The following is a 124,041-nucleotide window of genomic DNA, read 5'->3' as shown; positions in this document are numbered from 1 at the left end:
TTTTTTAGGGCAGCAATACCTTAACAAAGACTTTCCTTTTATAACAATGGACTACCAAAATACTATACCACCAGTATTTAATTTTCCTGGGGCAGTATAAATAAATGTACTTATTGGCTTACTAATTGTCCAGGTTCAGAATCAGCATACTGCCAGTTGAAGTGTGAAAAACCTCACACCAGTCGGCAGTTGCCCACAAAACGTTACCTCACTTCCTGGACCATGATGGACCCTGTCTATATACAGAATGGGTGAGGTGCAGGTCAGAGACAGTCTGAGTAATGGGCACGTTTTTGTACCTCAGAAAAGGGAAACTAATCTTTTTGAATCTTCAAGCTTTCAGGTACCTGCAATTAGTGTCCTATCTGAACCTCACATAATCTCAAAGGGGCTTTGAACACCTCTGTCTGCTGGGCTGACTGACATATGTGTGAAGTAGTCCTGCAGGCAATTTAACACTCAAAGAAATCAGCAACGCTGACAATTCAGACATCACTCCTGCAGTTAATGTTATTTCCCAGCGGCCTGCAATTGTGTATGTAATTGAAATGAACTCCTGCCTGAAGAATTAGAAAAGGCAGCTTGGCACAGGGCTATGAGAAAAATGGAAATTCAGAGAAAATGGATGAAGGTCATGTGGGAGAGAGAGTTTGACAGGCATAGTTGAAGAGGAATTATATCAACTGTTTTGTGTCCTTCTCTGCTCTCTGTTTAAACCTCTGGAAGGATGTCTTTTTCTCATGCCATGCCTTACTACTGACCGCTACTGTAGCTGGAGCCTGTCCAGGCTCCCGCGAAGCATAGTTCAGGACCCCGTGCAGACGGTATCATCCGGAAGTGAGTGGAGAAGGACAACGGGGTGGAGACGACGAGGATCAGGACAGGATGACAAACAGGGGGGCGGGACTATGGTGATCCGGTGCTCGGGGGGCGTGGCGATGGCAGACAAGTTCAGGCTGTCCAAAAGGGGGAATCCGGGGCGCAGTCCGAATTCCCACCAAGATGAAACAAACAGTTAAAATCCGGAACGGGATCAGGAACAGGGACAGGGAACCAGGAAGATAAAAACAGGATAACGAGGCCAGGCGCTCCGAGCCCCGGTCTCAGATGGTCAGGACGCCATGATGAAGCCTATGCTGTCGGGTCTCTCCTGGACCCGCTGGTAGGCGGGCTTCCGGGGGTCCATGTCCCAGTGCTGAGCCAGGAATAGCGGGAGCACCAGGCTTAAATAGTGGGACAAAACAAGAGGCAGGTGCACATAATCAACTAAATTAGGAAAGGGTCAGAGCGCCCTTTAAGAGGAGGGATGCCTATCGTGACAGCTACCACAGAGGTGTTCGTTCTTGCCCAGTCGCCATGTCTTCACTCAAGATTCTGCCTTGCTCGGGGAAGGTGCTAGGTCAGCACAGTGCTGGCTCAAACCTTGGCAGTGTCATTAGCCCGCTCTGAGCAGGCTGTGCCCAGCCACAGGGCACTGTCAGTTTGGCTTGACCCTGAGTCTGTCAGTCAGTCAGTTAAGGCTGCTTGATCTTGCCGTGCAGAAGTGCTCAGCGGGCCGTGTTGTTGCTTACAAGCTTGCCGTGACATCAGTGAGAGAGATTCAGCTCTTCCATCCAGCACTGGGGCTCCTACAGGGAGGGAGCGTGTGCAAAATGGCTGGTGGCTCCGGCAGGCAGGAGGGGGAGACTGTGCATGAGTCCTCGCTCTCCCTCCGCAGCAGGTTGGACTCATAAGCAGTCAGCAAGTCCAGACTGGTGGCATATAGGGAAACCGAAATGAAAATGAAAAACATCACACCATTGGGAACCCGGGTGAGGGTGAAAATAGAAAAACAGTTTGTAATTCCAATCAAACTGCACTAAGAATTTCATTCGGTCCTGATTCCTGGGTGGTGGCCTGCTAACCTCACCCTGACCTGAATTTTGAGACAGAGAGACCACAGCACTTCATTTTTGGCCATTTCATTTACTAAGCTCCTCAGTCTTTTTCTCTCACGGTAATTTTAAGTCCCAGCTGAGTTTGTGAGTGAGCTCTCATGCCCACGGTTATTTATATCGGTGACCTGCAGGCACGGTCGTGTTTGCGGAAATGCTCGTAAGAGACTGAGGTGAGGCGGTCGCTTCTCAAAGTCTGCCCTAGCAGTGAAGTCAGTACACATCCCTGGGTGCGAGCAACAAGCGCTCATCCTGTTCCACAATGTAGTGCAGAGCCAGTTCTAAAGTGTCATTTCCTTTCTGTATAGAGGCAGTTTTATCTCAAACACAGACGGTTTCCTGGAGACTTCCCACTGCAGAGCACTGTTCTCTTTGAAATTGCTCTTGGGTTGACCCCTACACTGCTGTTTTCTCCTTATCTTTTCTATGTATGGTGGAGTCACTTCATTCATAAAACTGCTAGGGGTTGTAGCATGTCACCATGGCAACTTTAGATAACAGCTGTGATGCCTACTGGGGCAGACATAGGCAGACGCAGGCAGACATTTTCCCTGATCGTGCACCGATAAGCTGCATGACCAGCTCAGGTTATCCCAAGTCTGCCTGCTTGTGAATACGATTTCATTCAAGATCTTAGTATAAGAGTGTTAGGAAACGTTCTTTCAGGACCCTATGCAGAGGACACAATCCGGAAGAGAATGAACACACACTGGGAGGAGACCAGGAACTGGGCTGGTAGAGGAACCGGGGGGGCGTGACAAAGGTGCTCCGGGGGGCATGGTCCATACTGGGACTACACATGTATTTACTGCTGGAATACAACAGATATAAACATTTATATTGCAATACTATATATTAACCCTATATAAGCATTTAATTATGTTTAACAAATGTTTAATATTGAAGATACATCCTAATAATAATTTCTAACATGCTGACAAAGTGAGGAGTCAGATCTATACCTGAAGCTGTCTGTGAATGGAAGGTTTATTCCAACTTGTTTGAACACATTGAAAGGTTGGTCACTCTTTATATGTTTAGATACATTAGATGAATTATTGATAAATGGTGCTGGAATGTAAAGTGCTATCAAGCTATGTGTTTGAAGGAAGTGGTTGTGTCTTTTACTGCTGAAGGTGGGTGTAATACTGTCAAATTCTTCACCTTGATGGCGGAGATGCAAACTCATTACTCTGCAGCTAAGATATTCAGACCATGGTCACAGTGCACCTTGCTCTGGGCTGGGATAAAGACCTGTAAGACTAGAGTTTCAGCAGTAATGGTAAAAGAACTGCTTTGCTACAATTTTTAATTGAGCTCACATACTGCCTCCTTGCCCTCTCCTCACTCGCCCTCTAACCTCCTACCAGAACCTGTTAGGTGGAGACCAAGCCGACTAAGGTTTTCTTTCCTCAGCTGGTGGGTCCAGCTTCCAGTGTCAGACAGACAGTAACAGAGATCTGCAGACAAGGCACAGATGAGTCCACCCTAGGACCTAAAGGTGCTCTTACAAGGAACTCCAGGCTTCGTGAATCTTCGTCTCCTGGGTGATTGGTTCCAAATACACAGACCCTCTGAGTAAAAGGAGGGCTTCCTGTTTGTGTCATGTGGGCACTTCCATTGAGATTGCACTCATAACTGCTAGTCCTGCCCTTCTCGTTGACTTTAATATGCTTGTTTCAGATGAACTTGTCAGCTGCTCCTGGAGATTTTAATACCTTACTCAGAAGAAATCGAACCTAAAGGAAAGTGAGCTGAAGTATCTCCTTCCTTTCCTAGGATTTGTTTCTCTTTTGATTTTAGGGTTTAAGCACTACTGTGTTGAAACCCCTGGTTGAAGAGCATGTGGCTCAAAGATGGGCAGACAGCCTCACCAGGACATCAAAGAGGAAGTCCATTTCGATTCCCGAAAATATCAAATTCATCTGTTGCAAATTTTCAGTATCATTCAACAATAAGCCTCACATGTCTGCTCGGTAAGAGGGAATGATACAGATCTACAGCATATTATCAGGGCATGAAAATTACATCATTTCTATTACATTCAACGTGATCATAGAAAAAAATGTAGAAAAACGTAGAAAAAAATGTTAAAACAGACAAGTAATGCAACAATTTCGTTTCAATTCCCCTTAATGTACTTTGTAGTGCAACACAAGTCTTGTTCTATAAAAAATCATCTTGTTTATATGTTCCAACCAAAACGAGGGTAACTTTACTGTGGAGAAGTCAAGGTGCCCCAAAAGATAATAAACATCTGAAATGGTGTCCTTGTTGCAGGATATCTGCAGGAATATTCACAGAAGAAAAAGTGAGAATTCTTCCTTTGTAAAGCAACATGTGCAAACCTTCATCCCAAATCTGACTTGCAAATGTCTGGCACAGCAACAGAGAGGCTGACACCTGGCATGAGCGGTAAAATATGAATCAAAATGAAAAAGGAAGCAGAAGAAAAAAGGCATCTTTCCTGTGCGACTTGAAAAGAGTAATTGCTATCAAATGGGTGATCTGGGATGAATTTTGCAGGCCAAGAGATGGAGAGCACTGCAGGGATGTGATATACATTTCTCAGTTCCTGACGTGTGGAGACTCTGCCGCACGACACTGTAGAACAGTGTTAACATAGACCGAAAGATTCAGAGGCAGGTGAAAAGGAAGTCAGCAAACCAGAGAGAGCCCTTTTCAAAATTGTCACTGCAGAACAGTTACTGCAGGTTTGTCGTCTGGGACCTGAGGAGATTGTAAAATGCATGTCTCAGGAAGCATCACTTTCGTGGGAAAGATATGAGCTGGAAAAAAGAAAGAGGAGAGGGAACTGTGCAAGTACGAAGCAATCTGGAACTGTCTGATGTGCCGTTCTGGCATTCTGAAGCGTGTCTGCACTGTGCGGTGCCGAAGAAGGAAAGAGGCTGTTTTATTTCTGTAGGTGAGGACCTCATACTCACCCCCTCACCCTCAGACAAATAAAATGTCACAACCAATGTCTCCTTCCTTCCATTTGTTTACATGCCCCACGTTGTTTATGTGCCACATTTCGAAAATCAGCTTGGAAAAATTGATCAAAATGCCTGGAAATGTTAATCCAGAAGAGCTGAACCTCCAACACAGAAGACCACAAGGTCCAAGTAGCTGGTCCAAATATTCAAAATCTTCAGAGGCACTGGACCAAGTCAACCTTATCAACAGAGAAGTGTGACCAAGAGGACACACTTTCATGAGCTCTGATCTCCTAACTCCCAAACTAGGGCTAGATGGGTGAATGGCCTCCTCTCTTTTCAGGCCTTTCTTCTGTTTTTACGCTTCTCTCTGCATAAACTACTCTTAGAATATATTGGGAGATGTCACCACATTACTGTGGCAGCAGTGGAAATGGACTTGGGACCAGATCATTCCCTGAGGTGGTCACAGCTAACTGTGGACCAAAGTGCTTGCTAGTCCAAAGGAGAAATTGGAAGGCATAATGTTACAGGTTCAGTGGATGATTGACAGTGTGCTGGTCCAACAGGTGCCCATCTGGGGTTTAGTTGGGTCTTGATAGGCTGGATGATCCGCAGATGGGTGGGATTAAGGTAAATTAGCTGGGGTTACCCAGGAGCAGACTGGGCACAATTACAGTCTGTGGCACATTACTGTATATCCTACTGTATTGCTAAATTCTGAAAATAAAAATCCTGCCCTGTAAAAGGAAGTCCAGAATGTTTTTGAGACGTAGTAGTACTATTTAGTAGAACTCAATAGGTTGTAAAATAAATCTTGGTTCCCTGTGAGCCACAAGACCTGGTTCCATGCAACTGCAGTCTTATACTGCCCAGACTACAGAGAGGGGGATGGGGTCACGTCTGTCGCAAGCTCAGTGCTGGAGCCTTGTGACTTGTGCATTGACAAAAATCCCCTTGCTTTGCTCTGCGGTAACCACAATCAGCATATGGAGGGGATCACTACAGTTTCTGTGCAAAAACTGAGCGCTTTCGAGCAAAGAATATGGTGCAGTAACAGTACCCGCCAGAGGGGGGCAGACATCACTACATTCCGCCAGATCTCTTACAGTGCGCCTGTGGGATATACAGGACATTCTCTGTCCCTCCTGGGCATTTAGCACGCTGTTGTGTACTGTTATCACCCACAGGAATGTTTCTGCATTGGTGTCATTTGCATACCTACCAAACGTCATTGCCTCCATGGTGCTCCGTGAGTTACAGCTTGTCCGAACAGGCTAACTAACCGTGTGCTCAGTACTCAGTGTGCATTCCTCTTACTTCACCTCGACTGCGTGAGCATTTAATGTCTGTGTCAGCACTTTGTCAGCACTTCCTTAGCTGGTGCTGCAAACTCAGAACATCAGAAGCATTTAGAAAACCACACCAACCTAGATGCAGGAATAACCTGTGTTAAGGGCTGCCAGGTTTGTAATTTTGCAAAACCAGACATTGACAAGTAAGTTTGCTTCCTGGTCTTGGCCCACGATGCACGCAAGCACTGTGGTTACCGGAGAGCGGTCCAGACACATGATCTATTTTGTAGTTCACTGTGAAAAACAAATAGCATGAAAATTACAGTAAAATGACAGTTCTACAGAGCTTCTACAGTTGAATTGGAATGCAGAGCAGGATTAGTAGGAGGTTTCTAATCACTAGTATTTTCTCCAGCTTATTTGCATGGACCTTTCATTTTTCTACCAGAAACAGGGGTGTTTGCTTCTGATTGCGTCAGATCTGCAGTCAGACTTACAAGTAAGGAAAACAAACTGGAAACACTTGGGTAAGCAAGGAACTTCATTTATATTGTAAGCAAGGGCTTCCACACAGGTGTGGTTCATGTTTGAATGAAGCACATGACATCCCAGCATATTCAGGGCCATGTACAGTATACGTCATGCTGGACGGGCCTGGCTGCCTGTAGTTACAGCTGCAGGAGGAGACCTCAGTGACTGTGAAAGAGGGTGATTGTTGGGGTACATTTGACATAAGCTCCAGTGACCAAAACAGCTGAACTTCACTTTGTCTAACGTGATGTCAGCATGGAACAGCATGGAACTGGGAGGGAAAAGCATGATCAGCAAAGGGCAGCAAGGGGTTGTAGTGAGCACTCTGAGATTGTGATATCTCTGGTTTAATACCTGAAGTGCAAAAACAGAGCAACTGCAGGTCAATTGACTGCAAATCAGCCAGCAGCCGGATCACCCTGCAACTCACCACTGGCTCAGCAGGTGGGATCCTGGTCAGGATCTGGAAGGGAGACCTCCTGGGAAAAACAAAGGTTGCTGCTGAAAGAGGTGTTAGTGAGGCCAGTAGGGGGCGCTCACCTTGCAGTCCATGTGGGTCCTAATGCCCCACTATAGTAACGGGGACACTATACTGTAAAAAAGTGCCATCCTTTGGATGAGATATAAAACTGAGGTCCTGTCTCTCTGTGGTCATCATTGCTCAAAAAAGCCTGGCATCCTGGACAAATTTCCCATTAGCCTTCACCAATTGTGGCCTTATTATTATTGCTGTTATTATTAAATTTCAACCTGGGAGTGAGCAACTAGTGACCAATCATCACATCTGACAGTGCAAGCGTACAAGATCAGCGGAGCAAAAGGCACTGGTCATGGACTACTGAGCAGTTGAGAAATGTGATCAGGTCAGAATGATCACTCTGCACCATGCTCTTCACAAAAGGATGAGTGTATGTGTGGTGCCATCCTAAAGAACTATACGGTCCTCGGTACTTGGTTCCAACAATGAAGGGTTTCTTTGGTTCTGAAATGATGGGGGTCATTCTCCTGGCATGGTTTGGATGTACTCATTCCCCTGGAAGACAAGGTCCCTGATAATCACCATTTAACGGACCTGAGTGATCTTCTTTATCCCATTTTGTAACGTTTCCTTTCTGCCAGGAAGGGTGACTTCCAGGATGGCCTGGAGGTCATTTCTGTTGAATACCTGGGATCAAGCAGAGATTTTCTTCTTGTGCTGCCTTCTGAAATGTTCCCTGCACAGCACATGTGGTCGTCCAGTGGTTTGATGACTAATATTATCAAGACATCATGGCCTTCTCAGTCACCGACCAAGTTTTATGGGATATTCTGAAACAAGGCCACAGTCAGCATTGCAGCCTCCACACAGAAGGAACTCCAGACTGGATTCGAACCTGCAGGGCACATGAATGCTCCATTCTCCCAGGACACAAGAGCACCACTGACACAACACATCGCTTAGCACCAGTAGGATAAAATGAAATAAGGTAATTTCTTCTAGTGCGATTGGTGCCTCTTGTTTCAAATGAAAATTAAATAATTCAATATTAAGAGCCTAAGAGGGGCTTCAAAAAAGAGCAAACCATTGCATAATAGGATGACAGGCTACTGCTCCAAAGGTCTTGTCTTTTTGGTCATGAAAGATTCTCCTCCATCCACAATCTGTGTATAGAAGTGCCTCCTATTTTCTGTCCTTAGTACCATGTCCTTTTATCCTCTAGTCCTGCAGTCTCCATGCTGGCCGGAAAGTGATTTCTGTTGCCAATATTTCCTTTTCTTTCAGGAATGAGAATACCAGGGATCAAACAAAGATTTTCATCTTGAGGTGCTTTTTTGAAGCGTCCAGCAAATCTTTTTTTTTGTTAATGTGGTCCTCCTCCTCCCGGGAGGTAAAGACCCCAAACGGAGAGGAATAAAGACAGCCTGAGGATAAAAGCAGCGCAAGACAGATGTTTCCAGTGCCAAACCCTTCTCACCTTAGTCTTACCATCTGCTTTAAATTGTAGTGGAATGTCACGCAAGGCCCTTCAAAGGGAAGCAGAACAAAAAAACCTAGGAGCAGCCTTTAGGATTTCACAGTAAACACATAGGCAGAAATACTGTCCAGAAGAAAATAAACAGAAAGAGGGAGAGATTGAGAACTAAGCAGGCTATGTTGTGAGTCAGAACACAAAGAAGTGCAATTGTCCTTTTCTTCTCACGACACTTCCTTTCCCAGGGTGTGAAGTATCAGCCTTTCACGCGAGCTTCTGTGTCAGGCCCTGCATGGTGCGGGGAGGCCAGGAGCCAGGATTCTGCTGAGCTGGTGTCTGCTCTGGCTTGTGCTGCGCGGTGTTGGTGTGTCTGGTATCTGGGGCATCAGGTCTCCCAGCGATGTGGCTCTGGCAGGTGTCTCTCAGCGTGCTTCCTTCAGGGTGACTGACAGCCGCCACGCCGCGCCAGGCCTGCCCACTTCTCTCCGTGAGAGCGCGGCCGAGCGGGCGATATTGGGCACGCTGGGACAAGACGGCACGAAGCGTTTCACCTGACGCCCCGCGAGGCAGCTGGAGTGTCTCTCTGCTCTAGCCAGCTGCCTTGATCCCTTAAGAAAATCAATCAGTCAGGCACAACTCATGCTGAATGTTTTACGTTAGCACCCTGGCAGGTCAGTGGCCGGACAATGGATTTATACAGACCATACTGCCTGCTGCTTTTTTTCAGTCTGCACTGAATAATTTCATCGGATAACTTATTTGCTTCATTACCAGAAGCCAGGTGTCTGCTGACTGGATTTTTAGAGCTTTCTGTGAACCCTGCAGGGCTCAGAAGAGCCAGGCCTGTGGATCCCAGATCTAGATGATCTAGTCAGTGTTAAGGCACTGTTGCCGAAAAAATCATATAAGATGGACCCTACGCGAAAAATGCTAGGGATCGCACGAGTAAAAAGGACATGAAGAATAAAGCCAGGTGTACTTAGCCAATCGGTGATCAAGTTTCGTGGTCTAAATTCAGTCAGAGGTCAGGGAGCCAGGGTATCAATACTACAGCGATTGCCTGGGGTTTCTTGGTTAGTGAGCCTTTAAGTATGCTGGGAGGCAGAAGGTGTGGTGAAGGGTGCAAGGTGCGATTGGCTGATTAGTTAATGAGCCGAATGGGCAGAACTGGTGACTGATTATCTGAAGTTTGCGGGGGAAGGGCAGGCGCGGTCGTGACAGTCAGTGTAGCTGGGTAGTGCCCGCTTGTCTTGATGCAGACCAGGAGCGGGCAGGGTGGAGTTTGCCAGCTGCCTCGGGCTGTGCAGCGCAGTACCGTTCATCCTGGAGCAAAACGATCTCGAGATTCAACTACAGAGTCACAGCCGGAGAGACACAGGAGGCCTTACACTACAACAGGAGTGTGCATTTAAAACCAAGACCAGGAGGCACTTCTTTACACAAAGGGTTGTGGGAGTCAGGAACAACAAGCTGCCCAGCCATGTGGTTGAAGCCGATATTTTGGCTTCCTTTAGGATCCCAGCATCCTGGATGAGATCCTGGGATCTATTCACTGCTGACTACCACAGGGTGAAATGGGTTGAATGGCCTGCTCTCGTCTGTCTGTTTTGTTCTCATGAGGCATGACTTCAGGGGACTCCGAACTCCCAGCGATCGGTGCAGAGGTGCAGATGTGCTGTTTTGACCTGCACTGAACAGCAAGTCATGCTTCCACAGCTGTGTTTCCACAGAAAGGGAGGAGAAATATTACTGATTCTAAGTCGGATACTTTATTTCACCTCTATCCCCTCAGGCGCCTGGCCTTAGATCACTTGACCCGGAGTCATAGCTGCAAACAGAAGCTGGCCTCAAGAATAACTCTTAGTCACTGAACGAGGGCGTTGTTGTCCGCAAAACTGTAGCTCTGACTGTAGTAACTGTTTGTAAACCAAGACACATAGGCATGAATTTCTGCTTCTCTGCGGATGTTTTCCAGTTATGTGCAACAATAAATATTATGCTTCCTTTTTGCAGCTGTTATCAGATAAAGCATTTTTATCAATCAATTAATAGCAGGGTACTTAAGAGCAACATTAGCCCTCAGAATCCAAAGGCTTAAATGTTTTGTGGCCTAAAAGCATTGGAGAAAAAATAGCATAACTCTTGAGCAAATACACCTTTTTGGCTAATTAGGACTTTAAAAAATTATGATCCAAATAAAATAGAGAAAGAAAGGGAGAAAGTAAGAAAGTCTAACCCAGTTATATTGATCTGCCACTGGGAGAAGATAAGTTATCTTCAGGACAATTTGGCCAAACTGAATCTTAAAAAGGGGGTAAACCTTTCTTTAAAAAAGGCTGTATCTTGAATTGTATGCAGGACCTCCTCATGTCCAAATGCAAAAATTAGATTTCTGCACTTTTATCAATTTCTAACATCTAGGAAAAGTAATATCTTGGTTTGTTTGTCTTGTAGAAATAATTTAAATCAATCAATCAATATTTTTTTATTTACTCTAGTGCCACATAGCAAGATAATATAAGAATTTCTTTTGAATATCAGAAAATATTGTATTAAATATTTCTATAGATTAGAAAAAAAAATCTTAATTATAACTTTGGGAATTTATTCCCTAAAATTACAAGAATATAGGAGGTTCTCGTCCAGTGGTTTTATAAAGCGACAGTATCAGTTTGGGTACATGGCTATAAATAAAATCTTATTTTTATTTTTTTTAGTATGAGAAAAGGGGGTCAGAAAGCATGAACAGGAAACGGAATACTTGTGTGAAAATAACAGGCCCCGGTGATGCGTTCTTAGTGGTTAAACTGCAGTAAAATTAGAAAGAGGAAGTCAGGCGGCTGTGGTTCAAGTCTACTGCATTTCTTCCAGCGGTTACCTATTCTAAACAGCAGAGGGCGCAGTTCTGCTTCCTGGCCGCAAAACAAGTTCCTGAAAGCAGTCTAAAACTTAGAGCAACGTTGCATACTGTACATAAAAAAGTCCTACAGCATATTGTGACCACGATCCTGAAGGTTTCCTGACAAAAAGCTATACGACAATATAATTAAAATCGTTTTGTGAACCATTTAGAATACCTAAAGAACACTTTAAGGTAAGGTTTTGAGCTCTCATATTCCAGCAGAGTAATCAGTGTGTCTCCTGAAGAATCATGAAGATATTTCTACACAAGTAGCCACATTTATGTTGCTTCTCTAGTAAGGTTAATGATGAAGAGGGTTTTTCCACTGCTGTTGATAGTAGTCATTAAATGGGACCGCAAGGCTATTTTTCTATTGCAGGGTTAGAATGGATCTGCATAGATGAGTGAATTTACAATGAAAGTAAAACCAAAAACCTCCAATTAACATCACAAAAAAAGACTAAATTTCCTGGTCTGCGCAGCACCATGTTCTGCAATTCAGAATGAGGCAACAAGACTTCTGGTGTCGTGAAGCAGCCCTTTGACACAGTAAACAAGCAGGCTGGTGAAGACATCGCTTCTAATCACACTGAAATATTGCTCTCGACTTTGAGACAGTTGTGCCGACAAATACTACTTACTAGTTAACTCTGCCTGCAGATCACGTTGGAAGATTTCTGCAGTGAAATAAGTCACATTACAGTCATCATTACAGAGACTAGTGAGCAGGAAGAGCCTTCAAGTGTCCCCATCACTATACTGGGGCATTAGGACCCACACAGACTGCAGGATGAGCGCCCCCTACTGGGCCCACTAACACCTCTTCCAGCAGCAGCCTTAGCTTTCCCAGGAGGTCTCCCTTCCAGGTACTGGCCAGGCTCACAACTGCTGAGCTTCAGTGGGCTGCCAGCTGGGAGCTACAGGGTGATACTGATGGAATAAAAAAAAAAAGTAAAAACTTTTGATATCGTCAATTCATTAATTTTTTACTGAGATTTAATGACCGGCCTGGAAATTGGGACTTCAGTTTCCTTTTAAGTCTAGTTGGAAAGCTCTGCCTTGTGAAGAAACGCAGGTATGTCTGTACACATCGCAGAAGGGAAGCCAGTTCCTGAATACACGATCACGCCTGGCTAGCCTGCCTTCGGGAGGTTAGAAACTGGAGCGCGCAGTCAAAACCTCTAAAACTCACAGCAGACCCCAGACTCCGTACTCCGTCTACCGAGACCGTAGTCGCACCCAGGGCCATGGGACTGAGAGATAGCGGTACTGTCATCATTGTGTCACATTTGCGCTCCTTGTACGCTCAGAGTTACTGCATTGCTATATTTGAAAGAAGCCAGGGTTTCCGACTGGCAAGCTAGTTGCATACTCCCACATGCCTTGGCGTGAAGAAGTGCCCTCTGTTCTGTATTTTACATTCACTTCCGCTCGTGCCCTCTGGTGTGTGTGGCGCTGTTGACTCTGAAGGAACTCCGCTGGGTGGACTCCATCGTTGTCATTATTTTCCTTGTGACTAAACACGACTGGGAGCTCTCTGCCCTCTTGACAGCTGGAATCCCAGCCTAAAATAAAAATGCATGCACGTTTTAAAAATATGAACCATATGGGCACTTGTGGTGCTCTTACTGCAAAGGTAATTTACAAATGAACCCTCATTTTCGACACTGCCGAAATCGCTGCGGCACTCAGGAAGCTCCATCAAGGTCACAATGGTTTCCATGTGTCTAGGTGGTGCTGCTGCTGGCCTGGCATCGTATTTCCAGCACCTACAGCTGTCGTCCCACACAGAGCGCACGGAATGTTAACTGCTCTTCTTTTTTCACGTAAGGTTCTCAGCTGACACCTGCCCCCCGCTGTTTGGAAGGAATTCCCCCCCCAGTGTTAGTTAATATGATTTTAATGTATTCATTCTGTTTATTTCCCCATGTCAGCCATCGCTCCTAAAGGAACAAGTAAACTACAAAAGCGAAGCTGAATTCCACACTGAAAAGCAGAAAAAGAATCGCAATGCCCGCCTGCAGAAGGTCCAGCAAATGAAACTGTTTCCCATCTTTCAGCACGGAGTGAACTTTCACTAGTTCCTCTGGAGGCAGCACACACTGACACAGCTCCCTACTCCAGCCTCTTCAACCGCTGATAAAGACTGTCATGGCTCTGGAGCCAGAAACACCTGTAAATACCTAGACCACGGTGATTGCAAGCACCTCTTTGTTTCCCTCCACAGTGTGGAAAAGCTGGAGGTGAATCCAGTGTTTTTCCATTGCACGTCCTTCTAACGCGAACACAACTACACAGCCAGAGTTTGAAAAGCACCCTCCACACATAAAAGACACGGGAAATGGGCTGAACATCCGTTTTTAGTCTCACCTCGCGACATTTACAATCCACTGGAAAGTGTACTTTTCAATATGTTCACTTACATGTAAAGGTCTTTCTGACAGTCATTCATGATTTATTTCAGTCGAATGCTGATCGATATCGGCCCCTTGTAAATGTACATTTAATGGTTTGACCTGGTAAATCAGTGGAGAACAAATTCTCCATTTACAAAAACGAGCTGGAGATCAATTTACAGCACAGGGACCAACCAGGGACTTGAACCCACAAGCTGGTCTGGAATATGGAACCCTTACATCTGCCCTGAATTGCATATTTTAATATATTCAGATTATAATTAATAATATATAGCATGACACTGTGAGTAATGTACCACTTTGTAAGGGAAGTTTGTACATTGCTGTAGTAACACCACACACAGCACAGATTGTGTCCTTCAGCAATATGTCTGTGTGACAGCTCCCTGCTGGCATTTCAAGAATGAAGATATAGAAGTCGTCGCTGGAATATTCCGAAGAGGGGGGACGATGGGTATTTGGGGGATAGAGATAGGTGGGGTGTAGAGATATCATCTCCTCTTCAGCTCTGAGGTTAGATTTCCTGGACCACGTATTGCTTTCACCTCAGTGGTGCACACTGACTACCTTCACCACACCCTGATCTCTATTCCATTTCTTCTGCAAGTCTTCTCTTAGTCTGACCTCGTGTGCAGTAATCGACGTTCATGGGAAAGTGGGGAAAATACAAGGACCACTTCTTGGGAAGAGAAAATCAGAAATAAAGCTGTCCGAATTCAAGGAGCCAGCAGACTGTGGCTTTTAAGAAATGTCTTCTCTCAGGGATGTGTATTTCCTGGCAGATTAGTAGTAATCGTCGTACTCTCCTGGGAGCTCCGATGGAAACGTCTCTGCTGTGCTCAAGGGCACAAGGGAAGCATCCACATCTGGAAGAAATAGAAAAACAACTGGCAGGTTCCAAGCTGCCACATCAAACCTGTGTGAACTGGGGAGAGACTTTCTCGCTCTCCTGAGCCATCTCAGAGCGACGATCATGATGGCTTGAGATCTGTTTTGCCAATCACTCCCACTTCTTATCCTGCTAAATTCCCATTACCTGTCCTGCCCTATATTCCCATCCCTTATCCTGCCATATGCCAACCACCTATCCTGTCATATTCCCACTACCTGACCTGACATTCCGTACTCCCACTGTCTCTCCTGTCATATTCCCACTATCCTGCATAATTCCCATTGCCTACCCTACTATATTCCCACTATCCTATCATATTCCCTGTGTCTCTCCTGCCATATTCCCATTGTCTGTCCTACCACAATCCAATTGTCTCTCCTGCCATATTCCCACTGTTTATCTTACTATATTCCCACTATCTCTCCCTCCAGATTTCCACTTTCTTGCATAATTCCCACTGTCTCTCCTGCCACATTCCCACTGTCTCTCCTGCCACATTCCCGCTGTCTCTCCTGCCACATTCCCACTACCTTGCCCAAGAACCGTGAGGTCCGCTGATGCCGAAACGCTGCCCAGTCCATTGTGTGCGATGCAGCGGTAGGTGCCGGCGTCTCCCAAGGTGACGCCTTCAATCTGCAGCCAGCTGGAGGTCTCGTACCTCAGGGGTCCTCCTCGAGACTGGCACACCGACACAGGAAACGGCAAAGGACTACTGAGGCTGCACTACAAACTACATTCTGACCACAGGCCTGGACAGACAATGACACGCTGGTGGGTTCACTGGCTTCTGAGACACCTGGCCCTGGTGTGAGTGTGTGTGTGCGTGTGCCCTGCGATGGTCTGGCGTCCTGCCCACGGCGTACCCCGCCTAGCGCCAGAAGGCAATATTTCTTCCTTTTGAGGGTTTGAGGGCAAAGGTTGGAATAACACGTTTTTTGTTCTTCTCTGTACTTTCATCCTTACATTTATTTTGAGCAATTAAATAAGTCTGCTCTTGAGTCTTTCATCTTCAGTGCTCCATTCAGAAGATTCTTTTCAAAACCTTCCCTGGGTAGAATGGATTAAAGCCATCTTTTTAGATTTCCCATAAAATGTATAACTGGCATTTCTAATGATTTTCTTCTGGCAAGGCAGAGGCTGTGACTTTTTTTTTATTATGTTAGTGTTTTATTTGTTTGTAGTTTTATTTTGTACTATTTTGGTGTATTATTATGGGGTGGTGCGGTGGCTCTGTGGCTGGAAGGTTGCCGGTTCGTATCCCACGGCCGGCAGAGGAATCCCACTCTGTTGGCCCCCTGAGCAAGGCCCTTCACCCCAACTGCTCCAGGGGTGCCGTATAAATGGCTGACCCTGCGCTCTGACCCCAGGCTCTCTCCCTGTCTGTGTGTCTCATGGAGAGCAAGTTGGGGTCTGTGAAAAGACAAATTCCTAATGCAATAAATTGTATACGGCCAATAAAGTGATCTGATCTAATCTTTATGTTATGGCTTACCTGTACAGAAATGCGAGGGTCGTCTCCGGGAAGAATGACGTCATCGCCGTCCCTTCTCCACTCGCTGAGCGCCATGGGAAACGCGAAGACCTCGCAGGGGAAGATGGCGCTGTCGCCCGTCGCGATCACTAAATTCGCGGGCGGGCGCTTGATATCGGGGACTGAAAGATAGTAAGGAGAACAACGGAGTGTCTCCTTTTTTTTAAATTGGATAGTCTCGGACAGAGGTTAAATTTCTGACTTCAGGATGAGCTCAGAACAGCCTCGAGTCGGTTAGGTTCCTCAACCCCCGTGGTGTGACCTTCCCCTACCGGTCACCTTTACGATTTTTTTGTATCAGGATAACTTCCCAGAAACTGCTCCTTTGTTTCTAACACAACGTCCATCATGTCGCGTGCGTCGCCTCCGTGGGTTTTGATCATACTGCAGTCCTTTGCGACAGTACTGTACGGCAACACGTGTCGCCCTTGCAATTCGCTATATACTGTATGGGATCATGACACAGGAAACGTGGGATAAATGGAGCCAGCCCACTTATATTAAACCATTCCGCTGCTACCCCAAAGGTGGCTCCCAAAAATACAGCTGGGCTCTGTAAAAGCAAAGTTTCTTCTGTTGCGCTTAAAGGAAAATATGCCCCGATGGTCTAGAAGTTAATTAACCTAGTAAAGATACGGCTTGGACCCCTTTACCTTCTATTTATGCTGTTTACACCCATGTCCAAAAATGACATACAGGGCCAGAATAAAGCGATATCAACATTCAGCAGACAGTAGTGTCCTTTCTCAAAAGAGATATACTTCAGCGAATATTAATAACGATAATATTTCGTTCCCTTTCCCATTGTGGGTATCTCGTGGACCTGGGCACAAAACCTGGGACTTATCCTAATACATCACGCCAGAAAACATCACCCACGGCAGTATGAGGCAACAGGACGAACTTTCTCACTAAACCTCAGCCCGTCTGTTATTTCGGGGGAAGTTGTGACTCTCGCCGCATCACCTGAAATACTCACATCGGCAGAATCGTGGAGAGTCCATCAAATGGCTGTAAAACAAGATCGGCGTTTTAAACAGAACAAAAGATAGTTAAACTCCTCTTTTCTCTGCACCCTTTCTGGGGATCTGGGCAGACGAGGATGTGTGTTTCTCCGATGGAGGGGGTTAAGGATAAGTGTACAGTACCTGTCTGACACGGCCCGCTGCTGTTGAAACGAAGCGCCTGAGAGGACAGCCCGGCTTCTCTGAACTTACAGATGTTCTCGTAGGTTTTCCCGTCGGAGCCGCAGAGCGCTTCCTGGGACTTACAGGCGCACAGCGGCTCCGGGACCTCCCCCCGGCTCAGGTCGGAGGTGTCAAGCGTGCACTTCAGGTCGGGTCCACAGAGCCCGTAAAAGCCGCTGGTCCGGTCCAGATCACACGGCTGCCCCTCCGAGTTCCCGCACTCCAGGCAACAGCCGCAGCGGTCCGGGACCAGCCCGGCTCTGCAGCCCACGGCCTCGGCGCAGAGCTCCGGCGAGCACCCGGCGCACCTCGCCCGCTGCCCGCGGCCCGGGGTCCCGCTGCTCTCCAGCGCCCCGGCGGCGACAGCCTCCGCGCCTCCCGCTTCGCTGCCGGTGGGGAAGCCTGCGCTTTCGCCGGTCCACAACAGCCCGAGTATCAGCAGGCTCCTCCAGCGCGACATCGTAGTCAGATGGAAGACATCTGGTTTAACAGAGCTCCATTTTTGAGGATTTCGTTTTCGTGTGTTTGTTACAAACTCCCGCTTAGTAATACCGTTCCTGTGTCGTTTTCCCTTTACAGCTGGGCTGTGGTATCGCCGTGCACCTTAAATCGAGCTGCCAAGCTGTGCGCCGGGTGTCCCGCACGCGTTATGTCTCAGTTCAGCTCCAATCGGAGGGAGGTGCAGCGGAATTAAACATCAACTCGCGTAGTTCTCTGCGGGGAGGGTTTTTGACGTTTTTAAATAATAAAACAATAAAAAATGATCCTAAAACGTCGGGTTAAGGGTAAACAAGGCAAATCCGGCCAGGAGCCTTAAACAGGTGGCGGCTAATCTTAATATATATATATATCGATTTCCCTGATAAGGATGCGCAAAGACTTCCAAATTCAGACCTGGACTCGGAGATCTGCGCCCCCTGTTCCCCCCACTCCAGCCTCACGCCGACTGCTCTCTGCTCCAGCGAAGGCGATTCCGTCTGGAGCTGCAACAACCGAGACCCGTCCTCCAGGCGTCCGCGCCCGTCTGGCTGCAGACCGGTCTAACTGCGCTCCGGACTGCGATCAGGATTTAAATTCTTCAGCAACTGCGCTTCCGTCGCGTGACGGACTGAATCTTTGAAGCCTTGGTAGAGAAAACCACTAGGTGACCTGCTACAAACTGTTCAAAATCCTCCAAGCCGCTGTCAAAGCTAACCCGGCGGACGTCTTCAGAAAGATTTGAAGTTTTGAAGGGATTTGAGCGCAACACCAGCCAGGGCGCACAAGTGGAAAATACTTGAAAGTGCGTTTAAAAACCGAGAACAGAAGACGGTCATTCATTTAGAGGGAGCTGGGACAAACTACCCAGCCACGCTGTTGAAGCCGATATTACGGTGCCCTTCAAGAAACAGCTGGATGAGACCCTTTTGATCAATGAACTTGCTAACTACCAAACCAGGCCAGACGGGCCGAGCGACCTCCTCAGTTCTTATGGATATGAACTGTATTGTAACTGTAGGGTTCGTGCGATTGTGGTTCAACCCTTTGCCTGTAAGGACGGGAACTGCGTGGAAACTGATACTCTTCTTAGGTTTTAACAATCTTAGATTGTTAGAATCTTAGATTTAACAATCTCATTTCCACCTGCCGCGTCCTGTCTCTCCCTTTCTGATCTCCCTCTTTACTATTCACACTATCACGTGTAAACCACCCGAAAACAAAGGAATGCATATTAACGTGAACCTACCGATAAACTGAAACAGAGAATTCTGTATAACTCAAAATATTTTAAACTGCGTGACTGAATAAAACAACACTAACACGGGACAATTAGATCACAGTATCATTATATGCGCGGGTGGCAGCGGTATCACCGGGGCGAGGACAGAGTTAACGGTAATGTTATGCCACTAAATCACATCTAAGCGGGCAGCCTAGTAAATTGAAAACTGCGTTTTCCCCGATTCGGACCGCTTTCCGCTATGTAGGGAGGTGCCTTCTCAGGCCATCAAGGCCCATGGGGGAATGGGGGGCAAGGGACACCATTTTTCTTGACCATCCGACACTGGAGGTGGAGGTGATGTGGTCAGTATCACGCTCCGGTCGGCCTATTACCCCCGGAAGGATTAACCCACGGTACTCACTCGGAAAACAGGCTGAGTGGACCTGGGAGCCGTCTGGAAGGAATTAGAGCAAGCTCCATCGCTGTACCCTACCTGGGATTGAACCCGGGACCTTCCAGACGGGAGCTAGACGCCCTTCGCTCCGCTTTCTGCCATCTGGTTCGCGTCCATCCCGCTTTCGCGGCACTTCACAGATCCACCACGAGGTGGCAGCAACAGCCAACGCGTTTCCACGTCTTTCTCTCCGGCGCGTTAAACCGGGCGCCCGGTTTGCCAAGAACTCGGCAGCGACCTCGGGCGAGATCAATTACTTAAAAACCGCTTAATCCTTTATCTCGCATACGGGATTGTAAACAGGGGCTTTACGCGAAGGAAAACAGACCTAATAGGATAGGGAAAGGTTACGGAGGACACAATTTCGTCGCCTACCCCAGAAACTTGCGTTTTATAGACATAGAACCAGCAAAGAATGAGAAAAAGCAAGCTCTAGGCACAAATATGTCCATCTGAAGTCTAGTGTAAAAAGAATACCCGGACTATTTTTCTAGCCTTGTTGATTACGCGATTGTGGCCACGTAAATGGAACGGGCGACCAGGGCCTGAACCGAGTAATTTGCAATTAACTGGGGGTTGAACTGAGTAATTTCTAGTTAACTGGTGTATCAGCTGACGAGCTCACGGTGTGCGTGGACGGTATGTGGCCAGATGAAATGTGACGTGGACATGGGAAGATAACAAAAAGCAGATAACAAAAACCATAAACCGTGGATCCGCGACAGCAAACACTGAGGCACTTAGAAAAAAAGACGTTACCTGTAGATGGTTATGTCGAAACGTCATTTTAATCTTCTAGACAATGTGGAGGAGTAAAGAAGGCACACCAAAAAAAAAAGCCCCCGTTAGGACACATAGTTAATAGCATTGAACTGAAATCGGTGGGTGTTGTGTTAAAATGTACAATGCACTAGTAATATTTCATTTAAAATGTTTTGTACAATGTTGGTCACCCAGCAGAAGGGCACATGGACACAGTCTAGGCCTTTAAGAAACGTCCTGCTCAGGCTGAAAGGGAGAAGACTTCTGGAGACCTGATTCAAGCAGTCAAAAATCAACAAAGCTATCGACTAGGTCAACCCAGGGGACTTCAGAGGGCTTCTCCCCAAAAACACGACCGGTGAAACCGCGTAGACGTGTATTGAAAACTAGGAAGAGGAGGCGCGCGTTTACACAAAGAGTGGCGGTGGTCTGCACCAAGACCCATGGCCGTCTTACCCAGCCGATCCACTGGCTGCCCTCCAGAAACCGCGAGAGCGGATCCACAGATCAATTAGCGTGTGACTGGAAGGGCCGAAGGCTCTTGTTCGAAACCTTTGCCATTACTCATCAGAGCACAAGATGGACCTCAGATATGTGGATAAAAGCGGATTTTTCAATGAAAAGTTGAACTTGCATTTTTTCCGTTTCAAAACTGCATACTTTTGTAAGGATGAATGTGGTCACAAATAAGCTTGTTTCTTGATCATCAACGCAATAACAAAAATAACTACTACGTGGTGCATTGGTCAGCATTGCTGCCTCACACTGCTGGGCCCCCGGGTTCGACTCCTGAGGTGCTGTCTGTGTGGAGTTTGCATGTTCTCCCCACATGGGTTTCCTCGGGGTGCTGCAGTTTCCAACGATGTACTGGTAGGCCAATTGCCTTCTGGGAAAATTGGCCCTGGGGTGTCTGTGTGTGAATCGGCCCTGTGAAGGATTAGTGTCCCATCCAGGTCGTACCCTGCCTTGAGCCCATTGCTTGCTGGGATAATAATAATAATAATAATAATAATAATAATAATAATAAAAGTCTCCTCAGCCTTGCAGATGAAACTTTTAGAACGTCACATGGATCAGCTCTGTCAGCTTCAGGTGTCCAGACAACAGCGGTTCTAGAACATCCAGAGGTGTGCTGTTCTGGAATATCCAGCTAGAACAAGTGCTGTTCTAGAACGAAGCTTCAGGGCACTTCATTCGCCCCTGCAGATCGATGCCGGAGAGGGGCTCTGGGCTGGGGTACGACAGCGTGCGGCCACCCCTCTGCGCTTGCTTTCAGACGATGGGAATCTGGTTGTGCTGACTGAAGCAGATGGCTCCACTGACACAGAAAACAACAGCTGGAGCGTCATGATGAATACACACAGAGCAGAGACCTCCTTTGCACTCACAGCGTGATAATATTCTGATTGATCGCTGCTTAAATAGTTCCTACTTCGGTTCATAGTTAATAATAATAATTCCTTACAATTTTTAGTAGCCCCAATCGGATGATGTGACAGCAGTCAGAGCGCACCAGTACACTCACCAAAACACCAGCTCTCAGTGGGGAGGAGAGCAGAGTGATGAAGCCAGTTCAGAGAGGGGGATTATTAGGAAGCCATGATTGGTAAGGGCCAATGGGAAATTTGGACAGGATGCTAAATTTTCGAGCAACGCCCAGGGATTTTTAATGACCACAGAGAGCCAGGACTTCCGAAGGACGGTGCCTTCTTACAGGTATAGCGTGCCTGTCACTATTATTAGGAGGCCATGACTGGTGAAAATTTATCCAGGACACGGGCTAACACTCTGTTTTTCTTTTTGAGAAATACCCCAGGATTTTTAATGACCACGGAGAGTCAGGGCCTCGGTTTTACGTCTCATCTGAAGGACAGCGCCTTTTTTACAATATAGTGTCCCCATCACTGTACTGGGGTATAAGAACCCACACAGACTGCTGGGTGAGAACCCTCTGCTGGCCCCACTAACACCTCTTCCAGCAGCAACCTTAGCTTTCTCATGAGGTCTCCCATCCAGGTACTGGCCAGCCTCACACCTGCTAAACTTCACTGGGCTGCCAGTTGTGAGCTGCAGGGGGATACAACAGCAGCTGCCGAATTCAACAAGCAGTGCTGCTAGTGCTACTGTTCTTTGACACTCTCGTGGTGATACCTGAGGAGCACATGAGCCAAGAACAGATAATCGAATTAATATATCCGATGTTTTCTTAGTGTGGTTTTGTAGAACATCTGAAAAATAATGGTTACCACTCAATAATCCACTAATCTACCAAAGAAAAATGTGATTTTGCTTTACAAGCTTGCAAAGTAGAGAGGTTTTTTTGCCCCACTGCAGAATCGCTGAGCAAGTTCTAGTGATGATGTTAGAAACGAAAAGGGGGTCTACCCCCGTCTCCCCACCGATTCCAGAATGGAACCGTATCTCTTTAAGAGTCATGTAAACAAAGAGTTTGCGGAATGTTCCTCCGCGGTCGGATTCTGTAACCTTGCGTAGCGCGCAGCGCCCTTGCAGCCCGCGCGAACGGCGCTGCGCAGGAAGCGCAAGGGCCCGACAGCGCCGGGATAACTCGGCGCATGCGCTGTGTCGTGGGGGGGGAGTGAGCGAGCTGAGCTGAGCATGAATGGAGCAAAATGGCGGATCATGTGCAGGTAACCAGGGTTTATGTTTTGGAAATGTGAAAACGCTATCCTTAGCGGTGCGTGCGTCTTCATCTAGGGATCCGAGGGACGGGGCGAGGACGCGGTGTGGAAACGGCGGCAGGCGAGGCGGGAAACCGAGGCGCGGTGCAGGCGGCGCGGCGTGTTTTGGATGCGATTGTGGAAGAGTGTTGACTTGTGGCCTGTCATCATGTCCATTGCTTTGACATGATTCAGAAGTGTGGAGAACGGAACGGACGAGATAATATTACGGCGAGGGGGGAGGAAGAGGCGAGCCGTGCGTCCCACGGGGGTTCAATACCGTGCGTCGGTTTCGCCGCGGGGGCGTGAATGTGGAGCCCGGAGCCGGCTGGTGTTGAAGTCAGTCCTTGCAAGTAAACACGACAGCATTGCATTGCTTTAGGTCTGGCCTGCTGCTCGTTTTGGGGGGAGAAATTTACTGTCGTTTTCCAAAGGAGAAACTTTTGCAAACCAAAAACGGATGGAAAAAAAAAACAAAGACGCATTTTGGCTCGCTGTTTTATTTTTGCGGTATATTTAAAAAAGGGGGAGAGATACACGAGTTGCTGGTTTGCCTTAAAGGAACGTGTCCTCTGACATCAGCCCACTTTCTCTGACTCTCACTTAGGGCAGTAGTTTCGTTTTTGTTGACGACCGGTGAACACGTTAACATTTCCTTCGCGCTGTAGTGCACACAGCGGTGCGATTATAACACCATTTCTCAAGCTGCAGCTGTTTCTGGTAGAAATTCCAGTGCGATCCCTATTCGTATTCGCGAAAGGCGGTAGAGAGCTGTGCATCTTTGCTCAAACAACGATGAATAAATAACAGCAAGCGAAGTACCTCGTTTTTTCTTCCTCGTTAGAGAGCAGCGTGCCTGTGTGGTATAATTTAATCACAGTAGACGGAGAGATTGAATTAATAATGACTAGGCACTGTAATCCCTCGATTTCAGACTTGAACAGGTGGTTAACCCCTCTTTTGAACCGCTGGGGAAATTGCACGCGTTGTGAGTTTCAAATTGATGTCTCTGCGCGAAGGGTACGCCTTCCGTCTCTGTCATCAGCCTTGTCGAGCACGGACGCCGGTTCGGAAAAAAGAAGGAAAGCTGCACGAAATGTTGTTGTTGTTTTTTTTTTAAATTGTTGGGACGCAAAAAGTAGGATCATGGCGGTAATCGACGTTAACGTCAGCTGACTTTACAGCGAGGCCGGTTCCGGCTGTGTTTTCAACGGCTGTCGCTATGTGACGTTAGCGCGATAACTGCTGCCGCGGGGTGGACTTGTATCCTGACCGATTGAAAGAAATGTCGAAATGCGTGCTGTTCATTACGCCAGGCGGTCATCTCAATGTGGCGGTAGTCGTTAAATGCATGCACGTTTATGCCGCCTCCGAGTGATTGTTTGTTAAGGTCACTGTAAAGGGGTCACGTCAGCGTCAGCGAGTCTTGTTTACCGACTGTGGGGTGTGTTGGGAAATGTGTATGTGTGCGGAGGGTTAGGGGTGCGTTTATCGTGCGGTAGCTTTGTTGGTTAACAACGGAAGGGTTGCCCTTAAAGGACCTGATTGTGGAATTGCTTTCACAGACTGACAGAAAATCGCAGTGAGTTTGTAGAAATGGGTAAAGTGCGCAGAACAACAATTGCATGTTTCAGTTTCAGGTGTCTGAACGCAGAAAAAGGTCATTCGTATGATGAGGACCTTTAAATGTTTTGCCCGGCATTGTATTTAACCTAGCACTAGGAGAAATGTAGCTTAGACTTTTTCCATGAAGCTGTTCATGTGTGGATCACCAGTTATACATAATGACAGCTCTAGTATAGTAATAGTTGCTTGCTTGCCCACTTGGTTGACACACAGCACTCATTCTGCACCTGCAACCCCACCTGGGAGACACACAAGTGACCATTCTGCACCAGCAGCCCCGCCTGGGAGAGACACAGTGGTCATTCTGCACCAGCAGCCCCACCTGGGAGACACACAAGTGGCCATTCTGCACCAGCAGCCCCACCTGGGAGAGACACAGTGGCCATTCTGCACCAGCAGCCCCACCTGGGAGAGACACAGTGGTCATTCTGCACCAGCAGCCCCACCTGGGAGAGACACAGTGGTCATTCTGCACCAGTAGCCCCACCTGGGAGACACACAGTGGTCATTCTGCACCAGCAGCCCCACCAGGGTGACCCACCTGCACTGCAGATCAGGAAGAGGACTGAGAAAGTGCCTCACTTCTTTAGATCAGGGGTAACCGTATTGAGGTCAAATTGTTCAAGTCTGGAGTGGAAGTTAAACAGAGCCCTGGGGTCAACCTTAGCTACATTTTCCTCTCGTCCAACAAGGGGGGGGACCGTATACTCTTAGCACATACGCGCTTAGTAGACAGCCTTGTTAAAGTGACTGGGGAAACTGACATTATGTGTGAACAGTCTCGACACAATAATGTCCAGATAGATGAATTGCTCTTTCCTGTGGAAGCCTTCCTAATTCAAATGGCATTGTTACGAGTCACACGGGCCCTCCTGGTCCACCTCACTGCAGGGGGTCGCAGCAGGCAGCTCCTGGTTGTGGTGGGCGAGAGAGGGCGTCTCGTTCGGAGGGAGTGCTGGCTCCCAGCAGGGGCAGCCCAAGTGAAAAGAGGAGAAGCTCACAGGCCTCAGCAGTGTCGTAATTCGACCATGACGTGCTGGAGCAAGAGCCGTTGAGAAAGTGAGCCAGGATCCTTCATTAACTCACCGGCACTCGCTTTTTGTAGGCCTGCGTTTCATCAGCAGCCATACCGGGCAAGCCATTGACTTTCAACAACAAAGCCGAGGTGAGGGATTATCGTGGTTCTGTATCAGGGTGTTAATCTGTACGCAGTAATTAAGTTAATCTGCTTTGCGGTTCGAACAGCCTTTTGATGTTCCGCTATGAATAAAATATTTTCTCAGGGTTTTCCTTTCACCCGTCAGTGTTCAGTTTGGCTCCTCCTGCCACAGAGCTGTCAGGTCTCGTTGCCTTCGCGGTGCTGGGATAGAGACCACGCTGGCTGTTGGGGGAACAGACTGGTTTTATATCCTGGACGGAAACACAGAAACAGGGCGGGATTCCGTCATCACCTTTTCTCCGCTTTTGTATCTTTTATTCCCACCCGAACGTCGCTCTCTGGGTCGCTGAGAAAGGTTCCTTGTGGTCAGATTTGGACAGGTCTCCTGCCGGCCGCAGGATCTGAAGACCTTTAATGAGATTATCGAAAGCGAGGATAAAAGCAATAGAGGAAAGTAAAATGCAAACCAATCCATTCAAACGGGAACAGGTTTTCTGGGGCTGGATTAAATCGCGACAGCGACCCACCTCCCCGATGGCACTTCTCTGGTGTGGCTTGACAGTGGCCCTCGCTGTCACCACTTGTCTGCGTACCTGCAGTCCTGAGTTGGAGTTTACGAAAATAAATATAGATAGATAGATACTTTATTGATCCCGTGAGGGAAATTGCAGTGCAACAGCAGCTTAACACACACAACACAGCCACAGTGTAACGAATTATATACTAATAGTACAATACATACAATACAATACAAGAGTTACTCACAGTCCGGACACACAAGAGGAAACTAGAACAGAACAGTACACAGAAAATCGTATCACACGTATGAATATAAATATAGATGTAACCATAGATATAAATATAAATATAAATGTATTGCACAGGTCCCTGGCATATATTGCACAAAAGTGGTTGTAAACGGGAAAAAGAAAAAGAAAAAGAAAGAGAACAGATGTAGCAGTATATGTGTATATGCGTTTAGTCCAGAAACAGGTCACTGTCGCTGTTGCCTCTGCCAAGACGCAAAGTGGATGCGTTGTACAGTCTTATGGCAGACGGCAAGAATGACCTAAAATATTTTGCTGTGAAAATAAAAGCATTTTGTAGTGAGATGTGGGGAATGAAAAGGAGCAAAACCTTCAATGAGGAAATTTGTGTGGCTAAAGAGATGTTTAAAAATAGGCCCTGCTTCTAAGCGCCAGGACCCTGGGTTCAATTCTTTCAGATAAGAGAGAGAGATCACTTAATTGGCCATATACAGTTTAGGAATTTGTCTGTTAGCAGACCCCAGCTTGCTCTCCAGGAGACACACAGACAGGGAGAGAGGCTGGGGGTCAGAGCACAGGGTCAGCCATTTATATGGCGCCCCTGGAGCAGCTGGGTGAAGGGCCTTGCTCAGGGGCCCAACAGAGTAGGATTCCTCTGCCGGCCGCGGGATACGAACCTGCAACCTTCCAGCCACAGGCGCAGATCCTTAGCCACAGAGCTGCCGCACCGCCCCCTGGACTTTCTAGACCCTGGGTGCTGACTTTGTGGAGTTTGTGTGTTCTCCCTGTGTTCATGTTGCTTTCTTTTCACAGTCCTAAGACATACTGGTGGGTTAATTGGCTTCTGGGAATGGCCCGGTGTGAGTGTGTGTGTGTCTCTGCTTGTTCCCTGAGATGCAATGGTGTGCTGACCAGGGTGCACCCTGCATTGCACCCGTTGCTTGCTGGGATACACTCAGGGCTCCCCCGTGACTGAATTGTAAGAAGTGGTTAGAAAACAGATGGATGTTTAAAAATAGGGAGTAGCTGAACAGGCAACGGGCCAAACAGTCTACAAGGTAAATCCTTTGCAGGTCCAGAAGATTTGGTGCTGTGGTGGCATCCAGGTGGTCAGTTTTGTGACCTCAAAGTTCTTGGGTTCGATATCGGAAGGGGGCACCTCCTGTGCTCCTTCTGTGGGGAGTTTGCATGTTCCCCCCCTGCAGTTTTTATTTTGAGGTCCGGGTGCACTAGCTGTCCTTCCCAGCCAAAAGACATATGCTGGTGAAGCTGCAACATCGTCTCTGTTCATGGATGGATGGATAGGAGCTTCTGTCTTGCGTGTCTGCCTCTGTCCCCTCAGACAGAGGGTTTCTGCTGGGCTTGGTGGTGCTCGCTGCGGCTTAGAAGTTCATTACTATGGGTTGACAACATGGTGTCTGTTCTCGAGCAGTCGCTGCCAAGGCAGTCACAACATTATTAATCTAGTGTGTTATCTCGAGTGTTGAAAGCATGTTTTTTTTTTTCTTTTAAGGCATGTTAACATTTCTTAATTAGGAGAGCTGGGCCAGTTCACCAGCTTTCCACTATTGGCTTGGGAACAGTTTCCAGACAGCTCTTGTCTTGTGGCTCTTTCTAAATAAAAGTAGTTTTGATGCAGCTTTATTTTCAGCAGAAGTGTTTGTTCTGGTGATTTAATGAATTTTAAAGACAAGGAGTATTAATACCGAAGACCAGAGTGTCTGTGGTATAAATTCACAGAGAGTGGCTGAAAAAGAGCTTCAGATGTTGTGTTGTAGAAACTAGAGATGAGATTTTTGGGATGAGTTCCTAGAAATTGTCAGCGTGGTGACATTGAGATAACAGGAGCATCATGCAAAACTGCACCGATTAGCTGTCATCTCCCAAGTTTGCAGAAGAAAATTCTGCGTTGCCAGCACTGAGCACATTATAACCTTAACCGAAAACAGTACTGCCATCATTCAGAATACTCCCTATTCTAAGGGTGATGCTGTGAATCAACAGAGAGAGCTGGAATTACATGTAGTGTTTTGCTGTCATTTGAGAATTATGTTAGATTTTTTTTTTAACCTTTCTGTATCATTAAAGTATACTACTCCTACGGTTTATGGAAACTAGCTGCTTTAAAATTGAAATGAAGTTAACGAAACACACATGAGTCTTTACACCGAGAAGCTCAGGGGTTTGTATTATGAAAGGGAATTGATCCCACCCTGCCCAGCAAGGCTTATAAAGACGCTCTGTGTCCGACTTCTTTCGTAGAGGATCTGGCTTTCCTGTGACAAAACCCGTTCAGCTCAACAAGTTGCTGAAAGTCAGTCCACCTTGTAGAACGCAGAGTGATTTCCCTCAGTTTCCTTGACTTTTAACTTTAAAACACGCTCGTGACCGGACCACAGACGGCCTCCAGGAGGTGATGCAACCGACAAGCTGATATCTGGAGGCACGTCTTTGCGCAAAGGGTGGTGGGAGCGTGGAACGAGCTTCCCCGCCATTTAGTCGACGCTGGATGAGATCCTAGAGTTAATTAGCTACTAATGACTCAATGAGCTTAAGTGCCTCTTCTCGTTTCTTTCCTTCTTAAGTACTTATGTGAGCTGTCTGAGGTTTCTGTTCACGCCAAATTTATTAGGTTATCTAAGATGTTTTAAACTAAATGATATTTTATGAATCGGCTGCAAAAAGAGTTTCCTGGAATATTCTGATTCAGGTTACCAATGAAAAGATTTAAAATGATTAACTTTATGGTTGCTCTTCTCTGACTGGATTCCAGAGCAGCGGTATCATTATTGTAAAGCCGTGACTAAAATGGTGTACAGCTCTCTAAACGAGGTCTTGCTGAACCCTCTGTCCAGCTAAATCGGCTTCCTTCCTGCATTCGCACTTTCCACTGAGTGCTGATTAAGAGATGCCGATTTCTGCTTATTCCTCCAGTCCTTCGGGTTCTTGAGCTTTAATCATCTTAGTCTGGGTCATTATGAACGCGACGGCACAATCCAGCCTTTAATCATTTCACGCAGCTCAGCTGAAAACGTCTCCCTGCTGTCCCATTTGGAAATGAGCTTCCGCTTGCTGTGTGCGTCACCGTGTTCTCAGAGGGAAGAGGTGAAAATGAGCGAGAGGGTTGAGGAGGATTTTGCCTTTCCCCGTGTTCCTTTTGGAATTTTCCTGAGGCCTGCGCACAGTCAGCCCTTCCAAGATGGCGCCTTTGCAGGCGAAGCACGATTCCGTTAACAGATTTAAAAACGGCTCCTCAAAGTGCAAGCCCACGCCCGCGGACACAGTCGTGTTTCTGCGCGGTCCCCGATTGAGGTTTCTGCACTATCCCGTCCCCGGGCGCATGAGTCATATGAAGTCGGCAGCTCGCCGTGACCAGGGCCTCTTGTGATGACACAGACCTGCTGCGCAGTCGGGGCCGGATTTTGGTGTCCGTAGGCCCCAGGCACTTTCACTCCGAAATGTGCAGAAAGAGGGATGTACGCCAATTGATAAGACGTCGACTGACATGATGCAGGCGACTGATGGAGCGAGTCGAGTGGCCAACACTTCGATGTTCCAGTTTCTGGAACAGCCGCTAGACAGTGTGTGATTATTGATCTGGAGCACCCAGAGTCGAACGCAAGCGTGTTGTTCCAGGTCGTTTTTTTAATCGTTGCTAGCGTTTTCCTCCTTCGTAGGCCCCAGGCACTGTGCCTGTAGTGCCTCATGGGAAATCCAGCGCTGTGTGGAGTGGCAGGGGCGTGTGGAGCGAGGCACTGGGGTTCCCCCCCCGGCCCCGTGGCCCCAGCACGCTGGGAGGATTGCGTTCCTGTTGTGCCCTGGGTTAAGGAATGGAGCGCGTAATCGGATTGAGAATTATGTTCTACTGGACCGTTCGCTCGTCTGGGTGGCCGAGCAGAGCAGTCAGGGGCCCCGTGCTCGGGTCCTGGCTTGTGGAGCGATGGTCAGGGTGTTGGACTAGTGACTGGGGGGTTGTGGGTTCAAGTCCAAGGTGGGGCACAGCTGTGGATCCCCGAGCGAGGTACAAAACTCTAGTATTCTCCAGTAAAATCACCTGCCGCTTTTTTTTAATCAAAGCGTCAGCCACATGTATTAGTAATGAATGCCTTATTTAGACCTGTTTAGCAACTCTAAAAGAAGAAGTTTGGGTACGTGCTCAGTTCAGTAACTGATCATTCAGTTGGAGCAGGGCTAGGATTCAGAAAACAAACTGGCGTAAGGCATGTTGATTTTAAAAAAATGCAGACCTGTTACAGCTACAGAGAACATGTTTGTCTGGGGTCTGGTGGGGGTGGGGGGGGGTGCTTCTTATCAATCCTTCTGCCCCTGTTCAGCTGCGTTAGCAGCGTGTCTCCGCTTTTTTGAATGTTGGTGTATTTTCTAAATGGGAGTCGAATTTGAAACGCCCTTATCTCGCGCGTGCAGCCCTCCCCCCTGCTTCCAAAACTTGGTGTTATCATGAAGGGGGCGACGGGGTGGGGGGTGGTGCGGACGAGGGGTTTCCGCCCTCGGCCCCGCGGCAGCGCCGGCCCCCCTGTATCTTGCCGATATCGGACTGGAAGTCTGGAGGCTGGGGTGGCATCGGGGTTCCCTGCTGCTGCTGCTCCCCTCTGTCGTTTGCTAGCAGCTGTATCACCCTGCAACTTGCCACTGGCTGGCAGCCCACTAGAGCTCAGCAGGTGCGCGCCTGGCCAGTACCTGGATGGGAGACCTCCTGGGAAAGCTAAGGATCCTGTTAGAAGAGGTGTTAGTGGGGCCAGTAGGGGGCGCTCACACTGCGGTCTGCATGGGTCCTAATGCCCCAGTATAGTGACGGGGGTGCTATTCCTGTAAGAAGGTGCTGTCCTTCGGATGACACATAAAACTCAGGTCCTGGCTCTCTGTGGTCATTAAAAATCCCAGGGCGTTTCTCGAAAATTTGGCATCCTGTCCACATTTCCCAATGACCTTCTTCAATCATGGCCTCCTAATAACCCCCCTCTCTGAACTGGCTTCATCACTCTGCTCTCCTCCCCACTGAGAGCTGGTGTGTGGGGAGAGGACTGGAGCATCATCCAGGTGGGGCTGCACACTGGTGGTTTTGGAGGGGAGTTCCCATTACCTGTACAGCACTTTGAGCGGCGTGTCCAAGACAGCGCTATATGAGTGAAAGGACTTTATTTTTCATTTAGTCCTTCGCTGTGAACATCAGAGCGCTTGCAGACGGAAAGACGTCCGCGTTGCAGGGCCGCTCGTACCAAACTCCCCTCTGCGTCTTCAAGCGCCCTGCAGTTTTGGGGTTGAAATACACTCCCAGCCCCATGGTAACCCCCTCGAGTCCTCACCTTGGCGAATGGCCCTTCTGATGCACGGCTTTAATCAGCTGTGCGCCGGCAGCACGTGAGAAACATTCGAACGGCCACGACAAGAGGAAGCTGTTCAGTTCACCTGGCTCGTTTGGTAGTGAGTAGTCAGTTGTTCCACGGATCACAGTCCCGGGGTTTGAAGCACGCCAGGGTATCGCCATCATCTCAACAACATGACTGGGCAGCTTGTTCCACTCTCCCACAGCCCTTAGTGTACAGAAGTGACCCCTTCTCATCCACCCGTTACATGCAGGAAGCCGGGGCATCAGCCTTAACACCCTTTCTGGGCAACTTGTTCCACACTCTCACTCACATTCGGGTTTAGGGCCTCCTTTTCGAGGACTTAGATGCGCTTCCATGTAGTCTCCATGTGTTAAGGGGGATCGGACACGTGCACGTAGGACTGGAAATAAAGGGCGATTCTTGCTGCACAGCCTTGGCTGAGCCGCCTTGTTGACACAAGTCGAACTGTCGATGTCAACTCAGTGGCAGTATTAAGGCTGGTGTTCTTAAAGCAGCAAGGCGCTAGCCGCCCGTCGCCTTTGTTTTCCAGACAGGTACAAGGTGAACCCGTTTGCTCACCTCCTGCTCCCTGCTTGTCCGTTTCTGCCCCCGCGAGGACGCTGTGGTGAGGTGTCCCCATGTGCTTGTGTTGCAGAGCCTAGCCCAGCTAGAGATCCTGTGCAAGCAGCTCTATGAGACCACGGACACCACGACGCGCCTGCAGGCCGAGAAGGCGCTGGTCGAGTTCACCAACAGCCCCGACTGCCTGAGTAAATGTCAGCTGCTGCTGGAGAGAGGAAGTGTGAGTTTTCTCTTCTGCTTTTTTTTTTGCTTGTTGCTTCTGATCTGACGAGGGTGCTTTCAGAACTGAATGGATATGTCTAGGCACTATAAATTATCAATTGCGCATTGCAAACAACAGATTGAATGTTCTGATCTATGCACACTATATCAGTAGCAAAAATGTATGCTAATACCATGTTCATTATCCATTTATAAAGTTCATTTTGCAGCCTCAGAACAACAGTGTGGCCTGATTCGTTTTTGCTCTGTAATTCAGTGCTGTCCATGCCCAGGTTTATGCTGGACGAGTGTGTTTTTGTGTTTTGTTAGCTATTTGGGGGGCGCAGTGCTGAGACAAGTGTCAGACTGCACTCCTTCAGGCCTGCAGCCCTGCAACTTTATTGGCCTTTATTGCAACTGGACGGCTCAATTAATTGCTTCATGGAATCAGCTGCCACTAATTAACATGGCTTATGTGAGACTGGTACAAGATTTTTTATTTTTTCGCTTTGTAGCTTAAAAGATGTTGTCGATTTGTGCTAAAAGATATTAACGACATCTTTTGGAGCCTGGGGTCATGAGATAGTTTGAGCGATTGAGTAGCTGAAAGCAGACCTGGGATGAACGCAGCCCCTTGTGAAGAAAGGTCCTGGTGATATGGTCATGTAGGCATGCTGTGCTTTGTAGTACTGGGGTCCTGGGTTCAGTGCCTGGGGTGCTTTCTGCAAGGACTTTGTATGTTCTCCACGTGTCCACGTGTCCACTCACTTCATCAAACGGTACTCCTCAGACACCTCTGAGCCTGGTTAAAAGTGCCACAGTTATGCAGCTGAATAAATAATTAAAGCAAGTGTGTAACTGAGAGCTTTGGAGGAACACTAACACTAACCAGTCACTGGGCCCTCCGGGAACTGAGTCTGGTACCTGCTTGCAGGTCAAATAGGAACATCCTGCCGTTAAACTGAGGGACATCTTCTCTCACCTTCATGACTAGAGGAGGGTTCTGGTGTTGGGCGTGTAAATTAGTCTTTTAGGTCACCTGTTTCTAAAGAATGGGAGGACCTGGAACGTTTTGGACTAAGCAAACGATCTGTGCAATTAAAGAACTCTGGACCTTGAGGACTAAAGGTACCCCTATTTTAGTCCCAAGTGATCTCTAAATGATCATATCACCGGGTTACACGATCACAGTGAAATTGTTCCAAGGTTTTAGAAATTAAGGATTTAAAGATGACATGTAATTCCTGTTGGACTGGACCTGGGTTGGAGACTCAGGTTTTGAAAGGGATCTGAGTACAAAATTGTCTGCATGTTCTTTCTGATAACAGTATAAACACGCATGCCTATATTAGCCTTTTTATTTTGGTTTCCGTTTCTGGTTCATTTAAGAGCAGTACACAACTCCCGTTTTCAGTCAGGAAGACTGAAACCTACCTGTAAGTGCTATAATATTGAAATGTCTTCTTTTACAGTCATCTTACTCCCAGTTGCTGGCTGCCACGTGTCTTTCCAAACTCGTTTCGCGCACCAGCAATCCCCTTCCACTGGAACAACGCATTGACATTCGTAAGTTCCGCAAGCACCCAGACACCAAATCTCTACTGCTTTTAACAGCTGTGTTTTTAAAGACTTCTTACAGCAGTAGTATTGATTGAGCTGATACGGTTTCTTGATTAAAACCCGAGAGAACGGGGTTGATTGGTGTCGAGCTCTTTTATTTTGTCGATAGCCTAAACTCATTTTTCAATTGGTGGGTACTGCTTAGAAAGAAAATTGTAACTCTCTTGTTAATCAGGGCCTGTTTTAAACAAGTTTTTCCAAGACGTCTCTGCATACATTTCCATTTTTGTCAAGCAGGTACTTCCCAGAGATGGAAATATTGTGTTCAAATGATGCTGGAAATTTGCTCTTGCGTTTCCTCTCACTGTTAACAGTCGCCTGTTAGAGAATTCAGCGTACTGACACTGAAGACACTTTGTTTCCATGTTGGCTTGGGCCTGACTCTGAGCTCGCCTGAAGTTATGCGAGATATAATTATCCTTTCTTATCATCTGCAGGGCAGGGCGTGAATTTCACAAGCTGCGCTGTTTAGGTTTTGGGTGTTAGTGATAGAAAGCACACAGAATAAAAGCGGTCACTGAGTCATAAATCTGTCTTTTTAAAATATACTACGTGAAAGCGCAGGTGTCCATCTTGGCCTGCTCTTTCTGTTTCTTAAGCAGCTAAAATAATGAAAGAGACCTGCAATCTCCTCTGTTTCTAAGGCGATACCAGTTTGTTAATTAATTTGACGCGGCGCAGTTGACATAACATCAGATGCGCAATCAATATTTGTTGTCAAAGAGAACTTCAGAATTCATCAGTTGAAGTTAATGATCTCTTTTACAGTAGCTCTTTGGAGCATAGGAACGTATAGAGTAATCTGTCAGGTTTTGAAATGCAAAGCAAGAACAGGTGTCCGATGCCTTGTTTTTAGTTGTGAATTGGCATGAATCAGCACTTGGTATCCTGCAGACCAGAGGATGATGCAAGCTATCACACGAGAAGGCACAACACTGTCTTATGCCTTTCAACCAGTACAGCTCTTTCAGACCCTTGTTACTAGCAGAGCTGATCTAATTACGTTATCATTTCTGATGAGCAGAGGCTTTTTTGTTTTTTGCAACTTTGTGGAAATGGAAGGAGCAGTTTCATCTTGCGATTCTCCTGTCTTTTCCAGGGAATTATGTCCTTAATTACCTTGCGACCAGGCCGAAGTTGGCAACATTCGTAACGCAGGCACTAATCCAGCTGTACGCTCGAATCACCAAGCTGGGCTGGTTCGACTGCCAGAAGGAGGATTATGTCTTCAGGAACGCTATTGCCGACGTCACCAGGTTCCTGCAGGTGAGGAGTAAGACTCGATACGACAAAAACAGATCGCGTGCGTGTTACAGTACATTGCAGGAGATTTGTAAAGTGGAGATATGTTGTTTCATATATGTGACACCATTATTTAGCGGCATACAATCAAATGTCATGAAAATGAGATACGGAGATGAAACGATACAGGTGATTTGCAAGACTCATGTATCTACGCTCCTCTCTTCTGTAGTTATAATCAGGTAGATCTGTAGTGTCGTCCCATGCTCAGAAGCACAGAAATGGGATGTTTCTGTTGAAAGGGAAGGGTGAACTGACAGTTGAAAGGGTGGGGATCGAGGTTGTTGCACAGTGGAAGAAGCTGGACTCACCGGTCTGGGCTAGAGATCCAGCATGCTATTTTGTGGTGGGGCAATTTCTGCAGTGGCTGTAGCATTGCAGACTACCTGAAAGACCAGCTGCTATACCCTGCAGTATCAAAGGTAAGCAGTGCTGCTGGCACGTTTACCTCCTAAGACCATGTACACAATGCTGAATGACGGAGGTGTATGACCAGTCCTGCTCTGAGCCCCTGTATGTTGTCCTTTTTTATCTATTCAATTCTCACAGATAGAATATGATTTGTTGCCTCCTTCCGGGCCTTAATAAAGCCTAGATCTGTTAACGTTAGACTGTACAGGCAAGAGACCTTCGATAAATCCTCATTGACCTATTTGTAGCCATGTACTGTACCTTTCCTTTTCATGTGTCCTCCGGTGGTAGTTCTGGGAAATGAGGTGGAGGATTTGCAAGTTACAGGAAGTTCAGCAGATTTTGTGTGTGAGAAGAGCAGGTTATAGAAGGGCTCCTGTCTGTTCCTCAGGCTGGTTTCTCAGTCTTTTCTGTAAAATGCAGTAAGAAATGTGGTGAAGGTTAGCAGTCGTAACTGTTTTCAGAAGAGAGTGGGGCGCTGGCCACTTGCACTTTGGCCTCATAATGTGCAGTGCTGTTATATCTTTTTCTGAAGTGTCACCATACCCCCCCCCCACCCGTGTTTCAGAAATTAAAACAACCTGCTCTTGGAGCGGGGCGGCCAGATTCCTGCACACCACAGCCTGCTCTTCTCTCACTGCCTTTCCCCCTCAGTTAGCGTGTGCAGAGAAAGGGACCTGGGCTGTTCGCACACCCGACTAACCCCTGGGATCTCTCTGATTGCAGGACAGTGTTGAGCACTGCATCATAGGGGTCACGATCCTGTCACAGTTAACGAACGAAATTAACCAAGTAAGTTCCTCGGTGTTCTTCAGTGAAGTAAGTGTCTGTTTTTATCCACCCTTACGCTCTCTCTCGTGTGTGTGTTGGCTATCCTGCTTTGCGGGTAAGGCTTGTCTTTAAACTTTGTTTTATTCTGTGTGTCTACAACAGCTACAAAGTATTCACTATGAGTGTTAAAACAGATGATCTAGGCTTCCATCTGTTAGTCATCTGCTTCATTTTGTGCATTTTGAGATGTGAATTCCCTTTCCGGTTATCGGTTCTAGACCTGTGACTGTTTTTGCCTCTTCAGTAAAAACGGCATCACTGGCTTGGAGGCATTGTAAGTTTTCATCTTTACTGTGGTGCCTTTGCGCGGCACTGTGCAACAGTAAGGGAGCAATCTATGTATTCTCAGAGGTAGGTCTATATTTAAGTAGACGTTTTTCATGAATATGACAACAGATCAAAGAATAAAAAAAATGTAAATCCACACAATTCGAATCACAAGTGGTGTGTTTTTCATATCTTGGCTCATCACCATGAATCCCGCTATTTTTCACAAGGGAAAATTGTGGGCAGACTCCTTCCGCCCACCCACTCATGTGTTTACACATTACAGGCAGCTCCATCCCCTTCACCCATAGCACTGCCCCCTTGTGGGGAATCCTCTCTGATTGGTGGGGAGGCACATCATTCACCCATAGCACTGCCCCCTTGTGGGGAATCCTCTCTGATTGGTGGAGAGGCACAACCCTCACCCATAGTACCACCCCCTGGTGGGGAATCAGCTCTGATTGGAGGTGAGGTGAATCCATCGTTAACAGCACCGCCTACCTGTTGGCATCCAGGAGATTGCTGAGAGGCCTACTGAGTGGTCCCACCCTACCCACAATGCTGCTTGGGGAATGGTAGTCACTGTTGGCTGGTAACATGACCCAGGGTTTGAAACTCACAGCATTTGGATCAAAGAGCTCAACATTTTCCTAACATGGATTTTGCTTTGTCTGATTTAATAAAGGAAGAGTAAAACAAGAAACTAATCTTACAGTGTCCAGACAAGTATACAGAAACCCCTGTTTTCCCTGAGCACAAATTGCCGCCTAATGAGTATAATTGTTTCTGTTAAAACGTTGACTCACGGGGTAAAATGAGGAACGCTAGTGGTTTGCAGGAAGTCTGGAGAATGCTGCGTGTTATTCCAGAATCATTCTCATGTCTGTAGCGTTCATGGGGACAGGCTTGTCCCTTCTGCATCCGAGCACAGCTGGTGCTGCTGGCGTCTACACAGGAGGGGTTAGATGTTGCATCTTCCAAGAGAATTGGAACCGGTGTCCCAGATTACCAATGATGATTAATAAAAGGCGGAGCACAGCTTGGCATTGGTGATGTCAGTTCGCAGGGATTTTTCCCACTATCCTTTTGTATTCTGAGTTGAGTTAAATACACATGAGGCAGCTCAAGCTCTTTACAGTCAAGAGGACTGTGGATATGAAAGCTGTGTAGATCAGGGGATCAGCAGTGTATGAGATGATACGGACTATAGGTGCTTAAGGGGACTGCATCAAGCCAGTCAGGTGGTTGATGGGTCTGGAAGAGAGGCTCCAGTTGATGAATCATCCCTGTCAAAACAGATTCTTGGCCCGGTGTCTGTTGTCACCTCCCAGTTCTGTTGCTGCCAGTGGACCTGCAGGGTCTCTCCTCTGTGCAAGTATAAGGGGTAGCCATGGAAACTGTTTCAGGAAGAGAATTTGATTTTCTCCCCTTCACGTTCCTCTTTTCCAGGCGGACACGACACACCCGTTGACAAAGCATAGGAAAATCGCGTCATCGTTCAGAGATTCCTCGCTCTTCGACATCTTTACGTTGTCATGCAACTTACTAAAGCAGGTAAGGCCTTTAACAGTAAATGTCTTAAAGAGAGGTCCTTAATGCTTTATTGGGGGTTCAAAAAACACTTTAGTAGTGGTTTTTGTACGTGTTTTTTTCATAGTGCAAAGTCACGTTTTAAATGCTGGACTCAAGTAGTCATATGACGTTTTTAAATTATGGGCAGTAAAACTCTAAAAGACTAGGAAACCTCTTTCTGCTTAACTACTGATGAGAAAACTGTTTGACACAGAATAATCTCTACTGGTTCGATGCATTGTGTGGGCTACATTTTATTGTGAGTTGTTAACACTCTAGAGTATGCTGGATTGGATTGATTGGTCTAAATGTAATTGCAAGAAGTGTAGTGTTGCAAAGCTGTTAATGAGGACGTAAAAAAATAGCAAAAGTTCAAAGTAGGCGGGATTGTCATACTGCTCTTATTTAAAGTTGCTTTTAATTTAATGTCGTACTTAACTGCTGGCTCTGTGATGAGAACTTCATGAGTTCTCTTCTGCTCTCAGTTGTCAGTGTTGTCCCAGTTCTTGCCCGTGTGCTTTGTGAATTGTGGTGCGATAGTCCTGGAACGAGTTCCACAAGAGTGGCTGTCAGGCCTTTTAGTTATCAAGCTTCCTGCTACTGGAACTCCCTCTCAAAGTGCCATGTAGCGATTGGCTCTTCCGTGGCTGGTTTTGAATAGCAACACAAGAACTGATCCTCCGGCTTGCCACTTTTTTTTTGTGAAGTGGCTCAAGGAATAGTTTCTGTCTGTAAGTGCTGGGTCGGTTAGTTGTTTTGGGTTATGTAACAGTGTTTCTCAAGTTCTGCTCTTAGTCCCAACAGGATTCTTTAGACCTCCTTAAATCCTTGACTGGTTAAGACCTGCGAAATAGTCAATAATTAATTCAAATGTCTAATTAAGCTCAGGTAGACTGAGTACCAGCAGTTCATGTGACTTCCACAGCTGTAACTGTGTCACCAGAGTCACCCCTCCTCCCATCTGATGGGAACGGGGGGTTGGGGTCAGAGGGTCACTTCTGAAGGACCCTCCTGCAGCTTTGCACGGGGTGGGGGGGGCGGGATTGGTGATGCTCGTTCCCCATCCCTTTTCTGTTTCGGCGCCGATCGCTCCAGGCTTCGGGCAAAAATCTGAACCTGAACGACGAGAGCCAGCACGGCCTCCTGATGCAGCTGCTCAAGCTGGCTCACAACTGCCTGAACTTCGACTTCATCGGCACCTCCACGGACGAGTCCTCGGACGACCTCTGCACCGTGCAGATCCCCACCAGCTGGAGGTCAGGTAGGGGTCTGCCGGAACTCCACACGCTTCTGTTTGAAGACACCTGCTAAATCCCTAAACAGGGGGGCCAGACCAGAATTGTTGCACAACTCCTACATCTTGGAGTTCCAGACAGAGCTAGCTGATCTGTTGTCCTTAACTATTTCCTATACCAACCTGGTCTCCGCTGCACAGGATGAGCTCCTGACATAGAGTAGAGAAGTAGAGGAGTTCTTTGCCATGTGTAAAAGTGCATTGGAATTCTAATTTGTGCTGATCTCTCGGGACATAAACACCACAGCAGACGACACAGTATGACGGACAATGACAAACGATACAGAGAGCTCATTACAAACTTCATAAATAATAACAACCAGAACAATACAGATGTTGTGGAGAGGAATAAATATGTAGTAGTGAAAAAAAAAGTGCATAGTGCAGCCATGCATTGAGTCTGAGGCATTGCAGTTAGCTGTTAAGGATGCGCTCTGCAGTAGGGTAGAAGTGGAATAGGGATGCTCTTTGTTAATTGTGAGTACATTACTGCGCAATAGATAGAGCCCCCATTAATAGTGAAAGTGTGCGTCTTGTCAACAAGAGCAGCAGCATCTGCAGCGTCTTTTTGCTGTTGCGTGGTTACCTTCTAATCTGTCAACTGAGGAAGGACAGGGTTTGCTGTCACCTGCAGCTCAGCAGTTTAAGTCTGATTTAGATCGATATGACTTTAAGCATCGCATCTGTAATGGAGACGCATTAAAACGGTGCACAGAGATCTAGAAGGAATGTCATATCAGTAGTGAGTGTAAAAAAGGGTTGTATTATCCATGGTTCCCATCTGTTTGGCAGAGGCGAACACATTACATTTCGTACAGTCATTCATGGTTTTTGGCCATGTTTTCTTTTATTGTATATTTTAAAAACTGCTTGTGTGACACACAAATGTCGTCAAAGTTGGCACTCTGTAATTGTGTGGCATAACAATTTTGAGGGCTGTTTGATACGATGGTGAGCAACAAATCAAAACACAGGAACCCTGGAATGTTGCAATACATTTTCACACCGTTGAACAAGAGTGTCATCTGCCGTATAGTTCCCTATCCATAGTCCAAGTCCATAGACGACCGTGAGAGATCATCCATGATTCAGCATCAGAGCTGATGTTTTCCTATGCTTACAGATGGTTTTGTTTTCCCTCTCTGTTTCAGCTTTTTTGGATTCTTCTACTCTGCAGCTGTTTTTCGATTTGTATCATTCCATTCCTCCATCCCTGTCACCCCTGGTGAGTATTGTGGGGTGTCAGCGGTTTCAGCTCCGCGTGGGTTTGTCATTGTTGACAGAGGGGTCGAGTTACTGCTGCTGCTGCTAGCCAAGCCTTCAGATGAATTGAAGATACAGCCTCCACTGTTGCAACACAACATGCCTGACTGTGGACGGGAAGGCTGTGTAGATCAGGTGAACAGCAGTATGAGATGGAGCAGGCCGTGGACAGGCCAGAGGACTATGGATACGAAAGCTGTATGGATTAGGAGGTCAGCAGTATGAAGGTATACAGGCTGTGGATGGTCAAGAGGACTATGGATACGAAAGCTGTGCAGATTAGGAGGTCAGCAGTATGACGTTATACAGGCTGTGGATGGTCAAAGTGATTACTGGATCTGGAAAAGAGGCTCCAGGTGAAGAATCATCCTATAAAATTGAGATGTTTGGTTTAAAGAACTCAGGAATAAACAGGGGATTGACATTCTGGGGGCTGGTTATGGCTCAGGTTAAGGGTCCTGTTAATGAAAAAAGATCCATTTTGAGGGCTTTGTTTGAAACGATTTAGTGATAATGATATTTTGGGTACCCATCTGTTTGATTGTAACTCCTTGTGCTGTTTTTTCTATTCAGCCTCAGTGTGATATAATTGATCACTGGCTTACTTAGAACATTTTAAAACCATGTGGAAAGGAAAATTAAGAATATTGTTTAGTGCCATTAAGTATATATGTATGTTTTTAAATATGTTTTATATGAACATAGTGTCGCTCAGTGAAACCAGAGCAGTCATGTTAGCTTATTAATCATTAGAAAAGAGATGGGACGATCCTCCTGGATTAGCAGTCAGGCCATTGCAGGAGGTAGGGTGTGGTTTGAGGATGGGCCAGGACAATCTTTAGCTGTGTAACCTGAGACACCTTTTGTCTCAGTCATTAAATAAAACAGCTTGCTTATCTTGGGAAGTAAGATGTTTCTGTTAGTTTTATTCTCTTTGCAAATCTTGACTGTGTTTTTGTACTGCGTCCCCAAGCTTCCCAGCAAGGCGTTTTCAAAGTCCAAGCCACAGCCAGGCTACAGTAGCAGGCTGTAGCCAGTGCACAACCCTGTTTAAGCCTACAGCTGATGCAACAGCCATGTACTGCAAGCTCTCCAGTTATGTGCTGAGTGGCCAAGTTTGTGGATTCTGCAGCTGCCACTATGACAGAACCCCACCCATTGCAGGGTGAGCCTTATAGCCACCTGCCACTTTTTCTTTTGAAATGCTTTGTTAAAGGAACGATGGAGGAGATGGCCGGGTTATTGCAGGTAGAGTTACTTAGTCTTACCGTGCAAGTGGAAGGAATGTCCAACATGAACATCTAAGATGATGATGATAATAATTCCTTGCATTTATATAGTGCTTTTCTGGACACTAAACCACTTTACAGGTAATGGGGATCCCCTCCACAACCACCACTAGTGTGTAGCCCCATGATGATGATGATGATGATGCGACGGCAGCCATAGTGGAGAGCAGAGTGATGAAGCCAGTTCAGAGAGTGGGATTATTAGGAGGCCATGATTGGTAGAGGTCAGGGAGAAATTTGGCCAGGACACTGGGGTAACACCCCTACTTTTTAATGACCCTAGACTTTTTAATGACCAGTCAGGACCTCAGCTTCCGAAGGACAGAGCTTTTTTTACAGTCTAGTGTGCCCGTCACTGTATTGGAGCATTAGGATCCAGGCAGACCGTAGGGTGAATGCCCCCTACTGGTCCCAGTAACATCTCTTCCAGCTGCAGCCTTAGCTTTCCCAGGACTCTCCCATCCAGGTACTGAGCACACCTGCTGAGCTTCACTGGGTTGCCAGTTGCAGGGCGATATACCTGGTGATTGTCTTGCGTTTCTCAAATTTCACATTTCTCACTAAGCGGTATGTATCCGTTTCGTTGCACGAGCGGAGAGAGGGAAAGCACGTGTGGTCATGGCAGCTGTCCCAGTTACCATCGTCCCCTCATGTAGAATGCTGTAGATCTCAAAGGCATTGACTCAGCCACACCGAAGGTCTGTGTAGTCAGCTGCTGACTTGGCAAGGAAATAAGGACCCAGAGACAGTATTGGAGGTAAAATGCAGAAGCATTTAGCACTGAAAATACGCAGCAAAAGGGAAACTTTGCCCTGTCAGTCTTGCTCATGGTGCAGAATCCTCCAGACCCTTGACACCAGGACTGCATGCAGTTCAGGGATTGTGCATGAGCTGATCTCTCATCTGTTACCATTTTAATGTTCTTTCATCATGCATGGAATGAATGCTGGTAAGGTTGTTTATTGGTGTATTGCAATAACCAACAAATAACTCAACTCTATGTGCTTTATTTCTCAGGTGTTATCATGCTTAGTACAAATAGCTTCTGTTCGAAGGTCCCTGTTTAACAATGCAGAGAGGGCAAAGTTCCTGTCTCACCTGGTAGATGGAGTCAAAAGGATTCTGGAAAACCCCCAGGTAAACCGACATTTCTTTAAGGTGCTCTGAAGGCTAATAAAATCAGTGGTTCTTCAGAATGGGCTGTGTGGATGCTCTCCAGACTTGGCCCTGGAGATGTCGGCCCTTTGGTTTTGACGGCGTCTTTAGATGGTGTTAAAAGAGTGCAGCGAGTCAAGCCAGCATCTGCTTTAGTTGAGGTAATCTAATTTGAAAAGAAAGCCAGAAGAGCTGCAGGACAATGAAAATACTCCCTTTGCTATGTCCTCTTGAAGCCCAGTGTTGATATGGGCTGCTGTATAAGCTGGTTCCCCCACCCCCCTCTACTGGGGGAATAGACCTTTGATGGACTGGCGTCCAGGGTGAGTGTGTGTGTGTCCTGTGATGGACTGACGTCCCATCCGGGGTAGTGTGTGTGTCCCGTCCAGGGTCATGTCCTTTGATGGACTGGTATCCCATCCTGGGTTTGTAAACATCCTGGGATGGATTGGAGTCCTGTCCAGGGTGTGTGTGTTGTGTGAGTGCCCTGTGATGGACTGGTGTCCTTTCCAGGGTTAGGATCCAGCTCGCTCCAAACCCCTGAGGAGGAAGTGCTTACTGAAAACAGATGAGTGGTGGAGGTTAAGCAAGTCAAAAGGTGAACCAGTATAAAAAGAACTCTAATTCTGGGCTGATGAAGGGAGACTACTTCAAAGGGTTCAACAGCTAGTGTCCATGCAGCAATAAAGAAGCCAAATACCAACTAGAAGGTGAGACACACCTAAAAAGACATCTCAGTGATCTTCATAGCATCGTCAGAGATACAAAACAGGAAAAGGACATCATTAACATAATTGTGCATTTTAAAAAGTATCAGGGGTAGGGATAGGTCACATAGGCTGAAGAAGTGTCTTCTGTCCTTCACAGAGCTTGTCGGACTCAAACAATTACCATGAGTTTTGCCGACTGCTGGCCAGGCTGAAAAGCAACTACCAGCTCGGGGAGCTGGTGAAGGTGGAGAACTACCCCGAGGTCATTCGGCTAATAGCCAACTTCACAGTGACCAGTTTGCAGGTGAGTCTGTTCTGCTTGAGCAAGCTACGACTGACAAAGAGTCACTGGAGACGTATACTCCTCGGTCCCACCTCTCAAAAACCCCAGTTAGGAGAATGAGTCCTGTGTTGTCAGTGTTACAGACCTCTGCCTGCCTCAGGTTCCAACAGCAACAGACGAGTCTGTGATTGGTTGGCCGTAACAAGTAGGAGGGGTGTCATGTTGAGATGTCAAGGTGTCTGTGTGTCCTGTGTTGACGGATGGGGTGGAAGGAGTCATTGGGGGCAAGAGTTTGGAGACTTACTGTAGAGACAGTTGCAGAGACCGGACCAATGAGTAAAATCCGTATTGCCAAAACAAATACGATTAGCATAAGAAATCTACAGACATTTACAATACAGACACAATCATGAGATATTTACATATAAACATATGGAGCATTTCTGTGAGACAGGCTCACTGTTCCTCAGGCTGTGACAGGAGATCACATACTGGGCTGCCAGTTCGCTCCTCCCTCTCCCAGTAGGATTGGGACTCTGGCAGGTGTGGGAATTCTGGGATTAGATTTGTAAATTTAAGGAAGAATTTTTCTCTAATCCCAGAATATTTGTCACAGTGCAGTAGGAAGTGCACCTCTGTCTCAGTTTCTCCCCGCTGGCAGGGGGAGCATAGCCTGTACACTTCATGTGTTTTTGTTCATCATGCACAGATTGGGTAGTGTGTGCTCCTGTATTCTTAAATGACTTATCTTTCCTGTTTATCCCCATTATGGCTCCTCCTTCATGTGTCCCTGAGGTAGCATTGTGTGAGATTTTTGTCTGTGTGAAGTCCGTCTTTCTCCAATCAGTTGTGTCCTTGCTGTACTTTTTTAACATGTGACTGCGTAATACTTAGGGGATGTGTGGTATTATAAAATTATAAATGTCATTGGAACAGATTTAAACTCTCTGGGATTTTTTCCTGCGATTGGTGCTTCTGTATTCTGGAATGTGCAGTTCTTTTCATTTCATAAAACAAAAGAGATCCAGTTCTTCCGAGCACAGGTAGAGTTGGTAAGATTCCTTATGGGTTGTTCGTTTTTCATGTTAATGAAAACTTCTGCCACAGTTGTGAAATTGGTGGAATAATGTGTTTGGAAAAATGTTCTCTGTGGGGCAAATATTACATGGAAAGCCAGTAATTACATCTTTGTCAATGAAGGTTAAGAAACATAACATTAAACAAAGATGAGTATGATGGATTGGGGTTTCGTGACATTACAGCAGTGTAGCACTTTGCCCTCTAGTGGTTTCTGTGAGCATGTCGACTTAATCTCATCGGATCTCTCATCTCGACTCCCTGGGAGCAGTGTATGTCTGAGGTGCTGCTGTCTCAGGAGAATGCAGAGTCTGTAGTTACTTCTCTCTCAGTTGGGTTATTATTTCATCAAGCTCTAACATGAGCATGAAGTATAAACACAGTGCTTGCAGAGAGTAAGAAGGTCTTACTTTAAGACCACTTCATAGTACTGTAGACTGTGCTAAAGCAGCAATAGTCATTTCTGCTGGCTGCATCTACAATTCTTCGTCAAGCATTTAACTTCATTTGCTTTCAATTATTATCTTGTTTATTAAGACTGCTTACCTTAGTTTTGAGTCTTGTTTGATAACGGTAAGTGCAGCCAGCTTCAGTTGATTCTGCGTGTTAGAATTTGCTTAATGACGTTATAAGTAAATGTGAACGAGCAGGCAGATTAACCACGTTTCCCCTGCTGGAGTTACTCATGCAAAAGATGAAAACAGAAGTTTTTAAATGCCAAGTCTTAGGCTGGGGTGGAAGAGAATTACGTCAATAATGTGACGAGAGCAGCTCTCCCAGGCCCTGCTGTGATTCGCTCGCAGGCTCTGGGCACAGCACGCCGAAAGCTGGGGCCCCCCGTCACTATACCGCTGCCTGAATTTCCGAGGGGGGGGGGGTGACGTAAACTCTCACCCACACAGCGCACTGAGCGACTCGGTTACATCAGCAGCGTGGTCAGCCGTCCCTGGCTCTGCGCCCACACGCACTGGTGCTCAGATTCGTGTTCTGTCCCCCCTCTGCAGCACTGGGAGTTCGCCCCCAACAGCGTGCACTACCTGCTGAGCCTGTGGCAGCGGCTGGCCGCCTCTGTACCCTACGTGAAGGCCACGGAGCCCCACATGCTGGAGACCTACACCCCCGAGGTCACCAAGGCCTACATCACCTCGCGCCTGGAGTCTGTGCACATCATACTCCGGTAAGGGCCTTCTTCCTGAGACCAGAGGTAGACTTCCTTGGACGAATGCGCCATTTGCCGTGTACTAGCTGGTTCACTCTCTTGAGTTCCCCCTACTTAAGATTATGCGGTGACCTGACGAGGCAGTTTTCTTTTTCTAACGCGCATTACTTTGAAGTCTAAAGTCGTCGTTTCTGGAGGAAGTGTTTTCAGGAGTAGCAGATCGTACGGTGGAACATGCCGATGGTGCACTGCTTTTTCCAAGAACGGTTGACCTCTGACAGACTGCAGGGCTCCCCTTGTGAAAGAAGGTGGCAGCAGGCTTTGACGGCGGTGTGCCTGTGTGTCTGCTTTGCTGTGTGGTTGACAGAGATGGCCTGGAGGATCCTCTGGACGACACGGGGCTGGTGCAGCAGCAGCTGGACCAGCTGTCCACCATCGGGCGCTGCGAGTACGAGAAGACCTGTGCCCTCCTGGTGCAGCTCTTCGACCAGTCGGCCCAGTCGTACCAGGAGCTGCTGCAGTCCAGCAACGCCAGCGCCATGGACATCGCCGTGCAGGAAGGTGAGCACAGCTGGTTGTCCAGCTTCTGGGCATTACCCAGCCCAGAATGCCTTGCTGTGACCCAAAGGTAGGTCATCCTGACAGCAGGATGCTTTGTTGCACAAAACACACGGGAAAGTGTGTTCCAGACTTGCGCTGGTCCTGTTGATGGGGGGGGGGGGGACAAAACTCTTTCATTCTACTGAAAGCACTCAGCAAGTCAGCCTACGCCTGCACTGATTCTGCACAGCAGCTTTCTTATTTGCTGAAGGCTTCTTGTTTTCCCATAACTGGTTCTGTGAAACGAGACACCCACCATCGTGCATTGGCTTTGTAATACACAATGGAAAAGTGCTTAGAAGTCTTGATTTGATCCAGGCCCTGATCTAGTTTTTACTTTATGGTAAGTTGAACATTACCTTCAGAAATTGTGGAGCCGGTTTTGGTGACAAGAGTGCTAATGGCCTTGAAAGCATGTCTTTGGTCCCTCTTAAAGGTGACAGTTTATGTCCACAGTTTGTTTGGATTTTTTGCATATTCAGAGCTCAGCTGTTGTGTCATTAAGGGCTTGAACATACAGTGCCTTGCGAAAGTATTCGGCCCCCTTGAACTTTTCAACCTTTTGCCACATTTCAGGCTACAAACATAAAGATATAAATTTTTTATTTTATGTGAAGAATCACCAACAAGTGGGACACAATTGTGAAGTGGAACGAAATCTATTGGATTTTTGAAACTTTTTTAACTAATAAAAAAATGAAAAGTGGGGCGTGCAAAATTATTCGGCCCCTTTACTTTCAGTGCAGCAAACTCACTCCAGAAGTTCAGCGAGGATCTCTGAATGATCCAATGTTGTCCTAAATGACTGATGGTGATAAATAGAATCCACCTGTGTGTAATCAAGTTTCTGTATAAATGCACCTGCTCTGTGATAGTCTCAAGGTTCTGTTGAAAGCGCAGAGAGCATCATGAAGACCAAGGAACACACCAGGCAGGTCCGTAATACTGTTGTGGAGAAGTTTAAAGCCGGATTTGGATACAAAAAGATTTCCCAAGCTTCAAACATCCCAAGGAGCACTGTGCAAGCGATCATCTTGAAATGGAAGGAGTATCAGACCACTGCAAATCTACCAAGACCTGGCCGTCCCTCTAAACTTTCAGCTCAGACAAGGAGAAGACTGATCAGAGATGCAGCCAAGAGGCCCATGATCACTCTGGATGAACTGCAGAGAACTACAGCTGAGGTGGGAGAGTCTGTCCATAGGACAACAATCAGTCTTACACTGCACAAATCTGGCCTTTATGGAAGAGTGGCAAGAAGAAAGCCATTTCTCAAAGATATCCATAAAAAGTCTCGTCTAAAGTTTGCCACAAGCCACCTGGGAGACACCCCAAACATGTGGAAGAAGGTGCTCTGGTCAGATGAAACCAAAATCGAACTTTTTGGCCACAATGCAAAACGATATGTTTGGCGTAAAAGCAACACAGCTCATCACCCTCAACACACCATCCCCACTGTCAAACATGGTGGTGGCAGCATCATGGTTTGGGCCTGCTTTTCTTCAGCAGGGACAGGGAAGATGGTTAAAATTGAGGGGAAGATGGATGCAGCCAAATACAGGACCATTCTGGATGAAAACCTGTTGGAGTCTGCAAAAGACCTGAAACTGGGACGGAGATTTATCTTCCAACAAGACAATGATCCCAAACATACAGCAAAATCTACAAAGGAATGGTTCACAAATAAACGTATCCAGGTGTTTGAATGGCCAAGTCAAAGTCCAGACCTGAATCCAATCGAGAATCTGTGGAAAGAGCTGAAAACTGCTGTTCACAAACGCTCTCCATCCAACCTCACTGAGCTCGAGCTGTTTTGCAAGGAAGAATGGGCAAGAATTTCAGTCTCTCGATGTGCAAAACTGATAGAGACATACCCCAAGCGACTTGCAGCTGTAATCGCAGCAAAAGGTGGCTCTACAAAGTATTAACGCAAAGGGGCCGAATAATTTTGCACGCCCCACTTTTCATTTTTTTATTAGTTAAAAAAGTTTCAAAAATCCAATAGATTTCGTTCCACTTCACAATTGTGTCCCACTTGTTGGTGATTCTTCACATAAAATAAAAAATTTATATCTTTATGTTTGAAGCCTGAAATGTGGCAAAAGGTTGAAAAGTTCAAGGGGGCCGAATACTTTCGCAAGGCACTGTACAAAGTAATATAAATGCAATGTAAAAATAAATCAAAGGGACGTGTTTTTGGTAGAACTAGAGACACTTTGAAAGAGAAGCTGTATTAATGACGCATAGTGATCGATGTTTTAGGTCTCTGGCTGTACCGTCCTGTACACCACGCACCACGTGTGAAATCAGATTTTCCCTGTTTCTGTGTCCAGGCCGCCTGACGTGGCTGGTGTACATCATCGGAGCTGTGATCGGAGGGCGGGTGTCTTTCGCGAGCACAGACGAGCAGGATGCCATGGACGGAGAGCTAGTCTGTCGGTGAGTGTCTTGAGTACCACAGAAGGGACTCGTGCCTGTTCTGGGTACACTCAGGGTTGCTTAACTGCAGCATCTCGGGGTACACTCAGGATTGTCTACCTGCAGCGTCTTGGGGTACACTCACGGTACACTGTTGCCTGTCTGCAGCATCTTGGGGTGCACTTTTACCTACCTGCAGCATCTTGGGGTACACTCGGGACACACCATTGTCTACCTGACACGTCCTAGGGTAAACTCAGGGTTCCCTACCTGGCACGTCTTGGGGTGCACTCACAGTACACCATTACCTACCTGCAGCATCTTGGGGTACACTCGGGACACACCATTGCCTACCTGGCACGTTTTGGGGTACACTCAGGGTTGACTGCCTGGCACGTTTTGGGGTACGCTCAGGGTTGCCTGCCTACATTGTTTTGGAGTGCACATAGAGCATAACCATTGCCTACCTACAACATCTTAGGATGCACTATGGGTCTACTCCTTGCCTACCTGCGATATCTTGGGGTTCACTGTTATCTATGGGTGTCCCCATTGCCTACGTGCGGTGTCCTTGGGTGCTCTGTGTGTGCCTGTTACCCGTCTGCAGTGCCCTGGGCGTGTCTTGTGATAGAGCCGTCCTGCCAATCCCCTGACTGTCAGAAAGTCTATATTATGAGGTCTGGGCCTGAATCCCTAGAAAACAAAATACATTTTAGGAGGAAAGGTCTCTCATACTGGATTTAAACGTGTGCTTTGTAATGTGGTATAAAAAAATGATACAAATTACCCAAATTTCAATTTTTGTTTTGCTTGTTAAGAGATAATTTACTATATAATTATGTCATTTACACACTTTACTGCCTACATAAAGAAGACTAAAATTCAGAAATTGAATCTTGAACTTTGTATCCCTTACTTAGAGAAAAGAGTGTGGCCTGAAAGTACCAGTAATAGTCTAAAAAAGATCTATGAATAATATTTCATCCGTTCTGCTAATGGGTTCTTGTGTTTTGGATGAGTAATGGAAAAAAATCTTTCAGAGGAAAATCACTGTGACTATAAATATGTTTTTTATTTCTTAAGAAGCAGGTCGCGTTGTGCAGCTTTGGTTACTGATGTGATGTATTTGCTGCCCTGGCCTATTTCATAGCATGAGCAAACGGTGACTTCTGCCCTCACCACACAAATGTTTTTGTTTGCAGAGTCCTGCAGTTGATGAACTTGACAGACTCTCGTCTTGCTCAAGCAGGAAATGAAAAGCTGGAACTGGCCATGCTCAGCTTCTTCGAGCAGTTCCGGAAGATCTACATTGGAGACCAGGTGCAGAAATCCTCTAAGGTAATTCAGGGGCCACTGTAGCGTAAGCAGAGTATTGTGAGTCCTTAAGGCACAGAACGTGGCTCAGAAACTGAACTTAATTGCCTGCGAAGCAGAAATTCCTAAATCGGAACTTTTAGACCCCAGCATGACAGATGGGCTTGAGTCCGGCTCTGAATGTTTGCTCGTCTGTTGTGAATTTCTACATTTCAAAGATGTATAAAACGGAACATTTTGTGACTTTTTTTGCAGAAAAAAACTGCCTTTTTTTATACAGAAATTGTATGGAGCCAGATCTCAAAATATTGCATTTTTAGCAGTCACTAAACGTCTTTCGCTCGTAAGCGTGAAAGTATTGCATGCTCTTTTGTTTTGGATCCTGAAATCTGATGCCCATCTCTGTGCGGATTCGTTTTTAACCGGCCTCTGCTCCAGTATCACTGCTGCAATACTTCCTGTTGAAGAGTTTGATTGGAAGCTATGGATAGAACCTCATGGTTATCATATAGACTAACAGATATCTGAACAAGATTTGATAGAATGTTGCACAGGTTTTGCCAAAGCAAGACTGTTGTATATTTTTGGGTTTCGGTGTTTTCAGTGCTGCTGTTGATTTGCGTGCAGGCGAAACCTGCGGTGCATGTTTTAAAAGAAGTCCAAAACAAAACTTCAACATGCATGCGCTAATATTGCTATCATTTTTTTTATCAATAAATTGCAAAATGGTGTTGCACATGTAGCAATGGGGAAGTGTTGTTTCCTTTTAAAACTCGAATTGGAATGTTTTTGCTTAAGTCTGCAAGCTTAATTTATTGTGTTGCGTGTCCCCTGAAAAGCTCAGCCTGAGTTTAATTGGACTTTTCCTTTGTGCTTGTGCAGAGCCCTTGAAAGTGTGAACACGCAAGATAAGTGTTTCGTAGTATTTGGTGTAGCTTAGCGGCTCTGTCTCCCTCCACTTGTGGCAGTCCTGTGGGTCTTAGCTTTCTCCATGCCGTAACCTCCAGAGTGCCGCCTTCCTCAGTAGCCTCTTTAGCAACATTGCCATCAGTAGCTGGCTTTCGAGGTGCTTGGAAAGAAAAGGCCACATGCAAAGCAATGCTAATCCCCTTTGCATTGCTGTACAACCCCACATGGTCAAAGTCAAGGGTGCAGCATGACACACGAGCCTGTGAAGAAACAAGGATTAAAAGAGTCCTAAAACATTTCCCTCTCCCGTAGCATTCTGATTGGATGAAGATCTAATTATAATTTGTACCCATAGTTCGTTACAACCAGTGGCATCTGGCCAGTGGTGTGCTTCTATTTTCTGTTTCACTTGTTTGCTTTTCTGCCTTGTCAAGTGATGCATGCCAACCAGGGCATCTGCCAAAACCCGAAAGGGAACTGACATGCGAGCAGATGCTTGCATGCATCACACTTGCCCTCCTTTCTGAGAAGTTCGTCTCGGGGTTCTGTTACTTTGATACCTTCATAAAGGCGATCACTATGCATGAGTTCCCTAAGGAAGCAGCAGGTCTGGGAATGAAATATCTGCTGCGCTGTAATTGAGTCGCCAATATGACATCACAGACAGATGTTCAGCTGGGAAAGACTCCCTCGAGGTTTTAGAGGGGGGGATCATTGGCATAGCTGGGGAAACCGTATAAGAATATGGCTTCACTGCAGAGACAGGTGCAAGCAAATTGTGAAAGACCTTGTAGCTGTTTTCATGAACATCATCTGCTGCTTCCTAAGGCTACAGAGCCAGATTCCCTCGTGCCAGCAGGGAGGGTAGGGAGACCAGCCACTCTTGCTCTCTCTTTGAGGTGAAGCCAGGCTGGCTGTTACGGGCCAGGAACTTCAAATGAGCCGCAGAGACATTCTCAGGGGTTGCTGGACCTGGGCAGCACGGCACTGGCACTGCAGTAGGTTACTGGCACCTACAAACTCTCTGCAGCTGAATGATTCCTACAACTGAACGTTTCAGCTGAGGAGTGCAGTTCCCCTGACATTTAGAATCAAACTGAAATGATCTCCTGCCTGACAACGAAACACTTCACAAGTGTGCACATCACACAAGTGCTGCCAACGCAAGCCTGCTGTGCATTACTCTGCTCGGTGCTCTCAGTGCTGCTGTTAATTTGTGTTTGCGAGGGGGCGTTATCTGGAGATACTGCATTTAACAGCTAGTGAAATCGTTTTTGTTTTTTTGCATGGTGGTGCCATCATAACTGCCTTTATAATTTTTCTGACGTAAAGGGACAATGAGAGTCCTAGCTATGGAAATATTTATTTAAGCAGATGCATGTACTTTAAGAAGCAAATTTGGGGATTTTAATGAATAGTTGTAATTCCGATTCTGACTCTCAAGATGACCCCTGATCTGTGTTTATCTAACCTCCTTTCACTTGGTTTTATTGGGCAGGACAGAAAGGCAGAGTTTCTCTGGGCCGACCTGTTCTGTACTGTTATTGGTGCAGCTCAGGAACAGCCAGGCCAGAGGGAAGGGCACTGCAGTGCCAGTCCACACACACTGGAGGGAAATTTCCACCAGTGCCAGACGAAGCCGGTGGGAGTCAGGCTTTAGTGCCCACATAACAGCCCTAGTGCCCTCTTCTCACCTTGCAGGAGCCTCTTTCCCTCTCCTCCACCAAACTGGGTTCAGTCCAGTCTGAGGGGCTGCCTCCTGGGGGTGACCAGGCATACTGATGTGGGTGAAGGGTGGCTGTGGATCTGTGTTCGGTTTCTAGCTGTGGAGCATTGAAAGATCAGGATGGCTTCATCCACCCTGTGATCTCACTGCTGGCCCAGGCTCAGATGTGCATTTCAGAAGCTTTCGCTGAAATAAAGCTTGTGCTGACTTTCACCATGCTGCATTTGTAAACCTGTGGAAGGACCTGGAGGTGAATCAGTAGGGGAGAAAGCTGGAGAATTGGGCTTCAGGTTAATGGGGGTCTATGGACATGTTTTTTTTTTTTTTTCGGCGTTTGATCAGAAATGCTCTGTGGTCGGTAATTCACCACAGTCAAATGATTGAGTTTTCTGACCAGCATGAAGGGTTAACCACCAGCCCAGCCTTTTTTTATTTTATTTTAAACCCTTTTTGCATAAAACCTGTGTCTAGTCATCTGTTAACTGACAGCCCCCGTGTGCAGTGTTGACCGAAGAAGAAAATTGATTTGTTATTAATCTGGGGAAATGGGTAAGGCTCCTCTTTGCAAGCTGTTGTGTTGCATTTTAGGGATTAGAAGCCACAGCCTCATTAATGCCGGCTGTACAGAAACAACATGCTTGATGTCAGTTCTATATGTCCTGTAAAATTTGGTAACCGGATTGCAGCGTCCAAAACTGCATACTCTGTCAGCTAGACAAGAGCCTGCGGCTCGTAAAAACTGAAATCCCACTGACAGTCGGGAGTCTCGTTTCCCTGTAAACTACGCTCATTTGACCATTCCGGAAATTGAGCCGTCAGATGAGCTACATCTAAGGGACTGTAATTGGCAACAGCTGAACGGTGTCTGGAATGAGCCGAGTGTGTGTGGTCTGCCCTTCGTGCTGTAGACGTCATTCATGCCACTTTGGCCAGTGCACTTGTATGAAACAGGGAACACTCTGCAGTTCCCTTTTGACTTCCTTCGCTTTTGGCCCTTGCATCCCCTAAAACAGTCACCAAGCATCAGAAAGCACCAGCTGCCCCCTTCTAAGAGATCTGGAGTCTTTATGGGCTTGTAAATTTTTGTGATTGAAACGCACAGATGGATAGACATTGGCTGAGAGTTTTGTTGTTGTGTTTTGGCCTTTAAAGAGGAATAAAGTGCTTTCCTGACCGCCTTTCTAGCATTTGGCAATTTATTTTTGTTCTTATTTGAGTCTTTGTTGTTTTTTCTGCAGCTGTATCGGCGTCTGTCGGAAGTTCTGGGGCTGAACGATGAGACCATGGTGCTCAGTGTGTTCATTGGGAAAATGTACGTCGGATTTAATCTTTCAGGCAGGCAAGCTGCAGTCCAGTGAAGGCTTGCTTTTCTTAACATTAGCCAGAAGCTGTTCTTATACTACAACTAGCTTTGTCAGTTTCTGATGTTTTTCTCATTTATTTACTTCCTTTAAAACTTGCATGGATTAGGCATTGTTGTCTTTATGAAGGCCAGCGAAAGCAGCTGACCATGCAAGGGGTTTATGGTTTTTTTTTGCCATCAAATTGAAATGAGTTCTTTGTCTTGTGCTCATGATTTGTTAATGCAAAGCGTATGGAAGCTAACTGAGACTGTTTTCTCTGGCTGATGAAGAATCACCAATCTGAAATACTGGGGAAGATGTGAGCCGATCACCTCCAAGACGCTTCAGCTTCTCAACGACTTGTCCATTGGATATCCTTTGATGCAAACGAACTGTGGTGTCGTGTCTTTCTTCTTGTCTTGGGTGTGTTACTACAAGTTGTCCCTCTCACACAGGTTTATTTGACTGGAACAGGCAGCTGTCCCACAGGCCAGGATTGCTGATCTGACATGTGCAGGCTCATGGCTGCCATGTGTTTAAAGCAAACAGTCAGAGTACTGGCCATCACTTCCAAAACACGCAGAGACCCTTTCAGATCTCTGCTTCTGGTTGTTTGTACCCAGTCTCCCCAAGCCTTGAGGAACTGTTTTTAAAAAGGCTTGACTGGACAGGTGCACTAGCATGGAAGTGTCCCCTGCATTTGAACAACAGAGCGTAAAACCTAGCACATGATAAGGAATATATCCTAAATGAAATATGGGGAAGAAGTGCAAATAAGAGCTCTGTTGAGTATAGTTCTCTCACATGCAGGCCGGACGCTTTGAGGCTAATTTCTAGCGTGAAGAATTGAAGAGGGGAAACTCTAAATTTGACGTCTGGTGTTCTTTAACATTCAGTTTTGTTTGCCTGTGTCTCTTTAATTGTGTTGAGAAGGTTTCGCTTGTGTAGTAGAAAGTGAGCCAGCCCGTTGTGGCCGCACCCAGGCCTGGCGTGTCACGAGCGTGTGAGTCCTTGACTCTCTGTGCACCTACAGCAGCGTCAGGAAGCTGGTGAAACTCAGCGCGGTTCAGTTCATGCTGAACAACCACACAGTAAGTACCGTCCTGCTGGCCACCACTTCCTCATTCTTTTTGTGTTGCTTTGATGCATTTCATTTTCTGTTTTTTGTTTACATGGATGTAGATGAAATAGCTTAACACACGGGGTATGGGGTATTCATGGGGTAAAGACTGTTGTGGTACAATCTTGCCTTAGCACAACAGCCAGCAGTTATTTGTGCTGCTGGAAGTTTTGTAGCGTTCCTTCAGTGTCCTGTTGTGCTTGCCTTCTTGTGTCTGAAAGTAGAGTGGCCGGATCAAAGGCTCTGATCGTGTTAAACTGTAGTCTGCCTTCTTAGCAGCTTCCTTTCGGATAGACACCACGGTCCTTTAGCAGTGATAAATCCCCAGGAACATGACACTGTCCCGCTTCTCCTGACAGAGTGAGCACTTTTCATTCCTGGGCATTAACAATCAGTCAAACCTCACTGACATGAGGTGTCGGACCACATTCTACACCGCGCTGGGGCGCCTCCTCATGGTCGACCTGGGTAAGAACCTTAGAGAGTGTTGGGGAGTGGGGGGGGTGGGGAGTTTAGTGTGTTTCTTCATTCATCAATGTTATGTGTAAGTGGTGTAGTTTGAACAGCATGTTTTCAGAAATGAGTTTAGTTCAGCCTGACCCATCTCTTTCGCTGCTTCGGTCAAGTCTGAAGATATGGTATTAGGACGCACCGGTATTCTCCTGTGTGGAATCTTAATGTCCTGCTTCTGCGGGATATTGTATAGCTAGCACCTGTTGGAGAAATGTTTCCCGCTTCCCCTTAAAAGTCAGTCAGGAGTCCGTCTCAGAAGTTAAAAGAAGTTTTTATTTCATGCGCATGGGAACGAAATGCACAGATATGCTTAGTGTATTTTTCTAAAAAATAATTAAACTAGAAGAGTCCTTAAATATTTTCCTGTTATCTGTCATGGTTCCCATCTTGCACATCTTTCTACTTCCCTACTTACTAAAGATAACTTCTTTTAATAAAATTGGTTACTTAGGTTCGTAGCAGACATTCCTATAAAACAGCATAGAATTACACAGTAGCCCTTGTGTCCAGCATTCTTCCAATCCAGTTCAAACCAGTTCTGAATGGCCACCTTATAAAATATTGCACCTTCCGCAGAAAAAGTGTGTACAAAGCTCATAGAGACCCTCTCAACACACTGATGAGCTTATGTGAGCCTGGGTTCACGATAGTTTACTTCTGTCCATTTGTGCAGTTAGCGAGAGAGGGATGCCCTGAGGAATATGGATAAATACACAAACCTATGTGAGATACATATGAAGAGCGTACATTTTGGATGCTTAGTGTTAATTAAATCTGTAGGGTAACATTTGTGTTGCGTTGGCGTTGTCCACTCATGCCGTCTCGCTCTCCCTGTGTCCCTGCAGGTGAAGATGAGGACCAGTTCGAGCAGTTCATGTTGCCGCTGACTGCTGCGTTCGAGGCAGTGGCGCAGATGTTCAGCACCAACACCTTCAACGAGCAGGAAGCCAAGGTGAGGCAGATGGTGGTATTCTCGGGCAGGGGCGGGTCGGGATGTTTTTGTTTGAAGAAATCAAACACATCCGTTTGATCTATTTTGTTTCCAGAGAACGTTGGTTGGCCTGGTGAGGGATTTAAGAGGCATCGCCTTTGCTTTCAATGCCAAGACCAGCTTCATGATGCTCTTCGACTGGATGTATCCTCCACAGTTCTTTCCCCTGACCTGTCAGACAGGGGAAATGCAGAACAGGGTCCTTGGAGCCAGCACTGGGACAGCTGGAAAATCTTTTTGCCTCATTAACCCACAAAAATAACCCTAGAGACTACTGCAATCAGATCTTTTTTAACAAAGTTTATATATACATGCTGAGAATCACTGTTGGAGCCAATAGCATTTTTCTTTTTTACTCATGTGCTCATTTACCTATATGCATCTCTATCTATAATGAAATGGTTTATTTACAATATAAGCAGATATCTGAGCACCAGATAAAACCCCCTCTGATGTGTTCTAGTGTCCAAAATACGTTTGCTATCAAAATGTGTGAGCAGCATGTTTTTCTCCTGTACAGTCGCTCTTTTCCTCAGCTTTCGCCGTGCAGTTACCCCTCCTACATGCCGATCCTGCAGCGAGCAATCGAGCTGTGGTACCACGACCCTGCTTGCACTACCCCTGTACTCAAGCTAATGGCAGAGCTTGTCCACAACAGGTACGCGTCTTGCAGCAGGGCACAGGTGCGGCTGGGCTTCAGACTCCAGATGTGACAAAGGTTCACCGTCATCATGAACTCACCTGCGTCGCCTGTCTGGTCCATTCAATCTCACTGCACCTGCTCCAGAACAGACTGTCATTCACCTGATAACAACTGGGTTCATGTGTTGAAGTTATAAGATGATTTTGTTTTGATGTTCAGAATATAAAAATTCCATAAAATAATGATTTTATTGTTCGTAGCTTTTTTTTTTTTACCATATTAAGAGGAATGCAATTTCTTTTCAGGCTTGCATTGTCAAGTACAAACAATATACTTACGAATCATAAATTGCTCTTCCTGGATGAAATGTTAACTGCAGATTTGCAGGCTGGGGTCCAGCAGCTCTTCTTATTTGTGTCTCGCCATGCGAGTCTGCTTTGGTATTTACATCTCCCAGTGTTTTGTCTTAATTGCCATATTGCTGCTCATGATCCTGTTTTAGTTGTTAAACTTTAAGGTGTCTGTTCAGAGGGTTCTTAACCGCAGGCCAGGGCGCCTGCGCACGGATGTCAAAGCGTTGTTTATCTTGTATTGTTTCCAGGTCGCAAAGGTTACAGTTTGATGTGTCGTCGCCTAATGGAATCCTGCTCTTCAGGGAAACCAGCAAGATGATAACTACATATGGTAAGACTTGAGTCTGCACAGCTGCACTGAAAGGTACAAATTGCAAAGCCCACAGGAGCTTCAACATACACCACTGATGCTGAGGACAAGAATTCCTTTGGTTTGTTTTCTGTGTGATGCTGCCTCAGCAATGTTAGTTACCTGCAGAGGCTCACTGATTATTGATTAGTTAATCCAATGGATTGTTGTTCTGTCCTGAACACACCACAGCCAGCCTCTCTTGATGGAAAGCCTTGTGGCAGCAGCTGTAGTTCTAGTCGAATGAAATAAATGTTCCTGTGTAGTAAGGTCTCCTGCTTTTTACCCCAACCTGCTGACAATGTCTGTAATGTGATATTCAATGCACTAAGCTGAGCAGAGAGCCCCTATCCTCTTCCAGGCTCCCAGACATCCTCTTTCTGCTCACATACAGGAGGAGAGGGGAAGAGGGATTTTAAATTTAGCAGCCATCTGCTGAAGTGAGGCTCAGCAATAGCCAGTGCTTCTTGGAAGTGCCAGTCCTGCAGCGTCCTCGGCTGGATCCAAGAGTCAAAAAAGGAAATGACAAAGACTGTCCACAATTAACAAAGTGCTGTCCAACAGACATCAGTCAGAAAAGGTTGGGGAAAAAGGGATGCACATTCTCAAGTCCTTTACAGTTTAGCGTACACTGCTGTTGTTGAATACACATTTGTTCGTGCACTCTTCCAAGACAGGACCTGTCCGCTAGCATTGCAATCTGGCTGTGAAGGTGTCAGACAGTCCCATTCCCCCTTGAAGGGAGGAGGCTGAGATCAAGCGCTTCCCCTGGTTGTCGGGTACAACGTGACTGCTCCTCCGTTTCACTCAAGTTTTCCTTCCTGTTCTTTTTTATTTCTGTCTCAGGCAATCGTATCCTAACACTAGGGGAGGTCCCGAAGGATCAAGTCTATGCACTAAAACTCAAAGGAATCTCGATCTGCTTCTCCATGCTGAAAGCCGTGCTCAGTGGCAACTACGTGAACTTCGGCGTGTTCCGCCTGTACGGGGACGATGCGCTAGACAACGCCTTACAGACCTTCATCAAGCTCCTGCTCTCCATCCCCCACAGCGACCTGCTGGTGAGTGTCTCTTTCACCAGCAGAGGGCACCAGCGGGCTCTCCTAGCTCCCATCCCCATTGTAGCGATGTGTTCTAACAGTGCAACACAAAGACAGAACCCAGCGCCAGATCACTCCACATCTCTCTGAATTCATCACTCCAGTGCTTATGTCCCAGCAAGGTGTACAAGCCTTTGAGTTGACAGTCTGGGGATCTTTACCTCTCCTGAGGAGCTTATAGAATCCAAAGCCTTCTTTGCATTGCAGGGTCCAGAGCCTTCAGGTGGTGTGCATCTCTGTAGAGCTCCACTGCAGTGAATGTTAAAAATACTTTTTGTCTTTTTGTCTTGCACTGAAAACATTTTTTATTGTTTTGCTTTGCGACAGCAAGAGGGCTCTTGAGCCGTTTTTAAATTGTTAGCAGTTCTGTGCAGATCTCTAGGATGCCACGTCAGAAATAACACTATGTGAGCAATCCGGTTGTGTTGTAAGTCAGGGGCTCCTTATCCTGGTCCTAGAGGGCCCCACGCACACCCGCTGATGTTAATTCCAGCCGAGCTTCATTTCCCAGCTGAAGGCTTCATTGAACAGATGAGCTGCTCGAGCGGAACATCTGCAAGTGTGTTTTTCTACTCGAGAGGTTAGGGGAAAGTTTCCCGTCCTTATAAAAAGCCGTCGATAAAAAGGGCTGAGCTGAAAACAATCAAACCGATCAGTCCTGTTCTTAAGACGGTTGAGGATTCAGTTGTGTAACGGAGGTAGGCTGGAACAAAACTGAGCAGGGCTGAGGTTAGTGACGGCAAGCCAAACTCCCTGGTCCCTGGGAAAATGTTCACATGTGATGGCAGTCCTCCTGTTCCCCAGTCTGTGTCAGCAGTCTGGCCAGTGCTTTGTAGTGTGAAGCCCCCCTTTTTTTTTTCTCTGTGTCCTGCAGGATTATCCTAAACTCAGCCAGTCATATTACTCCTTGTTGGAAGTGCTAACCCAAGACCACATGAACTTCATCGCCAGCTTGGAGCCTCACGTCATCATGTACATTCTGTCTTCTATCTCTGAAGGACTCACAGCGCTTGGTAAATGCATTCATTTGTGTTGTTTATGCAAACGGCACAGGTCTCACTGGATATCAATACAAACGTGTTTTACTAAGGACACATAGTATACATTTTCTTGGGCTCTTCCATTTACATAGTCATTCTTCAATTGGGTTTTACAGACAAAGTTATACTACAGTATGTAGTCTTGATACAGACAAACCGATCATGTATACTTTCACGTGTAAAAGCGTGTAAAAGTAAAACTGCTTGCAGTGTTGAACGCCATCATATGCCAGCAGATTCCTTTAAGTCAAAAACTGAATTATGCTGATAATAGGTGTTGATTGGAAAAAGATGTGTATCATTTGTATTCCAGCAGTGACGGGTCTGAATTATTTTGCATGGCACTGTATTTCAGTACCTGTAATACAGCTGGGTTTTCTGCAGCAAGCCCTCTTGCTGAAGTGCTCTACACTCTACATAAGGGCCCTAGCTTCCCCAGCGTGCAGGTTTTTGTGCCTCAGCCTCCTCCGAGCACCGCTGGGGAAGGTCGGGCTCCGCCCCCTCACTCCCTGTGCTCTCTCCTCAGACACGATGGTGTGCACGGGCTGCTGCTCCAGCCTGGATCACATCGTGACCTACCTGTTCAAGCAGCTGTCCCGCAGCACCAAGAAGAGGTCCACCCCCATGGTGCAGGAGAGCGACCGCTTCCTTCACATCATGCAGCAGCACCCCGAAATGATACAGCAGGTGAGCGCTGACGGGGGGACCCGGGTTTCTGAGCTCCCCGAAGTAAGTATTGGGATCCCCGAAACTCAGATATTGCTGAATCGTCAATCATGTCTCTTTGATAAACCCAGGACCGAACGAGAAATAGCCCTTCAATTTTTAAAGCAGCTGGAAGGATGATTTGGATAAGTCCGTAATGTTTATTTCTAAGCCGTGACCATGCGAATAGCCCGTGATCTGTCTTTTTAGCTAAGTAACTTTTCAGCTATTGCTATCTCAGTATCTCAGGAGAGCACGGGTTTTATAGAACCTCTGGTAAACGTAATAACTTGGTTACTTTCACATTGTGTGATATATATATAACTTATAGCAATATGTGTAGATGTGCAGCATTGGAAAATTAGCTTGATATTTAACCAAGACAAACTATTACGTATCGGTTGCTTTTGAGCAGAGGTTTGTTTTAATTATAATAAGAAAAATATTAACGGGGCCTTTCAGATGCTGTCGACCGTGCTCAACATTATCATTTTCGAAGACTGCCGGAACCAGTGGTCCATGTCACGGCCGTTGCTGGGCCTGATTTTGTTAAACGAGAAAGTAAGTCGGCCTCGATTTTCCCAGAATCGGTTTTTTCACATTATGAAGCCTGGTACCAGCTACTAATTGTACCAGCCCCCCCCCGTGTGACCACCATTATTTGTTGTGATCGAGTTTTTAACATCATGCCGTCAAAGGTCCACATTCACGCACACGGTTCTTGCTGAAGCCTCTGGCTCTACAGAAATGGAAAGATACTGTTCAAATTGTTCAGAAGTCTTCCCCTTCCATGGGGCAAAAATATCCGAGCCTAAAGGAGACTGTGGGGAAAAGCCAGCGCCATTAGCGGCCTAATGAGTGTTCGGTTCAATATGTGAAAGAGAAGCAAAGCGTCCATCTGAGATATTTGTAGTTTTTTTTTATCCCCTCCCTCATTTGTGTTCACCATTTCAGATTTAGTTCACACTTCAGGTGCTGAGAATCGGCTCCTGTGCAGTCTTTGTGCCCCATGTTTCTTCAACGGGGAGTGAAGTCTCATGGCTTTAAGGGAACAGCAGTGTAATTTGCTACATAATTGCGCTCTTTGTAATGAAGAGCGTAGCTGGCTCCTGAGCCCGCAGAACACATCTCCAGGCTTGACACGGTAGACCTGCCTATAATTAAGAAGGGGGAGACATGAGACACGTCATATACTAACCCATTTTTCTGTGTGTGCGCATTGTGTGTTTTTTCTCAGTATTTTGCTGACTTGAGAAACAGCATAGTGAACAGCCAGCCTCCCGAAAAGCAGCAAGCCATGCACTTGTGTTTTGAAAATCTAATGGAAGGCATTGAACGCAACTTACTCACAAAAAACCGAGACAGGTGTGTACAATCTTGCACTATTGACCTACCGCTGAAGAATGCCATTTTCTTTGCTGTTACACAGAGCTTGCAAAGAGGAATTATTTGCACAGCTTTCGTAGCTAGATAATGTGTTGGGCATTGCCTTACCTGCACACTTTTATTTTAAGCATTAATATTTTATGTACTGCCGAGTTTCAGTCAATATCTTCATCTGTTTGGAAGTGTTTTTGTGTGGTGCTCTGTGTTACATAGAATAGCTGATCCAGGTGTTATAAGGGAAAGGATTTGTTGCCAGGCGGTTCCTGCATAAAACTCCTGCTCTGCCTTTCGTCTTGCACTACAGTAGCAGGCTAGTTGTTCATAGTTCACCACATAGTGAGGGGTTTGATTCCCGACGAGCACCATTTGTGTGGAGTTTGCATGTTCTCCCCATCTGCATGCAGGTTTTGCCCAGGTGGCCATCGTTTCCCTCCACCTCCCAAATGCAAGTTGGTTTGGTCTGATGGCTGTTCTAAATTTGCCCCACTGCTGTGGCCATACAATGGAATACCGATGGGTATTGCCACCAGGCAGGGAGCAGAGTTCTCAGTCTCATCTTTAACCCTTTGCTTCTGGGTTAGACTTGCAGTGGCCTAACCCTCTCCTGGATGAGTAGCTCACTGACTATTGGACCCTGCATTCGTTTCTTGAAGATATAAGCACCTAAAGTTCCAGCTTATACTGTTAAACCTTAGGCTAAGCTCTTGTTGGTTTCACGTGTTGGAGTAACTAGAAGTAACATCCTTCAGTGTTGTAGATCTGGTACTCAACACGGTACCCTAAAAGCCGCCACAGACATGTTTGTAGTGAAAGAGCTTTGCATGCTGGTCATTGTTATTGAGCTCAGAAGCGACGGAAATTTCACGTGCACACCTCTGCAGGCCGTGTGTGATATTGAGATGAGAAGGTTGATTATCTTATTAGGTTGCTTCAAGCACAAAGCCTCGTCACACTCAAGGACCTCCCGATTGGAATTAGATTTGCACTCTGTCCTAGAGACACAGAAGCAATGTTCCAGAGGTGTTACTAACCTCCAGGCGTGTGCAGGCTTGTGCAGGCGTGTCCAGGTGCATGCAGGCGTGTCCAGGCACGTGCAGGCTTGTGCAGGCGTGTCCAGGTGCATGCAGGCGTGTCCAGGCACGTGCAGGCTTGTGCAGGCGTGTCCAGGCACGTGCAGGCTTGTGCAGACGTGTTCAGGCCTCACAGTCGGCTTTCCTCCTCCTCCTCGCCCCGCCAGGTTTACGCAGAACCTCTCTGTCTTCCGGCGGGAGGTGAACGACTCCATGAAGAACTCCACGTACGGCGTCAACAGCAACGACATGATGAGCTGACATTCCGGCGAGGCCCCGCGAGCGCCGCCGCCCCTGCGCCCCCTCGGCCCGGCTGCCGCGGGAGGGGCGCGCCTCTGGAGAGCGCGTTTCTGACCGGGCCTCAGCCTCCTCCCCCGCCCTTCCTCCGCGCTCCCTCACTGCTCCTCCTCTTCCTCCTCCTCCCCCCCTCCTCTTGTCCCTCCCTGCTCCTCCTCTTCCTCCTCCTGTCCCTCCCTGCTCCTCCTCTTCCTCCTCCCCCCCTCCTCTTGTCCCTCCCTGCTCCTCCTCTTCCTTCTCCTGTCCCTCACTGCTCATCCTCTTCCTCCTCCCCCCCTCCTCCTGTCCCTCCCTGCTCCTCCTCTTCCTCCACCCTCCTTCCATGCTCCGCCCCCTCTCTCCCTGCCTCCTCCTGTTCCTCCTTCCGCCCCGCACCCTCCCTCCCTGCCTCCTCCTGTCCCTCCCTGTTCCTCCTTCTGTCCCTCCCTCCCTCCTCCTCCCTCCTCCTGTCCCTCCCTGTTCCTCCTTCCGCCCCGCACCCTCCCTGTTCCTCCTCCTGTCCCTCTATGTTCCTCCTCTTCCCCCCCCCCCCTTTTTTTTTTTTACATCAGCAAGTCTGTTCCCAGGGGTCCTGCAGCAGAAGAGGAGCAGGGTGGGGTGGGTGTGGGTGCTGGGGGGCAGGGCTGGTGTGTGAATGGGGGTGCGAGCTAGGGTTTGGGGTGTGGTTGGGGGGGAGTGGAGCATGGACTTGCGAAAGTGAGAAGTTCCCTTCCTGAACCCTTTCCTTTGCAAAAGGGTCGGAGGGGAGGGCCGGTACCTGTAGTACTCCGCTTCTGCCTGCCTTGTATAAAACAAAATGTACATTCTTTTCATAACATTTTGAACAATGTTTATAATAATTCAATTTAAAAAAGAAAACAGTGTGATTGCAATTTTTACAGAGTCTAGTAGTGAACCAGTGCTGAAGTGAGGGGTTGTGTCTGTATGAAGAATAAAGCAAAAAATTATATATATATATACAGGTGATGCATAATACTGGACTAGAATGCGTGAAAAAGGATAGGTGTTTGGCAGGGGGGTAGGGAGGGGGACTGAAAAGAGAATTTCTAAATGTTAATCATGTTGTATATTTTCCTTGTAACGTTTGCGGTCGACCCACGTACAGCCGAATCTGTAAATACGAGAAACTCCTGCTCCCTTGCAGATGCAGATGCCGATGCCAGAGCGGGCTCATTCCCGTCAGGGAACTGGGGGCTCCCACCCGGGACCTGGCGAGACCCCCTCCCCTCCTGTCTTTTCGAATCAGAGAGGCCTGGCACAGTCGCCCCCACCCCCCAATTAATTTGAACCACCCTCCTCCCCCCTCCGAAGGACCCCCCGTTTTCTTGTTTTAGTAACAGCTGAAGTAATCATGCAGAGTGAAGTACAGTGGGTCTCAAAATCAAATGGTGATGACTTCTATTAGCAACTTCTGTTATTCTCCACAACTCTTGCTGCTAATTGTTTGTGAAGACTAGAACATCTCTAACCTGTCGGCACTCATGAATACTATTTTTTTTATAGTTTTTTTTCATTTTTTTTTTTATTTTGTTCCCTGATGTGAATGCGTCCTTGGCGACTGTGTGATGGGTCCATTGAGTGATCAGGTAGCTGGTTGACCTGTTTGGATGTCTGCTGCATATAGTGTAAGCATTGTGACTGCAAATAAACGTCAATGGTTTATACTGAAATGACATTTCTGTGTACGTATTGGTTAGAGTACATACAGGAATATCAGCAGCGGGCCTCCTGAACTTTAGAAAACAGGCTTCTACATGTGAAACGCATTTCTTTTTTTTTTTTATTCCATATCATCAGCCCCTTGAAGTGTAGAACTGGAACTAGACTGGAACAAGCTGTCCAGCCGTGTTGTTGAAGCCCAAGAGCCTGGCTGCTCAATGGGCTAGTAGCAACAAACTTTCTTCATTCAAAGGGCGGAGGGAGTAGAGAACAGGCCGCCCAGCCTTGTTGTTGAGGCCGGTAGGTGGGCTTCTTTCAGGAAACAGCTGGAGGCATCCGCCGATCAGTAAGCTACTAGAAACCAAACGGGCCAGATGTGTTAAATGGCCTCCTTCTCTTCTGTTCCTGTGCAGCATAGTATAGTCCATCTGAGAGCAGACTGCCAGTTAAGATGTGGTAAACCCCCAGGACCGAGTATTGTCCACCTGGGCGGACCAATTAAGAATTGCACGCACTGAACAAAATGCCATTTTAGACCAGGTTCGGAGGCCACTGTGAACGCCGCCCCCGTTTTCTCTGTGGCTCTCCGAGCGGTGTTGAGGCAAACCCCTTGTACGCGTTTGCGTTCATTCTCGCTCTCTGAAGCGCGAGCAGCACGTCGGCCTGCTTGGTCACGAAACCAGCGCAGCCATGTGAACGGGCGGACACGTTCCTTACCGAAGCACAGTCGGCTGCTGCTTCTGGGTTGGGCCGAGTCTTCACTAGTCCCTTTTGAAGTCAGAATTTCATTTGTCAGGGTTTTTTTTAAAGTCTATCAGCAGAACCCTTTTTTTTTTTGCCTTCTTACAAAGTCAGATACCGTAGAGACCTGTGACGTTAAGTACGTCACAGCTGGGTACAGTAGTAGACCCCCATGTCGCAGGCTGGCAAGCTCTTGCGAAATGCCACTGCGAAATATATGCCACTGTGGAATGCCACTTGCGAAATATAGATTCTCTGTACAAATACAGCCCACAGGTGTCAAACAGCCCACAGTTTTTATTATTTCTTGTGTAAAGACTGTTTTTGAATCTGACCTATACCAATGACCAGGCTGAAGGACAGGCTGACTTCCTTGCATCCATCCATGAAAAAAACGGTCTCATCGCTTCCAGACTCCAATCAGCATGACTGTCTGGGCGAGGAAGCCGGCCTTCGTCACGCAGCACCAAAACCAGCGACTGACACTGGGACTTGTACAACACCATCATCATCATTCAGCTTGTGTGAGACTGTCATCCTGGTGGACGAGGACTGACGAGAGACAACTCATGAAGGGTGTGGATGAAACCCCAAGACTCGCACTGGGGCTCCTGAAGTGCTACTTTTGTTGCAATACTGGACACAATTTTAATTTTTATTTCAGAGGATAAAGAACTACAGGCATGTTTAAATATAAAATCGCAGCCCCTCCATTATCAGTCATTAACTGCACAACCACTCATTACAGGCGGATGGGTTTATTGTTCACTAGACTATCTGTGTCCAATGCTGCATTTTGGGGCAGTTGAGCTTCATTAATTAAGCAACTTGTGTAGTTCAATTAAGGCTTTAATTGATTGCTGTATTTACAAGGTTACTTTCTCCTCCAGTTTTGGGAATTTGTTTTACAATAGTTAAAGAGAAAAGGCAACACAGTTCAATGTAACTGTAATACGAAGTCAATCAATGGTTCAGCTGAGAGCCCAGGTCTACTCTACAACAACCCCATCTGACATTTGTAAATTCGGCCGCAGACCTTAACATTGAATACAATAGTGTGGGATGTCCTCTCCCTCAACAACAACAAATTAACATGGTTACCTTCAATAAAATAACATCCTCCCCCCATTTATCAGCTATGAAATCACAAATACGTTAGATGATTTTTAAATGGAAATATTACAGCACCCTTTAGAGTTATGGATGGAACTGAAACAACAGCCAATGTTTCCTTCGTCTCTTGAGTGAAATCTTAAAGGGAAGGAAAACGGAGAGTGGCACTTCTACCATAGTGGGGCCAACAGCCCTGTCTCACGAACACAGAATCGCTGACGAGTGGCAGGTGACGCCCCAAAACACCCAAAGCTCGGGGTCCAAAGTGATCGTCGCCAACTACAGTAGTGTTCATGTATTATTGGTGCTGTCAATAACCCTCGATGTTCTCTGACGCTTAACAGTAAGAACCTTACTGTTGAATAGAGGACTTCATGTAGGAAAAACTGGACAGAACTTTAACCAGCAACAAAAAAAAAAATTGACTGACATGAAATGAGAACCATGTCCAGATGGGGATCTGTGCATTTGACCATTTGACTGCCTCAACTCTTTTTAACGTGGAAAGAAACGTCAAGTCTTTTCCCTTTTAAGTCTTGTGTAAGCTAGTCAAGAGTCCGAATCGGATTCCAAAAATGAAGAAGGCAGCGCATCTGCGCTCGTGAGGAAGTCCTTTTCGGATGGAGGGGCACCTCAGAAGATCAGCTCTGCTCCTGGCGCTCGCCCGCGGCCCTCGACTTGCTCTTGGTGCTGGCCTCAAACACAGCGTTGTTGCAGCCCTCCCTGTTCCTTGCAATTTCAATGGCAAAAAACTGGATCCTTGTAGCTGGGGGGGGGAAAGGATTCCTTACAAAACGAGCCTTTTCTGAACAAAGTTGGTAAGCAATAAGGCAAAGAGCCCAGCCACGTTACTGAAACCAATAACCTTTGTTTCCCCCCCCCCAAGACAGATGGATGAGATCCTCCAATCAGTACAGGAGGCACTACAGTACACAATGGGTGGTGGGGGTGTGTAACAAGCTCCACGGCCATGTTGTTGAAGCCAATATCCTGGCTTCTTTTAGGAAAGGACCACATGAGATCCTAAGATCAATCACATACAAGCTAGATTGGTTGAATGGTCATTATGTTCTTATAACTCTCCATCTGTGGCCAAGGCTCTTTTCCTAAACCACTTCTTTTGCAGAGAATGAAAAACATATGGGCTAGGACAGTGAACCCATTCCTGAATGCATTATTAGCAAATGCGTAGAATTATTATTTTTTCTTTATCAGTTATAGTACAGCATCAGTATGAGCTGAAACAAGTCTGAGCGGCGCAAAGCTTTCGTCTAGCTCAACAGGCTTACCAAAAATTGTGTTCTCCTCGGTATAGTCTCTCTCACAATCGAGGCGCAGCAGAGTGCCGTAGTTGAAGTCTTCAACAACACCTTCAAACAGATTGCAGAAAGGCCTCCATTTCTAGAACCAAAACATAAATGATCACGTTTGGGTTTTTTTTTTTGCTGTCCAGCTCCCCTATGTGCCATTCTACGAGTAACTGTTTCACAGACTGATGATAAAAGCTCGAAAGCAGTCCATCACCTCCTTAGCCTGCTCCGATTTGAGATCTTCAGGGTCCAGAACTTTAATATTCAGATCAGGAAAGGCCTTCCTGAATTCTGTGCAGATCTTGTCATCCACTTTTGTAAGCTTCAAGAACTTAGGATCTACGGAGGAGATGAGCTGTCAAGAGAGAAAAGAGAAGCCAGTGTCGACAAATACCTGGCATGCTTCTTTGAAACCAGCGGCTAAAAGTGATCACTTTCTTCCTTTTGCCGATACAGTATCCCTCCCTTAAACAACAGCAAAACATTATCGGGCAGTTTTTTCACAATAGTACAGGTGTCATCCCCTGGGATGAGCATCTGAGTTAGGCCCTGCATGATGAACAATGCCAAGCTACACCAGATTACTGCAGCCTTTGTGTCTGTTTAGATTAATGCCATCATTCTGAGATCTTGGGAGAGATGTTACCTTGACTAATTTAACTGCTTCATATGACATTTCCACTGCACTATCAGCTACAGCAGACATACAAATAAAAATTGCTCTGAACGTAACTTACGTTGAAGTAGATTTCAGCATGCTGATAGGCCTTCATCGCCCACATCATCTCCAGTTGAGGCTAAAAATAATAAATAATTTCAGAAAACCCATTTAACAAGTTTACCCTCCCTAAACAATTCATGAAATTGTGTCTGAAGCACTTGCCTTTGCACAGAACAGCAAACATTGTGTTGTATAAAAGACAAAAGTGGGACCTGTTAACCTGAACAGTAGTGTTCCACTAGCTGTTTGGTCTTTATCTCTAGCCTGTTTAAGACATAATAATAATAATTACTTACACTTATATAGCGCTTTTCTGGACACTCCACTCAAAGCGCTTTACAGGTAATAGGGATCCCCTCCACCACCACCAATGTGACGCCCCACCTGGATGATGCGACGGCAGCCATAGTGCGCCAGAACGCTCCCCACACATCAGACATACTTGGAAATCTTCAGCTACCCAATTAATGTGATTCCTGAATGTGTAATCTTGCCATATTCTGTAAACACGTCACATCACACACACACACAGTCCACTTCAGGGAACTGCTGCACTCCCTGATGTGCCTGAAGGCTAAAATAACCTCAACAGGGCGAGGAAACACACAGCAGTGCGCTCTCTGGGGGAAGTCTTTGCGTGCAAGACTTCAGGAACAGGCCTCAGTTCCTAGGCGCTCAGCTGCTAGTAAGCACCACATCCTCTTTTCTGTATATCATTTTTAGACATCACTTTAGCACAGAAATCGTGGAAGGCCACTTACATCATTTCCGTAGGCTTCCGCTGGGAGAGACAAGGCGTGCGCGGCCGCGGCAGCCCCCTCCGCACCCTGAGAACCGAAAGAGTTTGTTTGTTTTTTTTAAAGTCCTATTGTAAACCAAAACTAATATATTTGTCAACAGCAGTCTACATTAACAGGTATACATTAACCTCGCGGTCCAGTTGGCAAAAAAAAACATCGTTTTTCGCATTTCCTTTAACTGATTAAAGCCACGCCTCGACGTTTCAGCGGTTGCTGAAGTTGTAACTGCAGTAAAAAGACTTATTCTTTTAAATCACACACACGGTTGGTTATGTCAGTTCCACAACACGGCTGTGTACGGGAACAGCGATGTACACGTGGGGTCACTATTCTCCTGTTCTTTGCGGACCATGACGAAAAAAAGACACAGTTTATACCAGATACAGAGTATATCAGCGGGACCACAAAGAAAAAGAAATACACACAGCTCTATACATGTTTTTTAATCCATATTTTCCTCACCAGAGAATCCAAACCTCCGACCGACGCCATTGCGATGCTCTCTGACCTCTCAACTTTGACCCCCGTGTTACACCGGGGTGGGAGGCGGGTGAAAGAAATGATCTGACATAATTTTTTCTTTATTCCACATAGCGTCTTTATAAGCGGCTTCTAATGACATGTTAACACGTCTCGCCAACTAGAATTTACAACTGATAAAAAAACCCGTCGGTTTTGAGTGTTGAATTGCTACAATAAATTGCGTATTTTAATGTCAATGTGCGCTGACAGGCGTGTCGGTACCTTGCGAGCTCAGTATGGGGGTAGTATCGCTACTTGGCACGACGGTTCTTCTTGGTTAATCAAGGTCTAATCGAATTGAATGATAAAACTTTGTCCGAGGGCTATATCTCGGACAGTCCAGAAGCTCTTTTATATCTACTCTTTGGTTATTTAGGGGGGCATGATTGTTAAAGTACAGGGGGAAATTTGCCCAGGACGCCGGGGTGACACTCCTACTTTTTTCGAGAAACACCCCGGGGTTTTTAATGACCACAGAGAGTCAGGACCCCGGATTTATGTCTCATCCAAAGGACGGCGCCTTTTTTTTTTTTTGCAGTCTAGTGTCCCCGTCACTATACTGGGGCATTAGAACCCACACAGACTGCAGGGTGAGCGCCCCCTGCTGGCCCCACTAACACCTCTTCCAGCAGCAACCTTAGTTTTTCCCAGAAGGTCTCCCATCCAGGTACTGACCAGGCTCCCACCTGCTGAGCTTCAGTAGGTGTCTAGTTGTGACCAAATATGACACATTTATCCATTTTTGTCAATAACGAAATATTTAAAGCGGAATTTAGAGGACAAACGGATAAATGCAGTGGGGTTTCGTCTAATTCCTTAGACATTCGAGAACATCTCTTGGATTACAGATACAAGGCCAAAGGGAGTTGCAAACCTACGCAGGGGGCAATTGTGTCTTCCAAAAATCTGGGCTCAAACTACCGTTTGCAAAGGGAAAGTAGTTATCGGTGAGCGCCGCAGTTGAAATGTTTCGTCTTCGCCTGCGTGGCATTGCTTTTTTGAGTGACGACCACTTGGCTGCAAATCTGAATTCTGCTGGTTTTAAAAAACTGCCTTTTCCCGACGTCTTGCCGGACGAAATGTCATTCAGTGCTCGTGGCGCTAAATGCCCATTAGAGGGCAGCAGAACTCCTTCGACAGACAAACTACGGCGCTCAAATCCTACAGTATGTGGCAATCAGGGGTGCCGGAACTTTTCAGGCTGGAGTGACTGTCCGTCCCTTACATAGGGGTATACCCAAAGTCTTGAAAAGCTTTACATTTTCTATTTTTCCTTTTGTTAATTTGTTGACTGCGCCGCTGCCCTGATTCCAGTCTTTTTGTCTCAGAGGCGAGCACACGCAACACACCTCCTCTCCTCCTCCTCAGCCTGTCGGCGCTCGGTCGCTTTTTGGGTTTTTTTTGCGGTTCACTCTGCAGCCCAACCATCAGGACCCCCCCGGGCATGTTCGTCACCTGTATCCGGGCCATACCCCCCGAAACAAAATGACATACGTTAACCGAAAAGCTGCCGACTCGAAAGCTCCGTCAGAGGAATTTGTCGGTGGACATGAGCGCTGAATCAGAACACCTTGCATTTCCATTTATAATCACACGCAACGACGGCTTTGCGTGTTGTGACATTTGAAGTATCCCGAGGTGAGCGACAATGTCTTGAGAGGGCAACACTGATGACCTGCCCCTGTCCACTGGTACCAATTGACGAGCGGCAGCTCTGATAGGGCCGTAGTCTCATTACAGCCACCTGCCCGTGTTGCGGCCGTCTTTTTAATCCGGGAATTGGGGAACAAAATCGCTTTATTGCTATGCTCTGTGATAACCGGGAGGACGGCTCTCCGTTTGGTTAATTATAATAAAAAAAGGTGATCTATTTGCTGCGACCTACCAATATTGTTCTATTTTTGCGACACTTTCATCACCACCGTTTAAAGAATATTCATACTTGCTGTTCTGTTTGTACACGTGCTTACAGATCGCTTGAGGAGAGTATCAATGGCTCATAGCACTACTAACAAACCGGAGAAGCCTCTTTCGACTTTATGGGGTATTTCACCGTTTTTTAATTCGATTATAACGAAGTTACGTTTGTGTCTCAAGAAATTAGCGGCCTAAGAAGCTTTATTGTCCTCGGGGTTCAAGCGTATGAGCAGTTCTTTCTTTCTAGGTTTAACCTTTTTTTTAACTATATATATATTTTAAAAAATGCAAAGCTCATCATTTATTTTGTAACGTATCGAAGTCGAGATATGCTACTCTAGTCCGTGAGGAGAGAGGGGGGAAAAAACTGAGAGGTCCTTGTTTTACGGAAAACAAACTATCCGACCGCGCCAGAGTAACATTTTAAAATGTCGTTTGCCTTCCTTCCCCATACAGGTTGCGAATTGAACGAAAAAGACAGGACGAGCACGTTTGCAACTGACGACTCGAAGCACCAACACCAGTTGGCTCTCAGAACGGTAAGTTTGACGTCCAAAGCTGGCGGCGATAGGGGAGTGTGTGTGTCGCCCGTTTTATTTTACATAATGCAAGGAGAGAAAGGGTGCTGTAATTGAGTTGTGGAGCCCGGTTTGCTGGGGATGTTCACCGACCCTGACCCTGGCCACTGCCGCTGTCCCGCCCGCAGATGTGCTTGGGAGCCGACGCCAAGGACGAGTTCAACATCGTGGAGCTGGTTTCCAAATCCGAGGACGGCGCCGAGATCCGAGCGGTGCCGCTGGCGACGCTGAAGGCCTCCGCGATGCCCACGGTGAGCGTGTGTGTGGCGACCGCACTGTTTGTTTGAACTTAGGAGCGATTTGGCAATTCAAGTTCACCGTTAGTTCGCCGGTTGCTCGTTCCGTGATGCATCGCTCGTCATAGCCCGTGTGCCAGTGTACTAATGTTTGCCAGGGGGTGCAAATGAAAGGCTTACTGTACAGAGGGGAAATCACAGAAGCCTGTTGACCCAGACAGCCCAACTTTGGAAAAATTGATTTCAGGGAGGGAGGGGAGGGGTCGTCTCTCTCTTGAAAACGTGCAGACCGGGGCTCCCTCTTGAAATAAATCACAGCTATATAATTAAATCATTCGCTGATAGATACTATAATATATAAATGCAATACACTTTAAATAATGTAACTCACGAGTCCAGTTGAATAATATCACCTTCTTTGCAAACTTGCGTTATACAGAGATGCGGCTTTGTTTAGCAGATTTTGAGAAATATTTGGGAGCTGGGGGCGATTTCCGGGAGATTATGGATCACTTGGAGGGGTCAGGGAGGAGACGCCGATTTCTGGGTGACTCCCGGACCTTCCCGACCGTGAATCGGTCCGGTTACACGGTGCCCGTGTTGCGTGTGGGTGTCAAGGCTGGGAAGCTCCTCCAGCCCTTCCGAGAGGTTGTGTACGAGGTCCCTTGTCTTTCAGGTCAACCTGTCTGGCATCGACCTCATCCCGCCCGTGACCTTCAGGCTGAAGACCGGCTCGGGGCCGGTGTATGTGAGCGGAGAGCACGTTGCGTGTAAGTCGCCGCCGTGCGCACGCAGCCGTGACAGGTTTAAAACACACAGAGCTGGCCGTGGTGTTGGGGGGGGTCGTTTCGCAGGTGAGACTGTGAGGATGCAGAGCACATCGCTGTGTAGCGGCGCTTCAGACGTCTGTGCGAGTGCACAAGAGAAGATTCCTATATCTGCATGGGGTGCTCGCTGGGCTTGAGTGCGTCCCGGCGTTTTGTAATCCTTCTAAAGCACACGTTTGGTACTGTTAGCAATGCTGGAGGTGCACTTAATTTGCCCAAATATATCTGTAGCGGCGAAAATGTACTGTGACCTGTTTAAAAGGTGAGGTGCTTGGCTGACTTGTTCCAGCCTCCCCCAATCCTTTGTGTAAAGCAGATTGGGGAAATTTATATAGTTGCCTTTTGAGTTTTGACCATGTTCCGCAGTCCTACCAAAATGAGGGCCCCTGTTCTTGGTGGCTATACAGCATATTTTGACTCTCGGGGCACATGGACTCAGACACAAACACACACTCGGCTCCGGACCAGTTCAGAAGCCAACAAGCTCAACAGTACGTTTTTGGTCTGTGGGAGGAAACTGGAGCACCTGGAGGAAATCCGTGTGAGCAGGAGAACATGCAAACTCCCCACATAGTATCCCAGGCTGGGACTTGAACCTGGGGCCACAGCTCTGTGAGGCAGCAGACAACCAGCCACTGTTGCCCTGGCCTGAAGAGGTGTCTTCGGTAAGGTGTTGTGGTCCCTTCTTTGTGGGTTTTTACCGATTTTTTTCCCATTTCTAATGCTTCTTCAGTGGAAGATGATTACTCATTCGATGAGGACATGGAAGAGGAGGAAGAGGAGGAGGAGGAAGAGGTGATTGAAGAATCGCCCCCCAAGCCTGTGAAGCCTGCCCGTAAGAATACAGGGGCGGGCAAGGTGGGTATTCTTATATTCCTCACAAGTGGAGGCGTAGCGGAGCTCGTTTGCGCGCGGTGACGTCATCGCCCTCCCTGCGCGCAGCAGGGCCCTCAGTCGCCCCAGGTGTGGCGGGATGGAGCGGCGGAGGGCACGAGCCCGCGCGGAACCGCGACGGTCACAAAAAGACGATTCATTACCCTCTTCTCGCACGCGAAGAGTTGGGAGTTGGTGGACAGGCGCCAAACCTCCCTGTCGGGTCTTGGCAGAGACGGGTTCTCCCTCCTGTTCGACTGCCACTGACCCGACTGTTCCTGAGGTGGGTGAAGGAGACTGTGAAACCAGGAGCGCGTGCAGGATGCCAAGCCTGCTGCCCTGCGCAGCACCCGGGCTCCTCTTGAACGCCCTGCTTGCAGAGGGCGCCGCTGGCACAGCTGGCCTGTGAAGGACTGTGCGGAAATGAGGGTCCATCTTGTGGCGTTGCGATCTAAAATGGGTCAGTCTTAGTTTCTGTAATTCAGAACTCCTTTTGTTTTTTAAACCTTGGAAAGCAGTTCATCAGGTTATTGGCTAATGTTACCTAGCGCGTTCACTTAAGAGTAGTGGGCTATCAAATGTTCCATTGCTGCCCTTAAACCTCTAATACTCTCATAAGCATCTAATACTTGTTTAGTTTGATCAAAATGTTCCGCTTACTAGATAAGCATCTTTGAAGAGGCAGGGTGCGGTGAGTGACCATTCGTGCTCGGGGCTGATCCTGCGGGCTTCTGTCTTGCAGAGGAAGAAGCCAGAGAAAGGCGAGGAGGAGGAAGAGTGAGTGTGCCAGCTGTTGCTGCCTCCCGCTTGTGTTGTAACCCTGCCCTCTCTGCCAGTGGTTCCCAGCACTGGTCCAGAGGGTACCCCTCAGTCATCTTTGTCTCCTGTTTGAGCCAAGTTAATTGCAGGAAAAAAGGATTTTAATTTGAGACATATTGTTAAATTGGCTTTCAGCTCTTAAGGTATCTGGAAGGAATATGCAATGAATCGGCCTTGTGTTGATGTCTGAGTTTGAGCCCAGGCAGGCTGTACCTACAGTAGGTACTAAAGGTTGCACTGTTCTCATTTTAAGGCACATCGTGTTTCATCCAGAAAGCAATTGTTTGATCTGTATTAGACCCCGAGTGGGGGTTCTGTGCATCAGTATACATATGAAATCTCCAGCATTAACATGATAAAAAAAAATCTATGAATTAAACAAATCCAGACTGTTTTGGTTGGATTTTGAGTTATGAGCTATATCCGATTGCATGGAATGTGACAACGCTTGCTCAGTGATCTCTTCTTTTCTTGTTGAAGAATTGTTTCGGAAGAGGAGAACAGTCCACCTAAAAAGGTACAGTCCGCTTCATCTAATTTTGATTTTAAAAAAAAACAGCATTTTGATTCGGTTACCACAGCCCTGCTTTAGTGAGTCATTGGAGGATTTCGAATGAAAGAACATGAGAGAGAGGGAGTCATGTGGCCCTTCTAGCTGGTGTGGTAGACAATTGATCCCCGGTTCTCATCCCGACACTTCCAGAAAGAAACCTGGGTTTTGGCCTCAAGGACGTGGCTGGGCAGCTTGTTCCACACTCCCACCAGCCCTGCGGCGGTCTTAACGTGCTTCTATGCAGTTCCCACTAATGACCCCAAGATTGTTTCCCTGTTGATCCTGAAGATGCCCTGAGCTGTCCTCATTTGCACGCTTAAGGTTTTTGAACAATTAGTTCAAAATGTGGATCCGAATGTCCCCTTTTAAGAAGCCTTGATAGTCGGATGAGTTTAGCCTGAGAAGCGTATGCAATATTGAACCACCGTCTGCCCACTGTTCGTGGAGGGTGCGGGTCTCTAGTGGGTGAAGCTCCTGTGGACCTGGGGTTGGGGGGGAAGGGGGGCATTCGCTCCCACAGTCTTGCAGCTCAGCACATGCTGGTGGATCTTCGGAGGAGGTTTGAAGTCCAATTTTTTTTGTCTTCCTTACTCCTCTTCAGGGAAGGGGGAGAGGAAGAAAGCCAGCTGCCAAGAAGTAGATCACCAGCCAGCTCCTGGAGGTAACGGGCGCTTTAGTCTTGGAAGGGGGGCTGGGAGGCATTTTAAAAACAAACCAGGTCCTTGTCTGTTCTCTTTCTCCGTGGTGCAGTGGGACCCCAGCATCTTTCATGGTAAATTTTTGGTGCCGACAGTTAACCAGCTTCCCAGCACAAAGCACACGCTAGATGTCCCTTTCATACCAAACAGACCAGTAGTCCGCCTGATGAATGTGGCTTCACAGAACCTGTTCCACGCGCTCAGACGGCCATTTCTCTTTCTTCTAGGTGCAGTTCACGGAGGGAGAGCCCTTGGGGAACACCACGCATGTTGTAAATAGGTTTTTGATATGAGGTCCTAGCGGAGCCTCGGCTGTTTTTGCCATTTCTCCTGATGGGATATTTGATTTTGTTTTATCAGAGTGGACCGCAGAGCACTGGGGGCGGGGGCGATGGTAGCCTGCAGTTAGTCTGTTTAGCGGAGGGCACAGTGGGCCGTCTGAGCAGGATTGCTCAGGGGCTAATAAAGCGATCTTCTTGGGATCCGTGTCGCCCACCTTCTTCCTTTCCAAAACCTCCAGCAGCCTGGAGCAGCGGCTCAGGGGCTCCTGTTTGCTTCTTGAATGTTACTGTTTTCTGTTGTACCGTTTGCCTGCAACGCTTCTTCAAATCGCTGTTGAAAAGGCTCTACAGGGGGAAGTACCCAGGTATTGTTCAGTCAAGCTGTGGATCAGGGTACAGGGATAAATATTTGATGGTAGAAGGTTTAAAGGACACTCGGTTCCTAAGGGTCTGGGGTCTTGTGTGTATTTTCGACTAGCTCATCTAAACATTGAGTACAATGTACATGCATGAGTTCTCTGCTTTTCTTTGAAAACATGCTAAAAGATCATGTGGATGAGGTGTTAACCCTGGGGTCTTGTCTGAACTGTGCTGTGGGCGATAGCAACGTCCTGCTGCTTGGCCTGATCTGGTGAAACAGAGCTGCTGGAGCAGAATGGTGCTGTCGCCCAGGTGGGGGCAGCTCTTTACTGGGGATGAAAAGAAAGCCCTTATGCTCACATTGGATGAGCTTTTGCCTCTCGCCTATGGAGGGCAGTACTGTGCTTTAAAACTCACGATCTAACGTCATGTGCCAAAGCAATGCTTTGTAGAACTGCCTTACATTCTGTGCTGTACATTCACAGTTTACACTGTGCTGTAAAGCATCAGTGTTGCTGTAAAAGATTGTGTCCACTTGATTATAAAGCAATATCTCCACGCATGCATGTAAAGACTTCTGTGCTTTTTTTCCCCCCCTTGTACTTTGTACTTGTTAGTACTTGAGCATGGCACATTATCAACAATGGCGTGCAATGAAATGCTTCATACGCTTTCAAGCGCTTGATCTGTGATGAAGCAGGGCTGAAGCGAGCTCCTCCGAGCTGGTGAAAGGGATCTGTAGATGTGCGTGGAACAGCTGCCCAGTCTGCCTCCTTGGTCACTTCATAGCTCAGGATTGGTGTAACAATTCAGGTGGCTGAAGCACAGAGCTGGGCACATGACTGCCACTGACATGCTTTCTAATGAAAAGATTTACACAGTTTTTTTTTCAAACCATATTTCTTTAAAAGTTAGCTTTCTATGAAAGGGGTTAAGTGCACCGGTGGAAATCTCCCTTTGAGGAGGACAACGAGGGCAATAACTGCAAATTCCACTGGGGGGGAGAGAAAATGGAGCAACTTTCTTCTGAAATGTCTGATGGTTCTCCTGTTTTTTTTTGTGAAAGGAAGAGGGGAATTGTGGGATGGGCAAGGTAAGATGCTACTTCTCTGTGAAAGTAAACGTCTCCGGTTTTATTCGACCCCCCGCCACGGAGTTGGACTACATCTGATCTTTGACTTCATACTCGGTGTCTAAACCCCCTGTTGGATGACTTTGTCCAGTAAGAACCCGCATTGCCAGACAGCTGTTGGTCAACATCTGGAATTGACTCTTGAGCGTGGGTACCGTGACAAGACTTTCATAGATCTGGTACCGTGCCCTATAGGATGTAAAGTGGGATACATACCAGAAGGCGTGGAACAGATTGGAAATGCCCGTAATTGCAAAAAAAAAAACTTTTGCGTGATTAAAATATCACAGACCTGAAGCCCACACTGCTGAAGTGGTGAAGGTGCGCAGTATTGCAGGGGCTGGGCATACAGCACACTCCGAGGTCCGACTTGAAATGAGCACGAGTCCCGCACACAGCTGCGTCTCTCCCATATCCCCTGGGTCTTGTCGTGGCGTCGTGTCCTTAGACAGGCCAGAGGAATGCTGGGAGAGGGGCATCAGCGTGGAGGGGGCGGGTGTCTTTGAGTTGAGCCCCTGTCAGGTTTAAGGCAGGGGGGTGGGTGGGGTCAGGGTTGCGCCTGCTGGGGCCTTTTGAGGAGCTGTGTTTGAAGGTGGGGGGGGGGAGGCTGATGACAGTGCACAGTGGGACAGCGACAGGCGCCCCTGGAGCCTGGCGGAGGCCGTGAGATGGGCCGCTGCCACTCCTGTTAACACGTGTCGAGGTTAAGAAAATAGAAAGGCCAGCAAGCCAGTGTTTGCAGGCCCTGCTGGACTCGAGTGGCTGACAGGCCGTGTGTTTCACTGAGGCAAACATCCCGTTTTGCTGCAGCAAAAAAAGCAAACTTTTTTTTCTTCAATCTGGCATCGGTACACTCTTCAGCTTGTTTCCTACAGATGCCGGGGGCCTGCGTGCGCTCCCTCTCTCCCTCGGCTCAAGCTGCAGCTCGGGATGGCGTGTGTACTGTTCGCGCGGGGGTGTTCGTTTAGCGTGGCTGGGAAGTATCGCTTTGCCACCAGCTGGTGTTGAATTTTTTTTTCCCCCCGCAGGTTGGAGTGAGAAGCTGTACTGGCTGTGAAGAAACTGAGAGGTTAATTCCACACGGGAGTGTAGAAAACAAGGCATCATGTTTTACATCAGAGCGTCCCTCAGCTGTGCGGTGTTGGTCCTCGCACCTGGAACAGTCTCGGCAGCTGTAACCTTGCGTCTTTCTTGTCCACGTCTCGGTGTGGAATTAGAAAAGAATTTTTTTTCCCCTTCCCGGTTGGAATAGGGGGAAGGTGTCGTTTTTCAGCTCCTGCTGTTGTTGGGCCTCAGGAGAGTGTACCTCCCCAGGTGTTGCGATCTGGTCGTTCAGGCGGGAAATGCGATTTTACCTCTTGAGTTTTAAATGCCCCTCGTGCCGGTTCTGCTGTTGCTCTGACGTGCCGTGTGAGTAACTCTGGGGCGCGTTGGGGCTGGATTTTAATTTCCTGGAGAGACCTGAAGAAGGTCTTGATGCGCAGTTGAGGAACACAATCGCTTGCCTTCACCACACACTTTCTTCCCCGCTCAGCGGAGTCCATTACAGTAGAGACGGGGCCTGAGAGCAGGGAGAGCCACGAGGGGACAGAGCCTCCTGATCAGCCTCATTGGCTGGCCCTGTGCTTGACCCCAGTCCCGTGAGCAATGACAGGGAGGACTTGAGGGCTAGTACTTTAACCCACGAAGGCTCCGCAGCTGAAACGTTGTGGTTTTTCTTCTCTTTACAGCATGGAATAAACCTTTACTTGGGAACAAGTAATAGTCTTAAACCTTTACTTGATCCTTTGCAGCCTCTGCGTGCCGACGCGGCTCCTACTGGAACTGCTGGGACTAGAGCCTCGCGGCGCTGCCCTGCCAGCATGTTCCCGCGCGGCGCGCGCTCTGGGGGGGGCGGCGGGTGGCAGATGTACTGGTGTTGAAAGCGCTGGCTCCGCTGCACAAATGGCCGAAGGTGAAGAGGTTAGCGGCGCCGTGATGAAACGGACAGATAAATCAGGAGTGTCCGGCGCCAGGCTGGCCTGGGCCACCTGACGTTTCCTTTCAAAGCGGGAGCAGTCCCGGGACGCCCCTGCGGGCTCGGCCCCCCGTCCCCGCTGGAGCAGGGCCAGGGCCAGGGCGCGGGGAGGGCGTTCGCACCTCGTGAAGTTTTACAACGCCTGCATTTGTCAGCCCCTGTGCTGCTTATTGCCCCCTTTTGATGTGAGCTCAGAGGAGCCGTCCTTTCTTCTGATGGATTGTGGGGAGGGTGTCGCCAGGCCCCCCCCCGGCCCGGACCCCTTCAGATCCCAGCTCGAGAGTGACGTTGTTGGATGCTGGTGACTTTCTTCTGTCAGGTTCCTCAATCGAATTGAAATATCACCAGTGCCTCTTTGTCTTACTTAATCCCTGCTTGAGGTTTTGCACTGCGAAACTGCGTTTGCCTGCGAGACTGGGATCTCCGAAGGCTGTAGTATGAATCTCCGCAGGAGGCGGAGGGGAAGTTCGGGGCTTTATCCCGAGGGTGATGCTGGTGGCACCTCCTAGGCTGTCCGGGTTGTGATGACGGGTGGTGGCTGCCCCCTAGGGGCAGGACCCTGTAAGTGTCCCTGTGGGGCGTGCAGGTTGAGCTCTGTGGCCTGGATCAGGCCAGGAGTCCCGGGGTCAGGTGGGCACTAGTTAATCAGCGTCGTCGCGACTGGACGCCCGTGGGCTTCCGGTGACGACTGCAGCTCTCCTCCACAGGGCGGCGCTGTGGAGCTCGCAGCCTGGCGATGTGGATTGGCTCAGTGGGTGGGCAGCTGGGAGCTGATGGCCCTGTACCCTCTCTGAATGCCAGCCCAGTTCAGCAGCCACAGCTGCGCGCCAAGGCTGTGGGGGGGAGTGCTACTTCCGTAGCGGACAGCTCATGTATGGAAGTGGGACGCGTCCGTGCTGCCGATCCTGGTTTTCCGAGGGGGAGGCAGCGTCTCCTTCGCCCGGCTCTTTCAGTCGCAGGAGTCGCAGTTCAGCCGGATCGTGTTTCATCGGGCTGTCGCCCTACCGGAAGAAAACACAAAACCGGGATTGTTGAGCGGAAAACTAATTTGGGAAATGGCTTCTCCGCTCCTGTGAAGTTTGATCTCCTGTGCAGATCACCTGCGCCTGTGCTCTGCCTCCTCCGAGGCTGAAAGCCCCTTCTTGTTTGGGCTGAAAGGGCTTGCTGGGAGGCCAGGCCCCTTGGAGAGCACCTCCAGTATCTCACCTGAGCGCCACAGAGAGGCCTTTGTCTGTTTCTGTCCCCCTGGGGGTGTCTGACACTCATGGCCTCCCTCCTCCCTCCCTGTTCCACCAGCTGCCCCTGGTGAGGCCGTGACAGCCCCAGTGGCCCTTCACCAGAGCGGAGGTCACACTCGGACCTGTTCAGCCTGTCATTTTTGCTCCACATGAGCAAATAAGCTAGAGGGAGATGGCCATGAGGGTGGGATAGTGGAGGGGTGGATATATATTTTTTTTTTTTATTGCTCCAGCCGGTGTCGACCTTCAGCTCATCTTGCATGGTTCAGGTGGGCTGTGGGTTAACCAGTGTCCTCTGTGCCGGGGTGACCAGTGAGGTGTCTCTCTGGCATGTCATTGCATTGCGTTTGCAGTGGCTTTAGTGACGTGTTCCTGGTCCACTGTTGTGAAAAGAGCCCATCCTGGGGTTTTTTGTGCAGAACCCTCAGACAGAGTGTGAAGCCATACTGTGACTGTCTCTGTGGGGTTTGCATGTTCTCCCTGTGGCTCGTTCTAGGTCCTCTGCTTTCCTCTCGCTTGCTGATGTGCTGGGCTAGGTAAACCAGACTGGTATCCTGTCCTCTGGGAGGGGGTGGCTTTCTGGTGCTGGGTGGGTGGGAGCAATGGCGATTTTCCAATCCTGCCCCTGGTGACCCACACACCTGTTGGTTTTTGCTCCAGCCGAGCTCTCGGTTACAATCAAACCTTGCACTGACGTCATATAAGATGAATTAGAACTTTGTTCCCAGCTCTTAAACGTGTTGGAGCTTTAATCATTTTCATCATGTGTAAGTGAAATAATATCCCAAACTTGTGCCTAAAAGTAATATGCAAATATATGAAGTGTAAGCTTAGGTCCTGTTGGCGTTTTGTTCAGTTGAGCAGTTTGAAGGGTTCTTGGCTTCAGGTGGTGGCTAGGTTTACGGTACTCCGCCTCTCTGCTTTCTGATGGGGTATGGGGCGACAGAGATGAGGAAAGGGGGAGATCAGGAAGTAAGCGTGAGAGGACATGGAGTTGTAAGTGCAGCTGTTCCCCTAATAAAAGGCCAAGAAAAAGAATATCTGTCTCCATCCTGTACTGGCAGAGTGTTGACCACCATCACACGAACTCTACAGTTACAGAAGCATCTTTCTTAGATGAGTTAAGGCTTCGATGATCTAATGAATGAAAACCAGCAGGTGGGTGGGTAACCAGGACCAGGACTGGGAACCACTGCGGTAGGTAAGGTGTTGTACAGATATTCTCCCTTGAGAAGCGTACGCCTGTCCTATCACCCGTCTGTTCATGCCTGCTGCTGTTCTCCTGGGAAAAACACGAGTCTTGACTCCCCAATCCAGTGATTCCTCCTTTGCTGTCAGATCAGTGCTGCGTATTCTAGGCCAAAGGGGAGAGGGCTGGTTGGAAAAGCTACCTGCTCTAGAAGCACTGAGGCTGGAATATCTCTGGGAGGTGCGTTTCAGAGCCCGTGTTCCTGAGGTCTTCTCGGCCAGTAGTCGAACAGGCAGTGCACCAGGTGAAGCGAGCCCCTCTTCGCAGCCGGGCCTGTGAGAGGGGAGGGGAAGGACGCCGGAGCCCTCAGCTGCCTGTGCACCGTTCTCCTGTGGCGGGGAAGGGAGTTCCGCTCCCCCTCTCCTGTCTCGTCTCTTCCCCTGGCGGCTTGTGTTTTAATTGGAGTGACAGGGCAGGCCACAGGCCCTGGGAGAGGGGCGGGGCTTGTTGTGGGCAGTTAGGCTCCCCTCCTGTGGGGGTCCCTCAGCCTGCTTCTCGCCTGCCCCCCCCCCCCCAGCTGATGATGGGGGGGAGTGAACAGCAGGGGCAGGAGCGGCTCCCTTCCAGCCCCCCGCCCCCCGCCCCCACCACGGCGGGTGTTCTGGACAGCCGGCCGTTTTCCCCTTTTTATTCCAGTAGCGCCAATGTGCATCGCTGCCGGTTTCCGTGCCAGGAGCAAGTTGCGAACTGACACTACGCGGACAGGCGAAGATGGCCGTGCAAATAGACTTGATTATTGCCAAGTGGTACCTCCCCCCTGAAACCGAATTCCAAAGGAGATGCTGTCACGTTAAAGAAGAAAAACTCAGGAAGGCTTCGTTCACAGGGGTGCAGACCGGGAAGTCGGACCCAGGCCTTTGATTTTAACCTGGAGTAAGCTCTAACAAGTTCCCTAATATGTAGACGGTAGAAGCCCTTGTTCAGGTGGGGGGTCACACCAACCACAGATCTCCTCCCCTTTGTCCCAAGATGCCCAACACAACTGGTTGAGTTCGTGCTTCACCACGGAGAGCTGTGGAAAACATTTTCACTAAAGCACATTCCTGCCGGCTGCCTCTGCACTGTTCTCCTGCTTCCTCCCTTTGCTGCCAGCCTCCAGACACAGAGCTGCATGCTGGTCTGGATATTTCTTTTTGTCGTTAGTGAATTGCCTTGAAAGTGTAGTTCCAAATCAGTTCTGTAATAAGCGTGATCAACCTTTTCTTTCTGTGCAGAAAAATAAAGGAAATAAAGTACCAAGCTTTTGGTGTCTGCCTGTGTGACTGGAGCTGTCCATACTGCTCCTGTTCCTGGTGTGGAGTCTGCAAGGATGGAGCAGATTCACGACCGTGCGAAACAAAGCCAGCGGACCTTTCCAGAGCCCTTTACTCCGTGGGATGGACTGGCTCTGCTCTGACCGAAGGAGACTTGGGCTCAGTGTAGAGTACCTGGAATGTGTCTTTACTAGTGTGAAGTGGTGCCTTTTTCTTCCTACTCCTTGATGTATTTCCATGTTCTCCCTGGGCTGCTTTTTGCTCGTCTCCAAAAGGCAGATCCAGGTAACCTTTGGAATTGATTACAAGACTACAGGGAAATAGAACCCAAGGAGCAGGACGAGCGTCCTTTTCCCCTCTGGCCTTTCTGATTTACTGATACCAGCAGCTCTCATTCGAATTGCACAGTCCTCTCCCAGTCTACTTCTACCGCCTACTGTGCCCATGCCTACTGGTCCTTTCTGACTTGCGCGTGTTATACAGCAGTGGAAGTAAACGACCTTATGAGTAAGACCTCAGATGGAGCCAAATCGAGAAGAGACAGGGGTGATCTTATTCTGGAATTTTTTTAAACCGTCTGCAAAAAACAGCCTAAACAAGCAAGCGGCCTTGGTTAGCGATCAGCACTGGTGATTAAGGATCCAGAGGTGGGGCCACTGACCTGTGGTGGTTCCCGTTAGAAGAGATCGCACTGCATTCAGAAGACGAGATGAGTGTGGCCCTCTCAGAGGTAAATGCCTATTTGGTACTGGATTTAAGCAGGCGCAGATCAAAGGAGGGTGTCCTGTTGGTTTAGAGTTACTTAAGTATCTATGTCAAGTATAAGTCTGCTGCTCTTCCCTCTGCACCAGCATTTCCAAACCGGTGCCCTGTTCTGGTGAAGTGGGACACATCAGAACCTTTACAACTGAGAGGAGGTCTTTTAGCCCAGCTAGCCTATTTGGTGATCGCAGGATCTCATCCAGCTGTTTCTAGAGGGCAGTCGTGCTATCAGCTGCAAGGTGAGGCCTGGTGGTTTGTCCCGGACTTCCACATGTCCAAGAGCATTCAACGGGATTGTCAACGGCTTATACTCCCCTTTAACCACCCTTGATGGAAGCCCGTTTTGACATTTGCACAGACTTTCGTTTCTTTACAGACTTTGCATTTCCTGTTAAAGACAAGTTACATGCACAATACAGAACATTATAATGATAATTCCTTACGCTTTCTGTACACTCCATTGAAGTGCTTTTTACAGTAGAGGCACTGGGGACTCCCCTCCACACCTGGATGATGAGAGACGGTAGCCAAAGTCTCACAGTATGCCCCCCACACACCAGCTCTCAGTGGGGAGGAGAGCAGAGTGACGAAGCTATGAGGAGGTGATGATTGGTACAGGCCAGGGGGAAATTAGGCCAGGAAGCCAGGGTAACACCCCTGCTCTTTTTGAGAAATGCCCTGGGATTTTCAATGACCAGTGAGAGTCAGGAAGGGGCTTTTTTTGCATCATAGTGTCTCAGTCACTATAATGGGGCGTAAGAACCCACACAGACTACAAGGTGAGCGCCCCCTACTGGCCCCACTTAAACCTCCACCAGCAGCAACCTTAGTTTTTCCCAGGATGTCTCCCATCACTAGGCTGCCAGCTGGGAGTTGCAGGCTGGTATAGCTGCTGGCTTACTACTCAAATCCCCGATGATCGGAGCCGAGAGACAGGGAGAACTGGGAGGCAATGAGACCTGGGTAGCAGTGGAAAAATCCGACAGCTGAGGCCGGGGTGAGGGGCTCAGGGCGTCAGGGCTTGGGAGGAGCAGTTAGCCCAGTGCTGCCTGAGATGCCCTGTGCTGACCTTGTGCCTTTTGGTCCCTGTTGAGGTCCCATTACTGCCCTGGATTGATTCATTGATCGAGCAAGTGGAGCACAGCCTCCAGTTCAGACGCTGGTCATTTGAAGTGGCCCACGATTCCTGGCTTGGATTAAAAAAAAAGCTTGTGTGTCTTTGTTAATTAAGGAGCAGGTGATCTCTCGACAAGAGATAATACAACACAAATTATCTGTTGACAGTTTTGTTTCTTAGTCTTTTTCCTTCCTCAGGCATGCATCAACAAAGGCACTTTGTCTGGACCCAGTGCGCACAGGTGAGAAGAAACTGGAGTCGAACTTGTTAATTTTTGCCGTGTTTCCTTGGTATCTGTGAAGGTGTCCAGTTACGCTGCTCTCTCTGTGACCCCTGACCCTCCCCCAGCTTCAGCGGTAATCCAATTACTTCCATTACTTGCTGTGCAATTGTCAATGTAATTGTAAGCTTTTGACTCTGCTGCCTGATGAGACTGTTTGCTCAGTACCGTTCCTTTTCTTTTTAACTGCTTAGTTGCTGAACTCAGCCTCAATTGTCCAAGTCCTCCTGCAAAACTAGCCAAATCAGTCTTTTCATTACTCTGTACAGCTGAACTCTGTCAAGGTGAAGGTAAATGTTAAGGCTTGAATAAAAGCAAGGAAAGCTATTAATTTCTTTATGTAAGCTCATGTGAGGTCATATTCCTTGTACAGCCATTCCTTGGACAGCTATAGGTGCCCAATTTTATCATTTTATCATATGTGAGCAGCTTGCTTCATGAATTTTAAGTTTTGGAGGTTATTATTTTTGTTTATGTTGCCTCCTTGTACAGTTTAATGTTTTCAGACGCTGCACTTCATGTTTTTTTGTCTTTTTGGATGGCAGGATTGGTGAAATAGTCACAAGTCGATCTGCTTTGCCTGCCTTGTCTTTTATTAATGCTGAATCTGTACCTCTCACCAAAGCTGTGCACGGTTCCTTTATCTGATTGATAAAAATAATAATAATCATCATCATCATCATCATCATCATTATAATAATTCCTTACACTTATATAGCGCTTTTCTGGACACTCCACTCAAAGCGCTTTACACGTAATGGGAACCCCCCTCCACCCCCACCAGTGTGCAGCCCCACCTAGATGATGCACCAGTACTCTCACCACACACCAGCTCTCAGTGGGGAGGAGAGCAGAGTGATGAAGCCAGTTCAGAGAGGGGGGTTATTAGGAGGCCATTAGGTGTCCCCATCACTGTACTGGGGAATGAGGACCCACACGGACCGCAGGGTGAGGGCCCCCTGCTGGCCCCACTAACACCTGTTCCAGCAGCAGCCTCAATCTTGGTTGCTTTTGCAATAGTCTCTAATTCTCCTTCCTGGAGCTTGGCAAAGACGGAGCCCTCAAACACTGCTCAGCTCTGATCTGTCCCCGACGCTGCCCTATCGTTCACTGTTTCTGCCCCTCTGCTCAGATCCAACACAAGAAGATGGGAGAAAAGTCTGCTGAGAGAGACCCCGATGTGAGGACAGACTGAAGAAGGGTTTTTCTGAGACCAGAGCAGGAAAAAAAAACCTCTGTTGTCACAGAGGACTAACTGAAGTCAGCCCCAACACGAGCTTTCCCAGAGGCACTAACCCCCAGGCTGAGAGCAAGTTATATCACAGTCTAAATTCTGGGGCCGACGCAGTAGGCCCCACATAACAAATATTATTCAGTGTTGAAAAAGCTTTGTTATAAAACCTTTATGGAGTTCTCCTCCATAAGAAGTGTTTTCTCCAAATTATGAATTGCTCGCAAAATCAGACCACATGTTCTCCAGTGTTCTATTAACAATGTAATGTTTCAGTAGGACTGTAGTGTCAATATACATATTTTGTGTTGCTTTCCAATTCAGCCCGGCGTGCTAACGAGTGTGCAGAAGAAAGAACTGGACGCTCCCGATCTCTGGCAGTTCAGTCAAGAAGCAGCGAAGCAGTCTCGGCAGTTGGCATGCACCTGCAGGCGTTCATTGAAATGAGAAGGACTCATCCTTTAAGGGTGATGGTGAAAACCCCAGCTGCAGCAGTGCAGTTCTTTTGGGAAGCTTCGCATCAGTGCTAATGGCAGCACAGCGTAGCAGTGGTCAGCATTGCCGCCCTGCAGCGCTGGGGCCCCTGGGTTCAGTTCCTGGGGTGCTGTCTGTGTGGAGTCTGTATGTTCTCCCCGTGTTCACGTGAGTTTCCTCCATGAGCCCTGGTTTCCTCCCACCATTCAGAAACGTGCTGGTACAGTAAGTTAGTTGGCTCCTGGGAAGACTGGCCTGCTGTGGGTGTGTGTGTCTCCCTTGGTCTGCAACACAGTTTATTTTAATGAGACAGGAAAAACTCTATATCTTCCACATATCAAGTGGCGTTTCCCAGGCCTTTCCAGCACTAGCAGGTTAGTTTAGTGGCAGTCCTCACCCCTCTCTGGCGGAGGGAATTTGTCAGGACATTGAGAAACCCCAGCTGGCAGGGGGTGCTGGTGGTTCATTTGTGTCCCTTGTGTTTCTTTGCACCAGGGCGGCAGGATGTCTCTGCCTTTTGAATGTAAAAGGTGTATAAAAGGGGAAAGGGGTTGGGGGTGTGCTTTTGGAAGTGATGAGAAGTGGAAATGCTACTTTATTCCATTGCTCTCTCACGCTGAGGATGAGTTTCTGCTTGGCGGCACTGCGTTATCACTGCGCTGAAGGTTCGTCAGCAGGGGAAAACTGGGAAAATCCCCCTGCCTCAGGTGCATGATGGGTTTGGAGTGGGGTGCTTCTGGAGAGCTTTTAACCCCACTGAAATCTCACAAATCCATAGCCGGAACTATGCCGTTAGTTAAGGGGGAGCCACAAGGGAGCTGCAGGGTGTTTGAACCCTTTGCAGCAACCTTAGCTTTCCCAGGAGTCTCCCATCCAGGTACTGGGCAGGCTCCCACCTGCTGAGCTTCAGTGGGCTGCCACTGGCAAATTGGAGGGTGATAAAAATAATTGGTGGTTCTAAAAAAAGAATAAACATAACCAACGATAAACCTCTAAAAAGACTCCAAGTAATTGATTGTGAGTGGCTACATAATCTCTGTCCTTTGCACTACTTAAAATTAAAGGCATATCTGATGCACTAGAGACCTCATCTAAATTAGCCAGTCAATAAGATTGATTTCAGCTGTGCTCAAGTAAATTCAGGTGAAAGAGGTCTGACTTTGTAAGTACAGCCACAGAAGAAAGATGCAGGAAAATTCACCTTGTAGTAAAAGACAAAGAAAAATCAGAAACATGTTTTGAAAAGATTATCATTGTATTACGTCATTTGTTATGAATGCATCAGTTTCCATCACTTTTCTTTTTTGTTAATAGACATAATCAGAACAAGTTAAGTTATTGCACAATCGGGATCTGGTGTAATAGATCTATTTCTGTTGTACCACTCTACCCAGTGTCTGTCCTCGTTATTAAGTATATGCAGCCTATGGGAAATATTTTGAATCTCTTCTGTATAATAGAAAAATGATTAAGGAGTGTAAGAAAAGAAGAAATATAATGTGCACAAACCACAGTGGTCAATCCTGGGCGCTGACCATGGTCAGAAACCAAATACAGGCCAAAGGTCAGTATGAGTTCCTCTCTGGCCCTCTCCCTCACACATTAAAGTCCAAATCGACTAATAATCACACACTCAAAACCAAGACAAAGTCTTTGTTGTATTTAAAAAGAAACTGTGTTGTAGTGCTTAGCCCGTAGCTCTGAGAAAGCAGCCTGATGTGGATGTTGGCGGTTAACGGTGTGATTTGTTGAAAAGCTATCACTCGGGTGCTAAGAGCCCCTAACAGTCACACGGACAGGAGTGATGCGTCCTTGGGGAACAGGAATAATCAGAGAGCTGGGGTGGCCAGCATAATCAATCTGAAATAAATGGCTATTTTTCCAAATGCTGGTGTGAAGAGGTCACATTTTTAGAATGTTTTTTTCTCCCAGCTAAAGAGTTTGTTTAGATCTGAAGATTGTTGTGCCTGGCTCCAGCTGTGAAACACATTACACATATTTACACTTGGCACGTGCAATTTACGAGGTACCTTCGAGCTGCAAAACATACCTTGGCTTTGTATTACTAGCTTAAATTTGTTGCTAGCTGGCCAAGTGTTGTTGGATCTGTATGTCAGTAAGAGGATGGTGAACGGCACCTAAATGTGTTGTTTTTAGCTATTTGATTTATTCATCCATTTGCTAACCACATTACCCAATACAGGGTTGCAGAAGCCAGTAAACCAAATGTCTTTGGACTGTGGGAGGAAACTGGAGCACCTGGAGGAAATCCACAGGGAGAACATGCGAACTCCACACAGATAACACCCCAGAAATTTAACCCAGGGCCCCAATGCTCCCCACTGTGTCACCAGGCCATACTTGATGTATCAATTAATGGAATAAATTAACTAGTGGATTTATGCCATACTTAATTGGCTTTATTATGAAACAGCTCTAAGCAAAAAATGTCAAGTTTTATCTGGTCAATTGTATCTAGTAAATGATGTTGTTTGCTTCATCTTGCTAATGTTGACAGTGTGAGATCACTCCCAGACGCTTGAGCTTTCAAGCGGCAGATGGCACTGAATACTGAGTTTTTAGGTTTGTTGTACAGGGTGCAGGTCGTGAATATGTCAGCTGAGAGGCTTGAGAGGGGCACTGGCTGGGAGTGCAGACGGAGCTCTCTGACTCGAACCCGGGTCATGCCATGTACGAGCGTGAGCAGAGCTCCCCAGGTGGCTCTGCGCGATAGGCAGAGCCCTGCCAGGGCAGGCTGGGTATCGGGCAGCCAGGAGACTCAGCCTGGCAGTAACTCTGGCGGTGACATCAGTGCGAGGCGTGCTGCTCCTGCAGGAGACGTGTCAGAATATGAACGGCTCAGACAGGAGGACGCCCTGAGGACAGTACCGGAGTCCTTTACCATAGATTTGAGTCTTACAAACACCAGGGTTCACAAAAAAGTTTGTCCGCTGTGCAATGATGATCACTGAACTTCAGCGTCTCAGCATAGCCTCCTAAAGCACCCTTCCTTATTACGGGTGAGCTCCTTCTGCGCAGACAACACAGACTTGTGTGCCGCGCTGTTGAGCACTGGCTGTGAGGCTCTTCAGAAAGTGATATGTCTTCAAGGTGACCCCTTGCCTGACCCTATTACACATGCATCTGGAGCATGTTCATTGCTCAGTGACATTTTGCTCCTTAAAAACAACACGGTTGTTGGAACTCAGTGGGCTGTGATTCACAATTGTCTGGCCTGTAATGTGACATCTATCTGTTAGCTGCTTTTAGATTCCTGTATCTGGGGCAGTGACAGAGCAAGCATGGATTAAAAAAACTGCAATATTATAAACTGGACTTGTCTGTTACATATTCATTTGTACAGTTTATCACAAAACCCTGAGATGATAATTATTGTTCTTTTTCATCTGTAACTGCAGGGGACCTACCAGTTACTGGTGTAGTTTTGTTTCTTGTTGTATTGTATATAGGATCAGCACAATGTCTTGACCATCCAACAATTTTCTAACTGCTTCATCCAGTTCAGGGTCGTGGGGGAACCTATCCCTTTATTTTTAGGGGGGCCATGCTGCAGACGAGGGGCCCAAGGCAGGATACACCCTGGAAGCAACACCAGTCCATCGCAGGGCACACAAACAAACACAAACCCACACCCAGCTGGGGCTAAATTTCCCAGCAGCCGATTATCCTACCAGTGTGTCTTTGAACACAGGGAGAATATGCCCACTTTATGCAGGTAAGTACCCAGCTCCAGGACCGATCCCAGGGCCCCAGCACTGCCAAGCCCTGTGCCACTCTGCTGCCAATAGTTACTGGGCATGTGTGTGTGTGTGTGTGTGTGTGTGTGTGTGTGTGTGTGTGTGTGTGTGTGTCTAATATAGTGATAAGGAACAAGTAATAGATTTATTCCATGCTGAAAAGAGAAGACAGAAAACACAACGTTTTCGGCTGTGACACCTGAAGAAGGCTCCACAGTCAAAACGCTGTGTTTTCTTTCTTCTCTTTTCAGCCTGGAATAAACCTCTTACTTGTTCCTTTGCAGCCTGCGCCTGCTGACGCAGCTCCCCACCTGAACTCATACAGTGATATACGCGTAGGACCTCCAGTGCCAGCCCTAATCACTCACAGTACCGTGAGCGTTAAACAAGTAATTAGTGCTCCTGCCCTGTCAGGGAGAGAGGCAGATCCCTCAGATGATCGCCCCAATCCCAGTGACATCCGTCTGCGCTCGTTTCCCTTCGCTGCCCCTGCGTCATGTGGGAAGGGGCTCTGGGATGTCAGCGCGGGGCGGAAGGTCCCATCGCTGCTTTGTTTCGAGCGAGGCCAAGGCCGCAGACGGACCGCGAGGGGCGGGGCCGTAGCTGTTCTGTTTTTATCCTGGACGCCATCTTGTCTGCGTTTCCATCGAGTGTCGGCGGTCGATCTGATGGGAGGTGGGGGAGGGAGATGGGGGCTGGTGGGGGGCGGGGATCGCCTCCTGGTGGCAGAAAGGAGGGGTGAGGGGCATGGGTTGGGGGGCTAGTGCCAATTTTTGGCTCCTGTCAGCTGTGTCAGATGGTCTGCTAACCTTTTCCCAGCAGGGGGCTCTTGTAATATTGACAGACCCACCCATGGTGTACTACTCACTGTCTGTCTTCCCTCCTAACTCCCAGAGAACTTTGTCGGCTTGCTTTGTTGCAGGAATGCCGTCAGCGAGAGTAGAGGATGGGTGCTGAGACAGGATCAGCATTTCATTTCTTTTTCTAAATAAATCCTGATCCCGGGTGTAGCCCATTGAGTCTTGGGCAAGGAGTTTCAAGTGTTCAGCCTGACATTGTGAGACTCCCACAATCTAGAGGAAAGTTAAGCTGGGTGGCAGAAATGAGACATTACTAGCACTTCCCTGAGCTAATCAGCCTCCACTTCACACTGGAAGGACCACCCAGGCAGAGCTGAGAGCAGTTCACTCTAAACCTTGGCCTGCCATTTTGAGAATGTTTGAAGAGAGGTGCCCAGTTGTTCTTTACTGCTGTGTTTTTATGATGTGGCCAAAAGACTCAAAGAGCTGTTTGAAGACCACCACACGCCTTTCACTCTCTCCCTCAGGTGAAGCCGAACTCTCTGAAAGGTCAGAAGACTGCTTCGTGGAAAAACAGCCCACATTGTAGCTCCTGCCTGCCAGTTTTCGCGTCTGTTTTTTAAATCCCGTGTCGCTGTGATCAACACCCGGGCCACCGACAGCGCGCGTCTGAATCGAAGTGACATCTTGCTGACACCTTTCATTAGCCTGATTCCCTGTGTGCAGGACCTGAGTTTCCATCCCAGCAAATTCCCAGTCGGAAGGGTGCGGTTTTGTTTTTGGCAACAGACTGGTGCTTGGCTCTTAAGCTCCTAGCAGAATCCAACTTGATTCAGCCCTCGTTAGCATGGTGTTGGACTAAGGCATGCTCCTCATGCTTTACCCTTTGATCCAAGAGGAAAGGAAGTTGTTTATCTCCTTTGCTAGTGTACATTTTTATTTATAAAAGAAAAATCGGACTCGAGTCAACATCAGAACAAGCAGTCCATCAGCACATAAAACATGACTTGCATGTATGATTCAGCAGCAGGACAGAGTTTAAAATGTACAGCAGATTGCAAAAGGTTGTCTTTGTTAGGTGTATGGGGCTCATTGTTATTGTAGACCTCATCTGTGATGTTCTCAGGTCCCATTTATGACAGTCTATGGGAAACACATTTCCTGGCTAAACTGCAGTTGTGAAGTTGTTGTCCATGGAGCTGTATTCACACGGAACAATCTTTCATACCTTGCCATTGTTCCTGTCTTGCTTTGTCTGGGTGTCTTTTTTTAACATAATCGTGACTATGAGAAAGTTTCTCATCGCTATTATGTTAAAAGGAAGATTAAATGTTATTACTGAACAGGGATGACTTTTTCCAAAGTGATGCATAAATACCTCAAGTCAGCTGTGATATCACCAGCTGCAGAATCTGCTCCAAAGAATGGAGTACAAGGAAGGCTGGAAACTCAGGGTTTGAACCAGAAACCTCTAATAAACCTGTAATTTAACCCACTCAGATTCTAACTGAGAGCCCTTATTTTTCTGCATAGTTCTCTAACATTTCCCCCGAATGCCAGGAAGAAAAATAACACAACCAGGATTTTCCTTCTGTACTAAAGTAATGCCCAGTTTTCCCTCTCCTAAAAATATTTTGAAGTGCCATTTAAATTGTTGCTTTCTTTGAATTGACATCCCTATCTATTTGGCAACTTTTCATGGCCAAGCATTGTAGAATTCTTTCCTCTCTGTTCTGAAAACAGGTCAGTGATGCTGCACAGATATCAGATGTTACCAACATTTAAAATGAGTCTGAAAAAATCCCTCTGCCATCATCAGACTTCCTGGTCTGATGGAAAGTGCTTTGATTGCACATGGAAAATGAAACAACGTCTACTGCACTTACTGGAATGAGGAAACAGACAACAGGGAAGGTTTTTTAGTTCAACTCCAAATACAATTGTTTCAGGGCTCTAGCAGGGTGCTGTTCTGTTAGCTGATCAGTCAGAAGGCTTGAAAGAAACAGCTGTGTCAACAATCCATTTTTAAATTCTGATTCAGAGGAGCAAATCATCAGGTGTGCTTTGTCCATGTACCAAAATGTCTGTCCCTGGCATATGTTTCAGAAAAGTGGAAATCAGATTTCATTGGGATAGGCAAGATTCATTTATAACAGCAATTAAAAAAAATATTCGCATTTCCAAGGATTCTCTTCTGGCCAAGACGTTATTTGGGAAACTGCTAGCAGAGTACAGTTTTGTAAGATGTAACATTTTGGTTTATAAAGCAGACTGTGATAATTGTTGAAATCAGACGTTGGGGTTGATCAGCTGTTGTTTTACCTTGTCTAGATGTACAGTGCACAGTCCTGCTGAAGTGGGGTTGTCCCGTTGTGGACAAGGGTCTAGCTTCTGTGTCAGCCACGCTTTTTTGGAATGAAACAGTGTGGCTCACAGAGATGTCAACACTCCAGTCAAGCTACAGGGAGTTGTGCCTTTTTTGCAGGTGCTGCAGGTGACTGCTGGCAGCGATCCCTGTGCAAGCGCAGTGGCAGTGAGCCAGTGGAGCCACAAGTAACTGGAAGCACATCATTGCTTCTCAGACCTCTTTAGCCTTTTGTAAACAAGCGATCAGAGTCATTTTGTCAGGCAACGTTTGTGCACATCTCCACCAGTAGGGGGCGTGCACTCCAGGATGTCCTACTGGTTGCAGGTGTCCGAGGTGGCCCTGTGCAGGAGCTGATTAAGCCAGCTACACCAATAACATGGCTGCCTCAGCACAACTGCTGTCTGTCGTGCTGGGGCCCATTTAATTGGAGTCAAGTAAAGAGGCAGAGACGCACTCCGAAGGAACGAGTAGGTTTATTCCCTGCTGAAAAGGGAAGAAAGGAAACGCAACATTCCTGCTGTGGAGCCTTCTTCATGTGCCAAGAGACACACTCCTCCTCCTCTCCTGGCATGTATCTGGGTGTGCTTTACAGTGCATTCTGGGTGATCTGCAGAAACGCCAATAAGCCTCTCTACAAACATCCCCAGAAATGTGACTCAGGAAATACAGGGAATATGTTATGAGGCAGGAAGGGAAATGTATTAACCCCGTTTCCACTCAGTGCAGAAGGCAAGGAGCACCAGCTGTCTGTGCTACACGTGATCCAGGGCTCATCTGGAGAAAGAGTCATTCTTTAGAGTGTACCTCTTAAAACTTTTAAGAGAATTTCTCTCTCCTATCTCAAATACACACTATCTTGTTTCTGGTAAAATACAGGGGGTGTTTAAACCTCTGTGATTGTATTTAGAATTTAGCAAACAGACATATTTTTCTGTGTCATAAATGGTCAATTCAAATTCAAATCAAAGATTTCCATTCAAAAGCACTTTTAAAGCTTGTCTCTGGAAGATCATTAACAGTTAAACCATTTCCACACTCCAGGAGACACAGCAGTCACACTGCATCAATAGTACTTAGAGAAACCATTCTGACTTAAAGATGTCACTTTTTCCAACCCTGAGAGCCATTATTAGTAATTGGAAGGAGAACTGTTGTTAGTGTAAGAGGGACAATGGGATCGCGTAGGAAGGAGGAGGACTTAAATCTGATTAGTTGGAGACAGAGAGCACTCTTAACTGGTGGAATTGTGATGATGCTAAGTTGTGAGTCTTTTCTAAAGTTGGGTTTTAATTATACACATAAATAGGTCATACACACTAGTATGGTTAAGGTGTCTCCCAGTGCTGTAGATATATGGTTTAGGATACCAATGTGTTTTCTGAGTTTGTTCTCCTTGTTCTCTGTATAACAAGATTTCAAATTGTAACTGTTTTTGCAGTTGTCTTCCTACTTGGTGCAAATATCATAATATTAGATGGGTTACCTATAATAATAGGAATTGTTAGTACTACCAGGCAACATAGTGGTGCAGTGGTCATCATTGTAGCCTTGCAGCACCGCGAACCTGGGTTCAAATCCAGACTTGGAGTGCTATTTGTGTGGAGTTTGCATGTTCTCCCCATGTTTGCATGGGTTTCATCCAGGTCCTCCAGTTTAATCCCACAGTCCAAAGACATATCGGTGGGTTAATTGGCTTCTGGGAGAACTGGCCCTGGTGTGAGTGTGTGTGTTTCTGTCTGTCTGCCTGCGATGGACTGGTGTCCCATCCAGGGATGCCATGCGCTGGTTGCTTTCTGGGATAGACTCTGGCACCCATGACCCTGAATAGAGTGGATTGATGTATAGTATGACCATGAATATCAATAAGAGTAGACACTGTCTAAACACTGCTCTGTACTGGCAGATACATGTTCCCCTGCTACCACTGCCCATGGCAAGGGCTAAGCTCTGTTGGGATATTGATTGAGTTCAGTTCTCATTCTATTGCAAGAATACAAATGTTCAAATGTTTCTTGAACTTTAAAAAAAAAGTTATACTGATGAAGATCTATAAAACATAATGGCATGTCTATGAAGCTCATTTAGAAAAGCATGTTTTTAAATTTACTGTGAAGTATGAAGGTGAAAAGAGACAAGCTCAGAAAGAGCTGTGCTCATCTGTCCATACAAAATTGGTCCAAAACTCATCTTTGTGCTTCCAAGCAAAGAATGTACTTAAGACAAAACTGAAGACTGAACACCCCTAGAACTCAAGGTGTGTGCAGCAGAAGCTTGGCAAAGCATTTCAGGTGATTGCACAAACAATTTGGCGAGCTCAATGGGACATGTGTTTCTTAAAGTTATTGCCTCCAAAGAATATTGACCTTCATACTTGTAAATTGACTTAAAGTAAAAGTGCCCCAATACTTCTGGTCACTTGAAACCACTGGGTTGAACAATGATGTATTTGTTCTAATATGATCAAAGGTATGCAGGGAATTAACCAAAATAAAAATCATATTGCAATTATCATTCTTATTAATTTCATGATCACAAATTTAAATTGTTTGACTGTCAAGCAAAAATAACACTTTTGAGCTTGTATTTAGGGCACATTACATTCCTGTTTGACACTGAATTCAGGAGTTAGGATTGATTTACCTGTTGTGCAGTGTATACTGCTATATTCCGTTGTAAAATGTATAACTATGTTATTAATACCGCAGACATAGCTTCTACAATATAAAGCTAATATACATCTATATTACACTTTTTAAATGATGTTGCACCACATTCTAGTTGCGAAGGATTATTAAAATGAGCACCTTACTGAACTCTCCAAAACCGGATTTATATGAAGAGCTCTAATATCAGTTCAGAAAGTCGAAGATCTCTTAAAATCTTTCTCTAATTTCACACCCGCAAAACCTGAAATGCATTTTATGTCGCTTGACGTACCAGTGTTTAGTTGTTTCACTTTAACCTGTACAGAACATCAAAGAGAGATATAAAGGGGAGAAATAATCTTCTGGTAGATTATCCAATACCCAGTTAAAGCATTAGAACAAATATGCTTAGTGATATTTTTCCCTTTCAACTGGGGACGAAGAAAGCGAGCGACTTCCACACCTTTCTTTTAAAGAGGAAAACTAAACTTTGAAACGAATTGGAATTTCAATTCTACGTTTCTTCGGAAGAAGGAAAATGAAAGTACCCAAGCAAGTCCTGTCGCTTTGGGTGGAAATCTACTGGCGATTTGAACACATCGGCTGATCATGCTGTTAAGCCCAGTGCCTTCGACTCTGGTGTCCTCTCCACGGGATGTAAACTGGATAATTTCTTTCCCGTCAATAACTGGTTAAGAAGGCTTTTGTGAAGCAATAGCTGGTAAACCTCATCATTAGAAAAGATATTCCTCGCCCTCCTTTCCCTTGTTTCTACGCAGCGTCAAACGCCTTTGAAAGTCGTCGAGCACTCCCCATCTTTTGTCAGGCAAAATAATTGTCGCGGTGGTACTAATTACCGCGAGTCTTCAATTAACGGTGGGAAGGTTGGACATCCTGTCTAAAGAGTTTGACACAGAGTTGATGTGGATTCCACATCTCGGGACAAAAGCTGCGGGCTCACCTTTTCACTCCCGATAAAAAGGAAGGGACTGGTGTTAATTCAGCGCCACCTTCTTCATTGACAGGGGCTGCCGCATTAGCAAGTGCTGGGACTCAAATAAAGAGCTTTAACAAGGCGGGGCGACAGATAAGTGTATTAGAAAGTACCGAGTTGATTCCATTACCAGCCACTCCTCTTCTTTCGAATTCCTTAAATGTGAATTTACCCCCATTTGAATCAGTATCATCACCGCGCATGAGGCAAGAGTAACATTACTACAGTTTACTCAAAGCCCAGCATATACACGCGTCCTACAGTGACGAAGTTGAGCGCATGTTTTCATTGTATTAGCCTGTTATACGTACTATAGTTTCATTTTGAGAGCTCACAGGGCATAATTGAGTGGTTTTCTCACGGTACTGTTCAAAGAGTACAGTTTCACCTGTGCAATGCTACACGGCGAAGGCACCCTTTAAAATAACAGTGCTGGGAACTGGACACAAGGTAGCTCCGTGTGAGTCAAGTGTGTCTTGTTAGTGACCGACGGTAGCCATGCGTGCTGGCGAGCCTGTGACTCGGGTGAACTCTTGCGAGCTGGTCTCCAGCCAGCTCCAGTAGCCAGGGCGCCATCCTTTTAAAGCAGTCGTGAGCTGTTCCAAGGTGACACCAGTCCCCCTGCTGCCCACCCACTTACCGGACCCCCCGTTGTCCCAGGCAGGGGGAGGGTCTTCCCCCCTCTCGTTTTTCACCTTAGCTGCGACCACCGAGTGTGACCGAGCTGCGCGGGAGGCGTCGAACAGGACTTTAATCCGGACGCGTCCGCGGACGAGCGCTGACAGTCCGTACAGCCCCTGGATGTCAGAGAGGCTACGGCGCTCATCAACTTTTAATCCACCCTCTCGCGTTTCTGTCAATAGATGTGAAAGACGGCGTGTCTTCGTGGTTGCGGGCATCCAGCCTCACGGAGTCTGTAAAAGAAAAAAAAAAAGAACAGATAATGGAATTTACGGACTCGCCAGGAAGCACAAATTGGAAATTGGAAATAATCACTTAACTTAATCACTTAACCTAGCCCGGCTTTACCGACGTGTTGACTTGCGACTGATGCTCCCAGCCTTTCTCTCGGATGATTCTGTGCAGGTCTGGTCTACGTGAGGACTTCGTGGACTACAGAAAGCTCGAATTTGAATGCTTTTTTTTTAAAAAAAAACGGAATTAAGAGTTTTCGACCATTTGAATTGTAACGGTACCGGACGGCGGTCAGGAGCGCGAGTCTTTAAAGGCGCAAAGCCACGCGACACTTGTGTTCTCGAGTTGTTTCCTATTTAAATTGCTAAACTTCAAAATTTAGCTGCCACGCTTGGATACAGAACTTCTGAAGGACGCAGGAGGATGCAGGGGGCGAAGAGGCGCTACGTTTTAATGTAAGCAAGGCCGTTTTTCTCTTGCTGTTCAGGCTCTAACGTGTAATGTAAATGCAAAGATGACTTTTTCCTTAACGCTCTTCTTTTTGAATTCGCAGATTCTTTCATTTTCTAGCGCTGTGGTGTAATGCTCAGGTATGATACGTTTTTTTTATTCTGAAAATGAACATGTGCATGTGTACAAAATGACATAAATGCATCTTTATCCTTTCCCTTAAGTTTGCCTTTAGCTACCTATCGCTATACCTATACCTTGCGCTCTATTTTTTGTTTAAAACGTCTTTTTTGTGTCTGGTGGTGTAGTTTTATTTGAAACACCGCTGTCGCCTGCAATAAGGTAGAGTATACCTTATTATACTCTAGTAGATAGAGTATAATAGAGTATAATGGCGTGTTCTAAACACAAATCCATACTACTGTAAATGACTTCTTATGGTATTGGCGCTGTGGATTCTGGTAGTATTGACTATAATAGTTATATTTGTAAAATACAATTACCACGGTCCCTCTGTTGTTGCCTTCCCGTTTCTCACCATCTTTCTGATTTTGTTTTCGCCGGGGGAGGTAGCGTGGACTTTCTTACAGTATCCCGCTTGTGAGAGATACCACACAATATCTCTCAAACTTGTACACTCTCCCGACCTGACCCCGGCGGCTTTTTCTAGCGTTAGAAAAAAAAAATGTCGTTTTATTTTTCCCTTTGCAAATGCAAAAACCCAAAGGGGGAGAATCACCCGTCTCCTAATTTTAACCAGTATGTGAGGGAGCAGGGCGCCCTAACCGACCAGGTGAGCCGGAGACAGGTTCGCGTCTACCAGCTGTACAGCCGGACCAGCGGCAAGCATGTACAGATTCGCGGCCGGAGGATCACCGCCACCGCGGAGGACGGAAACCTGTTCGGTAAGAACAAGCTCTTTGGCCCGGTGACCCGCCTGGGTCTGATGGCAACCGGAGCCGCTCGCCCGTTCCTCACAAGCTAGCTACATCGGGGCTTCATCGGGGTGGGGGGTGCCCATTAGCTTCCCTGCGTCTCTCAGCCTCTCCAGCAGTTTGAAACCCGTGGAAGAGAGACGGGTCGGGCTAGTTCAACCCGAACCGGACCAGTTTAAGGCTTCTGTGAAGGCGAGGAGCCGTTGGCAGCTCAAGCAGACGGAGAAAACCCATCGGGAGAGTTGCGCTCGCTTGACCTGTAAATGATCGATTAATACGTGAAAGACTGTGTTAATGAAATACTTTTGTGACCAAAATTGAATATTGCTTTGGAGAACGGCGTGGAAACACACGGCGTTTGCTGCAGTAAACCCGTAACAGGAGAGTGATATTTGAAAATAGTCATCATTTTTTAAAAGCAATTAAGGTTGATTGTCTTTTTTAAAGCCTTTGAAAGATAACAACATTCTACCACCTTTTATGTGTCGGATATTCAACGTATTTTGAATCACAGTTTTATATTAGGATTCATTTAATCGCCTTTTTAGTTTAAAATTTGAGTGCGAAGTCTCCCTTGGGATAGGGTTATTTCTGTGGGAAAATATATTCTGGAAGGAGCCTCTTAGTGTCGGACGCTAACGTCTTATTGCAAAAAAGTGATGCCAATTGCGAAAAACAAACTTCATGAAGAATCCTAATCCACTGGGTAGAAAAGCGTGTGTTTCTGATCGCCATGCTTTCAGACCGTCTTAATTGTGGGTTTGACAGGTATCCGATATGACTAATGAACACTGGTACTCTCTCCTCTGCTCAGACTGATGTCCTTATTCATCAAAGCTAAGAACACTCAAAACGTGGACCGTTTAAAAAAGTTTTTAAAAAAAACAAAACAAACTCCCATCAGGCCGAATCCAGATCCGTGGTGAAACTGGAGTAATTAGGGGGAGGGGACTTTAAAGGTCTTAGAGATACCAGGGTAGTGCCAAACACAAGTGCCCCCAGATGATTTTAAATTCCTTTCGAGACCAGCATAATGGAGGGAGGGCTGTGCTTTGAAATAGCACAGCTAGAAGCTGGTGTGTCTATCATTTCTCAACCACTTTTAATTGGCCGATAAGTATTTTTTAATTGCCCAGCAGTAACCAGGTGTGTTTCAAATAAAAGGTTTGAAAGCCCCAAGCCAGTAGAAGTAACCATCTTTAAGAACGCTTGGAGCGCCTTTCACAACCCCACCCAATTAATATCCGTATGTTTTTAGTGTTCGTTGCCTTTTCTGACACGACACAAGATGTGCCAGTCTGTCTGCGGCGACCAAAATCTACTTTACAAAATGTTCCCCCGGTTTCTATTTCTAACCCATGTTAGGATTTCAAGGCATCGAGTGAAACTCATTTTAAAAATTAATTCCTAAGAGTTTTTCGTTTCTTTGAATTTGAAATGTCACCCAGAAGCAGTTGACATGGGCATCGTGCCATGCGGTTTAAAGTGTTACCCTCTTTGAACTGACACATATCCTGCAACGATAAATGTGTAAAGGAAACTATTTGGAAGTGTCTGTATTTGCGCGGCCCTATGTGTTACTGCCGGAATAGTCTTTAAATGCTACTGTCCATGCAGTTCCATGTCCAAAAGTGGCTTTTGCAAAATACTGTATAATGTAACAGGGGGTAGTTTTATGTCTGGAGACCTGTAATGAGCAATGCCACCCCATCGTGCTCTGTGTTAGTGAGACTGTGCCACCCCATCGTGCTCTGTGTTAGTGAGACTGTGCCACCCCATCGTGCTCTGTGTTAGTGAGACTGTGCCACCCCATTGTGCTCTGTGTTAGTGAGACTGTGCCACTCCATCGTGCTCTGTGTTAGTGAGACTGTGCCACCCCATCGTGCTCTGTGTTAGTGAGACTGTGCCACTCCATCGTGCTCTGTGTTAGTGAGACTGTGCCACCCCATCGTGCTCTGTGTTAGTGAGACTGTGCCACTCCATCGTGCTCTGTGTTAGTGAGACTGTGCCACCCCATCGTGCTCTGTGTTAGTGAGACTGTGCCACCCCATCGTGCTCTGTGTTAGTGAGACTGTGCCACTCCATCGTGCTCTGTGTTAGTGAGACTGTGCCACCCCATCGTGCTCTGTGTTAGTGAGACTGTGCCACCCCATCGTGCTCTGTGTTAGTGAGACTGTGCCACCCCATCGTGCTCTGTGTTAGTGAGACTGTGCCACCCCATCGTGCTCTGTGTTAGTGAGACTTTGCCACCCCATTGTGCTCTGTGTTCGTGAGACTATGCCACTCCATCGTGATCTGTGTTTAGTGAGACTGTGCCACACCATCCTGCTCTGTGTTAGTGAGACTGTGCCACCCTGTTGTGCTCTGTGTTAATAATAATAATAATAATAAACTTTATTTTATATAGCACCTTTAAGGTGGCTTCTCAAAGCACATTACAGAAAGACAACAGCAATTACAACAATAAAAAATACACAAGATAAACATGATGAGAATGTACTGACACTGTGTTTCCTCATCGCCTCTGACCTGCTCTGTGTTAGTGCGACTATTACTTTATGCCATACTGTTAAAATTTCAATGATGTCAGGTGTAAAGGGATGATAGAGCCATGGTATGGACAGCTGTAAAAAATGTACATTTTGCAGTGCTCAAACAGGGATGTATCCTGCCATTCAGGGCACATACAGTGCACTGAAGCTTTCCTTGGATCCAAAATATTGAGCAGGCTGGAGTCTGGGTGAAAGAAGTACAAGATTCACATGCCGGAGTCTTGAACAACAAACAAGCATGGACCAGAACAAGGAACATGGGGGTGTTAATAATCTGACAGTTACTGAACTAAACTGACTTGGTCTTGAAGACTCATTGTGCTGCTCTGAATCGGAGACACAGCAGAGAGGGTGTCTGTTGGATCAACACTTTATAATGAGCATCCAAACCCTGATTTTCTATTTGAAAGTGATTATTTGTCATTTTAGGTTGTTTACTGGGGGCATGACACCATGTGATTCCAATAAGTAAAGTTTTGGGGAGTTTTCCAAACATTCTAAGAATAATCTAAAAATGCAAAATTCAGCCTAGTTTCAAGGCTACAAAGAAATACTAGATGCAGTAAGAAGATGTTTGATTTTTCTCTTTGCTCCCCACTAATCGCAATGCAACGGGATTGTTTGTTTGAGCAGCGCGGCTGTTTGTGGAGACGGACACTTTTGGCAGCCGGGTGAGGATCAGAGGGGCAGAGAGTGGGCAGTACCTCTGTATGAACCGGAAAGGAAACCTAATTGGAAAGGTGAGTCAAGCATCTGTGTAAGTCTGCAGGATTGCTTTGTGTAAGTCTGCAGGATTGCTTTGTGTCAGTGCAGTAGGCTTGCTTTGTGTAAGTCTGCAGGATTGCTGTGTGTAAGTCTGCAGGATTGCTTTGTGTAAGTGCAGTAGGATTGCTTTGTGTCAGTGCAGTAGGCTTGCTTTGTGTAAGTCTGCAGGATTGCTGTGTGTAAGTCTGCAGGATTGCTTTGTGTAAGTGCAGTAGGTTTGCTTTGTGTAAGTGCAGTAGGTTTGCTTTGTGTCAGTGCAGTAGGCTTGCTTTGTGTAATTCTGCAGGATTGCTGTGTGTAAGTGCAGTAGGTTTGCTTTGTGTAAGTGCAGTAGGCTTGCTTTGTGTAAATCTCCAGAATTGCTTTGTGTAAGTGCAGTAGGCTTGCTTTGTGTAAGTCTGCAGGATTGCTTTGTGTGAGTCTCCGGAATTGCTTTGTGTAAGTGCAGTAGGCTTGCTTTGTGTAAGTGCAGTATGTTTGCTTTGTGTAAGTACGGTAGGTTTGCTTTGTGTAAGTGCAGTTGGCTTGCTTTGTGTAAGTGCAGTAGGATTGCTTTGTGTAAGTGCAGTAGGTTTGCTTTGTGTAAGTCTGCAGGATTGCGGTGTGTAAGTGCAGTAGGATTACTTTGTGTAAGTGCAGTAGGTTTGCTTTGTGTAAGTGCAGTAGGATTGCTTTGTGTAAGTGCAGTAGGATTGCTTTGTGTAAGTGCAGTAGGCTTGAAATGTGTAGGTGCAGTAAGTTTACATTTGTGTTAGTCAGCAGATTTGCATAATATAAGTGCAACAAGTCTGCATTGAACAAAAGCATTAGATTTGCTTTGTTTTAGTACAATACGTTTAAAATCACAATCTCTTGGATTAGCAAAATGATTGTCTCATAAATGTTTGTTCTCGTTTGTTCTTTGTTGTCCTTAGCTGAAGTTAAAGGTGTGAGTGCCAGGTTCACTATAATTATGAATAATAATAATAATAATAATAATAATAATAATAATAATAATAATAATAATTGCTTACACTTATATAGCGATTTTCTGGAGATATGAGATCTCCCACATGCAGTGCAGCATGGTGTTGGTATCGTTCATTTGTAAGAAGAAGCAAGCCTTTTGGCTCTACAGACTTTGCACAATCAGGAAAACAAGTAAGCTGCTTTGTAGTTTGGGCAGAGTGGTGGCTCTGTGGCTAAGGGTCTGTGCCTGTGGCTGGAAGGTTGCTGGTTCATATCCTGCGGCCAGCAGAGGAATCCTACTTGGTTGGGACCCTGAGCAAGGCCCTTCACTCCAGCTGCTCCAGGGGCGCCGTATAAATGGCTGACCCTGCGCTCTGACCCCAAGCTTCTCTCCCTGTCTGTGTGTCTCATGGAGAGCAAGCTGGGGTCTGTGAAAAGACAAATTCCTAATACAGGAAATTGTATATGGCCAATAATCACTTTATCTTCTTATCTTATCTAGTCAGATATGAGAAGTTAAGCAAGGCTGGACGTGGTCAGTATTGGGGTGGGAGACCACTAGATTGCAGCTGTAAATGGTGTGAGTAGGCCAAAAGGTGGCCATCTTCTCCCTGAACAAGAAATTCCTAACCAGCCCCTCAGTATGGTGACAAGGGAAATTGTGATGTAAGAGGTGTCGTCCTTCAGATGACACGCTAACCTGAGGTTTGACAGCATGGCACCGTTTGTAAGAGTTCGGGTGGGAGCTCTGCTGTCCTGACTAAACTCCCTTTGGGGCCTTGAACAGTCTGGCCTCCCTGGCATTCAGCCTTTATTTCATTCCTCACTTCCCCACCTGACCTGCTGTGCAGGGGGGCTCCTGTCTGTTACCAAGCTGTGTGCTGCACTGTAGTGGTGGATAAACTGGGCCCCTTCCTTAATATAAAAAATATTAAAAAATACAAATTTGGCAATGATTGTTTATTAGAAGGGGATAGCCATTCAGGAATCTGTAAGCTGTCTGCTGCTGTTGCAGGCCCGACCCCAAGTACTGCTTCAGCAAAATCATCACTAGCTTGTAAAAGAGCGTGTATTTCATTAAACCTAAAGTGGATCAGACTGGCCTGCAGGGGAGCCCCATTTATTCCTCCTGCTTTCTGTTGCTTCTCCATAAGCTGTCTGTGTGATTTTGACAGATCCTCATGAAGGTGGAAAGAGACGTCTGATGTTCTAGCGCAGTTCACTGTGTAGCTCTGTTGGGCTGTTTTTTTAAGGCTACGTATTTTTCCATGTCATGAACAATCCACCCAAAAAAAGAAAAGGATTGGGAAGGGAGTCGGAAAGTCCTTGAGTCCTTTTACACAGCCTGCTTGATCCTGTAAGTCGGGGTGGTCAGATTCCTCTTTAATGACGTATTTGGGAAGCTGATGGTTCTCCCAGTTCGAGACAAAACCACAGCAAGCAGGGGGTGCAGGAAAAAGTGGATGGCCGGCCTCGAACCCTGAGCCGCTCAGCTTCAGAACACAGCTGTGCCTTGGGAAACGCCTCCTGACGGGGGGCGAGGAGCTGGCCGGGCAGGTGGACTGACCGGAGCGCGGAGCGCGGATCCCCGGCCCGGTCGCTGGTGCACTGCGGTGTGGGAGAACCACAGTGCAGCAGCGCTCCAGGGCCAGGGGGGAAAATGTGTGTTATTCATGCTTTCTGTGCAAAGGCATCCTTTCATTTCCTGCAGGAAAATGGAAAAGATGGAATCAGTGTTTGCTCCACACAAACAGAGGAGGGAAGGCCTTGTAATGGGACACAGGGAGACTAAAGTCCCTGTGCAGACTTTGAAAAACAAAAAAAACTGTGTGCAATCAGGCCAGTGGATCCAGAATAATGTCATTTTATTTTGAGAGGGGCCTGTTTCTATTGACTTATTTTGGTGTCTGTTTTGACATTTCTTGGGGTTTTCGGAGTGGAAACCAGGTTGGTTGAGTCACTTTGCCTCTGACTCCTCTGACTGTGTTTATCCAGTCCTGGTAGAGTTCTGCAACGCCCTGTGGGCCACACCACGATTCATTGTTCTCCTGTGGGCATCCTCTGCTTGGCAAGCTTTCCAGCAGCAGCTTCCAAAAATCTTCCCTTCTTCGGAATCACTCCTACAGTCACGGGGGGAGACCACTGGTGCAAGAGCTCGGCTCTATCGGGAGAGCCATCCTCCATCACGCCAACTTTCTTCGTTTTTTAGCTGTTTTTAGTAAGCTGCAGGCCCTGTTTTTCACGGGATGATGTCTTCAGATTAGATTTCTGGAAATATGTCCAGGTACAGATGACTTCCTGTCAGGAACGTCTCACCTGCTTTGATCTTGAACTGTATGTGCTGCTGTTTCTCAGGGGAGAAGTGTCAAACTGCTACGAACCCATGATGCCACTGCTGTCCGTCTGTTGCACATCTGCTGTGCTGACACGTGCCCTCGTGTTGGTACAATAGATGTTTCCTTGATTGTGTCAGAGTCATTGTTTGGGAGATGACCTGTGTTTTACTGTATTAAAGCCGAAAAATGCTTATTCTGTAGGGTCTTTTTGAAATCGGGCAGGCCTCGTCATCATAAAAAAAAGAAATACATTTCTTTTATTTGCCAAAATGTAGAAACTGTGGTTTAAAATACTGCAGGGGGATGCAGAAAAGGTTTTTAACTTTCATCTGACAGTTCTGCAGTAAAAAGGTGTTGGAGCATGTGCTTATTTTAACTAAACTGCTGATTAGTCAGCTCTTATGACTCACTGTTAGTCAGTCTGGAGGTGTCCAGAATTCAGCACTGTTATTCGTCAGCCAGACCAGGATTTTAGAATCCACTGCACCTGCCCTGCCTGGCGGTGATGTGTTTTTATCTCACCCAGGCGGTGTGTTGGGATTTTTCTTTTGCCTTGTAATTAATGCAGACAAATCATAAAACGCAGACCACGAGCATCGCTTTCACTGCTAAGCGAGTCTCGTTAGAGTGGCGGTGAATACATTTCTGTCTGGGTGCAGATTTAAAGGCAGGTGGGTGGCAGAGAAGTGAATACCGAAAACTTTGAAGCCTTTGTTAGGTTCTGTCACAGCAGGCTTCGTCCAGGAGGAGGGAGGACAGCAGGGCAGCTCCTGCCCGCTTTATTCACATTAATCACCTGCCTCAGAGTCAGCAGCAGTGGCCTCTGGAGAACAGGGCAGAGGCCGTAACCCGAGTCAGTGTTAGCGTTCGCACAGGAGGGCAAGAACAGTAACTGACAGGAGGAGGCCTGTCTGGAAGTCAGTCTGCGAATTCATCTGAGGATCTCGTCCAGCTGGTGCTTGAAGGAAACTAGGGTGTCAGCTTCAGCCACATGGCTGGATAGCTAGTTCCACACTCCCACTAGCCTTTAGGTAAAGATGTGACTCCTTTTGTCAGTTTTAAAACTCTTTCCTATAGTTTTCCCGCTTGTATCTTCTGGCTTGTGTTTCATCATTGATTCTAAAGAAGTATCAGGTCCCTGACTTCAGAGGTCCAGTGCCTCCAGCCCCTCGGCGTATCTGTTCAAGACCGCGGAGGTCCAGTTCCTCCAGCCCCTCGGCGTGTCTGTTCAAGACCGCGGAGGTCCAGTTCCTCCAGCCCGTCAGCGTGTCTGTTCAAGACCGCGGAGGTCCAGTTCCTCCAGCCCCTCGGCGTGTCTGTTCAAGACCGCGGAGGTCCAGTTCCTCCAGCCCCTCGGCGTGTCTGTTCAAGACCGCGGAGGTCCAGTTCCTCCAGCCCGTCGGCGTGTCTGTTCAAGACCGCGGAGGTCCAGTTCCTCCAGCCCCTCAGCGTGTCTGTTCAAGACCGTGGAGATCCAGTTCCTCCAGCCCCTCAGTGTGTCTGTTCAAGACCGTGGAGGTCCAGTTCCTCCAGCCCCTCAGCGTGTCTGTTCAAGACCGCGGAGGTCCAGTTCCTCCAGCCCCTCGGTGTAGGACAGTTTCTTACGCTCCAGAATGTATCTAATTGTTTTTCTCCAGAGTCCAGAGCACCAATATCTGTTCTATAACATGGTGGCCAAAAAAAGCGAAGCAGTATTCTACACGAGGCCTTAATTGTTCATAAACGTGTTCTGTTTCTGTGTTAATTGACCCCCCACCGTGTTTCCCCTGCCCTCTCCAGCCCAGCGGGAAGAGCAAGGACTGCGTGTTCACCGAGGTGGTGCTGGAGAACAGCTACACGGCCTTCCAGAACGCGCGCTACGAGGGCTGGTACGTGGCTTTCACCAGGACGGGCCGGCCCATCAAGGCCTCGCAGACCCGGGAGAACCAGCGGGAGGTCCACTTCATCAAGAGGCTCCACAAGGGGCCCCCTCCCTTCCCCAACCTGGAGCGCCCCAAGAACTTCGAGTTCATCAGCTTCCCCCCCACCCGGCGCGCCAAGCGCACCCGGAAGTGGCGGAGCCCGGCCTAGCGCGGCCAGGCGTGTAAATAGGACTGAGCCGGAGCTCGTTGCCAAACCGCGACACAGAGAGGGGCCTTACAAATTATTTTTCTATTCTATTGCTTTTATATACAAAACCTGAAAAGGGGGCTCTGTGGCAGGGAGAGACATTTCTCTATACAATGTTAATGTAAATTTGTGGCTTTTGTACAGCAAGACGGTAAATAAATGATTGTATATATGTTAAATGTGACCGCTTGCGTCAGTGCTTGCTAGGGGTGTGCACAGGTAGTGAAAGGAAGACGCAGACGTGCTCATTGCTCTCAGCCAAGGTGACGGAAAGCTGGTATTCATCCGGACTCCTGGAATACAGCCAGCAGCAATATCGCTCTGCAACCCACAGCTGGCAGCCCACTGAAGCTCAGTAGCTGTGAGCCTGGCCAGGACCTGGATGGGAGACCTCCTGGGAAAAAGGCTGCTGCTGGAGGAGGTGTTAGTGGGGCCAGCAGGGGGTGCTCATGGGGACACTATACTGTAAACAGGTGCCGTCCAACCGGGGTCCTGACTCTCTGTGGTCGTTAAAAATCCCAGGGTGTTTCTCAAAAAGAGTCCGGCGTCCTGGCCAAATTTCCCATTGCCATCCTGTTACCAATCATGGCTTCCTAATAACCCCCCTCTCTGAACTGGCTTCATCACTCTGCTCTCCACCCCACTGAGAGCTGGAGTGTGGGGAGAGTACTGGACCATCATCCAGGTGGGGCTGGAGGAGGGTTCCCATTACGTGTAAAGCGCTTTGAGTGGAGTGTCCAGAAAAGCACTATATAAGTGTAGGCAATTGTTGTTATTATTATGAATACAATTTCACTTTGGAAATGCAGAGAGCTACCCCATGTACACTGTCCCCATCAAGGAAATTCCGGTATGAACATGCCACTCTCGGTTGTTTTCTGTTTTTTTGTTTTTTGTTTCTTTGTACTTGTATCACTCAAAATAAGTATTCTGCGATTTACTTTTGCAGAAAATCCCCATGTACAGTAGGCGGTCTCAGGTTAAATGTGATGCTGCATCCACTATTGAAGGGGACATGGAGAAAGACATTTTACTACCAGTGCAGAGCTCACACAATGGAAAGTAAATCATATCCAGTGCTTGTGGTTTCTTTATGCTATGATGTTGTGATGTTAGTAACGTAATGAACATGCATGCATGCCTAAAAAATATGGAAATTGTCAGCAGGTTGTAGAAATTCTTACGATCATCATAACAGCACTGAGAATGGAGTGCTCAAGTAGTTCAGCAGGATTCCATTTGTGCCTAACTGCATTTTTTTTTTCAACTGTAGGTCATTGTATGAATCCAATGTGCCTATATCAAATTGGCACAAGATTGTTTCTTTCCCTTGGAAATCTTCCTTGCAGTTTAATACCTTTAATAACAAAGCAGATCTCGAAGGCCGACCTCATCACCTGCTGGCATGGGGCACTCCAAATTCAAAATGCTCCACTCACATGCACAGAGAGCAGAGGAGTCCTAATAAATTCAGCCATACAGGGAAAACCAGGTAGTCCAGACAGAGAAGGATGGAACTAGAATTTAGTGAGGACTAGTACTACTTTGTTCAAAACTATAGTCACCCAGGTAGTCAAGACCTCAGGTCAATATCTTGCACAGTGGCACCCTTTCATAGCACAGTGATGTTTCCAGTAAAAAGCATCAGTCAGAAATATCTGTTCTAGAGGGAATAGTGCCACCTACTGGTCTACTAACACCACCCGAGTTTCCTTTGATGTTTCTTGTCTCAGCATGCCAGTGATCGGGTCCTGCCTAGCTGAGCTTCTGTAATAGGGTCTAAATGACAGAAGACGATCCCGACTGCCGTCAATCTGTCACCTAGATGGTGTGGGAAGAGCCACCCACCTCTCAGACAAGCGTGTTCTTTCTCATAACACAACATGCGGCAGGCAGCACCTCTCTATGTGCCGCTAAGGAAAATCTGAAAGTGAAAGAAAGTAAAGTCGTTCTTCTGTAACCCCGTCCTCACTCTTCCCAACAGGAGGCAGTGGCTGCTGGTATACTCTGTCTACCCGGACACGTGGGTCAACATAAATCGTGGGGAGCCGGGTACAGAAACTGGCCAGTCCAGCTCACAGGTGCTACATGAGCTACAGGAACTACACTTCCCATAAGCCCACGGGGCGACTTCCTGAAGTGCGAGTCCCTGAGTTCCTCCCGGCGCCGGTGGCTTCAGTGGTGCATAGAATGAACTCACACGGGATCCCCTATTTAAAGGTTTATTTTGTTAAACATCAGAAAGTGCCATGGGAGGGTTTCCAGAGGTGTTTCTAGGGATGGCACAGGACACGAGCACTGCAGCCAGCCTGCATGAGGACACTACTCCAGACTCTTGTGCCTCCACCCTGTCACCTGATAACACCTGGAATAAGGAACAGAGTGCAAGCGGTCCGTAGCTAATAGCAAAATTGCCTTGATCCCCCAAGTTGCTCCTAACTAAAGCCATTGATCTAGTGTTACCTGTGGATTCATATAATGCAGGAGGCTATTTCTTACTTAGACAGCAACAGCTGGATCCACAGCCAGCGTGTCTTGACCTAGGCATTGACGAGTGTGTGTTCAGAAGCTGGAGAAAAAGCTACTCATTGTGGCATTGGAGGGTCCCAAAACAGAAGATGGAAAGAAATACTTCACTTCTGTGGTCGAAGGATTTGAGCTCACAGACGAGAATACCGCCATTGTTTAGAACTGATGAGACAACACTGGGCAATCCGAGATGTGGGGATCACAGTTCATAACTGCTAGTTTGTCTTTCCAAGCTGCAGTCGCTCTTGCTTGGTCTAGTGGAAAGAAATGCTCTGGTCTCACACGGAGCTCAGCGTGCAGAACTGGAGTGTGGATTGCATTAGCGTGTGGAGAAGTCCTGCAACTTGAACAGCAGTGGTGCTGCTGTGATAACTGTACACTGATCGACCAGTAAGCCAGACAGCTGGGGGGGGGGTGGGGGAACAACAACCATCTTCTAACTGCTTCTTCCAGTTCAGGGCTGCTGGGAAGCAGGAATCTATCCCAGCAAGCAACGGGCTCAAGGCAGGGTACACCCTGGATGGGACACCAGTCCATCACAGGTCCCACACACAAATGCACACGCACTCATACCAGGGCCAGTTTTCCCAGATGTCAATGAGCCTGCCCGTATGTCTTTGGGCTGTGAGAGGAAACCAGAGCACCTGGAGAAAACCCACCCAGACCAGAGGAGAACACACAGACTCCTCACAGACAGCACCCTAGGGTCTGGAATTTAACCCAGGGCCCCTGTGCTGCATGTAAGCAGTGCTAATTAGTGCATCGCCATGCCGCCCACAACAACACAGCAATTCTACGAGATGGGGGAGGGGGGGGACATCTGAAGAGCACAGTGTAGTGTATTATAGTACAACCATCAGACATGGAGGAGAGAAAAATTAAAAATTCCATAAAGAAAAAATTAAATCTCTGGGGATCCAAGATCCCGTTCGGGCACAAGCTGTGTGTATTGGGCTCGGGTTTGAATGACAGAAAGCCGTGTGTGAAAGCAGGTGAGCAGTGGGTGTCAGCAGGGTTAATCAGTCTGGGGTCCCTGATCTTATAGGGGGATGCCCTGCTTCTGCTAGGTTTCTCCGTTCCCGGCCCTGTATAACATCCATCTGGTAGGAAAAGCGCAACCCGGGCCGCTTTTGCGCATGTGAAATGTGAAACTGAACGTGTTGATTTGGAGGAAAAATATTCCTATTTAAAGAACAATCGAAATGGACAGGATAAGTTGCATAGAATATGCCAATTCGAAATTTTACAGGATAAAACTGATGGTCAGATGATCAAACGGCAGCAATCGGAAACGGTCATGAAGCGAGATCTTCTCGGGTCGTGTTCTTGTGAAGGGCGAGCGGTTTTGACGCAATACCCCCCTTCATTTTTGGTGTAAAAAGGCAGCTGGCGTTTGTTAAAAAAATAACGTTATTTGGTTTTCTTTAACTTAACAAATGTCCTTTCCAAACTTGTTTTGGAGTCAGTTCTACCCCCTTAACAGGTAAATTACCCCGCGAGAAAAGCATGACAGAGACGCAGCAGCTTTCATGAATTGACTCTATACCAGGCTGCACCGAGTAGCTACACTGTCACTCTCCGAGGTGCAGAGCTGCACTAAGTAACCTGGATACTCTGTTGTACAGCAGTGCCTGTCAACATTAAACGATTTGTGATCTGTTAAATGACTGAAGGTGGTTGCACAGTTAATCGGAGTACACAGTCTCGGGGGATTATCCCTGCCCACCTGGGCGACTTCCCCAATCAATAACCTTCTAGCCCCTGACAGATCAAAGCTTGCGATGCCTTTAAAAGAGAAATTTAAGATCGACTGGGAGTTAAAGGCAGCGATTATTTCTGGCTGGTTGGGTTCGTCCCGCACCTGTGAGAAACGTAGCACGTTTAAAATCAGGCAGCTTCGGGGGTGAGATTAATACTCCTGTTAAAAAAAAAACTATGCTATTCATTCTCTCTCGCTGGTGGGACAAGCCTTTTGAAGACCGCTGATCCCACTGACCGAGGCGAGGTGTTAAAGTCATTAAGGGGGATTTAAGGCGCTTAGACCACATTTGTCTTGCCGTCTCTCCCAAGACCCTCTGCAAAGTAAACGTTTCCTCTCGAGGCGGCGAGCGCCAGGGGGATGTGTGCGGAAGGCAATGGAGGATTCAGTTTCGAGAACAAAAAAAAAAAGAATGCAAACGTGCTGGTGAAATAATACAAGCTACTTAAAAAAATGAAATAAAACTGCGCACAGGTCCTTAAAAACTGTAATCCCTCTTCGAGAACTTGAAGAACTTTTTTAAAAAAATGTGTTGTATCCGACTCTGAGAGGCCACTCCTTACTTACGGGAGATTTTTCAATCGGTTTCGCTCGTCGGTTTTACCGAACTTGCAGAATCGGTTTGTGTTTTTTCTTCTTTTTTTTCTGCGACATTTTTCATTTTCTCCGGGATGTAACCACATTCAGATTAAATTGAAATCCAGTTGTTCCAATGACCGGTCTGAGAAGGTGTGAAGCCTTTCGTCAATTAATGTTTTTTTTTAAATATTTTGTTAATTGATTGTAAGCCTTCTAAGGCTGAAACCAAACCTCCCCTCTTCCGGACATTTTAATTGAGAATGACGGTTTTTTTTTCCTGTATTGAATTGTGTTTGCACAAATTGAGAAGATAAAACAATGGAAAATGAAAAATGTACTGTTATCACAGGCTTTTCGTCCTTAATCTGTCTCTCTCTCTCTCTCTCTCTCTCTCTCTCTCTTTTGAAGTACAACCCCCCAGCGGTCCTGCGTAAATATTCTGAAATATGCAAAACTGGTGGTGGAATTATTCCTCGCGGCTACGTCGTCGAGGGAATTCAAATTTCTCGAAGAGGGAAATCCATTCACAAGATGTCGGATCCAGGGCTGTCTAGGTTTGCTCAGAAAGACTGACATCTAACTTCGCTTCCAAGCCATTCGGTTAGTTACGGGCAGAACGTCTGTGGTTTCGCGCGTTGAAGCGGTTCTCGGGCTTGTGCCCTTTCTAATTAGAACCGTGTTTATTTTAGCCCTGCGGCGCTGTGGACGGCGAGCGTAAAATAATTTAACTGCAGCAGGTAGGACGACCGTCTCAGCGGCTACACAGCTGCTCAGATTATTCAATTAACCACATAATTGTTATACTCCCAGCAAGGCTCAGCGGTGTTTAGTGGTACCTTTAATGAGCTGAGTGATTTGCGTCATCTATTGGAAGAGACCGTGAGAGACATCCTACAGTATATACTGTACACATCACTTAGGCAGCAATTAGGTTAATTGTGCAATTGACATCTCAGGGTTTAAACACAAATTAGGAGTGGAACAAGTAAAGGTTTATTCCATGCTGAAAGGAGAGGGAAAACATAACGTTTCTGCTGTGGAGCCTTCTTCGGGTGTCCTACTTGAACTACATATTAGAAGACACTACAGCCCTACAGGAATTAGAGATGTTTGCTGTGAAACAGTCTATAAACACACTAATGGCGGCAGATTCTGTAAGAATAATCCGTTACTTACATTAACCGTTATCTAAGGTTGTCATGATATCAAAATTACACTTTTCAGTTGCTGAATCATTATTCCCCATGGTTGTCAAACGTTTTGGTACCTGCTATGCATTACAAGTTCACAAGAGCAGCACACGTATGTTAACTCACTGGAAGATTAAACATCATTTAATAAAAAACTGTCATTTGTGAAACAGGGCTCGACTTGATTCAGGTTACTTCCAAAGAAGATTAAAATGTGACTCGCTTTTAAATTATGTACTGGACTGGAGGCATCATAGCCTACTTCACATATGAAAGTCAGTGAGAGACGTTCAATTAATTAACATTTTTCTCTCTTTTAATCACGCTAAAGAAATAACATGCATACATGCAGTCCCAGTAGGGAAGCGTGGTGGTGCAGTGATTTGCATTGCTGCCTCACAGCGCTGGGGCCCTGGGTTTGAGACCAGACACAGGGGACTATCTGTGTGGAGTCTGCATGTTCTCATCATGGACGTGTGAGTTCCCTCCCACAGTCCGAGGACATGCTGGCAGGTGAATTAGCTTCTGAAGGAATAGGCACTGTTTGCTTGGTATGGCCGAGGACGCATCAGCTCTTACCGGTCCGTACGGACGGAAAGGCGGGTGTACGGCTGTCCTGCAACAGTTCGGCCGGTTCGCGGGTGCGCTGTTTCTGGGACGGGTTTGAAGTGCTGTGCTGGAATCTTTCAAGGGGAAACCGAAACACGAATCTTATGCAACACTGGGAGAGAGGGGGACATGTTTCGAGAGCAAAAAATAAAATTGGTCTTCAAAGGTACACAATCAACGTAGTCTTAAGCCGTCCTATAACAGTCTCCCTTTTGCTACAACTGTATCAGTCAGGCAGCTGCTGATGTTATTCCTAGGCATAAACATTTTAGACAGTTCTCTTGCCTTCAAACCTAGTGAGTTCTAGTGTAACATCTGTAAAAAAATGATATACCCTATAAACACACACATATTTTATTATTATATTTTATGTATAGGGAAACTCTTCAACAAAGCCTTTTTTTCTTTCCTAGAGAATACGTAGTTATCAGAAACGTGTTGCCACCTAGTGGTGAAATAAGAAAGCGCTTCACAGCTCTTGAAAACCGAAGGAGACGGACAGGTACGTTGTACACAGATGATTATTATCGGGAATCAGTTAACCAGTAATTCCAGTATGCGATTTTTCGACTCCTGCTTCTTCATGCACATCCTTTAGCAAAATCCTAGTCCCGCACTCGTCCGAACGCTGGGAATAACCTGTCGTTGGGCATTTCTTTAATCTAACAGGGCTTTCATCTTCAAAGGCACGTTTATCCCTTACAGGTCTGACAGGCGAAGGGAAACAAACTTCCTACAGCCTAAGAACGCTGCTATCAATTTGAATAAATCTGTATGCTTCCTGCAAACAGTCCTGCAGGATCTTGCTTGTAAGATTCCTGCAGGAGTGCCTCCTGCAGCTATCTGGGATTGTGTGGGATGTGTTTTGCATCTAGATCAGAAAATGCACGTGTTAAGCCACAGACCGTTGTCAGAACTGCCCGGCCCAGGAAGCTGAAGATCTGTGTGTAAGCCTCACAGGTAGAAAGGGTCTCAACCCAGAAAGGTCAAAAAGCACCTTACTGTGATTGTCAAACAGCATGGAGGGCAATGCCCATACCCCAGCCACATCAGCCCACCAGGCTGAGCTCACCCTGCTTTGCATGGCGTCAAGAGGGCGAGAGGACACCAGTCCAACAGAGAGCTCACCCCCTGAAATCGCTGGGCACCTGGAGGGAACCCACACAATTACAGGGAGAACATGCAAACTCCACACAGACAGCACCCCAGGCCCAGAACCAAACTCAGAGCCCCAACGCTATGAGGCAGTTTTCATTAACACAGATTAAAAACTAACAGGAATCATAACTATGTATTGAGATATAAGGGGGATTTCTGATTACCAGGTTAACTTGCTTAGATATGAGAGAGCTCTAAAACTCATGACTCTAATGGTTAAAAGTCTGGAAAGGGGGTGCAGTGTGAGAGCTGTCTGTTTAACAGGGGACTGAGGGGGTCTCCAACTATCTTGAGCCTGAAGAAATGATGTGGATGAGTTGGTGTTCGCTAACAGCCCGTTTGTTTGAAAGTTTACCCAGAGCGAAAGAGTGACAGTGCAGATGGCCAGGAACTTGAACTTGAACTTTATTGCCATATGTAACCGGTACTGGTACAATGGAATTCTTACTGACAGAAAGTCTCTCGATTGTAAAACAAGTGTAAAAAACAAGACAAAGTGCAAACAGTGCATCAAGACAATGTACAAACAAACAGTAGACAATGTGCAAGTAAACATGTAGACAGTTTGAATGTAAACAATACAGACGTGTAAACAATGACTGGAGATGTGCAATAGATAAGAAATCATAAAGAGGTAGATGGTGATGGTGTAGGTGTGGTCCGAGGGGGGTGGCTAAATGTGTTCGCCAGTCTCACTGCTTGTGGGTAGAAGCTATTGAAGAATCTAGTGGTCAGTGTCCGTATGCTCTTATATCTCTTGCCTGAGGGCAGTGGGGTGAAGAGCTCATGCCCGGGGTGGTGACTGGAGGAGGAGCCCACACTCTAAGAGCCTGTGCAATCTCCTGATTGATTTAAAATGCAGATTGTGCCTGGGGTCTCTGCGGTTATTCTTAATATTTGTATTGAAAAGAAGGAAGACATCTCTGGGGAAACTGGTTCCAGTACATGTGGGGGAGTACAGCTCTTTTAAAGATAATTATTCTTATGGGAACCTGTGTTGCAGCCTGATAAATGATGCTATGCTGGAAATAATACGTTTTTTGTTTGATTTTGTACACACTGATGTGGCCCTTCCTTTTGTATACTTATTGAGGACTGAGGAGTTCTGGACACTTATTATACCAGAAGCCCATATTGATATGCATACAAGCTAGCAGCCATATCACCCTGCAGCTCCCAGCTGGCAGCCCATTAAAACAAAGCAGGTGGGAGCCTGGTCAGTACCTGGATGGGAGACCTCCTGGGAAAAACTAAGGCTGCTGCTGGAAGAGGTGTTAGTGGGGCCAGCAGGGGGTGCTCACCCTGTGGTCCATGTGGGTCCTAATGCCCAGTATAGTGAGAGGGACACTATACTGTACACAGGTGCTGTCCTTCAGATGAGACGTAAAACCGAGCTCCTGACTCTCTGTGGTCATTAAAAATCCCAGGGTGTTTCTTGAAAAGAGTAGGGGTGTAACCCCGGCGTCCTGGCCAAATTTCCCATTGGCCCTTACCAACCATGGCCTCCTAATAACCCCCATTATGACTTGGTTTCATCACTCTGCTCTCCTCCCCACTGAAAACTGATGTGTGGTGAGTGTACTTGCGCACTATGGCTGCCATCGCATCATCCAGGTGGGGCTGCGCACTGGTGGTGGTGGAGGGGAGTTCCCATTACCTGTAAAGCGCTTTGAGTGGAGTGTCCAGAAAAGCGCTATATAAGTGTAATCAGTTATTATTACTGTATACGATTGCACAATTCTATACTGCCGTTCATAGAGGACTGCAGTAACCACAGTCCTGCCAGCAGAGGTCGCCAAAAGGGCCCCAAGACCAAATGGCCGTTCAGCAGCCTAAAAAGGCGAATTCTCAGATGGGTTGTGCTTGTGTAAAGTGTATCACAGCGTCTTAAGGAGAGCAGAGACTGTGGGGAGAGACTTACAGTAAGAGTGAGCTGAGTTTGGTGAACACTGCCACATTACTGAGGACTTGGGATCTCCTGTAAGACATGACAAGTTGTTGTGAGGCAAAGATGTGTCTGGAGGCTAGCGCGGGTGACACACAGACATCACACAGCAGCAGCGGGAGACTGCAGTTCGATGATCATTACTATGTCCATACTCCTGCAGTGCGATACTCATGTAGGGTTTTGGTTAAGTTTACAGTAAGTAATAAAGACTTAAGTAATTGCGTGCCATGGTGATTACTGTAGCACTCATCTGCCCTTACAGCAATGCAGTGGTTAACGAGGCTTCATCAGTGCTCCACAATGATCCCGATAAACCGTCTGGGGGACGGATTCTTTTCCTCCTCTGCGGATATTTGACGTGCTACGTGTTTGGGCTTTCAGGCTTTTTCCTGGGCCGCTGGTTTCTCTCCGTCCCAGTCCGGGAGCACAGACAGCCCCAGTCCTCCGCTTGAGCACTGCGGGGTTCTACTTCTGTTGAACGGGGACCCCCTTCTGTGCCCCTCGTTGTCCGCGTTGGTCATCAAGAAAGCATGAATCTCACGAGCGATAGGGGGACTCCTGGCTCATCTTGGGAACCGAACGGAAAGGAAGGCCTTCTGGAGAGGTGAGGGCACAGTAAAATAATTCAGTGTTTTTTCTCTCATATTATCTGTTTTCTTTTGACACACACCAGGCGTCTTACATGTTTATTTGTGTTGTGCTGGGCTTCGGTGTAACTATGGTGTTGTGCTGACGTTCAATATAACTATGGTTACAGACGGCCGTGTGCTGGAGTTAGACATATCTGTGGCAACAGACATGTTGTTCTGGGGTTTGGCTACAATAACAGATGGTGGTGAGCTGGTGTTTAATGTAACTATGGTAACAGATGGTGTTGTGCAAGGGTCCGATGTAACTATGGTAACAGATGATGTTGAGTTCAACGTATAATATAGCTATGTAAACAAATGGTTTTGAGTTGGGAATCAATGTAACTACAGTAACAGCTGGTGTTGTTCAGGGTTCAGTGTAACTACAGTTACAGCTGGTGTTGTTCAGGGTTCAGTGTAACTACAGTTACAGCTGGTGTTGTTCAGGGTTCAGTGTAACTACAGTAACAGCTGGTGTTGTTCAGGGTCCAGTGTAACTACAGTAACAGCTGGTGTTGTTCAGGGTTCAGTGTAACTACAGTAACAGCTGGTGTTGTTCAGGGTTCAGTTTAACTACAGTAACAGCTGGTGTGTTCAGGGTTCAGTTTAACTACAGTAACAGCTGGTGTGTTCAGGGGTTCAAGTTAGCTACAATAACAGCTGGTGTGTTCTGGGGTTCATTCAGTGTAACTACAGTAACAGCTGGTGTTGTTCAGGGTTCAGTGTAATTGCACTAACAGGCGGTGTTGAGCCAGGGTTCAATGTCACTATGGCAATCTGTGGGTGCTGCTGTACACTGCTCTTTCCAAGGCGCTGTGCAAAGGAAGACAAAGCTGGCATGAAACTGCTACCCAGCGGTAGCCTCAGGGTCTGGACTCCAGCAGGGTTCTGTCTCCTTACATTACAAACAGCTCTTTGCCTGGGAGGAGGGTTAAATTGATCCATTTAAGGTTCAAGAGGATCAATATATCCCACAGGCGTAAACCTGGGGTGATTTCGATGAGCCATGGAAGAGCTGCTGGATTGCAGACTACAAGTCACCGGTGAGGGCAGCTTTGCACCTCCTATATTTCTGTACAACTTCATGCAGCTGGGACTGCTGGTTTCCTCGAGGGCATGTCAGCAGCGTCCTCACCTGGCAGTCCGAGCCCTCTGTGGGGAGAACAGAGGCAGTCACGAGCACCACACTGCTGCCCCAGAGACGGCCTGCAGTGTTTAATCCAGCCACTCCTTACCGCCATAACTGGTGTATCAGTCCCACTCGTTGCCAGTTGGATCGTGGAGAATTCTCCTTATGCAGCCTCCCCTGCTTTTCAACAGGCTGCCTTGTTCATGGCTGTGTGGGCTCGATCTCAAGAGGGAAGGTGTGTGGATTCTGGTCGTACCTGATCAGAAACAAGACGCCGCGTTAGAAGCAGCACTGTGGCTCAGTGCTCAGCATTGCTGCCTCACTGCGCTGGGGCCCCGGGTTCGATTGTGGACCAGGGGCCCAGTCCGTGTGGAGTTTGCATGTTGTCAGGAAAACTGGCCCTGGTGTGCGTGTGCCCCGTGATGGACTGGTGTCCCGTCCAGGGTGCACCCTGCCCTGAGCCCAGTGTTTGCTGGGATAGGCTCCAGCTCCCCGCGGTCCTGTAGAAGCGATTACAACATGGAGGGGTGGCTACAGCGTATCCGTTGCTGACAGGTGACAGATGACTCACGACGCCCCAGTAGAAGACCGAACCGACTCCAGTCTGGCTGACCGGACAGGGGGATCAGCCCTGGGGTCAAACTGGGGTCAAACTGCAGTTCTGACTGCTCGTCGGTGCCCCTGGTCTGTCCTTCCTCGCAGGGCCAGTGCGCTGTCCAGTCGCTCTGCAGTCCTTCTAATCCGGCTGGTGCAACGGACACAGCGGCCGCCACGCTGCTGTACAGACGCCGGTTGGTTTACGACCTGTGCTCCCGCTTCTTCTGTGTGGAGTGGCGAGTCGGTCTGGTGAAGAATGAAGGTCAGGCGGGTCGTGTGCCGATTTTGTTCTGCGCGCGCTGTCCCGTTGGAAGCGCCGAGGCGCGTGCCGGGAGGACCTGGTCTCACGCGCGCGGGGGGGACACAAAGGCGCGCGCGCAAAGCCAGCGCCACGCAGAAGCGCGCCGCGAGATGTCTATTTTCCTTCCTAAGGATCGCCCCCCCCCCCCCGAGACATAACCCGATTTTGCTTCACAGCTTTCTTACGGTCTCTTGTAGCTCTTGCGAGCCGATTTAAAACATTCACGGGCGGGTGATTTTTTGCGGACGGATTGGCGAAAAAAGGGCTTTTTTTTTTTCAGGACGTATCGCACAAAGATAGACAGCCGGGCC

At 47.2% G+C, this 124,041-nt stretch overlaps 5 protein-coding genes and 1 long non-coding RNA gene across 10 annotated transcripts; 3 read left to right on the top strand and 3 right to left on the bottom strand.

Moving 5' to 3' along the window:
* Positions 1 to 13,897: 13,897 nt before the first annotated feature.
* Positions 13,898 to 19,059, bottom strand: LOC148674156 (kazal-type serine protease inhibitor domain-containing protein 1-like). The gene is made up of 4 exons (XM_088624023.1): positions 17,539 to 19,059; positions 16,352 to 16,512; positions 15,390 to 15,537; positions 13,898 to 14,833 (listed from the first exon to the last, which is right to left on the bottom strand). Exons 1-4 carry the CDS (start codon positions 18,035 to 18,037, stop codon positions 14,751 to 14,753), a joined length of 891 nt encoding a protein of 296 aa, XP_088480149.1. The 5' UTR covers positions 18,038 to 19,059; the 3' UTR covers positions 13,898 to 14,750.
* Positions 19,060 to 22,995: 3,936 nt separating this feature from the next.
* xpo7 (exportin 7) lies at positions 22,996 to 66,636 on the top strand. The gene is made up of 28 exons (XM_088624014.1): positions 22,996 to 23,143; positions 32,729 to 32,875; positions 34,329 to 34,422; positions 35,576 to 35,742; positions 36,916 to 36,981; positions 38,737 to 38,841; positions 39,955 to 40,120; positions 41,305 to 41,378; positions 43,723 to 43,842; positions 44,728 to 44,874; positions 46,935 to 47,107; positions 47,457 to 47,650; positions 50,023 to 50,128; positions 51,310 to 51,445; positions 55,295 to 55,368; positions 55,690 to 55,770; positions 56,427 to 56,490; positions 56,879 to 56,987; positions 57,878 to 57,984; positions 58,079 to 58,167; positions 58,574 to 58,681; positions 59,268 to 59,350; positions 60,215 to 60,429; positions 61,343 to 61,481; positions 62,035 to 62,195; positions 62,676 to 62,774; positions 63,451 to 63,578; positions 64,837 to 66,636. The coding sequence occupies exons 1-28, from the start codon at positions 23,126 to 23,128 to the stop codon at positions 64,928 to 64,930; spliced, it is 3,264 nt and encodes a 1,087-aa protein (XP_088480140.1). The 5' UTR covers positions 22,996 to 23,125; the 3' UTR covers positions 64,931 to 66,636.
* Positions 66,458 to 71,905, bottom strand: pbdc1 (polysaccharide biosynthesis domain containing 1). Of its 2 annotated transcripts, none has more exons than XM_088624020.1 (6): positions 71,773 to 71,905; positions 71,272 to 71,337; positions 70,527 to 70,586; positions 70,004 to 70,144; positions 69,769 to 69,880; positions 66,458 to 67,918 (listed from the first exon to the last, which is right to left on the bottom strand). In XM_088624020.1, the coding sequence occupies exons 1-6, from the start codon at positions 71,800 to 71,802 to the stop codon at positions 67,878 to 67,880; spliced, it is 450 nt and encodes a 149-aa protein (XP_088480146.1). In that variant the 5' UTR covers positions 71,803 to 71,905; the 3' UTR covers positions 66,458 to 67,877. The 2 variants fall into 2 exon arrangements, with proteins under 2 accessions (XP_088480146.1, XP_088480145.1); XM_088624019.1 differs by lacking the exon at positions 66,458 to 67,918 and adding an exon at positions 68,195 to 69,245.
* npm2b (nucleophosmin/nucleoplasmin, 2b) lies at positions 71,064 to 79,540 on the top strand. 3 transcript variants are annotated; one of them, XM_088624018.1, is made up of 10 exons: positions 73,542 to 73,694; positions 73,805 to 73,876; positions 74,206 to 74,288; positions 74,456 to 74,578; positions 75,240 to 75,333; positions 76,124 to 76,248; positions 77,006 to 77,040; positions 77,563 to 77,599; positions 78,237 to 78,296; positions 78,561 to 79,540. In XM_088624018.1, the coding sequence occupies exons 2-9, from the start codon at positions 73,825 to 73,827 to the stop codon at positions 78,273 to 78,275; spliced, it is 588 nt and encodes a 195-aa protein (XP_088480144.1). In that variant the 5' UTR covers positions 73,542 to 73,694; positions 73,805 to 73,824; the 3' UTR covers positions 78,276 to 78,296; positions 78,561 to 79,540. The 3 variants fall into 3 exon arrangements, with proteins under 3 accessions (XP_088480141.1, XP_088480144.1, XP_088480143.1); XM_088624015.1 differs by lacking the exons at positions 73,542 to 73,694; positions 73,805 to 73,876 and adding an exon at positions 71,064 to 71,195; XM_088624017.1 differs by lacking the exon at positions 73,542 to 73,694 and having other exon boundaries at positions 73,701 to 73,876.
* A 20,833-nt stretch (positions 79,541 to 100,373) lies between these two features.
* Positions 100,374 to 101,398, bottom strand: LOC148674152 (uncharacterized). The gene is made up of 2 exons (XR_015934982.1): positions 101,307 to 101,398; positions 100,374 to 101,206 (listed from the first exon to the last, which is right to left on the bottom strand). It is a non-coding gene; the product is annotated as an uncharacterized LOC148674152 (long non-coding RNA).
* On the top strand, positions 101,202 to 111,481 carry fgf17 (fibroblast growth factor 17). 2 transcript variants are annotated; one of them, XM_088624013.1, is made up of 5 exons: positions 101,202 to 101,662; positions 101,761 to 101,797; positions 102,418 to 102,562; positions 105,778 to 105,884; positions 110,973 to 111,481. In XM_088624013.1, exons 1-5 carry the CDS (start codon positions 101,631 to 101,633, stop codon positions 111,261 to 111,263), a joined length of 612 nt encoding a protein of 203 aa, XP_088480139.1. In that variant the 5' UTR covers positions 101,202 to 101,630; the 3' UTR covers positions 111,264 to 111,481. The 2 variants fall into 2 exon arrangements, with proteins under 2 accessions (XP_088480139.1, XP_088480138.1); XM_088624012.1 differs by having other exon boundaries at positions 102,385 to 102,562.
* The last annotated feature ends 12,560 nt before the right edge of the window (positions 111,482 to 124,041 follow it).

This window comes from Lepisosteus platostomus, chromosome 3 (assembly GCF_059453375.1).
Source record: "Lepisosteus platostomus isolate fLepPlt1 chromosome 3, fLepPlt1.hap1, whole genome shotgun sequence".
Taxonomy (NCBI): domain Eukaryota; kingdom Metazoa; phylum Chordata; class Actinopteri; order Semionotiformes; family Lepisosteidae; genus Lepisosteus; species Lepisosteus platostomus.
Note: the sequence above shows the minus strand (reverse complement) of the source record. Positions and strands in the feature narration are given on the sequence as shown.

Bases quoted from the DNA above. Each gene is read 5' to 3' on its own strand.
- LOC148674156 (XM_088624023.1), bottom strand. From the start codon at position 18,037: ATGTCGCGCTGGAGGAGCCTGCTGATACTCGGGCTGTTGTGGACCGGC. The intron at 16,513-17,538 runs GTACTGTACACT...ACTATCTTTCAG, and splicing joins CAGCGGGCCGTGTCAGACAG to TCCCCGATATCAAGCGCCCG. The intron at 15,538-16,351 runs GTAAGCCATAAC...TCGGTGTGCCAG, and splicing joins ACCCTCGCATTTCTGTACAG to TCTCGAGGAGGACCCCTGAG.
- xpo7 (XM_088624014.1), top strand. The intron at 55,369-55,689 runs GTACGTCGGATT...TGGCTGATGAAG, and splicing joins AGTGTGTTCATTGGGAAAAT to AATCACCAATCTGAAATACT. The intron at 56,988-57,877 runs GTAAGAACCTTA...GTGTCCCTGCAG, and splicing joins CCTCCTCATGGTCGACCTGG to GTGAAGATGAGGACCAGTTC.
- npm2b (XM_088624015.1), top strand. From the start codon at position 71,072: ATGTGCCTGAAGGCTAAAATAACCTCAACAGGGCGAGGAAACACACAG. The intron at 71,196-74,205 runs GTAAGCACCACA...TTCCCCATACAG, and splicing joins TCCTAGGCGCTCAGCTGCTA to GTTGCGAATTGAACGAAAAA. The intron at 74,579-75,239 runs GTGAGCGTGTGT...CTTGTCTTTCAG, and splicing joins AGGCCTCCGCGATGCCCACG to GTCAACCTGTCTGGCATCGA.
- pbdc1 (XM_088624019.1), bottom strand. From the start codon at position 71,802: ATGGCGTCGGTCGGAGGTTTGGATTCTCTG. The intron at 71,338-71,772 runs GTGAGGAAAATA...TTCGGTTCTCAG, and splicing joins TCGGAGGTTTGGATTCTCTG to GGTGCGGAGGGGGCTGCCGC. The intron at 69,881-70,003 runs GTGATGGACTGC...TTTTGGTTCTAG, and splicing joins AATCGGAGCAGGCTAAGGAG to AAATGGAGGCCTTTCTGCAA.
- fgf17 (XM_088624012.1), top strand. From the start codon at position 101,631: ATGCAGGGGGCGAAGAGGCGCTACGTTTTAAT. The intron at 101,663-101,760 runs GTAAGCAAGGCC...TTGAATTCGCAG, and splicing joins AAGAGGCGCTACGTTTTAAT to ATTCTTTCATTTTCTAGCGC. The intron at 105,885-110,972 runs GTGAGTCAAGCA...TGCCCTCTCCAG, and splicing joins AAGGAAACCTAATTGGAAAG to CCCAGCGGGAAGAGCAAGGA.